Raw genomic sequence first — 144,179 nt, 5'->3', positions numbered from 1 at the left:
ACCAGACAGGTATCATCTTCAAGAGATTTCCCCATTTAAACTAGATATGGTTAACTTTAGTGAGCAGGTGCTGTCAGTTACTGAATTTTCAAGGTGAGAGCAATTTTCAAACTCATCTGAGTCAATATGATTTGAACATGAACCATTTTCCTCACCTGGCAATGTCCTCACAGTGAGGGCGTCATCCACACAGTGCCCACCATTCTTAACAGCATCCTGGGAATGTATCCCTAGGGACCAGCTCCTGTCTGCTGACATGCGATTGCATATGTGTCTGTAAAGGGACAGTGGCAAGGAGAAAGATGAGTTCTTTAGAAGCTGCTTTCATGACACTGATACATTTGGAGTGGGATTTGTCTCAGTTAACTTCATATGTCCCCACTTCATCTGAGATAGTCCTCCTGACTCCCTTTACAGCCACAGGAGAAAAGGAGGCACTATGATGGGGTGACTTATCTAGCCTTTTTTAGGCATTTGTGGCAGGGTGAAGTGAAATACCCACCAGAAGGACCTGGTTCTCCCCAGTAAAGGAAGCCCAGACTGATGATCGCAGGTGGAGATGTTCAGCACTGATCACATAAACCCCAGCCCTGTCTTCCAGAAGAGGCCCATGCAGTCACATACATAGGTCTAGCCTTCTCCTCAGCTGAGCTTCTGCTCCTTGCACCCTCACTTCTCTGCTCTCAGCCTGCTCGTTTTGAAATCATTTCATATTAAAAAAGCATTTCTGCTTCTGCTCCAACTAACAGCAGCAGAAAAATGAACCCCAGGACCCTTGCTGTGAGACTTCAGAGAGGCTTTAACCTGCTTCATTTTGGTATCTCCCCACAGAGTGATGGTCAAAGCCTTTATTTTTTCCCTGTGCACTGTTGGGATCTCAGTCCAACCACTTGTCCTACAATTCCAAGTTCCCTTTATGCTTTCTTTGGTTATTTGGCATTTCCACAAGAGCCTCCAGCAAGCGGAGGGACCCAGTAGTTGTAGGTGTACAGATACAGGAGTTCTTGCTGTGAAGGATTTCAGGCAGTTTTACTCCTACCAGTCACCTCCAGACTAGTGAGAGCCATGGGTCAGACCACCCATGGGTCCTCAGAGGTGAGGTGCAGGTGAGGGGGCTTCTCCGGCTCCGTCCCTCACAATGTGCAGATCCCAAGTGGGGTGACCAGAGCGTAGCAGCTGTCCTCTTGGTGACACGGAGCTAGTGCAGGAGCTCTCAGATTATACCTGCTGTGGCCTCAGTGGAGGTGGGGAGCTCTGATCTCTGTTGGATCCCTTCTCACATCCTTAGAGAGACACCTTGTTTGGCCTGACCAGTTGCAGAGGGGGTTAACTAATGCAGGGGCAGAAGTGTGCAAAAGCGCCTTTGCTGCACTTCTGTGGGCTTTCCCTTGGATTTGACTTGGTATTTTTATACTTTTCTCCTCTTCCCTGATCTCTCTCAGCCTCGCTCTCCACCCTCAAAGCAAGACAGACTTGCATGCAGTGTAAATGATCGCTGCTCCACCCAAAGAGGTCCCCCAGAAATCACACCAGCCAAGGACCCACTCCCATCTCTCCCTCTTTCCTTTGTCTCCCCTGATCTCTTTGCTTCTTTGTCTCCCCCATCCCCACCTTTTCTTTCTTTGTCTTTTTTTTTTTTCCCTTTCCCTCATGATCTCTCTCCGCCTGCATCTCTCGGTCCCTCTCCCGGGCTCGCTCTCTCTGGAGACAGGTCTAGTGGCCTGGTTGCCATCTGCTGCCTTTTTCTTTTTTTTTTTTTTTTTGTGAGTGCGTGCGCGTATGTGCGCGTGTGGGTGCACGTGGGTTTTTTTTTATGAGGTTGAGATCAGATGGCATCTAATCGATCGTCATGGTCTCCATGGTTACCCGGGTGACAGAGTAGTTGGGAGAGACACATACTCCAGCCTGGGGCTGTCAGACCATTCCTGAGAGAAAAATAATAAAAAAAGAAAAGAAAAAAAAAATCCAACCTCTTCCATCACATTTTACGCATTTACATCTTCCTTGGATCTAGGAAAACATAGCTTGTGCTTCTGTTTTACACTGTTGCCCCTTGACTTGGCTCCAGGAGGAACAAAGCAGACTGCTTTTCCCCTCTGCGCAGTGCAGGCACAAAGGTGAAGCACATCTTTGGGAAAGCAGGAGAAGATCCCCTTTCCCCTTTTGCTTCTCAGAAAGGTTTGATTTTTTACTTCTTTTTTTCTTTTTTCCCTGGTCACTTTTGTAACCATAATGATTATTTTTATTCTTCTAAATTGGATGGTTAGTCTCTTGAATTAGCTAAAGGCAATGATATCCTCCGGGAAAAGAATTGCAATCTATTAGTATGAGCAGCATCTTTTCGTCCCTGGCCTCAGCCCCTAATATTAGACTGTCTTTAGCCCTCGTTGTGACAGATCAATCAGTCTGTCTATGACTCCTGTTTGGAAGCAAGTGGAGTGTGATGCTAAGGATGAATTATGGAATTAGGTGAGTTTTTTGTCTTTAAAAGCAGATTGAGTTGGGCAAGGCAACATCTCTGACCAAGGCAATTAGTGTGTCAGGAGCATGGGAACTGAAACCATGCAGTGCAGAATATGACCCTGCACGAATCGAGGGAGGAGGTGGAGGAGGCTACATTTCAGGCATTGTGGCAGCCCCCCAACCTCCCACCCCAAATAATCCAGGAATTTCACAAGGTTTGGCTACAGTGCACCACCCAGGTACACAGAGCCCTGCCTAATTTCCTGCCAGCCATACCCTGCCTGGGCAGACATGAATCAGTCTTCGGTTTGACCTCAGCATGGCCCCCAAAAGGCAATCAGGCTACGTCTTCTGTCTTCTGGCTGCAGCCACAGTGTTTAATGCTCATCAAAGCTCGTCCGCTGTAGTGCTGTGGTTGGTGCTGTCCTGGCCGCGATCCTGCTCATGGTAGCACACAGGGATTTGGAATTGTTAAGTATAAACACAGGCAAAGGGGGCTAGTAGCACCAGTGCACATGGCTGCGATGGGCTGAGAGGCTGGTGAGCCAGCAGAGCTCTCCAGAGACATAGAAGTGCTGACTTACTGCAGCCAACTATGAAGTCCATCAGATCAGAGCATCTCTGGACAAGTAGAGATCTCATGGAGCTGCACGAGAGCTGGATACACATTCACATGTCTTTTCTCTGCCCCAATTCTGAATTAAATTGGTTTTCAGTCAGAGCCTGCAGTCTTGCTTTGCTCTTTTGCCTTCCTAGTAGAACCAGAAGGTGCCTAAGTTGGGTTGGGATTAAATTGTTTAAACAGTGTCATTGCAGGTGACATCCTGCCCACCCTACATGCACTGCCCCAAAAAGGCACAGGTCTTCTGCTACCCATATGTATGATCTGACTTCTTTGCATGCTACAGGAGTATAGAAGATGACTAGACCTTCATGTAGCTGAGCCCAAACCTGACTCTTGGAGCAAAACATCAGCCTGAATTGGTGCAAATATCCAAGAGGTGCAAGGATTCAGCCACTTCCACCCCCTGCAAGGAAGGGGGAGGCTGGATGTGAGATGACGAAGCAGGAAATGTGACAGGGCAGGAGGAAGCAGGATGGCATGTCAGGGACTCTCCTCACCCTTGGAGAGGGGAGCAGCTTGCAGGGGGCTGTTTCAGCTCACACCAGCTCAGAGCTCTACGCTAGCTGGCTGCTTAGGCTCTGAGAGAAGCAAGGGATTGTGAAGATTGGCTTTGTAGCTATATCAGGTACTTCTTCCGCCCATAGGGACAGCAAACTGAGCTTTTGGTGTGGAAGGATGGGGTGGTTTTGCCACAAAAGTCCTCTGCCCGGTCTTTGAAAAATATGTCACACAACCTCCCTCCACCCTAGTCAAAGCTGTCTTGATTTGAAATATTTCCTCATTTGTAGGCAGTCGGGGGTGATGTTTCAGTGTATCCTACTTTAAAAAAAAAAATTGTTATCTCGTCTATTTGAATTCTGATTCTGCTCCCTCCCAGCAATGTAACATGCCTGTTTCTAACCGGCAGGGTGGGAAATCCTCTGCTCTTCAATATTCCCTAACATTAAATACCGTGGGCCTCCTCGATTTTCATACTGTACAAACACAAACTAATTAAAGTCGTACAAATACATCCCAGGCAGAGAATGAGAATCTGTTCACTTGAGGGAAGACCGCTGGCTTCCACATCCCCGGGAAAGCTCCCTCACAGTTTACATTGTTCTTTTTGCGAGGGATAATTTACGGTAAAGCTGATTTCCACTGAAACAGCAGACATGCGGACAGAGAGGAAAAAAAAATGTAAACACAACAGCATCTTTGTGAATGCAGCAAGGTGCTGGTGCCTGCCTCTGCGTGCTCCATAATATATTAATACACGCTGGCTGGCCAATCCCACTGGAGCATTCAATCATGCCATATTATAATAGAATTTAATGGAGTTGACAGCTAAGACCTAGTTGCTGGAGACATGCGAAGGACCTTTGCAATGAGGATCTACAATTAATAAAGGAAAGGGCCATAGATTTTTGGAGAACCTCATAAAAAAGTAAAATATCGACATTGATCACGGCATGTGAGGATATTAGACACGTAAATCTATCTATTGCCTTTATTTATTTATTTGCACATCTTTAATGTTATAGGCACAGGTTTCCCCGAGGCCAAAACGCAATTTCTCTCTCCATTTCTCAGCAGGAGCTTTTCATCTCCCTATTCACCAGGCTTTGAATTGCACATTTAATAAGCGATAAAGAATTCCTGTCTCTTTTCCTTGGGCTTTTAGCCCACAGTTTTTCCCTCCCTTCTGTTTTGTGATGGAAACAACGATCCTCTTTAGCTGGCAGTGGGTTCCTCGGGGATGAGGGGGCGGTGCAAGAGGGGATCTGGAGCCCATAGGGAGTGTCTGGACTTCTGTGTCTGTTGATGTGCTTTGTGTGCCAGGATGTGCTGGGGAAGAGTGTGGGACCAGAATAAAAAGAGGGAGAAAGGCTCTACAACACTGCAAACCAGCTTCCACCAGTCTGCTTCCCCAGAAGTTTTTGTCAGGAGGAACAGCTTACGGCTTCACTGCCTTCATCCCGCTGCCTGGGGAGAGAAGTCTTCAGCCTTTGTGGAATATTTGTAGTGATTTTAAAGAATCAGTCCTGCAGATAGAGCGCATCTGCTTTCACCCTCTGCCCTGATGGAGGTGACAAAAAACCTCATCACCCTGCAGCTGGGAGCATTGCTGGGCTCCAGCAGGCTCAAAGCTCTCTGGATTCACGCTCCTGAATCAGGGCTGCTCTTCGGCTCCTCACCTCGGAGGCGTTCAGAACCAGATTTCCCAAAATCTTTAGGTGTGAATTGATACCTGGTGGGTTATACAGAAACATCTAGGCTCCTCACTGCCCATGGGTGCCGCAGCACTTAGGCGCTTGATGTTTACTGCCTCTGCATCTGTAAATGTCCACGAAGCACTGAGAAGCCGCTCTCACAGCCTAAAAGGCTGCATCTCCTTCTGACTTCAGTTTTACACCACTGCGAGCCCGCTCATTTCACTGGGCTTCCTCCTAACTTCTGTCAATGGACTATGAGGTCAGGATCAGACCCCAGTGAGCCCAAGCCTCTGGCCATGTAAAGGTCTGGCTTCCAGCCGTGTGGCCTCAGGAGCTGGAGCTTGTGGCATTCAGCTAATGTCAAAGCCGTTTGGAGCAGACGGGAAAAAATTTCAGAGGCCAAATCCATCCGCAGTTTAAGACTGTAGAGACTGATGGGGTTATAAGAGGGATGACTTTAGCTTCATGTTTAGAAAGGAAAAAGAACTGAATAGGTATTCTGCAAGCAGGTGACGTACAACAGTAAAAAATTGACTGGATAATTAGATATTTCAGTTTTAAGACCAGCTGCGGTAGGTTACTTTCTTGTCAGGTAAATCAACCTTGTTTTTCTTTCACTTACCTATGTACAGACATGTTTCCCCAAGATAGGCGATGTCTTGTTTGGAACGAAAGAGGCCATTTGTCCATATCACAGCAACAGCGACTGCATGGTGTCATCTCATGCACTCCTCCAGTAAATTGAGTTTGTCAGTGCTCAGCCACACAGCTGAGTGGAGTGCTGCGTGATGCCTCACCTCTCCTGGGAGAAAGAAGTTGGCATAAGCCATATCGTAATGGGATCCAGAAACAAAGAAGCGTGAATGAAGTGCTAATTGCATTCATAAAGACATTAACAAAGGAATTAAAACGGCAGAAGCTTCTTTTCCCCCTCAAGATTCATATAAACAACCAAAAAATATTCATAATCACTGAGGTTTACACTATTTTGTAGAGATTATACAGAGACATGACATCAGGGCTTGGAAAGACCATTTCTATGGTCTTTTTTCTTGAATTCTGTATCAGAGGTGAGACACTTTACTGCTTCTGTTTATTCCAACTTGTTTTTTTCTTTTTGTCTTTTCTCCTATCCCTGTGCTTCCTTCAAAGAACAAGAAGATTGGTCCTCATCTTCCCCTGAAACTTGACATGTCATAAAAATAATGAAGCCATATTAAAAAATGCATTTTTTTCCTTAAAAAAAAACCAAAGCAAAACAAAACAAAACGACCCCAGAAGTTTGGATAATGACACAATGGAAATTTCCTGTATAACATAGCCTGAAACATCTTGCTTGATTTTTTTAACCTCATTGAGTTCTGCTTACCTTGCCATGGAAAAAGGGAAAAAAGACATGCTTTCTGGTTTTTCCTCAGTCGGTTTCTACACAATTTCATCCTTCCATTACCAAACTCTAGCACCGTGCTGTTATTTGCATTGCTAATACTGAGAGAAAACATTTCCCTGTTAAAAATCTCTCCAATCAATGGGGTCTTTTTTCCCCCGTGGGAATATTACTATTAATCTTAAGCTTAGAAAAAGTTTGTTTCACAGAGCTTAAATTTTGAGGCTACTTTAACTTGCTCATTTCAGCAAAATAGTAGCTCTTTGCTTTTTAGACTACTTGGCTGTATTTATTGCACCTCCCCATGTCTTGTGCTCGCCTTCTTTCTGCCTGCTGATGTGGGTGTTGTGCTAGCGACAGCTACAGCGAAAGCCAGCTAAACATTTTTCTTCCATTTGCCAATTTTCAGTCACTCGTAACTTTCTAAAATGTTCGTTCTGGGGACTGCAACCTGCCCGTTCCTCGTGACCGCTCACAGGTGGAGTTATCTGGGAAAGACGAGCCCAAGACATTCAGCAATTGTGTAGAAGGAGATATTTCTGTCACCTCGGTGACTAGGGGGACAAGGCAGAGAGGTGGCAGGAAGGCATCCCTCAGGGAGAAGAGGACCCTTAACCAATGTGGGAAGGTTGCCAGCCTCCTGTCCCCCAGCTTGCTCCATCCCCAGGCTGTGGTTCAGGACTCAGTGGGTGCCAGGATCGGTGTTTCTAGCTCCGCAGGCAGAAAATGGGGAGATGTGATGTGCCACAAGTACCTGAAGGGATGAGGCTCCGATCTTCACGCGTGTGGGAGGTGTGCAGAAGCATGGGCATGGGGTCCAGGATGGGGGTTGTGACGGGAGGGTGGGGAAGTCATGGACCAACGGGGAAGGGTTGTGTAAGGCGGGACAGGGTAGGCTGAGAGGCAAGAGGGGCACAATCCCTCCAGCATGCTCCTGTCATCAGGAAGAGAGTCTTCTCCAAGTGGTGTTGGGGCAGGAGCAAACAAGGGAAGCCTTACCTGGAAATGTTTTGAAAGAAGAAAGCGAAGACAGCAAAACCCTTTGTTCTGCATGGAGTGTGGAGGGAGAGACTACATACCCACCTAATACCTCAGCCCCGCTGAAAGAGCTGAAACACCCAGGGAAGCACCCTTGGTTCAAAAGCACATCTCAGCTCCTTCCATGAAAGCCAGATTTTGGGTTTGTTAAGACAATGAGGAATGTTGGAGCTCATGTGCTCACAACAGTTGGGCAGTTGGTATTAAACCCCATTCCTGAGGCAGATTCAAAGCCTGTAGACCCTCCCACACTAATGTGACATCTCCCAATCCTCACTTCCCCACCTTTGCTTCCCTCCTTTACTCCCAGGCACATCAAGATCTTCCAGACATGCACTCACAGTGCGTCCTTTTGCCTTTGCCCCTGCTCTGTCCCCCACAACATCCTGTGAGCACCTAAGTGGGACTCCTGTGCCTGGTGCTCCCCTGGCACTGCTGCACCACCCCAAGAGCTCCTCAGGCTGGGAGCTAAAAGCATCATGCAAGGAGTGGTGAAAAGAGACAGTGCTGGGAGGAAGAATGAGCAATGCTCCTGCATTAAATGCAAAAACTAAATTTAAAGCAGTTTTCCATGTTACAGACATCTACGGGAAAACTGGTTACCAGTTAGCAGCAGTAGGATTTTTTAGGGGATGTTGGAAGCGAGCACGAGGCTCAACTATCCTTCTCATCTTAGTATCCCCAGCTCAGGAAGGAAACATGCCCTGGCTGTCACTTAAGTGCAGGTGAATGAAGAGCAGGGGCAGCCTCAGCCCAGGTCTTGTTTCTGAATAAATGAAATGTGTATCTTCCACATGGTCAGCTGGGAGGGAGAAGCCTATCTCAGGAGTGATGGCAGGTGCTGCTGAGCTATTTCCATTTTCCAGCTCTGCAACCTCAGGAACCTCTTTAATCCAAACCGCCCGCCAAGCTCCATTCACTGGCACTGAAGATCAGCCAGTGTTTTTGGATTCATTTTTAAGGCTGTCTTTAATTTTATGAAGTATCTTGCTGGCGGGTTTTTCGTCCCACCTGTGACTCAAGAAGAGATTTGCAAATCTCATTCTCACTTTTTCAGTCATTTAAAGGGACATATCACGTCAAGAATTTAGGTTCTGCTTTTAATAGAAGGAACATAGGGGTAAAGGGATATGAAAAGAAAACCAGGAGGTACAGAAATTCTTTGGTGGATTTGTTAGAAATGAAAACATTCTTTATTTGATTTCTGCCTTCCCTGGGGCAGTGAGGGGAACCCATATGCAATTGCATTGAAGTAATGTATGAGAATCAGAGAGTGAATTTGACAAGAAGCTTCTCCAAACTCACCTAGAAGCTCAGCGAAGTGCAAAATGTAAACCTAGCAGAGTAAAGAGTGGCGTAGCTCAGGGGCAGGATTTCAGTTACCGTGTTTTAAGGCATTAGCAACAGGAATAGAGCTAGGAAAATCACAGAAGATACATTCCAGCATGATTTTACTCGGGGCTTATGTTCCACGCTGTTGAGAGCTATTGATAAGTGTCAAAGGTAGATAGTTATTTTTTAAGTCAATCATGCTTTTAGTGAATTGTGCCATTTTTTAGCCAATATGTGCTTCACAAGCACCTATGCACACATGCACACGGAGACGCACGTGCACATGCACTGGTCCAAGTGCTTTCTGGTGTCTAGCTTACTGAAATGCTTTCAATTAGGGTTTGGAAAAGGTTGATTCAGTGAGCCTATGCAACACTTGCCAAAGACAAAATTAGTTTTAGTCGCTGCTGTTTTCCTTCCAAAAAACCAAAGCCCCACTCTTCCTTTCTCTCTTTCCCTTATATTAAGTGGAGAGTATTGCTCAGATAGGTGTCTAGATGATTTTTAATGTCATGGAAACATCATCTGCAAATTCGTTAGAAACTCTTTAGTAAAGCAGCCTAGTAAAACAGATGATTAATATTGGTAAGCTCCTCATTTGCATATTAATTAGTCTCTGTACTCAACTAATTAAAACGGGGCTGCCTGTTTGTAGACTTTCTGAATTCCAGATTGTTGCTATTGCTCCCACGTAAGTGCATTTAGCACAGCTAAGGCGGGCCATTGATACTACAAACCTGCCACCCCAAGCAGCGGTAGCAACATTTTAAGGCATTTGAGGCTGTAAGGGAGGCAGTTTCAGTGTTTTCTTTGAAAAAACAAGACTGCTGCTTGAAATGCAGGATGTAATGACTAAGTAGTGCTTCTGTTTCCCTGTGATGTTATTGGGGACCAGGACAACTGCAGAAACCAGTCAAATCCAAGGCCAGAGGGAGAACATTGCAGGGCACAAACAAGCCCAGCCTGAGCTGCCCTTAAGCCTTGAGGTACTTGCTTTTGTCCAGAGATGCAGCCTAAAATCAAAGCTCAGCCTGATGACTCAAGACATGAAAATTCAAGGTTAATTTTGACCTGCATTGCTCTGGCAGAGCTCTGTTCAGCCTTCCCAGGCTGGGGGTGAAACTGGGACTTGGAGTCCCCTGCACGTCAGCCAGAGTTGCGCCTGCAAGCCCACCTCATGTCCCCATGTGCTCTGCAGAGATGTCACAGAGGCCAGGCACTGGCTGAACTGTCATAGGTGAAGAGCTGCACTTCCCCTAGCCTGCATTTCCCTTCCAGCACTGGTTGGGTAGATGGATTACAAAGAAACTCCTCTGTTGATTCCTTGCCTTCAAGCTTTAGCACTCAAAATGCAGCCCTCCCATCACCCACAAAGACCTCCTCAATCACAGAATCAGCCAGCGTTAGCCTCTCTGTCAGCATCCTTGACTCCTTCTCCCTTTGCCTGGCTCAGGACGCACCATTGCCCCCTCTTCCACCCCTTCCACCAGGCAGCTCCCTCATGTGCTTCTCAGGCAACACGCCTGTTGGTGGCCATGACTCTCTTCTGTCCTCGTGCCATCCCTTCTGCCTCCTCCTGCTGTTCTTTCTTCTGGACCTTCTCCTTGGGTCTTTTTCCTTCTCCTTCCCCTCGCCATGCACCTCTCTTTTTTTCCTCCCAGCTGTTGGCATTCCCCACTTCACCATCCTCACAGTAGTGCAGGATTCCAGTAGAAATTCAGGAACTGAGGATAAAACACCCTAGGCTGAGAGGCACTTTGTGAATGTATATTTACTGCCGGAAAATATTTTGCATGGCAGTGACGAGTAGATTTTCCCAAACTGTCTGTGCACAGAGTTTTTTCCTCACTCTAGCTGCCAATAGCAGTTTGACAGGTTTTATTATACTCCATTATTCACAACAAGGCAGGTCGCTGTGCCATATGCTGTCCAGTCCTGCTAAAGCTAACCATGTGCCCATGTTGGCTGCAAACCAAGGCTGGTTAAAACCTGCTCCTTTTTTGCATGCTATTTGTTTTGAAAGAATTGGAGACAGGGGCTTTGGGTCAGGCGTTCCAGTGTGTTTTATCACGCGGCTTTGCCCACCCTCAGCAGCCCAAAAGCCAATTCTATTGGAAAATCAGGGGTCCTGGTAGGGTTTGGACTTGAGGTTCTTCTAGAAACCTGCCTTGTCCTGACACTGATGCAGTTTCAGGCAGGAGGAGAGCCTTAAATCTCTCTGGGGCCACTGGCAGTGAATTCAACCCAGGGTACAGCTTTTGAGATGATTTCATGCACTGCTTAGTAGGACACACAGCGAGGAACAGTGCAATGTTTCTAATACTAAACCTCTGCTTCACTGGCAACAGCTGTTTTAGAGGCATTGCAGCTACAGCAAGCGTTGTACCTGCACATGGCTGCACAGACTTCCTAGGGCATCCTCCAAACTCTAGCCTCCTCCAAGCCTGCACTCACTGCTCCATGGCCCATGCAGCTTGCTATTGCCTCCTTTTTAGCTGCTTTTGTTGGTCTTTTTTGTTTAAACATTCGCTGAATTGCCATACCCTGCAGTTACCAGTGCACATCTCCATCTAGAAAGAACATTTATTACTGCCTTTCAAGTTTGCCAGACTTTGAATCCGTCTCTTACCCATTGTTTGCACTGTTGCTGTTCTCAGGGGCACAATTTCCTTCCTCTTGCTGCTTCCATTTCGCTGATCCTTCTTGCTGCTCCCACAGCTTTTTCTTCCCAACTCTCCTCTGTCAAGCAAGCTGACAGCAGAGGCTACTTATAAGTGCTCCCGTTTCTGCACGTGGCTCTTGTTTCTTCAGGTGTGCTGCCTACTGCTTCTCTTCCATTGCCTTTGGTGGTGTGTACCCCTCTGTCCTGAGACTGCAGCTACCTCAGCAGTTACATCTTGCTGTAGCTCAAATTGTTGCTTGCCTCACGGCCCTTGCGTGACTACTTGATAGCTGAAGCAGACCTACCCCTGAGCACAGCCTCAGACTCTTCTGCTGTAGCGCTGGCCTGCCCATCTTGATAGCCCTTCCAACAGTTCGGCATCCCACACGTCATTGCTGCCATGGGTTGCAGGAGACTACTTCTCTGGTGAAGAAGTGTTGCTCTTCTAGGCCCTAAGTCTTTACATTGGGAAATTCTGTTATGTGGGGAGGTTGTCCTGTGGTGGTCTGGCTTGGCATGCATCCCTTTCTACTCCCTTTGCTTTCATCATCTGTTGCTTGGCTGCCTTCACCACTGAGTCTACCTTCCCAAAGATTGCTGTGTTCAAAAGGGACAGCATCTGGAGCAGAGGTTCCTAATTAGTGCTAATTAGTCGTGTCTTGCAGTGCCTTCTGATCCGTTGTGTGAATAAGGTGGGTCTGGTATGCCATCCCTTGCAAAACTTCCTCATCACAGTCCTTGCTTGAGTAACTTTTCACGATCCTGGCACCAAACAGTGAACAGCCCCTCTGGCCTTTTCTAGACACGGGTTGGGTTTTTTAAGTCTATGTAGAGCCTCTTTCTCTTATTAGTTGTTACACTCCGCTCCGTTCACACATCTCTCAAGCATGGCCATCCCAGATCAGATGAAATGTACTCTAAGCCCAGTATCCTGCCTCCAGCAGCGGCCAGCAGCAGCTGGCTAGGAAAGAGTGTAAAAACCAAGACAAACAGAGGGGGACTGTTTCCAGCATCACCATTTTAGGGATCTCTTAAATAAAAGTTCCAGAAATCATAGCATTTCAAGTTTGATTCCTTCCACGTGATTTCCTTTCAAAAGCCTTTTTGCAACTCCCTGGCTGTTCTCACACTGCTTCACTGGCTGCCTATGTACTTTTGGGAAATAAGCAAAAATTGTGCTGCATTCCCCTCACCATGCTCCACGCATGTACATCACCAGCCTGACTTCTCTGATTATGCTGCTATAAGGATGTTCCAACCCTGGGCCACCTAAGAATCCCAGGGGCCCTTGTGGTGTGTGGCACTGTGAGGACCAAACAGAGGTCCTATCTGCCCAACACTCTCCACGTGGTATCACTGTGACGGTACATATGAATCATGGTGGCAGCCTCAGGCTGGAAACAGTGTGTCTCCCATTGTCCACACCGGAGGCAGATGCCGCTTAGGTGTGTTCTGATGACATGAGGTAAGTTTGATTTTAAGTGTATATCCAGATTTGCACTTGAAATACAGTACCCACGGTTTGTGGCCCAATTCAAGGCTTGTACACGTCTCAGTGGTGTAGGCAGAATCTATTCGTCTCTTCTCATAAGTTCCTGGATTCCCATCACATACTTAATGTATCTCAGTTTCTAAGGGTCCAGTCATTTGCAGAAGTTACCATTTTAGTGCTGTGTATGATCACGAACTCTAGGGGTGCCTCTGTCAGACCGCACACTTCATTTTCACTGTACAACCAGGGTTTGTCTTGCCACTGGCTTTTCCTTCGTGTTGTCACAAAAAGTCTATAGGTGGCTATAGATGGGGATCTCTTCTTCGTTGTTTGCTGGCTTGATAGTCAGGGCCAGCAGAGCTCTATACTTCAGTAGTCTCGCAGATGTCACAAAGGGGTCAATATCTAACTTCATCTAGCCTCGCAGGGTTTTCACCTGCTTGAAATATTTTGCTGCAGTGCTGGATAAGATTTACAGTAACTCTTCATCCTTACACGTGGTGAGGATGTTCTGGCATTCCACCATGGTCCTGTATCATAAACTAAGAAATAGCATCTCTAGTTTCCTGAGGTTTTCAAACTGAAAGTTTTAAATACTCACTACTCGAAAAGGGTGTTTCTGGGTGCTATTAGGACCCTGAGGGCACCAATTGATTTTAATTGCCCTGCTGTCCTGCTTTGAGCGAGACAGGACTAATTTCTCTTCTAATACTTGGGAAGATTGCACTTTTAGAAGACTCTAGTGTCTGAGTTTGTGAAAATATTTACTTTATAGCCAGCTATGGTGTGTGCATTTCAAGGTCTCAGTGTTTTTGAGCTCGCCAGGTGCAGGGATGAGGCGGAGTGAGACCTGAGCACTTGACCCAAGCTGGCCAACAGGATTATTTCATACCATCACATTCAATATAAATTAGAAAGTTTGCTGTGAATTTGTCGCTACCTTGATGGCTCCCATCCTGACAACTTCTTGCCCCAGTTCCAGACCCCTGAGGCCTTCCCTTCCTCCCGAAGCCGTAGCACTCACAGTGCTGGGAGTGTACAGCTTCCTACTGATATAATTGGCAAGTATAATCCTTGTATATTTTATACAGGTATTGGGATCAATATTGGTTCTTTAGTACTATTAATGTTAATTATCTAACCTTATTCTATTAAATCTGTTTACATTTCAACCCTTGGGTTTCCTTGGTTTTTTCCCAATTGCCCTTCCTGGGTGGGGAGAGGTCATCAGGTGATAGAATGATTCTCTAAAAGACAATAAATCGCTATGGGTTTCTCAAACCGTAGCACCTGCCCAGCCTTTATTAGGCTCTCCACCAACACACCCTCTGCCCATAGGCCCAAGGACTCTATATAAACTTAGGGCACAGGTGCACAGATCTACCCTGAGCTGTGTTCTAGGTATACCTCTGCCTCATCTTGCCTTACTCACTGGTTGTCAAGGCTGGATGCCAGACCTATGTTGTAAACAGCTTTGTTCCAAGTCCTGGCTCTAACCCCATCTCCTACTACTCCTGACCAGGCTCCATGACCTGACATATCACTTCACCTTGTCTGGGACTGTCACTGCTCTGCCCTGCCCAGGTACTGTGAGACCGTGTTGGTAAAGGTGCTGCCCTGCCTGTGTTGAGGTCACTCTCAGCTCCCTGCCTGCCCTCCCTTGCAGAGTTGCCCTTATCATGCTGCTCCTGGACAGGTGGCATGTTGGTGCTGTAAGACTTGTCCTGCCTGGTCCAACTCCATGGCAATAAAAGGCAGTCAACTTTCTGGTTCTTGTTGGGAGAAATGTCTGAACGTTGCTGTGATAGATCCAGAGAAGGAAGGAAGTCATCATGCCTCTAACTTTCAGGGAGATGTTGGCACCCAGATAAGCTTGCTTTAGTACACTGCACACATCAATACTGGAATTCTTCCCACAGTTGTGGTTTTGCTCCTGACTTTTCTGAGGCATTGTTGTGGCTTCCTTTGAATCCTTCCTGAGAGCAGGATGTGTTTAACTGTTTCAAGCACATAATAGGTTGCCATTTCTCATACAGAATAATGCATTTCCTATTATGAATTGCATTTGCCCTGCACTGGCCAGTGCATATCATCAGCACACGGGTGTATTTCTCCCAGCTCATTTTCCTGCTTATCGTTTTTGTTAGTGTTACATGGCAGCTGGGTCTGCAGTCCAGCAGAAATCAAATTGGTCATTGATCTTGGAGCAGAGCTAGTACAATGGCAGCTGAATGGCTAGCAGTCTTCAGAGATGTGCCTAGCATGTGTGAATCGCCCTGGCTCTGCTATCGTGCTACAGATACCATCTTCGCTGGAAGTCTGTGTCATGTACCTTACCATCCATTACACAGCTATGCTTTCCTTCTGCAGAAGATACCCCACAGGGAGGTGAAATGGTGCTATTTCTCCAACATCTTCCACACCTGTTCATGACCTGTACGTTATCTTTCTTGTCTCTTGAATTGTTTCTGTGGGGTGTGCAGTCTGCAGTGATTTATTAGCCAGCTTTCCTGCTTCATGAAAACTGTTAGCTCTGGCAAATATACTTGTCCAACTGTAGTAGCCATTGTTTTGATGCTGCCTTTAGTTTGGTTCAGCAGCCCTTGCTACTCTTTCCCTACGCCTGGGTCTGTGTCTCTGGACAAACTGGAGTTCTCTCAGTTCAGAGGTGGGATCATTTGCAGGGATCTTTAGTGAGTCTCAAGGCCAGTGTTGTTGCTGTTGCCCTAAGTATATATTTCTTCCGTGTACGTTTCTTCTGCGTTATATGTTTGTATAAGCACCAACACTTTGTAACTTCCCCAAAAAGCAGCTCTCTGAACTCCCATTTCCCTGGGTCACTGTACTCACCAAATACACTGCAGGCTTCCCTATAGGATGTGGGTGTGGGGGTGTTTACCCACAACGAGTGTATATCACTCACTACTTAACCTTTTCCTCCAGTGAGGTGTGAAAGGGGTAGCTTCAACTTTTGTGTCCATGTGCCCCTTGACCAACAGTGTTAGCACCAAAGCAGGAACACTGCCTTGCACACTTGGCCACATGGATTTCAGACTGGAAATAGAGTATCTGTGCACTATTTCTGCAAATAACTTTCCTTCCATGTAGTCTCATTCTTGCTGTGGATCTTGCAGGACAGCAGCCAGTCATCCTCTTCCATATTGCCACATCCTCACTGGGCAAGAACCAAAGGGCTCCATCTATAAAAGAGAAGTCTCCTTAGGGATGAAGATGTCTTTTTACAGTGATATGGCAACCAGCATTAAAATACACATGTGTAGACTTACCAGTTCCCCTGATGTTCCCTTCCCACTCTGACACAGAACATTACATAAGAAAAAAATGCCTTTTGCTGGATCTTCAAAATCACTGCAAATGAGGTCCAAAGGAACTGTGAGCTCCAAACCCCAAACAAGAGATGGGTAGATCTCAAAGGCTGGCATCTCCACTTTGCTTACTAGTTACTTTGTTAGTGCCAAGTGGACGTGTGTGCAAATCCCTCCTGTTGGAGGCAATGCCTTTGGGCCCTGACAGCTAAACGATTCATCTATGGAAGAAGTCGACATCTCAGGTCTAAAAACAAATTATTGTTGCCCATTCCTTCCTCACTCCCCGGGTCCTCTCTAAGATGAACCAATGGCTTTGGTATATTACTTGACAGAGAGAAATAACATGCTGGCAGCTTCGTGAAGATGTCCTAGGCTACAGAAACTGAAATCTTCAATATCTGTCCCTCAAAGACAGCCCCCGAGGATGAATGCTGCAGCACACTTTTGTAACAGGATCTGAAAATGAACTTGCTGATTAACAGATCATAGAGATAGACCCTGAAACCTACTGATTCCTGACTTTTGCCTGACCATAAATGCTGTTCCTCTTGCCCAGCCCTGGGAAGCGGCTTGTGAGAAGCGGCACGATTGACTTCCCCTGCCAACCCATGTGATGTGATGCCCTTGCACGAGTAGCACCACTGAAAGCTAACAGAGAATTCTCTGCATGTGGCACCTCTTCTAGGCCAGAAAGAAAGAAATGTCTGTCGTGGCTGCTGTGAGTCCAGAGTGGCAATCCAGACTCAAGGACTGTACTTCTGTCCTGCTTTGACAAGCAACGTTACAGGGTGTACAATCCAAAGAGCTAGCTGAGTCTCACATATAGGTCAGTGCCTTTGTTTAGACATTCAACACACTTTTTCCAACTGCCTGGCAAAAGGAATGTGTCTGGAGGTGTAAATGATTTTGACAATTTAAGCACTGTGTGTTAATACACTAATCAAAATGCTGAGAATTTTCAGGTCAGAGCGCATCTGTTCATCTCAGTGATCTTGTTAAGAGGTAAACCCTTATAGCCTGGGAGACACTGAGGAAATGTTGTGGGATTTCCCTGTCTATCAGGATTCTTTCCCAGTTTTAACTAGTGCTGGATCTTCACCACAGAAAGGGTCCTGTCATGGTTTTGAACACGAAGCAGAGACCTCAGCAGGTCAGTGTTAAACCAAATGGGACCTAAAAGCCCTCCACACTGTTTCCCAGCATCAGCACTGACGAATGGCCAAAGCCGACAACCATTCATCAACACGACTAAATTAATGCAAGGAGTTTAGGCAACGCTAAAAGAAGGAGCAGAGTCATGGGGCCAATCTGCTGAGCTACTGTCGTTCATGTGAGGTTTGGGTCAGTTCCCTGCCTGTGCTACCGATTCATTAGATAAATCTGGGCAATTCTGGGGCTAATGGGAGGTTTCCTGTTGACTGCCAGGAGCTTGGCTTTAAACTGTCGTTACCTCCTCTTCCCTACTTAGGAAATAAGGATAGTTCTGCTCACAATGGGAAGCTCTCTCTGGGCTTGTACCACCTAAGATGGAACAAAAAGCTAGATCTCCTGTGGCCATTAAGCTTCCTAGGGTGTTAGCCCCACCGCCTGGGCGCAATGCTTCTTGCCTATCAAGAAACGTCCCTGGGAATAAGCACTTTCGGTGAGTTGCTACGCTTCATTCCTAACAAAGCAGAACAATTTGCATTACTAGTCAGTTGTTTTAGAAGACAATGGGTGAAATCTGGAGCTTGACACTTGGCTTTCCCCCAGTCTGTCTTCTGGGGGAATATTGCCAGCCAAAGAACTGACTGAAGACGGCATAAGACGCACTAGTATTAACACAGTGCATTTCTACGGTGCTATTTGTTCAAAGACTTCAGAGTATATTTATTAACCAAGGCGAAGCCCAGGGAAATCAGTTGAAATCTTTGCATTGACCTTAAGCAGCTTTTGGATCAGTGCCAAAATAAGGAAATATGCAGGTTCTGGAAAATCCTGGCATGTAGGCAAGAAGAATAATCTGTTTCCTTTTGGGAGGGAGAGGGAGAGAATGAAGGCACAGAGGTGAAACGGCTTGTCTGGTGCTGCTTCGATAATCTGAGATTGACGCTAGGTAAATACATATATTTTAGGAAGTATGGACCATGGGGTGAGGATGTTTGGTTGATGTGAAATGGGCTAAACTTCAAAGCACAAATTCAAATCACTTCAAGAAACTTTTCAATTTAAAGAAATCCCAAAGCCTCATATGGATTTGGTATAGCACGAATTAAGGACAAACTTCTTTTAATTGAATCCAAAAAGCTCCCTTGACTATTCTCTCTTCCATTTCTGGCTTCCCCCTCCTTTGGTGTCTGTGTAGCTGTTATGTTTTATTTACAGATAATTGGAAATGCAGTATAAAGTCATTCAATGAACCCAACTGGAATTCCAAAGAAATCAGCAATTAATGAGTGTATACTTAAACCAGTCTCGCTTAGAGGCAATAATGATGGATAGATGGGGTGGCAGCAGGTACATTCTGGCACATGGGGTGAAAATACCTTAAACTATCCAAAATGCCAGCTTTTCCTGGCTTAGGGAAAAGCCTGATCCCCCAACCTAAAACATAGGAACTGACTTCCTCAGGTGCTGTGGTTTCTGCATAGGACTGACCTGGCTGTAATCACAGCTCTCAATTGACAAGTATCCATGGACTTTCAATTAGCTGAAAAAATAGATTCCCATCTGAATTATGGAGTGTAGTTCCTCTTTTTGTATTAGGAATATGACTTGACTAGTGGTCAAGATGGGCCAGAACATGCCAGAGGGGAACACAGGACTGCTAAAATCACAGCAGGTTTTGAAGAAAGGGCTGTTCAGTTTTACCTCTAGCGTTGCATTCCCTTTCCCAGGAGCTGTATCATCCATGCTGGCTGATGGCTAATTCTTCTCTCCTCCCCATGGTCAAATCTGGGGGTCTTACCTCTTGTCTGTTTGCTTGTAAGTCTAGCAGTGCATCCCTGCCAAAAAAAGACTCTCCATTTCCATTTTTACTTTTTCCCTTTCAGTCTGCATAGACGTATGTGTATTTTTTTTCAATGAACTTCTTTCTTTATTAACAAATATTAAACTGTAGAGAAGTTTGGGTTGCAGTCCGTATGGCACATATTATAAAGTTGCTATAAGTGGCAGTGTGGACTAATCACTTCCCAACTATTCTCCACTCCTGAGGAGCAAAGACAGTTCTGCCTGTATTCTTAACAAATCTTTCCTTGCTTTTATTGGCAATGCTTCTGTTTTGGCAGCAACCTGTCAAGCTTAGCGCTGGCAACCACAGGTTTTTTTTGCATTCTCAGATGAAACGTAGGCAACATGTTTTCTATGAAAACACCCTTCCTACTCTTCATTAGTGCTTCCAACATTATTGTTCTTGGTACAGAAAGCAAACATTGGTAGCTTTCCCTCTCCCACCACTGCAACTGGAACTAAACAGGGCTAAACTGACATGAAGTTTTTGACTAGGAAAAAATGCCCAGTGAAGAAATAACAAGCAAAGTCCCTCTCAGAAAGCCCAGAATGGCTGAGCCTGTTATACAAGTGGATGTCAACCTTAAGAGTTGTAAGGTGGTTTCAAATTACTTGGTAGGTCCACACTGTGGCGTGCAGAGGTGCTTGATTCCAGGTACTGGAAATGCTATAGCATGTTAGCATCACGGCACCACGCTCCGTTCATGTCCCATGCCTCTCTTTCAGCTCCACAAACTGATCCTTAGAAACACATTACACAGGAAGCAAAGCAAGTCAAGTCCAAGAAGTTGGGTTTCTTTTCCTACTCAGTATAAAAGATGTGGAATGCATCAAAGGCATCAATCAGATCAGATTCTCTTCACTTGAGCAATGAGCTTGTCCATACAATCCCTGTTTAAAACCCTTCTGGGTTCCTGTGCATCTCACAAATCATTTAAAATCCAAATCCTGTAGAGGATTTTTTATCCTCCTAGATCTCTGTTGTCCTACTGCGTCTGCCCTTATTGGGAGTTGTCTACTGTTGGCCCCCCTCTTGCTGGAAGGTTGCCAGGCCAGAGCATGCTATGCCATTTCCCTCGGACTCTTACACTGGTTTCTGAATTCTTGCCCCACTCTACCCCTTGGGAGATATGGTAACCTAGGGTGGGATTCAGCTCCCAATACACACACGTGATGATCTTAAAAATAAACTGGGAAGCAGTGAGGAAGTTAATCTCTGCTGAGAAGCTGGGAGTCATTTCTCTTGCCCACCCTGGGGTTAGGATGGATATCCCAGCCCCAGTGAAGAGTAGCGCAGCTGTTCACACTTGTGCTTCCTTTATCCCTCCTAATGGAGCCTCTGTCCCCTCGACGCAACTCACTTCAGTGACTGCAATCATTAAAGGCGTTGGAAATAGGGTCTGAGACTTATGCAAACTCCTGCCTCAGGTGTCATGACCAACGAACCGATCAAAAATGCCAGCTCCTCTTAGAATGCCATCCCTGAATTCATACCCAACGGCAGATCTGTCACACAGTAGCCAAACATGTTAATACAGCTGAAGCCTTTAGGTGCACTTGTACCCTCAAAACTCAGTGGAGTTGCTGTCATTCTCCAACTGTTCAGTGGCCTAGATGAAATTAGTTAGAAATCTAAATGCAGCTGCTAATAAAGATACTGCCCTTCTGCCTCAGAAAAAGCACCAGCTCCCTTTGCTACCAGATGTCCTCTTTGGCAGTTCGAGTCAACGAGGAGCTAAGTGATGAAGGATGAACCGGGTCTCCAAGAGGATGCCTCAGGCCCCGAGTGGTGGTGGTGGAAGCAGCAGAAGGGAAGTTCTCTATTGCTGCTGCCTACTGGGGCTTGGAGTTGATGTCACTTCCTACTAATGCTGCTTGTCACCAGAATCCAAGAGTTGCTTGTGTGAACATCTCCTGCTCAGGAAACTTCCCTTGGCTCCACACAGGTCGCCTGGAGACAGGTCTGGGTGTGGATGGGCAGAGTGATCTCAGGAAGAATTGCAGGGTCTGAGGCCAGCTGACAAGTACAGCTTGTGGATGTCCAAATTTTGGGGGGGAGGAACGTGTATCCTACCTTCTCTGCCTGCTTGCTACTGTCTGGTAGAATTAGACTCAGAAACCAAACTCGGTTGGATGGACTATTCTCACAATCCAGACCACGCAGAAGGAGGAAATGGAGCAGTAGCACTGCCTGCAACCTTCACTGAAAAGTCTGGTAGATATGAAGGCTATGTGTATCTTGAATTCTGCACCACCACTTCTGGCACCAAAAGTGCTCTCCAGCTTTCATTTCATATATAGCAACAGTCAGATTGCTCCAAATGACCAGATCCAGACTGAGCAAAGTGGTTTGAGAGATGGTCACAGAAAATCACATACCTGAGAACCTTTTACTTGCTTTCTCCTTGTGTTTACAGCTTTCCTCAGGGAGTCCTCCTTCTGTCCACTGTCCTAGAAGAACAGCAGGACACCTTACAGCACTCATCAAAGTTTATAAAACTGCAAGTGGCACAGAGGATGTGAACTCTTCCATTTCACCAAAGAAGATGGCATGGGCAGGTGGTGGGTCCCAGGATAACAAAAGGACGTCCTCTTTCACAGAACATGCAGTTACACAGTGGAAATCCTTGCCACAGGACACAGCAAACAAAAAAAGTTAGACTGGGAAATGGGGCTGGGAAGTCCCGGAGTATGCCTTGCTCTTCCCTGTACTCTTTCCTTGATACTGGTCAGTAGGGGAGACAGTACTGATCTTTGGTCAGACCCAGTATGGCAACTTTTTACTTTTTTATGAAGTATGTACTAATGATACTGGCAAGGGTGAATGGGACTAGGTAGGTCTTAGAAGGACCTAATTTCAAAGTCAGAGAGCCCACCCTGGCTAACATGGCTAGACTATGCTTTCTCCTGTGACCAAAGACATTCACAAGAACAGAAGTGTGGGCATTCATGGCCTTTGACTCTGGATTGAGGGGGACATCCAAACCCACTCCCATGGAGCTGTGCAAGAAGTTTTAGTGAAATCTACGCAGAACAGCAAGACTAAGTTTTGGAGAGATCACATTTGCAACAGGCCTGCAGAGATCAGAATCTGGCCTGTAATGACTGCAGCAGAGATCAGAGGGAGTTGCCAAGTTTGGTTGAGGAATCAGCCACAGTTTTACAGGCTAAATATATTAGTGGAATTAAGATCTCCTTTTCCTTATCCTACAAATACAGAAAGACCAGAAATTTGGTCACCTCTTGCTGAATGTATTTTAAATTCCTCTAGAATGCACTGTACCAGAAGAGCATATATTTTTAATGTGGAAACATCCTTCTCCTTTTGGAGGACAAGGGTGACTCTCTCAGATTTCAGCATCATCCAGATTTTCTAAAAAGTCTTTGAATTTGCTCCACAAGACTTAGATTCCATCATTTCAGTTTTCTGAAAGATTTCTCCCATTCAGCCTAAGCTAACTTAAAGAAGACGAATTTGCTTCTGTGCCCAGAGGCTTAAATAGGTATAAAACCGCCGCATGCCTTTACCTCCAGGAATTCAACTACATGATTTGGACTTTGAATGGCCACATTCTCTCTGACCCTTTCCTAGGTTTTGCCATAGTTTGCAGCTATCCTGTACCTGTTATAGCAATTTAATACTCCCCAGCAAGTCTGGAAAATGTGACCATCATGGCCAAGTGACCAACAGGCTGGTAAGCTCGGTACTGGGCATTGCCATGGCGAGTAAGTCAATCCACTATAGAGCAGATGCTTCTCTTACCTCTGGTAGAAAAATGTTCTTTGGCTCCTGTTTTACATTATAACCCCATGTCTGTATAGCATGGTACAGTGATGGGCACAGTGACTGATAGTAATAGCAATTAAGAACTACATCTTTACAAGTCTGAATGGCAAATTTGCGTATCATTTGCCAAGAAACAGCTGATGAGACCGCCTTCATATTCTGACAAGATTAACCTAGGTTGCAGCATTCGAGCCCAGATTTCAGACATGCCGGCGCGGTCATATTTAAACAGTGCATTTAAGCAGCAAGATGCGAAAGTTGTTGTAACGCCCTGTGCGACTCCTGCGTCCCAAGGCACACCAAAAGGAGTCATGCTTGACTACCGCCGCGTGTAAGCGGTTTGCAGCCGGCCGCAGCACTAATTTCCAGCGATTAAACAAAACGCGCGGCGAATCGCAGCTCCTCCTTTATCCCCACCGCGTACCCCCTCCCGGAGTCGGGGGCTGGAGGCGAGCAGAGTTGGGGGCAGAGAACGTACCGGCTGAGGGACACCTGCCCCGGCGCCAGGGGCGGATTTACACCCGCAACCATCCTCCCGACCGACACAAGCCCGCCAAGCGGGCAGCCCCGGCGCTGATGCCGGCGGGGAGCGCCGCGCACCGGCCCCGCCGCCCCCGCTGGGGGGGAGACCTCTACCGGCCCCGCCATCGGCCCCGCGGGCGCGGACAGCGCTCGGCCGCCCCCTGCTGTCCCCGGCCGGCGGCGCAGGCACTCTTTGTTCCCGGGGCGGAGGCAGCCACGCGCGGCTCTTTTTCTTTCTTTACGCTCTTTTCCCGTCCTGAAAAGCCGTGTCGGCGTCTTCCTCGGTTCCTCAGCGCGGCGCTTTGTGCTGGCGGAAAGTCTCCGCCTCTGCCCCGGGCAGCGGCGGGGCGGCGAGGGAGGCTCACCTCCCGCCTCAGCCGGGCCGGCTTTGCTTTGCGCCCGCCCGGTTCTTCTTCCAGAGATGCGAATTGCTGAGGATGCTGAGCTGGAGCATGAGAAGCTGTGCCCTGTTCAAAAAAAAAAAAAAGGACGATAAAAGGACGATAATCCCACCCAGCTGAGTTGCAAAGCCTTGTTCTGGGACCTGTCTTAGGTATTACTTCAATAGTTATGCTCAACTTTGGTGTCTGGAGATTTAAGCTTGTGTTAAAGCTGGTTGTAACTGCACAGTAAAAAAGAGGTGAGAAGTTCAGAAGTTCCTGCCCAGGCTGACCAAACAGCTACTAGTGTTCAGAGTACGGGCAGGGGGCCAGCCGGCCTTGGTACAGTTCTGGCCTTCTCCAAAATTCAGACGTAGCCATGTTGTTTCCTTGCACAGCCAGCTGAACATTTTGACCCCGGCTGGGTGTCCATCCTCCTGCTGTGGTTTGCAGATTGTCCTGAACCAAATGTACCGGGAGGTCCCAGCTGAGACCTCTAGGCTTCCTGAGGTCCTTAGGCAGTCGAGCATCTTTCCTGATTTCAGGACACTGAAATATCAGCTATCATGCCGTCTGGACTTTCACGTCCAGGATACATAACATCCCCTGCCATCACATCTGCTAGAGGAACCCCATAGAGTCCAAGTCCACTCCATTTGAAAGCCTTCTTGAAGACCTCTTTCTACCTGCATGCCTGTGGAAATCTGCCAGCACACATTAGCTGTAATGGGCAGTTTCAGTGCCAGCATATTTATCTCATTTGTATTGTACCATTCACCTCAGTGGCAAAACCCACCATCTCCATGTTTTCTGCATCCAGCTAACCTGTGTGTCCATTGGGATTCACACTACTCCCTCCTTGTTTCACTGTCCCTCATTGCTCTCATTGACTCATGTCTTGCACCAGACTGTAAATTTCTGAGGCAACAACCAACTCAGGGAAAATAAAAACCAGTACTGTGGGTAGCTGAGAGATCCTCCTGACTGTAGGCATCCAGGAGCTGCAGGGCAAAGCCAGCTGTTTCTCTGGGGTGCTGCGCTGGGTCTGGTGTCTTTTTTCCTGTTTCCTTGGGTAACGGGAAGCACCTGAAATTCTCCTTTTCCACTGCCTCACTGCACAAGCTTCGAAAGTATTCTTTGCTGCAACCCCCTGATTGTGTGCGTTGTCCCTTCCTGGTATTATTTAGTGAGGGTCTTCCCTTGCAGACATCCTTTGTAGATGCTCCTACAGGATCCCAAGATCACTTTGAGAACTACAGCTCTTTGGAGAAACAAAGTCCACAAGACCTTTGTGTCTTGGGAACTCCCTCAAGGTACAAACCTGTTTGCTAGAGAAACGTCCTACTACTACCTATAGAAAACCTCTCTCTTGCATCCTAATTATTGACATAATGAGTATCCCCTACCTCCCACGTCTAGAGCTAAAAGTGTAGAATCCCATCACCCATGGATGCTTTTTCTTTTTGTGCAGAACTCTAAGGTACATCTACACAGTTCAGTAGGTCATACTTCGGATAGCCCTGAGCTAGTGCCAGCCAGGGCCTGGCAGTCCACATAGCACAGTCGGTGCCAACCCATCAGCTCAGAGAAGCAGGGCCTCATGAGACTTTCCATGTCGCTGCCACAGTGCTCTCAGGTCTCCAAAGTTCTGCTAATTTTGACTGTGAGCTTCTACCTGACACTCGGCAGCACCTGTCTGATGTCCGGCTGTCTTTACACCTTCGTTCCTGAGGGGTTTTCCTAAGTTATCTCACTTCTTTTGTAAGGGCAGGACACGACCAAAAGCCTTATTTTGCAGCTCGGAGTTGCTGTTGAAGGACAAGTTACTCCTGTGATAACCTGCAGCAGTAGTGATTAAGAAATTTAATGGGGGCCAAATATATTGAACAGAACACCAGTACCACACTACATGGCCCACTCCGGGTAGGAATAGCTGCTGAAATCCATGCAGTTGTCCTTGCTAAGGGCTTTTTGTGTTTTGAGGGCACTGTGAAGAAGCTACCACCTGCCAAGTGCCCTCTCTGCCGCCAAACCTAGGGTGCTGTTGCTTCTGCCAGACAAACCACCTGTGTACTTCTGTGGGATCCCTGGCAGGTCTCCAGAATGAAAGACATGGTCCAAACAAGTCTTCCATACACTGGTGATAAGGCAGAGAATGAAGAGTATAAATGCCAAGATTATGAGCACTACTCCAGCCAAATGATGACGGCTTGGAAAGAAAAAAGCCTATGAAGAACACGTGGGTTCTCTCAAAAGCAGTGCGGCACAACTGTTCAAGAGAACCATTTTGAGATAGAAGCACTCACCGTTATGCTCAACATTGTTATCTCCGTCTCAGTCACTGCTGGGAGACCCCAATGGCAAATCCTGCCTCTTAGGACTACATTGCTTTTCTCTTTTTTTTTTTTTTTTCTTTTAATGTCTTAAGTTTTTAGTATGTTTAAGCACAAAAGTGTGGTTCATAAACTCCTCTGCTCAGCCTGGAACCCCTGAAGGCATTTGTGGTGAAAGCAGAGCTCCCACCTTAGGGTGGACACTGCAGGTAATGTCTAAATGATGGGACACTAAGCAGGATCAGGGCAGTAGTTACAGATGTTGTTGGCTGGGAAGGGTGTTGGACACATATGTGCACCCTGGGACATGATTGGGGAGACATCTTGAGAGCAACTATTCACTGTCCAAGATACGTGTTGTGTGAGGAAACTCAGATCCCTCTGGAACCTGAACTGAAGCTGGTTTGCAACAGACAACTGTCTGTCTAGCAAGGGACAGGGAATCGGCTTGTAACATCACTCACAGCACAGCCAGAAATTCAGCGTCCCCAAGCCTCATCTAAAATTGAAAAGCACCTCCAAAGGAATTGTTTGTTGCTTTGTTTGCAAAAAGTGCAAACGGCACATCAGAGAAGCAAAAATGCCTTGGTGGATTGTTTGGCTGAACACTTAGTTGGGGTATATTGTAATGAGCCATATGCCAGCTTTGCATAGCATTATGGGGTAAGCCAGCTGCAACGTGCAGCTGTAGTCTGGTTGGAAAAATCTTCATTTTCCATAACAGGAGGCCAGCAAAGGCAAGCATTCTGGCAGGTACCGTCCAACCCTCTGACTGTTCCTGTCAGCCTGCTGTGGATCAGATGAAGCTAAAAGAGCAAAGAGAATGTCCGCTTTACTTTCATCCTAAAGGAGGGACCCTCCTTTAGCCCTAGGCTTGTTTAACAGTAACTGTCTTTATGAACCATAACCTTTTTATATTCTTATGGAGGAGGTTTCCGCCACCTCTTCCCACAGCTGCCATTCTCATTGCCTCAGCTAGAGCTCAGCCGTTCACCATTCAGTGTTCAGCTCGACTGACGCAGTGGAAACCTCCTGCGAGTTAAGGGGATGGAGGTCAAGAGGGGATGGAGGTCAAGAGGGGATGGGAACCTGATGAAGTGCAAGATCACAAAAATAGCTGTGCAGCAAGAGAGCAAATGTCCTTTTTGCCCCAAATTCCATCTCCTGCTGTAGCCAAAAGCCAATTTCTAGGCAGGGGTATAAGAAGAAGAGAGGGTAAGTATTTCCTCCAGAAATCAGCTTTGAACAATTTGTCTCTCGGGGACTTTCTGGAGCCAGAGGTGTTTCCTCTTTGCATTAGATAAACCTCAGTGGACTTTCCTTCTGTCTACTTTTTGAGCCTTCACTTGAACCCACGTGGTCTGCTGGCATCCACAGCAGCCTGGGCTAAGGAGTTTCACAGCTTGCTCACAACATCCACTGATGGATGAGCTGAAACTTCCGCCATCAGGAACAGATCTTCTTTGGATTTAAGTGCTGAATCAACAATTTGTGTGACCACCCTTTGAATGGGTGAGAAATCCCAACCTAGAAGGTGGGAACTTCAATAGTTGTTTTAAGGTCTTTTTTCAAACTATTATTGGTTGTGTTTTCAAGGCAAAATTAACAGCCATGTCAAAATCTACTATAAATGAATACAACAAATCCAGAAACACAATGCCAACGAACCAGAAGGAGTTCTAAGATATCTGATTTAAATCTGGGTTTTTTTTTAAGAGAGGAACTTAGCTTAGAGTTATCCCTTTGCATTTACATATATCTAGCACTTTGAATGCTCTGGGTCATCATTAGGTAGAGACAGAAAGGGGCTGAAGATATATGGAACTATTATTTCAGAAAGGCTGAAAAAGAGAAATCATGCAGCTATCTTAGTTTTGGGATGCCCACGTGACTTTGACATGTAAGCCTCCGAAGAGCAACAAACCCATGAAGCGGTAGTAACGGGCAGGGGGTCGGGAGCGATGTGGGAAAACCTAGGAGATACCACACTTATGTCTGAGTAAGAAGCCTGAATCACTCTCATTAAAAGAAAAATTCCCTGCAGACAGGACTGTTAAGACTATTCTTATTTGACATGGTTATTAATGAGAAGGAGGAGGGAGCAAATTGCACATTAATGAACTTCACAGACAATAATACTCTGGGAAGATCTGAGGGCTCCAGTGAGGAGAGATCATTGGCCAAGTGGAGTGCAGCACTATCATTATGTCAACAAAATGCTGAAGCCTCTGAACATTGCATCCAATCCTTTCCAAAACGACCGGCCTCACGGGGCAGACAGCTTTCATTGTCAGTGAAAATCAGGAAGATGAAAAAGCCTGTTTTCTTCTAAATTCACTGCATGGTCATTGCAGAATGTGACATGAGTCGACCTGCATGTTTGGGGTTTAGGGTGATTGTTAATGGGCATTTTACTTCACCCAGCCTGCTCTTCATCTCCTCCTATGCTCCACCTGGGTTCCTTGCTTCATACCTCTGGTCAGTGTCCCATAGGTACACTCCTGCTGAGTCCCATCCTTCAGGCTGACCCTGAAACAACACCCTTTCTGTCTACACTTGGGTTTCACTGCCAAAAATGAAAAGCCAAATCCCTACTACAATTAGGCATTTTTGGTGGTGTGACCAAAATCTGTAAGGTTTAGAATGAAGTGGGAATATGAGAGACTCAGTCATAGCTGGGACATGCAAACTACAGAACCATAAAACGGTTGAGGTTGGAAGTCTCCTCTGGAGATCATCTAGTCCACTCCCTCTGCTCAAGCAGGGTCAGCTGGAGCAGGTTGTCCAGGACCGTGTCCAGTTGGGTGTTGAATATCTCCACACATGAGCACTCCATAACCTGTCTAGGCAACCTGCTTCTGTGTTTGACCACTCTCACAGTAAAAAAAAAAAAAAAAAAACAAACAAACAAAAACCAAAACACACCAACAAACAAAACAAAAAACCAACAATAACAAAAAAAACCTTTCAGAGTTGAGGTGGGGCTGAGAGTTTGCAGCAAACGCAACAGCTCTCCCTGGTGCTGGGCAAGCTGGAATAAAGCTGTGGTTGCCACAGAATGTGGCTGAACTGACTGGGAGGGTGGGAAGGATGCAGGGGAGAGGAACGTAGAGCGTCCTGAGCACCAGGACACCTCCTCTGCATCCTAGCCAAGTAATGAAATGAGACAAGTGTGGTTGGATGAACACCAGAAAGGTCCTGACATTTCAGAAATCCTTTGCTGTTTTGCCTTTAATCAATCTGTACTAAGCCTCAAATATGAAAAGGAGTGCTTAGGGCAAAGGTGAATTTCATATTAAGAGTAAATTGCTTTGATGCTTGTCAATTTGCCAAGATTTTTACAGCAAGGAAACGGTATTATTTCCCAGGCTCTTGGCATGGTCCTAAAGGTCACAACTCACGACACAACTCTCTTCCTTTCTCTCCAGCTGTTGTCCATACAATAAAAGCCACAAGCATAAAGATGCTGCTGCCTTTTGCTACCACCAGGTAAAAAGTCTCAACAATCTAAATGGTTTCACGTTCTTGAAGCTTTATTATAAAGGTGAAATGAAAACGGACTGTGAAAAGCTCACTGTCACTTTGCATGACTATTATTATTTCTCACATTTATTTATCTCCCTTCCTTTCCTACTAAGTAGAGTTCACATTCTGTTACAAACCAGTCCCATTACTTCAAAGTGAGAATTTCTACCACACGTTCACAATGAAGGCTCTCCAAATAAATGGCAAACTTTTCACAAAACACATTACAACTACAGTTTTATGAAGACAGCTGTAAAAGACAGAGGCATGTCCTCACTAGGCATTAAATCAAGAACAGCAAGATTTGTGTAGGTCCAGAGCTGAACTATAGCAGCACCTACGTAACAGTGTTACTCCAGATTCATTCGTTTGTTTTGTTTTGTTTTGTTTTGTTTTTTTTTTTTTCAACTACCAGCAGGTATGCTATGAAGTATAATTACAGAATATTCCACAGTTGTGGTATGTCAGCATTTAGGGGCCTTGCATGAATTCAGAGAGCTTAAGCAGCGTGCAGTAGCTTCCCAGACACGGGGCTAACACAGTTTGATGAGGGTACAAACCCACTGAATGCGGACTGTAACTTAGCTGTGCTCTTATAATGAAACTGGATCAGAGCAAAGCTGCTGCATGTAGAATGCCATAAAACCCAGAACCGCCTTGCTAGCATGGACCCAGAGCAGCATTTTTGCCAAGCCCCTGGAGCCAGTGCACTGCCTTGGTCTAACCAAGGGCCCAGGGGTAATGCCTGTCTCTTTCCCCTTCTTCCAAACAATTATGACCAGAGCTGCTCCACCTCATGAGGAACACCCCCACCCCTCCACCTAGCACCCATCTCCCCAGGCCTGCACCCGCTTGCTGTAAGCAACCCAGCTGCCCAAGGCACCACTGTGCTGTCTCCCTGACACCTCTCACACACACCCTCCCACCTCACCTCACGCACCCCTCCCACACTCCCTGGCACACCTCCCCCACACACTCAGACCCCTCACAGGCCCCCTCAGATCCCTCACAGACCCTCTTGCAGACCTCCCACACCCCGTCAGACCCCTCACTGACCCACTCAGATTCCTCACAGACCCCCTCAGATCCCTCACAGACCCTCTCTCAGACCTCCCACACCCCCTCAGATCCCTCACAGACTCTCTCGCAGACCTCCGACACCCCCTCGCTGACCCCTCACAGTCCTCTCTCACAGACCCCTGGCAGCGCTATCACACCGCCCCTCACACATCTCTCACAATCCACCTCCCCCCCGCCCATAGGAAATCAGGAAGGTGCGCGTGCGCCAACGCTCGCAACGGCAAACGCGGCGGCCGTTGCGTTTCCGCTTCCCTGGCGGTCGCCGGGGAAGGAGGCGGGCCGCTTCCCAGCTGCTCTCCCGGGCGCCTGCGCATGAGCGCCGCCTGTCGTCTCCCGCCCTTTCCTCCTCCTCCTCCTCCTCCTCCTTCTCCTCCTTCGCGAGGGCCCGGCCGTTGCTGCCCGCCCCGCCCCGGGCCGGGGATGCGCTGGTCGGCGGCGGCTCGTAGGAGCTGCGTGGCGGGCGGGGAGCGGGATGGAGGTGGAGGAGGCGTTCCCGATGGTGGGGCAGATGGGGCCCTACCAGGTGTACCTGTGCGTCCTGCTGGCCGTCCTCCTCCAGGTGAGAGTCTGCCTCTCCTCCCCCCGATCCCCAGAATGGGGTGCACGCTTGTGGGAGCCCCCCGTGGGGGAAGGCAGCGCCGGGAGGGGGGTGCCCCACAGCCCGCACAGTGTGGGTGCTGTGGGCAGGTTGCCCTCTCTGGTAGTTGGGTGGATGTGGCTGTGGCAGGGTGAAAGTGGGTGTCAGAGGCCTTCTGGTGAAGGGCTGCTGGTGGCAGGAACGGGTCTTCTCCTCTGGATTTAGCCTGCAGTAGTTTGCTGCGGTCCTGGGGCAGAGGTGACCTCTGTCCAAAGGCAGGGTGAACTTCTGCAAGGGTGAATTTGGGGCAGATGGCTGATGCGATCTGTGCTGCGCTGCCGGAGGAGTTATGCCTTGTGTCCCTCTGTGGGCACATTGGGAGTATGCAGTTTGTCAGGTGAAGGGCTGGTTGAAGTGAAGTTAAACTGAGATTTCTATGAGCTAGACTGGAAGACAGTGACTTCTGTCAGAGACTCTGATGGGAATCCTACCCAACCTAGAGTAAGCGGTCTAGGCTAGTGATTTCTAGGTTACGTGTGGCTTGTTTGTGGTGGAAATGTCTGAAAAGCTACAGGTGGTCACTGATACCTCTGTGTGCAGAGGCTCTCATCTAATCAGCCGATGACTGATTTGCCTTGACTTAACTCTTAGCATGTAGGAGCAGTGTCTCTGCATTAGGTATTTGGATGAGGTTCTACGTTTTGGGTTTGTATTCCGTGAGGTACACAACTGGAAGTCTCTTGAAAGTTTCATGATAAAAATGGAGTCCAAAGTGACAGTGGAGTGCTGTAACATCATTCAGAGACTGCATGACCAAGTGATGTGCTCTGCAACCAGGTTTGTCATCTTTACTGCCAACTTTGCTTTGTCTTTGTGCCTTATCCTATGGGGTTGGGGAGGGGAGATGAGGATAGTATTTGTACCTTCACAGTCAGGCCTAGGCATAAAGTACAGTTTGAATCTGACAAGTTTGGCTTACTCCATGTTAACTCTTCAAAAACTTAATTTTAGTGAATTCAGGTAGGCTGTCAAATGCTGACAATGTGGAAACTTACCAGATGCAGGAAGGAAGAGGGGAACTTAAGTATCCCCCTGCCTCTGCTGACCAGTATTTTGTAGTAATTCAGAACTTCCAGTCATGAGCCATGAGACTTCTGCTGGTGTCTAGGGGGCTGACAGAAGGATTAAGAAGCTTTATAAAGATGACCAGAGAAAATTCAGGTGCCCAGTGCTGTCAGTTGGGAACTCTGTACTTGATTGCAGAGCTATGATGATGTACGGCAAAAGCTTTGTAGGTTTCTGTTTCCTTGTACTGTTTCTCTCTCTTTTTTTTTTTTTTTTTTTTAACTGATTTAGCTGATTAATCCTATAAAATTAGACATTATGTAGAGCTTGTTCTCCTGGCTGGAAAACTTATATACTCACTGAAGATTAGGGGTTAAGGAAGCAATAGTTATTTTTTCTTCCAGTGCTGGTCACGTTCTGGAACAAACTGCAACCATGACAAGTGCTCTGTATTCTCAAAGTTTTAAGTAGTATGGGTCAGCTGTTCTGTAATGTGTTTGTTTGTTTTGTTTTTAATGGATTAACTTGCATTTCTCATGGGAGAAATAAACGGAAATATCTTTACAAATCCTGGATCTAGTTCAGAATTACTGAAGGGAATAAAAAGGCAGTAGGTTTGCAGGTCTGGTTTTTCTTCTCCTGTGTTCTTTAATTCTTGAACTTTATCAGTGGGGATCATCCGCTGACTGATGTTTTCTTTGCTTCAGATCATACAGGTGCAAGAGTTTGTAAGGGATTTAGATGCAAAACTTGTTGTCTTTCAGTCCATGAATAGGTTTGGACTTATACAACTGGTTCCTGTTTGGGTGGTTGATTGCTTTCTGTGTTCTTTTATTGGTGCCAAGTTACATAATGTGTCACTGCGATGTGCAAGAGCAAGGTTGAAGGCAGGTGCCACAACTGCTGTTAGTCTTTTGTCTGGTTTATTGTGAGTCTTTGGAGGATGGACCCAAAGGTAAGTAATGTATCTGGTGTGTGTGATGTAGATTTAGGTAATCGTGGGCTCCTTTAGGGGATAAGATGCAGCATCTGGCTGCAGAATGAGAACTCCAGCTAGTCTATGTCACTGGCTCTGCCATGGACTGATTTTTCCGTTTTATTGCTTGTTTCCCTGTCCCTTCCCATGTGCTCCCTCAGTTGGCTTGTATTTTCACATTAGCCTATTGGTATAAAGTATTTTTACATTCTTAAAGATAAGAACACCACAGGCGTGAAAACTGTCTTTGTCTTTGCTGTGTCAAGTCCCTTCATCTCTTATGCTAATATACCGAGTTTAAACTCTCAGCTTTCCCTGCCCCATAAGATTCCCAGCAGATGTTCTTGCTTTCCTTTTAGAATTTTGTGCTTTTTCATCTCTGCATGTTTCTGATCTCTTGAATTTCATACTTTATAGCTATTTTCCCTCATCTTAGTGTTTTTCTTCTCATATAAATTTCTACCATTAACTTGCTTCTACCATGTAGCCTTACAGATATGCCAACCTATTTGGTCTCTGAATTCTAATTAGAAACATAGTTTAGCTCACGGAACTTCTTTGAGGCAAGTTGTACCAGACACTTATGTCTGTATGGGTGACACTTTCCATGATAGTCAATTTTCATGTGGGCTTAAGTGAACTGGTACTCAACCTGTGGGATGAGCTTACAGACAATCTGGCAAAACCCCTCCAGATTACTTGTAGTTGGAAAAAAGTTTTTATATGTCATCGCTGTATATCTAGATTAAGTGTTAAGTCTTGTGGCCTGCTTCTTTCATCTTCATCACTTCACTGATTTGTATTATTCGTCTGCCACCTGCTGCTGTTATTCATTAACTTCTTGAGCTGTTATTGTGTTAAGGTATGGCTGGCTTATTCGCTGCCAACTTAATAGGACTTTGGAAGACTTTTAGGAATGTCCTGTAGCAGTGGTTGCTGACTTTATAATTGGAGTGATGACAGCTAATGTAGAGAAACACTTTTTTCCAAAATCTGTGGAATTATCCAAAGACCGAACTTACCCAAAGAATGAGGGGATAAAATAATGATAGGAATTTGAGGGTGGATTAGTCTTGCATTTCCAGTGTATCTTTAAGAGAGCGAGGGAGGAATAAAGGGAACTGTTAACTTTTAAAATACTTAGGACTTGACTTTGAACTAAAAGTAATTGCTTGACACCTACTGATTACTAGAACGGTACTTACTACCTTTTGAAGAAATTATATTGAAGCATTATTAAAGAGTGGTGTCTTTGGGTGTTTGTTTAGTGTGTGTAGCAACATTGGACAAAATCTCGCATCTTGATCAGATGCTTGAGGGCGTACAAGCATATTAAAAAAAAAAAAAGTTTCTTGGTCTGTTGTGACTCAACATACGTAGTTGAAAGAAGTTTGCCTTTGTCAGTGAATCTGAGCTACAGGATTGCCCAAGTCCAAACTGAACCTGCAGAAATCTGAGAATGGAAGTGTGTTCCTACTATATCTCTATTAAAAGGCTTTTTAAAACATGTTAGAGTTTAAAAGAGAGGTCTTGTCTGCACAGCTGAAAAAGGCTTTACCTGAAGTTGGGTAATGTGCATTGCACGGCAGTATGGATAATTACCAAGAGTGGTGTTTCCCTCCATCTTAGAGACTTACTACTAACTGAAGAGAAAATAGAAAAACGGTTAAGATAGTAACATCACGTTCCTTGAATTTGGTTTGGTTTGGTTTATGACAAAGGCATTCTTGATGCAGTGTAGAGTGGTGCTGCTAACATCTCTTTGCTGTTGGCAGCAAGATCATATACAATTTCTATCATTGGACTATCCCAATGCAGAAAGTGCCTCTTTAATAAGCCCATCTGCACAAATATTTTGAGGGAAAGCAGATTCTGGGACATGTGGCTTAAGTAAGGCAGGCTCATACCAAATCTTTAGAAATAATTCAAAAGGAGTAGTGTCTGTCTTCTGATAGGATACAGATGTGATCCTGTACATGGTCTTGTTTAACTCAGTTTCTTGGCCTGTCATTCTGTCTCTTTAATGGCATGAGACATCACTCTAGTTGTAATTACAGTAATGAAATACTTTGTCAGTGAATCTTCTTTTAATACTTAGGTTTGCTTGAGTCTATTAAGCTGTTGTTTGAACTAGCCAGAACTGGTCATAAGTTGGACAGCTCGATGAGGTGTACTATTAGGACTTTACCTGAATAGAAAGTGCAAAACAAATCTGAAATGTAATGGACAATTTAAAATGAAGGAAACAGATGGGTATTACACAAACTGCACTGTAATTGCTAACATAGGGTACTGAAAATGTTCCAGGGGCTTCACGATAGATACACTGTTTATCCAAAGTTACTTGCACTGTAATTTAGACATAGTTCAACTACAGGTGTCTGTAAAGTACGTAAGCAAGGTGGCAGATATAAAAAGGACTTACAGAATTGCTGCATGACTTTTCTTCACTTTGATTACCTTGCTCTTTGGCTTTTTTCTTCATGTCTATGGGAGAAATAGGTTTTTAGTCCCTCTGATTCTCGAGAAAGTCGTTGCAGAATTGTGTCAAACATATGCAGCCACTTATGCGGAGGGGTGGTTTCAAATGTGGCATGAATACAAACATAAAAAGTAGGGGCCCAAATTTTTTCTTGAGGTAAGCTTCTTATTCCCACATCTTTTCATGTGTTGTATCTTACTCAGAACATGCTTATGCTAAAGGATGGTATTACTTTGCTTGAAGAAGAGATGAAGGCTTTTTAGAGTAGATACATCGCTGAGTATAATTCCCTGTTCTGATATACCTTATTCCTGCTCAGGAAGAAAAACAAACTACATGGGCATAGGTATGTAAACTAATCATAGTGAAAGATATGCTGCTACTTACTTACTTAAGAATATTTCTACCTGAACGTTTGGGGAACTTCTAAGTGAAGGCCAATCCTATCATTTGTTCCAGTTGGGTGGGGAGAATCTTTTAAGGAAAAAAAGGTATTTCTTTGGTCATGTGTTACATTTAATTTCATGTGTAATGATTTAGGTGCTAACCAAGACTCCTTGGCCCCTTAGTGGCCTTCCATAAATAAAACATAGCTGCCAGAAGAATAAGAAATATAGTCAAGACCCAGTGTGGTCTGTCTTTCTTTAATTGCTTCTTTCAGATCTTTAACTGTTCCTTAAAAGAAACAGTCACTTATCTTTTCTGATATTATAGTTACAACCCTAAAAACGTAAGTGTAGCTGATGCAGACATTACACTATATTCTGCAGAAAACCTGAAATAAAACCTGCTGCGTTGTGACATGCTTTGTTAGCAGTGGGATCCTTAACGTTTAGGTATAACACAGAAGTCTAAATTCTATTAAATACCTCCTTGCAGATTAATTTTAAATAGCTAACTTGCTATTGGTTTGGTTTTTTTTTTTTTCAAAAATAATCCTGAGTGGCGGGAAGTCATGATTACCTTATCAGCTGCCTACATTTCCATCTTCCCTCGAAGTTATGTTGTGTCTTAATCCAAACCAGCGCATCATCCATACAGCTCAGTTTTAAATTTAGGCTTGTATGCAGGGGAAAAGTATGGTCAGAGAAAGCTTGAGGTGTAGAAGAAACATGAGCCGTAGCTTTGAAACCATCTCTTCTTTAGCTGCATCTGAACTGCAAAGCACATGTAATTGAGCTCATATTTAGGTGGTTCTCCATGTAATTCACAATTGCTGGGTCTTCTTGCTCTTCTAACAATCACTACATTCATTCTGACACTGAAACCATGTGTTTTGTGTGTATGTATCCGTATAAACACATCTAGTCAGCTTTCACAATTTAATTTAAAAGGCTGATTTCAGTTTCTGTGCAGTTCAGTCCTGGAAGATGTCTATTCAATGTGCTGTTGTAAAGAATTATTGCTGATGGGCACAGCAAGAAGCATGAGTTTTGGGAGAAGCACAGAGAAGTAGCCATTCTGAAGGCCTAGCAACAGAGGGAAGGAAGCAGATTGTTCTGCCTATTTAAAAAAAAAGTAATCAAACTTTTCAAAAAAAGTGAAGACTAAACGCTGTGTAAAGAGTGAAGTTGTCAGAAGGAACTCGCCCTGGGGCTGTTTAACCATGGCTGAATGCCTTGCTTTTGCAATGTCTTGTAACAACTGGAAACGTAAGGTGCCTGGGAGCCAGTGTCAGTGCTGGTTGGCATGTTTATATGGAATGTGGGTAAAACATATGGGACGATGTTTGCAGATTATTAACAGTTTGATTATTGTTATGTAGAATATTTTGTGCAGTGGGATGGTATTTGGATTCAGTGAAAGCTGAAGCACTCCCATCTTTTGCTACCGATCAAGATGGCTTTCAGCCTGGCAAACTCTGTTGAAACAACCAATCTAGGCAGTCTGTCCTCTGAGCACCCTCAGAAGATAAGCCTTGGAGTTGACAGGTGTAATTCTACTGGATAGCAAAGACTACAGATTAAAAATATTTGTATTATGACACATTATCTCCCTTTCCTTCTTCCCTGCTCACGTGTGTACACAGTCTCTAACTTCCCATGTTTTGTAGGTAGTAAATTACCTGTGTTTTTCTGCTAGCAAGCCACATCATCAGGGCTCTTGTCGGTGCCCCTTCCTCCGTTTTAGAGACCTAATTTCCTTTTCTCTCGGGTGATAGAACTGGTAGATGTGTAATTGAACTCAGAATAATTGTTTCCAACATGATTGTTGATCTTTTATTTCTGACCCAAATAAAGTTTTGTGCTCTCACATGCTTTTTTTTAAACTGGAGTAGTTAATATAACTACTTCTATTTGTAGGTAATGTAGTGCTTCATGTGCATTGTTTGCATTAAGTAAAACCTCTGCTTGCTTTTTGTGAGTACCAGCCCAGTGGGACTGGAGTCCCTCTGGAACAACAGTGTCTGTTTTCTAGGTCTTGTCTGTTTACAGTATGATCTCTGACTAAGTTTGGAACTTAACCTGGTTAAATATTGTTCACCTGGTCATTTTCCTAGTCCTGGTGGGCTTGGGAGGAAAGGGCATTAAGAATTTGCCTTGGAAGGCATAATGAAGCTTTTGAGATCTTTGGGTAAGGAAAGCTGAAGAGAGTTGTATATATAGCTTATTCCAGCTTTCTGTTTGTGGTATGCTATTAAGTTATTTATGTCTTAAAAATATAGATAGAAAGACCAGAGCTCTTCAATCTCTTTCAATTTGCAGACCCGCTACAGATTTCCCACTGAAGATGTTAAATCCTTGTACAGTAAACTTAAGACTGCTTACAGCTTTGTGTTTCTTAATTATTTTTCCCAGAACCTTAAGAAGTAATTCAGAGACTTCCGAGGCCTTTTGGCTATAAAGTTGAAAGTCACTCATTTAGCAAGTTCCACCACAAAATTGGAAAAAACTATTCTTTCAGTTCTGGAGCATCATGTTGGTCTGAAGTAACAGTAAACCCAAGACCTTTAAAAAATTTAGAAAAAAAATGAACACAGATCCAATTGCTTATTCTCAGGCAAGTCCTTAAAATGAATAAATGAATGAAAGCAGCTTGTACAAGTGTCGGTCATGTCTTTTAGTCTGGATACTTCAATAGCAAAAACTTCTGATGTAATCAGTTTATGCTTTTATTGCATCTTTTTACCAAGTTAAGTGCTTTAGTCATTTGGTAGCAAGGGAGTCTAGGCACAGCTGAGAATGTGCTCTCCTCATAGTCTTAGCAGAACTCTCTCCGTGAGACCAAGATGCTCGCCCAATATTCTTTGGCAGTGTCCCAAACCAGCATGCTAACAATAGAACTTTGGTCTCTTATGATACTGGGTTGGACTCAGATATGTTGATAGCCAAAGCAGGCTGGAAGATATGGAGAGAAAGAGGCACAAAGATGAAATGCCAACAAAAGAATAATTGTGCTTGTGGAAGCAGAACTAAACTCTGCCTGATAATTGTCAGCCCTCAATTCCTGCTCTTTTTTCGCAGCAGTTGCTGATTTTTCCTTCATGTTATGCTACAGTGCCATTAAGGGGGTTCAATCCTGGGCTGGTTTGGAGTCTGTTCATATACTGGTATAGTATATGCTTTCCTCTTCTACAAGTACTTTTTTACATAAGAAGAGTGGAGTGTCACTCCTGACATGGTATTGATGAAACTGTATAGCTGCTGTTCAGCTGAGGAGTTTTGGCACTTGATTGCACATTAATGTAGTTTAACTTTACTGAATATTCCTGTTCAAGCAGAGGAAGTGTTTATAGTGATTTTCATAACTTGTTATTGTTTATTGGCTTGGTTCTCTAGCTTAGCAGTGTGTGAGCATTTTTGGCAGAGAGGGACTGGAAGTTTTCATGTAGATATTTTAATAAGGCACCTAAGCTTGCTTTCTGCCTTTTGTTTTTAAAGGCAGAAAAATAATACTTCCAACTTCCATATTCATGTTCAGAGGCCTGTTAACCTATGATGTGAGGGTGACTTTATTTCCCTTGCTTAAGGTGTTCCAGTCTTAGCAGTGGTAAGTCCTTTCCCAGCACTCTGAGATACAGTATTTAGGTCCATGCTAGATAAGTATGTTTGCCTTTCTTAAGGGCTGTTGCATGTAATCCAGCATACTACAAAAATGCAAATGTTTTGGGCTATACTGCCTGAAGTAGTTCTGGACTCATGTTTTCAGTCCACCAGCATGCAGTCAGCTGCTGTGCTAACTGTTTAAACGTACAGTAAAACTTCTGTTAATTTGTGTTGCTGAACTTGATGATTTGTAGGGCAAGGCTGTGAGGTGTTTTTTACGGGTGGTGTACTTTGTAACATGCCAGAAGCATTGTAGCACCTGCTTTTCCATTCTAGGTCTTTAGCTAATTCCAGGTTTCCTTATTATCATGTGCATTGCCTGTACCTCCTGTGTTATTTTGAATAAAAAAATGTATTTATGGTAATTTTTAATGTTTCTGTGGTAGGTAGCATGCTAGGTGTTAACATTCAAGAGACTGGTGTACCACAGTAGATGAATCCTATTGAGCTCTTTTCAATCCTCTTAAGTTGTTTTATCTGTCCCAGAGTAAACCGTATAGATAATTGTCTTGCAAGATTTTGCTTCAGTACAAGACTGACAGCTGACTTCTTACCAGCAAACTCATTGTCTGTATCCATAGAAGTGTGCAAAAATCCAGCTTGCAGGAAGTAATAGCAACCTGTCTTTTGATGGTAAGTTTTCTTATCTGTGTGTTCTGGTATTTGGGAGAATGAGGTGGCAAAAGAGGTAGAAGAATCTCATACTATTGGCACAATTTAGTGTGATCTTATTGTGTGAAGAATATTGTTTTGTTCTTGGAGAACCCTTTGTGGAACTTTGTTTTGACTTTCCTTGTTACTGTCTACATTCCACCCTCTGTTTTGCTCTCCAGTTATATACAGACTCTGACACACCCTCTGTCTTAGGTTCCTTGGCAGTAACTGAGAAATCTCAAATGGTATCAATTTACCTAGAAATACTGGATCGCTATAAGGGCGCTAGTGACAAAAGTGCAGAGCTGAAAGTACTTCACTAAATTTTGCTGGTCAAGATCACTTCTGTGTGTTGGCAGAAATAGGGTAGATTCATTTTCTGATGATTGACTACAAAATAATTATTAAAGCAACTTGAGCTGAGGAGGTGAGAGCCTAGGTATGTATCCTGGAGTCCTATCACCAATGCTAGAACCGGTTTTGTCGTTGTCAGGTAGGCAGGAGTACAGGTACAAGGTGTGTGCAGTGTTCCCATGGCCCTGTCAGACAAAGGTATGTATACAGGAGTTGCCTTCTATTTGGACTATCTTTGCAGAAAACTTGTACAATGAAGTTATTTGCTCTTGAGAATCAAATGCTTGCCTGTGCTGGTGGGAAGTAGTGCAGACCTTGTATGTGCATGCTGTTTGGTGGCAGCAATTACCTGACTAATTGGCACACTTGCTGCCTGGACGGTCTGAGCAGAAGGAGCACCAAACCCCTACTGCTGCCCTTGCCCACCAGAATGATACTGAGCATGAAACAGAGTTGATGTGTGTGTGTTTGGATGTTTAGAACAGAAGAAGGGGAAGCTAAGAGGACATTTTCCACAAACCTGTAGGAAACAAGGCTCAGAGTTGTGGTTTGCTGTACAGTGTGTTTGATTTCAATGTAGATGTTGAAGAATTCTAGAATAAAGCTATGTATGGGCTTGGATGGACTTTGGACTTTTTTTTTCTGTGGATTCTGAGGCCTACATTTTGAGGTTGAAAAACTCTAAATTGGGTAGGCCTTCTCAGTTTCTCTACAGAAACCCAAAGCTCTTTCAAAATATGCATCCGCTGCACTGTTGCACAGGTAATAATCAACAGTGGTTACATTCTTCATGGGGAATATTTCCCATCAGAGTGGGGATGGGGTTAAGTGTCTGAGAGATTACTTTGTGTTCTTCTGCACATGGTGATTCTTCACTTTGTAACTACAGCATAGTCTTTCCTTCTGTCTTCTGGTGTTCTCTCTCTTGCTGTCCTAACAAGAGGGGGTAGATACTTTGCTGGGAGAGCATGTTGTTAGCAGCAGATAATAATTTTGGAGCAGAAAGATGTTTTAGGACTTTTCTACAAAAAAGTGTTATTGGGGGGGGGGAAATCATGTGAATTTAAAGGCAAATGACCCTTTTGCAATAACTCGGAGCACATGAGATTATCAGACTTTCAAAAATAAGGTGGCCCTCCAGCTTTTCAGGTGCTTGTCATGGGTTCAGGAGAAATTACTCTAGTCCTAAAATGTTACTATCTCTTCATTGTAGGCTTCTACCAGAGCAAGGGCATTTGTTGTTCTTCCTTAATTTCTGTCTTTCCTCAAGGTACACTTTTAATGTTTCTGTATTTGAAAAGTCAAAAGTTAGTGGCTTGCTCATTATTTTGTTCAGCAGTGAATGCTTCAGCTGATACTTGTATAGATTGACCAGGCTGTTTGTGAATTGCTAATGAGCTGATTAAAAAGGTTGAAAATGCTTCTTAGTAGAATTTAAGTCTTGCTTTTGTTTTTCATTTGTGCTTCATAGTAGGTTAATTATGAGATCTAAAAGAGTTTCTTAAATTATTTTTATGTGTGTATGTGTATTTGTATTTTCATTATAAGCAAATGAAACAATTTTAAGTTCTTCCTCTCCCTCTCTTGCTAGTTTTATTAGAGATTCCATTTTTCTTGGAAGTAATATATTATGAAAACGGACACCAAGAAAGCTCCTCAAGACATTCCAGGCATTTATATGAATATTAATTTTTAATGTTAATTTTAAGTTAATTTGAAAGCATGTTAATGAAATAGCTATAAATGGCTAACTAAAATTCCTTCTATTTAACAGAGAACTTGAAAGTTTACAGGTTATTAAGATGTCACCTTTTAATAAATCTCCTTACACCACAGACTTCTAATCTAGACAACTTTAAAATCTTAACCTACAGAGAATATAAACAAACAGGAGAAATTTAAACCAAACTAACAAAATTCTCAGCATTTCATCATCAGTGACTATGACTTGCTGCCTCCTTCTGCTGTGCTTGGTATTCATCTTGATTAACACAAATCAGTGCAGGGAATGCGGTAGGGAACTGTTAACATCCATGTAGAATCAATTAAAATGTTTTATGAATAGCAGGTATACATTAAATGACAAATTTGGCTTGACTTGTACTATATGAGTTATAGAATAAATGAAAAATGAAAGGCTTTATTGTTTGCCACAGTGTGAATAATGTAGCCATTTTATACCTTAAAGTTGTTATATTTCTATTCTTATTTGATAGCATTTTATGTTGATCACCAGTCTACACAACTGTGTTATTGCTAAGTTCAAACATTTAGAATATTTAAGGGGGAAAATCTCCAGATTCATTAACAGAAACTCCTGACTTTTATTTGAATGTTTAACTGTATTCTGAATTTCTTTAAGTTTGAAGTTTACTTTGTCGTTTTTAAGACCACTTCTAGAAAACATTTCTGGTCTTCAGAACTATAAATGAATTTTGTTTTGGTTTGGTTTTTTTGTTGTTTTGTTTTGAAATGAAGAGGGTTTACCATACCTGTTACCCAAAGTACAAGACAGATGATCCCTAGGAAAAACAGTCTTGTGACAGCAGTGACTCTAGTGAAGTTGAATATAGAACAATACTATTTGATAACATCAAAACACGTGTCCATCTTCATACATTTTTCTGATTCAACAGATAATTGAAAGTGTTTCTATCTTTGTTATATCCTTGCTTGCTGTAGCCACGAGGATGCTTAAGGCTGATTTATTTTTTTTTTATTGAAAAAATATCTGTAGTGTTTCTTTGTGTGCCTGCAATCACTTATTTTTTGATTTAGCTTTCTGTAGCAGGAGTGGGTTTCACCTAGAGCAGGAATGAAAAGCTTTATGCTTGCTTTCTCTAAACCAAATGCCTTGAGGATTTCATTTCCTGAACTACTTCAAAAATATGTTTGTTATTTCACAAGACAAAAGCAAGGATGCTATCACTTAGGCCTGACACAGAATTGTCTGAGCAAGTCACAGATCATGACCTGTAATTCTCATTTCTCAGTAATTTCAAACTGTTCTTGAGAGTACTGTATCCATATATCCCTAGCAACATTGCCACTCAGCTTTTTAACACCTCTTTCCCCATGTTATTTTAGTCATTGCCTTCTTTCGCAGATGAGGTCTTTTACTTTTCATCACTGTCTATCTAAAAGTTGTTCTTTAGCTTAAATAATAACATAGTTAAGACACTGTGTTTTTTCTTCCAAATTCCTTTCAATATTCAATAATTGTATATTAAAAAATGGGAAGAGAATGATTTTTTTGAAGTATTTATTTACCTCCTGCCACTACAATAGCAGTTTATCATGTAGAATGCAAAAGGGAGCTGATGGAAAGAAAATGCTTTCAGGTAATAACTTGGGGGATAGTAATTCTTATTTAGATCTGGGTGTAACACCAACTGCTCAGCTGTTGTACAGAACAGAATAGGATTACCTGGTGTTGATTGCATCAGAATTCAGAGGTCCTCAGAATTCCATTTTTGTTCATATCTATGGTCTTCCCAGTTTTGAGAATTACTTGTGTAGCAGCCTTCTGAGAGAACACGCCTCCTTCAGGTACCTTCTTCCCAAGAACATATGGAGGAGATGCTGGGAGCAGAGCAAGGGCTGTGTTCAGGAGGTGTCTGAAGCAGAATTTGAGGAATGGAGTGGCATGGCTGAGGGGGGGGTTATGGAGGAAGTAGGCAGGAGAAGCAACAGGGTCTTTTTTTGTTTGGCTTTTGCTTGGTGATTTTTGTGCTTTTTTTTTATTATTATTTATTTATTGTCAGGAGCTACTGTGCTGAGTTACTGTTCCTCGGTGAGGGCTTGAGACAAGAGGCAGTTTTATTGGGAGAGTGGGGCTCTTTAGTGGTGTTACCAGCAACTGCTTTTGTCTCGGAGGACTTTAACTGTCTTCTGTTACAGAACTTGTGGCACTTCTGTGTTCCAACAGGTGTAAAAGCACTGGGTTTTAAGATGGAGTTGCAGTGTAGACTGTTCACAGTGACCTGTGAATGTTCTTCTGAGCAAGCAGTAGTGACCCAGCTCTAGATATGGCTTGAAATGTCTCCATTTCCACACTTTGTGTGTGTCTATAAATGTGTAGATATATGAAAATGCCTATGTACCTTCACATGTGTGCCTCTGTCTTTTTAAAAAGAATAAAACAGGTTCACAGAAGATTAAAAAATAGGAAAGAATTAATTTTGCTAAAACTGGGAAAGATTACCTATGAAACAGTGAGGAGGAGATCCATTCCAAATACCAAATTAGGGAAATGAACAACACACGTGGAGGGAGACGGTATAGTAGAGTGATATACTTGCATTAAAGGGTTTTATTTTGTCTCTGTAGTACTACTAAGAACTCTTCCTGCATCCAGGAGGTATACTTGCTATGTGTGGGAGTTGGGGGCCTCTGACTGAGAGAAGGGTGTCAGAAGGGGAAATTCTTTTCTCTCAAATAATTAACAGATTGAAAGTTCAAGGACCACCGTGTTGAAGTTGTTGTTCTTTAGTGTGTGATATTTGGTACACAGGAGCTATGCATAGCAACTTGTAGTGGTAGAAGGCAAATATAAAATAGGAACATTTTTTAATACTGATGTGATCCAACTGCAGAGGAAACATTGCTTGGATGTATGTTTAGCATCTTTGATATTTTTTTGTCTTTCATGCCAGCTCTATGTGGCCACTGAAGCCATCCTCATTGCATTGGTGGGCGCAACTCCTCCCTACCACTGGGATCTCCAAGAGCTCTCAGCTAATCAGAGCCATAGCAACCAGTCAGCGAGTGAGCAGAGAGCTTTTGGAGAATGGCTTCTGACCGCCAATGGCAGTGAGGTGCATAAGCATATACACTTCAGCAGCAGCTTCACATCAATAGTCTCTGAGGTAAGTCTGAAACATGTTTTGCTGCCTTTTGTGTGAGTAGTAAATCTTACTGGGTCAGTTCCGAGGGGCTGGTTATACTGCTTCTTTATCCCATACTAATGCATGTTTTGATTAGCAAATGAAACAGGTGCTACCCCCAAGTAGGGAACAGGTAATCTATTTATATCTCTACTGGCAGCAAAAACTAGCTTTATTTTGCTATGCAGATCTTGACCAAAGTACAGCTCTAAAACTTCCCACCTTTTCCATGTGGAAATTAGTATTGGATCCTGTAGCCTGGCTCCACTATTGTTATTCATTGTGCTAATGTGCTCAAAATCCTTTACGGTCCCTGAGCTCTTTCTGGCCACTTCTTGTGATTGCCCTGCTAAGGTCAAATGTGTGTAGTGCATCCATCATGCAGTTAGCCAAGCAGTGGAGGAACTGGAGAGGAAGTGGCTTCTGCAGCCTTTGCAACTCCAGATATGGGGGAAGGCATGGGCAGTGGGGAGTCAGGTGGACAAAGCAACTCCCCTCTTTCTATCCCCAAACAAGCCTTAGCTTTATTGGTGTGGCCTCTGTTTTGTAAGTGTCTTCTTTCATGGTCTAGACACAGTCCCTACAGAAATGATTCCAGATACCACACGGATACATGCAACACCTGCCCTTTCTGGGGCCTTCAGTATCTGTTCATGTCAAATTGTTCTGTGCAAGAGCCCTGTCCGAGTGCATCTGTTACAAGACCTGAATTTAGTGCCATACAGTTAAGTCAAGTGTGGTACCACTTGATAATTCATGGCTATTGTCCAGAGGCATTAATGCTATCTGAATTAGTCCTGTAAAGCACTTAACTTTTTTGGTTATGAGCATACTAATAAAAACTGCCAACTTTGGAGTAGTACCAAGCAGTTGTGTACAACAGGCATTGCTTCTTATTCTGGTAATAAAGAGGATGTGAGTACTCGTGCCACTATTTAAATTTAATTCCTAATGGATGGGGGGTTTCTTTAAACATTATTTAAAGCTTAGTAAGGTTTTCAAACTTTCAAACTAGTTACGTATGTAAGAAATGCAGGTAAAGAATTAAGTTTACTTGAAAAATACAGTTTATAAAAGAAAATCCTAAGTCAACTTGTGTAGATTCTGCTTTGAAATTCTTTAACATACTTCTCAGTAAAGGCCCATGTGTATAAAATCTTGTTGCCTCTCTTGTTTCCCACTGTAAAAATACAGTTTTTTTTTTCAAAATTTGTTAGATGAATGTGTGGTGTATATATATTTTGAAGTGGAATTATGTGCTAAATACAAAGATTTTAGTGATATCACACTTATCTGGGGAATATCTGTGACTATCTAATTCCATTCCTGATGTGTAAAGAAGCTTTTTCTACATTTCAGAGGATGGTTTTTATGCTTATCTTGTGGTATCACTTACTAATAACATGACTATTGCAAATTTACAGTGCAAAATATTCTGATGTAAAAAAAACTTGATTTATGAATATCAGGCATATATATGTAACATGTTTTACATAGAAGAGAAAAGCCTTGAGCCCTTTAAAGGGCTTCTTAGCTGTTGAGATTAATTTGCAGAACAAATTTTGCTTCACAACCAAATTATCCCTTAATCCCTGAATGATTCAGAAAGCATGTAATGTAACTGAGTTTCAGTGTTGGCAGCTTTTTAAATTTTTATGCCAAAAGTTAGGGCATGATTCTTGTAGCTCTTAAACTGATCATGTTATTTCAAGATAAAATGTCTCATATGCTATTATTATACAAATATATGTTTCTGGGAATTGTTTTTAAATTCTAGAGAAGCTTATTTGTGGTCACATGGAGCACAAAATTGAATTTTGTCAGTCTTGACGCTTTATGGGCACATTACCTACTGTATCAGTAAACACCTCACCATTAAAGTGACAATTCAAAACGAAGCATATACAGCGCGTAAGCAAGTTAATTTCTTGGAGCTTCTGAATGATTTGTTTTGTTAGCTCCCTGATCTTGGTGAGGTTTAATTGCATGGCTCTGTTCTCATGGTGAGGTAGTTTATAACCGAGCTTTGAAATAATACAAGCTTTGCTAGAAAGGATATCTAATGGGGTTTTGGTAGAGGAAGAGAAGATTAGGAGAAGATCAGAGTGTTATTGCAGGGATAATGACATAATCACCAGCTTACCAGCACAGGAAGAAAAGTTGGGTGTCACTAAGAGTAAACATTATCTCAAGATGCAAGAGGAGTAGAAAAAGAAAAGAACACAGTATGTGGAGTTTTTAGAATGCAAAAGGAAATAACTTTTGAACAGTGAAAGCATGGCATATTTTCATTCTACAGTTTTGTGAGAGAAAGAATTTCCTGTCAGGTTCAACCTGAGACATCAAGTCTGTAAGATATGAAGATCAGGGTTTTATTTGGAATTGGAAATTACACAAAGTAGACTGTAAAAAAGATGAGTGTTTGCAATACCAGAAAACCTGTCTAATGCTACCAAAGTGTTTCTCAGTGACAAGACAGACAAGACAGTTCATAAGGAGAAGCATATGCAGGATTATCTTTCAACATAAACCACAATTTTTATTTTTGCATAGTATGCCTACACACTGCAGTGATATATATCAAGAGGTAGGACTGAGTCTATTTAAGCTAATAGATTTATGTGAGAAAAGGCAATCAAAGGGAGAATGGGAGAAGACTGCAAAAATTACAATATTCTGAGGGATCTGTCCTTGATTTCAGAATCAAAGACTGCACATGATTTGGCAGAATTGTGCAATTGGTTAGTACCACCCAGTGAGTCTGGGAGACAGAAGTTATGTTTTGGTGGCTATCTGACTGACTGAATGTGATGCTCAAGAGCTTTATGCAAAGTTTGATCTTCCTTAAAATATGCGTCTTCCCCCTCCAACTACTAGCTGTTGGTGAACTGCCTGGTTTCTGGTTAATTCTCCTTTTTTTTCCCTCCCCTCCATCCAGTGGTTTTTAATTGGCAGCACATCATATAAAGTCAGCGCTGCCAGTTCTTTCTACTTCAGTGGTGTGTTTGTTGGAGCAATCTCCTTTGGCCAGCTCTCAGATCGCTTTGGGAGGAAGAAAGTCTATCTCACAGGTAACCACTGCCGCCTAACAAAATGAATGAAGTGGAGGTGTCGTGTCTCTGAAGATCAGTGACAAGAGCAGATTTTCTGCTGAGAACTTGATGTGCAGCAGTGAATAACATGCTGTGATTATTTTATTTTATTTTATTTTGTCTTTCCAGTATACTTCAGGAGTATAAGTAGGGACAAGAAATTAACTTTTCACTGTTCAATAAAGGTGTTTTGGATTTAGGAGTCATAGCATAAGGGCTTACACTTATGCATGTCACAGTATCACAGTATCACAGTATACTAGGGATTGGAAGGGACCTCAAAAGATCATCTAGTCCAATCCCCCTGTCGGAGCAGGAACACCTAGATGAGGTTGCACAGGAAGGCGTCCAGGCGAGTTTTGAATGTCTCCAGAGAAGGAGACTCCACAACCTCCCTGGGCAGCCTGTTCCAGTGCTCTGTCACCCTCACTGAGAAGAAGTTTCTTCTCAAATTTAAGTGGAACCTCTTGTGTTCCAGCTTGAATCCATTACCCCTTGTCCTATCATTGGTTGCTACTGAGAAGAGCCTGGCTCCATCCTCATGACATTCCCCCTTTATATATTTATAAACGCTAATAAGATCACCCCTCAGTCTCCTCTTCTCCAAACTAAAGAGACCCAGCTCCCTCAGTCTTTCCTCATAAGGGAGATGCTCCACTCCCTTAATCATCTTAGTTGCCCTACGCTGGACTCTCTCCAGCAGCTCTCTGTCCTTCTTGAACTGAGGGGCCCAGAACTGGACACAATATTCCAGATGCGGTCTCACCAGGGCAGAGTAGAGGGGAAGGAGGACCTCTCTCGATCTGCTAACCACCCCCCTTCTAATACAGCCCAGGATGCCATTGGCCTTCTTGGCCACAAGGGCACAGTGCTGGCTCATGGTCATCCTGCTGTCCACCAGGACCCCCAGGTCCCTTTCCTCTACACTGCTCTCTAACAGGTAGCTCCCCATCCTATACTGGAACCTGGGGTTGTTTCTGCCCAGATGTAGGACCCTACACTTTCCCTTGTTGTATTTCATTAAGTTATTCCCTGCCCAAATCTCCAGCCTGTCCAAGTCTCTCTGGATGGCAGCACAGCCCTCTGGCGTGTCAGCCACTCCTCCTAGCTTAGTGTCATCAGCAAACTTGCTGATAGTACACTCAATTCCCTCATCTAAATCATTGATGAATATATTGAATAATATGGGCCCCAGTACCGACCCTTGAGGCACTCCACTGGTTACCGGCCTCCAACTGGACTCTGCCCCATTGACTACGACTCTCTGGCTTCTCTCCTTCAGCCAGTTCGCAGTCCACCTAATTATCCGGTCATCCAGTCCACACTTCCTCAGTTTAGCCATGAGGATGCTGTGGGAGACCGTGTCAAATGCTTTACTGAAGTCAAGGTAGACCACATCTACCGCTCTGCCATTATCCACCCACCTCGTTATTTCCTCATAAAAGGCTATGAGGTTGGTCAAGCATGACTTCCCCTTGGAAAAGCCATGCTGACTGCCCCTAATAACCCTCTTATCCTTGATATGCCTTGAGAGGGCACCAAGGATAAGCTGTTCCATCAGTTTCCCAGGGATGGAGGTGAGGCTGACCGGTCTATAGTTACCCGGGTCCTCCTTCTTGCCCTTTTTGAAGACTGGAGTGACATTTGCTTTCCTCCAGTCCTCAGGCACCTCGCCCGTTTCCCAAGACTTGGTAAAGATGGTGTCATGCTCATGGGATCTCCACAGGTTGCAATTAATATTTGTAGTGAATCATGGAATTTTCAGAGTTGGAAGGGACCTCTAGAGATCATCTAGTCCAACTCCCCTGCTAAAGCAGGATTGCCTAGAGCACATTACTCAGGACTGCATCCAGGCGGGTCTTGAAAATCTCCAGAGAAGGGGACTCCACAACCTCCCTGGGCAGCCTGTTCCAGTGCTCTGTCACCCTCACCGTAAAGAAGTGTTTCCGTGTATTTGAACGGAACTTCCTGTGTTCTAACTTGTGCCCATTACCCCTCGTCCTGTTACTGGGAACCATTGAAAAGAGCCTGGCTCCATCCTCCTTCAACCCACCCTTTAGATACTTGTACGCCATAATAAGGTCTCCCCTCAGCCTTCTCTTCTCCAGGCTAAAGAGTCCCAGCTCTCTCAGCCTTTCATGTTAGCATGTTAGCAATGTTCTTGCATGTAAAACCTGCTAGGAATTTGTTGTACCTTTTATCTTATGTCTGCATGATTTAATTTTTATGTATTTGTGATCCTCATTGTGTCTTAAAGCTCATAAGCTTTTTTACTGTCCCCAGATCAAACAGTGTTTGGAACTTGGTGTTTTGTGTATGTATTTATAAAGTTGTGTGGCAATGGATGAGCATGTAAAATTAAAAAACAGATTATTTTTTTAAAGGAACAATCTCACTCAAAGCAGATGAAAGTGGGCCTGTTATGTAGTGCAGACTCCCAATATACTGTCCCCTGGTAATGCTTCTCTTTAGTCTGTATGGACTGCTTTCCAAGAATGAGGGAAGATATTTGGTCATATATTTAATCTGTGTCTTCTGTATGGGGATGAATATCAAGCCATTTTAACTGGAGCCAGACTGTAGTTCTGAACATGTGAAAAAATTGTCTTCTGTGAGATGAATTTGAAGAGTTAGTACTGCAAATTATGTATCAGAAACCACTCCTTTTGTGTCCCCTTTTTTGATACTGACATTAGATACTTAAATTTCTGCCCAAACCCGTGTGCTGTAGCAGTGTGTTGTAGTTATTGACTGTGATTACTTAGGACAAATGCCACTAACATTAATAAAGATACTCATAAATGCTTCTGTTTTTCTTTAGCTACTCTTCTGAAATGACACCTTTTGCCTTGTTTTCCAGGTTTTGCCCTAGACATCTTGTTTGCCATTGCAAATGGATTTTCACCTTCATATGAATTCTTTGCCATCTCTCGCTTCTTGGTAGGGATGATGAATGGTGGGATGTCACTGGTTGCCTTTGTTCTACTGAATGAGTGTGTGGGTACTGCCTACTGGGCATTAGCAGGTAAAGTTTAAGTGTCTTTTTTGTCAGAATTCATAGAATTCATTTTCGCACATGACTTGAGACACACCAAAGCTAACACCATAGCAGTTGCAAATTTAACTCTGCTTGAGCATCTGTGTGACCACAGTCTTTGAGCCCTGCTTTGTTTAAAATGAACTTTAGGCAAGCACAGTAGATGACTTGGGGCCATTCAGATTTCTGCATCACTCAGGTTGACAAAGGTCCAGTTGAAACATCCCCTGTTACATCAATGTTACACCACTAAATGCTCATCCAAGGGTTGTGATAGCTGAGCTCTAGCCATCAAAATTTTGGACTCTGCTGAAGAGTTTAGTGTTTGTGTGCTAAATGTCAATGATTTCATTCCTAGCAGTTCTCAAAAAGAAATCAAAAGTGTTTTTATATAATGGGAAGATGAGACAACTATATGTTAAAAAGAAAATTGTCCCATGTGGTAATCAACCTTAGAACTTAAGACAAAAGGTACAGACACCCCGAACTGTCTTGGTTGCTAGTGTTGAAGATGTTCTTCAGGTATGATGTGTATAAATTGTACCGTTACAGCTTTGGAGCCTGACTGGCCCAGTCTGTGACAAGTGCCAAAGAAATGCTATACTGAGACAGTTTTAAAACAGGATATCTTACAAATCATGAGAACTACAAATGACTACTATATATACCTAAAAATACCAGTTTTCCAGTGGTTTGTAATATTTATGTTTACACATAGAAAGCTGAAACATAGAATGGTTTAGGTTGGAAAGGACCTTGAAGATCATCCAGTTCCAACCCCCCTGCCGTAGGCAGGGACACCTCCCACTAGACCAGGTTGCCCAAGGCCACATCCAGCCTGGTCTTGAACACCTCCAGGGATGGGGCCTCAACAACCTCTCTGGGCAACCTGTTCCAGTGCCTTACCACCCTCAAAGTGAAAAATTTCTTCCTAATGTTTAATCTAAACCTGCTCTCTTCCAGTTTAAAGCCATTCCCCCTCATCCTATCGCTACATGCCCTTGTGAAAAGTCCTTCCCCAGCTCTCCTGTAGGCCCCCTTTAGGTACTGGAAGGCTGCAATAAGATCTCCCCAGAGCATTCTCTTCTCCAGGCTGAACAGCCCCAACTCTCTCAGCCTTTCCTCATAGGAGAGGTGCTCCAGCCCTCGGATCGTCCTTGTGGGTCTCCTCTGGACATGTTCCAGCAGGTCTATGTCTTCTTATTTTGGGGACTCCAGAGCTGGATGCAGTACTCCAGGTGGGGTCTCACAAGACTGGAGTAGAGGGGCACAGTCTGGACCTGCTGGCCACAATTCTCCTGATGCAGTCCAGGATGTGGTTGGCCTTCTGGGCTGTGATCGCACATTGCTGGCGCATGTTGAGCTTCTCATCAATCAACACACCCAGGTCCTTCTCCTCAGGACTGCTCTCCAGCCATTTCCCGCTGAGCCTGTATTTGTGCTTGGGATTGCCTCGACCCAAATGTAGGACCTTGCACTTGGCCTTGTTGAACTGCATGAGGTTAGCTTGGGCCCACCTCTCCAGCCTGTCCAGGTCCCTCTGGATGGCATCCCTCCCCTCCAGCGTGTCTACCTCGCCAAACAGCTTGGTGTCATCGGCAAACTTGCTGAGGGTGCACTCAACCCCACTGTCCATGTCGCTGACAAAGCTGTTGAACAGTACAGGTCCCAGTACCAACCCCTGAGGAACGCCACTTGTCACTGCTCTCCACTTGGAATTACACATATCTCCACATATTTGGAATTACAAGACTTAATTGTTTATGGGTCTTTGTTGCGTGAGGAGGATGTAGAATGGTGCTTTTGGGACTTGTATTGATCTTTGCAATTAGATGTAATACTTCTGTGGTGCATGGGTGAAGGACAGTGTTCTTTGGTCAAATAGCTGTGTTTTTGCCTGTATTGCTGACTGAATTTTTCTTTATGAAGTGTTAATTTCTGTCTGATGCCATGTGTTGAGGGTTAATAATGTTCCTTAAAAGAGTGATAATGTTTTGTTTTGGTTTGGTTTTAATTGTATATTAGGATCTATTGGTGGCTTGTTCTTTGCTGTGGGAATTGCCCAGTATGCTTTACTAGGATACTTCATTCGTTCCTGGAGGACCCTGGCTGTTGTCGTTAACCTGGAAGGAACAGTCGTCTTTCTTCTTTCTCTGTAAGTTATTTTTCAAACTGATTTTCATCAAGAAAGAGGTCAATAAGAAAAGAAAAAAAAAACACCAAAACAAAAAAAAAACCCACCCAACCAACAAACAAAACAATTAAGTCAAGGTGCTTTTCTAGGATGATATGAAATGGTGTAACTAAAGTATTTCTCTCAACCTCTACCACCCTACGTTCTGTGCTTTCTTTAAATAGCAATTCTGCAGTATTTGAAAATGTAAGTTTACATTGTATTGTATATGCATTGTTACTGTAGATGGGAACAGTATCTAGAGTGGTGTAGAAACACATCCCATCCCTTGAAGTGTTCAAGGCCAGGTTGGATGGGGCTTTGAGCAACCTAGTCCAGCGCCAGGTGTCTCTGCCCATGGCACGGGTGTTGGAACTAGATGATCTTCAAGGTCCCTTCCCACTCTAACCATTCTATGATTCTGTTCCTTAACTGGTATATGTAGATGATCTAAACTGTTGTCTGGTATGCTACAAGACACTATATATACATTTTAAGATACAGAAATGTTTTTGCAGTTATGTGATAACAGGATATTTCTTTTACAATTGTGGTTACACAGAAGGAGCAGCATCAAAATTGCTTGCACATACAGTCTTAAAAGTGACATGCAAAAGAGAAAATAGGCAGCTTCCTTTTATTTTTCAAATGTGACTGGGGAAGAATAGAAAAAAGGCTTCTTTATTAAGGTAGGAATTTTGTGTTTGTGGACTTCAGCATTGAAAGCTATATGATGCAGTGTGTTCTTTTCTTATATAGTTTCTGACAGCAAAATCTCAGTAACTGAAAGAAGAAAGTGACTTTAGCCACTGTTTAAACATAAGGCTTTTTTCCTTCCAAGATCTGTTTAAATTCAGTAACTAACTTTTGGAATAAAGCTCTTTGCTAAAGAGTCACCACACCCTTTCAAGGCAAGGTCTTAAAGGCAGTTCATGAGGTGAAAAGCAGAGATGACACTTAAGATATCTCAAAACTTAAAGTGATTTTGGGGCCTTTGGCAAAAAAAACCAAAACTTTTTCAGATTGATGTGTACAATTTATTTTGAAGTGCTTTATACTTGGGACTTCAGAGCTGTGCTCAGAGGCCTATCTTACTGTAATAAAGGATTTTTTAATTCCAAATTTCACACTACCTTTCTCCCACATAGCGTTTTCTGCACAGAGTAAATTTTAAGCAATCAGATTTTTTTTTTATCACAGGGAAGAAAACATGTTCCTTTCTAAGCTCTTTTCTTTTATAAAACCACTGAATCACTTCCCTTTAAATTTAAAGGAAAAATGACACTTCTGGTCAGAGGTGAAAATCTTAAAAAAGCTTCTGGCAAAAGGCTAAAGTTTAAATTAGTTTTGTGAATCTGAATGTAATAGAAAATGACTTGTTTTTTAGGCTGTATTGGAGTTATAGACCTATCAAGTGGACAGTGCACATGGGGAGCAAGAGCATGACCTTTGCACAGCTTTCTGCCTTCCCATCTAAAGGAGAGAATTTGGGAGAAAGTTGGAAAATGAGGAACAAAAAGCAACTAGTTAGTGTTAGAAAAACATGCTGTGGTTACTTGTAGTAATATGATGCCTCCCTAATTCTGAATTCTCCTAAAAGAGAGTCTTAATGATCCTGTAATTTGTAGTACTGTGTGTATATATATGTGTATATACTCAACGTAATTTCTTGGTATCTAAATTACATATGACTTGCATTCTCTTTCCTTTTAACATGCTTTGTCTCCATTTCAGTAAGTGAATTCTATACCTGAAGGGTTGTTTGAAAAATTCTTTGTTATACTGAAATGTATTTCAGCCTTATTTCCATAGACAAGTCCAACCTTATAGAAGAGAAAAGCCCTAAAGCTGTCTACGTGTGTTTCAGTTTCATTCCAGAGTCCCCTCGCTGGCTCTATTCACAAGGCCGGCTGAATGAAGCGGAAGATGCCCTCTACCTCATTGCAAGGAGGAACCGCAAGCAGAAGTGCACTTTTTCATTGAAACTCCCAGCAGAGAGGAGCTGCAGAGAGGCTGGCAGCTTCTTGGATCTGTTCCGATATAAGATTCTCTTGGGACGCACCTTGATCATGATGTTTACCTGGTACCTGAAATACATTGTAGGCCCAGCTGTGCTACTGTTGCCTCTTTAAGTCTTTGAGGGAACATGTTGCTGAGAATTGGCTTATCCTGCAGATTGTACTTAATCTCAGCCTGTATTATTAGCGACACTGTACCTTGAAAGGATCCTTGTATAAAAAGATCCTTGTATTATGGTATTTCCTTAGTGCATTTCTCACGTGAAGCCTTTTTACAGTCTAGTGCTGAGGTGTTTTATCTTTGCATTTCTGTCATGCTTTTTGAGTCTCAAAATAGTTGAGAACTGTCTCCTTTCTGACTCTCAAAGGCTGCTGAGGTTAGTCATGCTGCCCTCCGCTTTGGCCCAGTGCTATGTGTCAGTACTTTCATTCACATGGGTGTAAGGAGCCCATTAGCAAGTGGGTGGCCTACCTTGTCTAACAAGTTTATTTTAAGAGAAAGTGCTGCCAATGCTAGCAGTTGCTGTGGTAAGGAGTAGGAACCCATGATGGGAACAGGGAGCAGGAACTACCTCTAGCCACTAGCAGAAATTTAACTCTTCAAAAGTGCCTATTTTGTTTCAGGTAGCTCTGCTCGCCCTGAGGTTTTTTACTGCCACTTTGAAATAAACCTTATGTTTGACATGCTATGTGAGTCCTCTGGCATTAATGTTCATACAGTTGCTTTTATAATGCATATGTTTGAGGAATATGTATTGATTAAGAAAAAAAACAAATGGCATTATTTTTTCAGCAGATAACACAGAGCTGTTCTCCTGTTGCTTTTCCAAATGCTTAATGTAGAATAGTTGATTTTTCTGTTCCTTAAATGAGAATGGCTGATTTCCTGCAAAGTGAATTAGTGACCTATTCCTTACATCTCTATAAAGAAGATAGCCAGTCAGGGTTACAAACAAAAAGCAAAAAATCAGAACAGGAGAACAAATAAAACTGGACTAGGGTGTAGAAATTAAAAGAAGGCAGAAGTGTTATCTGAACTGTTTGAGAAAGGGTTTACACACAATTGGAAAAGCATAGACTAAAGTGAAACCTGATAAAAAGGATAAAGATGACATTTCTCAAGTCAAATAATATAATCATGATCATATTTTAACTTGATTCTGGTTTATGCACATTATTCTTAAGTGTAGTCTTAAGTTTAACTGGGTAATAAGTCAGGAATTGGGTCTGTTCAGAGACAAAATGGTTTCTTTACCTAGGAAGCATCGTACACTTGCAGAGAAACATTTTAGGCCTATTTTCTGAAACACTAAATATAGTTTATAGTGTATTGTGCTAGACTAATGCTTTGATTTGGTAGGCAAAGCAGCAGCTCTTGATTTCACTCTTTTTCTGTCTTTTGCAGGTTTGTGTGCAGCTTGGTTTACTATGGTCTTACCCTTAATGTGGGTGACTTAGGTGGAAGTATTTATGCCAATTTAGCCCTTTCAGGGTTGATAGAAATCCCAGCATACCCAATCTGTATTTACTTGATTAACCAAAAATGGTAAGTATGAAATTAATTGACCCATTCAGGGTTTTGTTTTGTTACAATTGTTCTCAAAAGATAGGTTTCTTGTATATTGCGTCTCCTAGCTTGTATCTGCTGTGTGGGGCTTCCTGCTTCAATGTTACTACTTTGTTATATTATCCTGGGAAATGCATTTTTATTTGAAAGTGCCATTAATATATCTTTATTTCAAATAATAACAGTTTAACTTATTCTCAGTAGCTCACTTATTAATGATCTGTCTAAATTTGGCTCAGATAAGGCTGATCGCCCCTATCAATCGAACCTAGCTGTGCTGACTCCATGCTAACACAAGATGGCATTCTTCCCACCTCTGTCTGTAGTTCCTATTCTCACCGTTACGTCAAAGCTATTGCAACTAAACTCAACCGAAGCTGTGTGGTTTCGTGTAATAGCTGTTGTGTGCACTAGTATGTGAGCACAGCTGTTCATTCAGATATTTACCCTTTTCCTGACCCATGATACTCTGGACAATGTCTTTCACTTTTTGTAGAATTCACCTCCCAGTCTCTTCTCTTCATGTCTCCTGAGGAGTTTTACAAATGTGCACACACAGTGGGAAGCAAGTCAAAATCCTAGAAATTGTCAGCCACTACATAAAGACTCCTTGATGCTCATTTTGTTAAGAGTGCAGTAGAAGCTTGTTTAAAAACAGTGTGAGAGGAAGCATTTGTGAGAGATGGCATTCAGAATTTCCAACTGCAAATAAAGAGGCAACGTGAATTTAGAGGACTCATTCCTCTGCAAACTACAGATCTAATGCAGAATAAAGCTTTATTATCCTTGCACATCAGGTTTGGTCGGAAGCGAACATTGAGTGCATTTCTGTTCCTGGGAGGATTGGCTTGTCTTATTGTCATGTTTCTTCCTAAAAAGAAAGGTAAATATTTACTTTTGTTTCTGGAGTATGTGTTAAGAAGTTGTAAACACAGCATCCTACAGCCTAAGAATTTGTTCGCTGTCAGTAGATATAGCTTATACCACACGCGAGTCTCAATTTTTGAAGCCAGAGGAGGTAACTTGCAGAAAGGATAAGTGGCAACCTTCCTAAGACCCTAAGGAAAGCTTGCTAGAAAGGCTTGGAATTGAACTTCTGTCTTTGGATTCTGCCCTTTACTTCTGAACACATCATTCACTCCTTTCCAGTGTTTCTGACTGAATCCCAAAGAATGATGTTTCTTGGGGTATCTCCATTAGCCAAGTGATAGGGCAGTGTAAGTAGTACCCATGCAACTTGTGTGTATCTCCCCAAGTGAAAGACCAATGTCAAAAGATCCTAAGAAGTTATTCTTGGGGCAAGTTTCCATTTTTTTCCTCACTGCTCTGTCATGTTCAAGACTGGTGTGATTGTGGTATTCATACTGTGGCCTCATACTGTGGCCACATAACTTATAGTTCAGAGAGTATTCTGAAAATCTTCTGAAGCAAGGGTGAAGACACACAGTGAAATGTGTGTTTTGTAAAGACATGCTAATGTTCATTTCTTCATTTTCGGCTGTTTTTCAAAATGATAGAAACGAAATTGTACAATGAGCAATTTTTTCCTTTGAAAACTAGGTACATAAAGCCATCTCGGCTTGCAAGATTTGTGCATGCATAACACCTGCCATAAGGAGAGAAAATGCTTCAAACATTTGAAACATGATTCAAAAAGATTAAACATTTATGATGAGAGTATGCTCTAGATGGCAATGAATCTAATAGGTAAAACTTTTTTAAAGGGGTGCAACTGAAGTTTCCAGAAGTATTCCAGATGCTAGAGCCCAGACACTCGGAGATATTCTGGTTAGGCTGGTAACAGTCATCAAGTAGTGTTTGCATATCAGTCCAAGTATAACAAGAAAGAGATTTCAAAGGATACAACTGCGAGACCCCAGGAAAATCAGCTCTGTGCTGAACTGCCAGGAGCAAAGTAACTTAGGAAGTGAAATGGCTAACTGATCAGAAGTAAGCACTTGTCTCTACTAGGTGTGATTTCTTCAAAGCAGTAATGGCTTCTGCTGTAGCCTTTCTTGGTAGGTGTTTAATGTGTGTTCTCATGTGCCTGGTATAAGCAAATAAGCATTGGCCATTCTGACAAAACTGAGCTGGATGGGATGTTTGTTATAGTTCTGCATCTTCCTGCCTTGTTTTTCTTCTAAAGTAATGATGTTAGAAGCACATTGTCATACTATGGAATTGACACCAAATAGGGCCCTTGTTACTAAAAGTACTTGCTTACTTTTGAAAAATGTATCCATTATTCTTTCCTTCAACTTACCAATGGAATTAGTTTAGTATTTTATTAGTGGTAGACTCAGAAAATGTTGAGTTTTAATTTCAGCTTTTACTATGTTTACAGGATTTTTATCTTACCCTTCTAAAATTCGATGCTCTGGTAGAGGCTTAATGCAGATTTTAGTGCTTTAAAGATGTCACTTACTGTAACACTGAGGACAAAGAAAGGAAGACTCAGTTTCTTTTTTTTTTTTTTCCTGATATTGAGCAATAGTTCCACTCTGTAGTCTCTGGGACTGTTCAGTCACTTAACCCAGTCTTTTTCTATTGGATTAAATTGAATACAGTGGAAACAATTTTGGGCTAGTAGCAAGTTTGCCATAAATTTAAAATCCATTTTTTCAATTATTTTTTCAGTGGTTTACGTGGAGAGGTTTCCTCTTTGTACAAATTTGATTGCACAGATAAAGGTAGTAAATCTGTAGACACAGAATATAAATTATGTTAGATGATTTCTGCAAATGCTGTCTAAAAGAAGGCTCCTTGGATTCTCCTGAGTTTTGAGAGTTCTGAAGGTACAGATCACCTCTGATAAATACTGTCCTTTAATAGAAATATGCTTGGCTGTCATAGCAGATTCCTAAGTGGATTCCTTTTCAGGCCATGCTCTTGTGCGATTAAAATGATTGCGGGGATGTATTTGAGTGCTTGAAAGTCTTACGAGGATCATGTTTTCTCTATCAGATACTGGAGTGTTTGCAGTAGTGAATAGTCGCTCTCTGTCTTTGCTGGGGAAACTGACAATCAGTGCTGCATTTAACATTGTCTACATCTACACATCAGAACTTTATCCCACAGTGATCAGGTAACACAATTTTAAGGTCTTCATTTTTCTGCTTCTCTTACCTGATCGCCTATTACTTTTTTCTATTAACTATACCTTTTCATTTGAGATTTTCAGTTACGTATAATGATTATCTGTAGTTTTATATGCTAAATTTCTTCTCTTATCCTCTTCTCACTTCCTCTTCCCTCAAATTTGCAGCGTTCTCTTCAGACTGACCATATTCTTTAAACTGTAAAATATTCCTTTGGCTGCTTGGTATGCTCACAGCCCTTTCTCCACTAATGAGGATAACAATAGTATTGCTGATATTTCTTTAATGAGTGATATCTGTAGCTTTTTCAGTCCTTTATAAACCAGACAACTCTATTAAACATTCATACTTGCTTCACCAGCAACACCGAAGATGACTGGTCAGTAAGCTTTGAAAAAGTAACTTGACGCTTCATAGGCCATATGTAAGCAACAGTAAGGTTTCACTCGCTAGAGGCAAAAGTACTCTGTGCTTGTGCTGACAGAGCAGACGAAAGCATCTATCCTATGGGTGCAATTTTTAGTAGATATTTTAACCAAGTATTATTGTTGATGGTCAGCCACCAGTGAAACTATACTGTTATGTTTTTCATGGGTGGCAAATCTGCTGATAAATAGGATTTGGATAAAGGAATTTAGCCAAAGTTTCAGGCAGAGACAAGACATATTAACTGAAATCCCACTTTTTTTGCCTCTCTATATGTGTATGTATGTTAGAATTCTTAACGTGAGGGGGATTTTTGCTTCTCTTTAAGCACAAAGCATATATTTTAATTCCTGTCTTGGGATGCTTTCAGTTCCATTTGACTTTTCTTTGCCAGTTAATGTGATCAGGGTCATGACTAAGATTTGTTTCTCCTTGCTCAGTGGCACTTTTCAAAAGTCATAATTTCTGCTGTGCAAATGTCACTGATTAATGATTTTTGTTTTCTTAGGAATGTTGGAATGGGTGCCTGCTCCATGTTTTCCCGTGTTGGTGGAATCATTGCCCCTTTCGTCCCTTCATTGGTTTGTCTGAACTTTTCACTGTTATGTATATTTTGTTTTGTGGCTCTGATCTATCAGAGGCTTACAGAGGTGGGAATATTTTGGATAAATTATGTATATAAACTAAGATATGTAAATTGCATGTCTTAATAGTATCATGGTAGGTCAAAGGCTTTGCAATATAATCTGTGTGGTTAGACAAAAACTCAACATTTTTTTAGTTCAGAAGGTGTTTTAGCCCTGTAAGAATTTTAGGACTTGGCTAGTGGACTTTAGCAATACAGTAATTTCAAAATACCAAGATGGTGATACCCAATTTTAAACCCTAAGCGAGCAAGAGCAAAAAAACCCACATAGTTAAAAGATCTACTGCATCAAGATAAAGCTTATAGGCTCTATAGCTCATATTTCTGAGAATGTATTAGTTTTACTGACAATGTACTTCATTGAATATCCATGGATTATAATTATCAGCAAAGTGACGTATCTTTCAATTAATGAAGATGATTATGTGGACACCTGATATGCTTGCAAGGCTTTTGAGCACAAATTTCACAGCAGTCTGTCAATACAAATAAAAAAATCTTAAGAATGAAACATGGGGATGATACCATTATTTTCCTTTGTGTTCATAGTCTTATGTGTATGCAGGTAAAAGAGTGTGCCAGTTTTTCCCACAAACTACTTGCTGAGGTCAAGTGACAGTTCCTTTAATGTGACAGATTTCATGTGGAATAACTTTCCTCTCTGCCATTTGCCATCTTGTTATGTCAGGCAGAGGGCTAGCAAAAGGGCAGATGAGCACAGTGAACCTTTTAATCTGCAGAATGAAACATTGGGTAGTTGAGAGTGCAAGCACCTCTAGGGTACAACAGGCAAAGCCAAGACTGGTGCAGGTCTCCCAGGTAGATTTAATAGGCAGCTTTTGTGATGTAGCAGTTGTAGCATCCATTATGTTGTATCTAGCAGAGATTTGGCACTGCAGGAGATGCAAATCTTGGATCATCCTATTTGAAGTGGTCCCATGGAAGTGAAAATAGCTCTGTTTAAATAACAACTGAACACTGATTTGAAGAAAGAATTAAGTATTTCTGTGGTTTGGAATTTCTTCAGCTACTTAAATAATTTTATAAGATCCCTATCTGGGGATATTATAAAAAAGGTGGGAATGGGAAAAGTTAATTGCTGAGATAAGAAATGAAATGTTATTCTTGTATTTGATCACAGCCAGTTGTTTTCTCAATTTAGAATTGCTCTTTACTATACAAAGTGAGTTTTTGAAACAAAGAGCTAATCTTTTGCCTTTTTTTTTTTTTTTTTTTTTTTATGAGCCTGCTTTACTGGTCATCTGACAGTGAATGGACACGTTTTGGACATATATTGTAGATGACTCATGGTTTTGCACGCACCTTTCCCCAGTGCAGTTTTGCTTGTAACAAGCCATGTAAAAACAGGGACAAGCATCAAAGGCAGAGTATAAACATTGCTTAGGTTGTCAGGGGTGATGACAGGAAGGCCGAAGCTCAGTTAAAGCTAAAACTAGCAAGGAGCATAAATAGGGAATCCATCAGCTAAAGGAAATTTAGAGAAAATGTTTAGCCCATTGTTGAATGGGATGGATGTCCTATTGGTGGATTAGATGGATTAAGCTGAAATACTTAACACTTTTGCTTTAGTCTTCATAGGCAAAGACTTACCCCAAGACTCTGCATATCAGCACAGTTGCGGAAGCAGAGGGCCAGCAAACAGTGGAGGAGCAGTAGGTTCAAGAACACTTAAAGCAGAAAGTTTTCCATTCTATGGGATAGGATTCCCTAAGAGGTGGTGAAAGAGCTGGTTGTGATAGTGAGGCAAGTGACCATCACCTGTGATAAACCATTGAAAGGTCACTGATAACTGTGGGAAAAAAAGCTAATGCTGTGTGCATCTTTACAATCAGAAAGTGGATCCAGACTGAGCATCTCAAATTCAGTCTCTGGGAAGATCATGGGACATGACCTCTCAGAATCTGTTTCTGAGCATGTGAAGGCCAAGAAGGCAATTGGGATCAGTGAACTTGGAGTTACTAAGGACAATTCATTCTCAGCCAGTTTGATTTGATAGCCAGGCATTTCATCACAGAAGGTAATACGGATAAGGAAAGGGAGGAGATCAGGAAAGGCTTTTGTAAAGCTTTTGACATTGTTCCACGGCATTCTTGTTTGGAATCTAAGGAATTGTATCCTGGATGAAAGGAATACTAGATTTGAATGTTTTATGGACCACCATGCTCAAAGGGATAGTGACAGGCTCAGTATTTGATGGCTAGTGACAAGTGGAAGATAAGACCAAATACATCCTCCTCATATTTTTAGAGGATGCAAAATAAGGAGGAATGATGGACACACCAAAGGGTAGATCAACCAGCATGTCTGTGATTTTGTGATATCTCTTCCCTACTACAAAGTGATGTTGTGTTTGTTAAAAGTACATGTCATGGACAAGAATTGAGTATAAATTCTGCAGGCATTTCTTTTAAAGTCCATCCCCAAATCTGTGTGGATCTAATAGTATTGATAAGATACAAATGAGAATATTGGTTAAAAAAAAAAACGGAATTTGTACTTTTATGCTAAATATGAACACAAACAGTTGCCAGGTGGAATGGTTAAGTGCTTTGATATGAAGTATGAACTAGAGTGAACCAATCTCAACCTCACTCTCTCTGTTCTTTTTTCCAGAAATCTGTACAGTGGTCTCTGCCTTACATTGTGTTTGGAGCGACTGGTCTCTTATCTGGGCTCTTAAGTTTATTGTTGCCAGAGACTTTAAACAGCCCTTTGCTAGAAACTATTTCAGACCTGCAGGTATGCTCATATTGGAGGCTGGGTGATGAAGCCATGTCATTGCAAGCCCTAGATGGCTCACAGGTATATTCATATTTTTTTTCCTAGTACTTTTCTGTTGTGTTTATTTCAGCTGTCAGTTTGAATATGCCACTCTAAATAGATTAGGATAGTGATTCTTGGCCTGTGGAGGATAGGCCCCAAGCAGATACAGAAGATAGTTTAGTAACCTTACCATCACGTCTGAAATGTTGTCTGGAAATGCAGGCTGAAACATAGCTGAAACATTAATTCATCCCTTCAAGGCCAAAAGCATATGATATTTTCTGTTGGAATAAAGGACTCAGTAGTGTCTGTGCCTCTCTGATCTCTAAGATGGATTGCTGCAGCATGCTTCACGCAAAGCTGGCCATTGAAGTTTGAGAAGCCTTAAAGAACACAGGAGCCTGTTTGTGAATTACTGCTCTGAAAGGCAGTGTGCTGTACCTCTGCCCTGACCTGCACTGACTGTTCTGCAATGTCAATTGTTAGGTCTATCCTAGAGAGTCTTTAAATAGGTTAGAGCTAGACTAACCTCTCTGATCTGTCCACTATTGATTCTGGGAAATGAGCTTCGTTGGAAACGTTGGAACTACAAAACTCCCAGGAATAAGCATAAACAAATGTGGAAGCAGGATGTTTTTCAGTGAGATTTCCTTGAATGTTGTTTTTTCATATCACTTTATACTTCATTTTGTCAAAGTCCTGAACACCTCTTGAGGTGCGTACATCTTCCAGTCGTATGGAGGTTTTCTTACATGGCTGCTCCTCTGTGAATGGAAGAGGATTAGAGAGAAGTAGCTAGAGAGCTGGAAGCGGGTGCATGAATTTGGGTAAAGTTTTAATGTTTAAATCCTGGTCCCAAAATTTTAAGTATCAATAGACTAATAAAAATTGAATAAGTGGTCAGAAGACTTGAAGGGCAACTCAAACCAAAAAATGTTAGTTGTCCCGTTAGGCTGACATGAAACAGGATCTTTATAACACCTTTTACTTTCATTTGATTAATTTTTGGTCAAGCAGTCGGAGATTAACAGGTAGTCACAAACTTATTTGCACAGAAATCAGGAGGCAGAGTAACATCTATTTCTAGATATAGGAACAGTTGCTTCCTTTCAAAGGCTTCAACATTTTGCCTTGTTTACCAATTTTAGCTGTAATAATTCCTGACAGGACAGCACAGTTTAGTGACAAAAGCACCCTTGAAAAAAGCTGAAAGAGGCAGCCCTGTAACAATTAATTTTATACTTTAGCTACTGTACATGCACATTTTATAAACGTTTTTAACCATACTGGATAATGTGTTATGGCACCACATTCTTGCTGGCTGCACAAATCCATCTCATACACTTACATCAAGTTTACAGCAGCTGTTATTTTGGTAATTATATCATTATTACATCTTAACTGTGCAGATGGCTTACTAACAAAAAACAATTCTAGCAAACAGGGCAGGTGTTACAACTTACAGGGGGGAAAGTTGCATTTTTATTTTCCTTTCTAAACAAGTAAGGTCAGTATTGGCCTTTGGGGTGACAAGTATTGTCTATCTATCAGTATTTGCACAACTCTGTTCACTTTGTCAAGCTGTCTTCTTGGGTTTAAATCTTCCCTGCTTGCACTTCTGCAGGTTACTTAAATCCCAACCTGAGCAGGATCCACAAAAGAAATTTTAAAAATTGAGAACATTCTTCAGGAACACTTTTCCCCAGACAGATCAAAATTATTGAATCCAAATGAAAAAAAAAGTCCTTGGTTCAGGCCTGAAGTAATCCTGTAACTTCAGTGAAGTTGTATCTGGAACATCTGTGACACATTAGAGCTTTATTTTAAAGCTTACAAAGAAAGCGCTGATAAAATGGAAAGCTGTTAAACATTAACCCTATTTGACAAGGCCATGGAGAGGTCTTACAAAACTGCTGTAAGAAAGATGTAGAATTTATTTGGCGTACCCTGAATTCCCCCTGTGGAGTCCATTGTCCTTTTGTATCACTTTCAAGATAACATGCATTATGGTTGCCCAGAATGGAGGTTTTGTCCCTGTTAACATACATGAATGTGATATTCAAGTTGGACAGCATCCAATGATAGCCTGACTTTCCTCAAATAATTTTAGAAATGCAGAAAAAAGCATAACATGATTTGCTTTATATCTTCTGACAGGTCTTAGTGCTTAAACTGTTTGAAATTCCTTTGCAGTTAACACACATTGCTGTAGCAAAACTCCTCTGAAGACAGATCTAAAGCTGCAGATTTTGCTTGCATGGTACTGTCAGTCAGGAACATGATTTCCACTTCTCTATTTTTCACCCTCTCTCTCACCCTGCTTTGCATATGACTAGGCAGTCTTAGGGTGGATGCAAGCGTACTGGAAAAAAAAATCCTAAATACTCAAACTAGATTGAGTTTATACTAGCAAGAGAATCTTTCTAACTGGACTAATCTGTATCAGTTCCATGGAAAAGTGCTACACTGGCCAAATAAAAATCAGTTAGCTGTAATAGCTGACTTTAGTTTGGGTGTGTGATGTTTTGTTGTTAAAAGGGCCCTGGCTGGAGTAAGTAAGCCTATGATAGGGAGTTTACTTTCTGAACATAGGAAGTGGTAAAGTTTTCCCCCTTTTCCATAACACCTTTAGTTAGCATGGCAGGGGGATCTTTTTAACTAAACTTGTGCAGGAAAATGCCCGTGCTCCACATGGAGAAGTAATAATTCAGGATGGAGAAACTTTTTACCTTATCAAGTAATCTGTGTGTTCTGGGCCTCTGTTTCTGGTAGCTCAGCACAAAGGAGGGACCTTAGACTTAAATTAAGTAAGCTGAGTAGATTATCCCTTCAGAACCATTCTAGCAGGTCTCTCCTACATGTATTCTCTAGTGTACTGATGGAGCAGAGAAAGCCCATTTCTTTAAAAGAAATTTTGAAGAACCAAGGACACAAAGAAATACTAATTCACATAATGTCTTTTACAAAGTTTTAATACAGTGATTTGACTTGTCTTTTCTTACTTTTTCTCTACCAGCATTCCAACAGAGGTGTAATGGTTTTTTGAGATTGATTTAGTGGCTTCTGCACTAACCTATGACTTCATTTTTGTTTCTAGTCTGGAGACAAAGACAGTTCTGCAGGGAGTGGAAGTGAAGATGAGGAGTTTTATGATGCCAATGAAGAAACTCATATGATCAAGTAGTGAAAAGAAGAAACACTGGCCTATTTTATGCCTTTTCTTACTTGTCCAGTCAGTCCAGCTGTAAGACGAGTACTGGGGACCTCGCCTGTCAGGGAATGTAATTGGGCAAGTGCCTGTGCTTTTCCTGACAAGGAGAGGGGTTTGAGTACTGTTCAGACTAATTACACTGCTGATGGTCTCCATGTGAGACAGCTGTTCAGATTCTTGTGGTTCAGAATGACAGTGCATGGATCACATTTGAAGCCAGGTGAGATAGCAAGGGTGGGATCATGTATTTCTGAAACCTAGGAAATTACCTAGGCTTAAACAGATTTGGACAGATCACCAATGCACAGGTTTGTATTTTATTTTCAAGGTGGTTGATTTTGATTCAGTATAAATTGATAAACTTGAAAACATCCACTGATTTTTATTTTTTTTTTCTGTAAAGTGAAAGTGGTCACAGAATGTGCTGTCTGCTACTCCGAAGGGAACAAATTCCTGAAATTGTATGTTAAAATGTCTTCTGCATATTAAGTAGGGGAGAGGCAACTGTGAACATAAGGTTTCTCTCTCTGCACACACGCACCTGTGTAGAGTTACAGCGTGCAGCTGGTTAGTCATGAGCTGTGCATTAACTTAGTGATAATGGAAGGCCAGGAGGAAGGACTACAGGAAAAGAGCAACTGTAAAGCCTGCACACATAAAGGACATTACTGATTGATTTTTATTTTTTTTTTTCCTTTTCATCCACCAAGAATTTTCTTGGGCTGTCTTATGCATACATTTACCACGTTCCCCACATCTCAGCACTGCTGTTTATAGCTTTGCCTACTTTTCCCTTATCGTCACTTTGCCATAAATATTAAAGCTCAGCAACTTCTCTGTGCAGTGAAATAATTCTGTGAAGGATATAATTTCATGGGTGGGACATAGGTGAGGTATTTATCACATAGTGTGTGTGTGAGGTGTGTGTTATAATATATAGCTTACTTGTGTGGAACTATCTGTCTTTATTTCTGGAAGAAACTTAACTCTGAAGTGGTAAGAGGAACCATGGGTTGCTGTTACACTTTGGGGATTATTGCCAGGAAGCTGCTACTATTTATTTAAAATCCTTGTGTGTAGATAAAGTTCTCATTAAAAAAAAAAAAAAGGGAGGGGAGGGGCAAACGTCTTTGAGACAACATTTGGTTACTTGATGTTGTTTCTAAACCAGGTGGTTGCTCAAGCACTTGGTTACTTGACCTTGTTGAGGAAGACAACTTCATTCTCCTGTTTACACTGAACTTCTGTAGGTGCTTTGTTAGAAGGATATGGAATCTTGAAATACGAAACAACTACAAAGATGAGGCCTCACAAGGATTGTTTTCTTGATTACATTGTCATCTTCATCCTCTAACTTGTGACTTTCTAATTATTAAGATTGATTTCCATAAAATGTTTGCTAATCTTTATACTTGGAGTTCCTAGAAAATGCCACACAATGGCAGCAAGTATATTGTCAGGCTCGCCAGCTGTTTTTGTGGATCTTGGATTAAAAAAACCTGGATTTTAAAAAAACAAAAAGCTGACTGCTGAATAGTTTCTGATTAAACTGGGAAGCTCCTTAACTCTGAAAGGAAGTGAAAGTAAACAGCATCAGAAGTTTGCAGCTAGCTGCTTGAACTTTGCTCACTGGGAACTATAACGCTGAGCAATGCGCAACTACCCTGGTTGGTGCAGGGGGCAGCCCAGAGTCTGTGGACTCAATCAGGCGGTACTCCCGCTTGCCTGAACTTGATCCTGGCATTGACTGTGAGCAAAGTTGGGAACTTCAGTCCCTATGGACAACGTGTCAGTATTGTGATTTTTGCCCGTGTTACGAGCTTCACTAGAAGAATTCCAGCCTGCAGCCTTCACTTTGTTTTTTCCAGACTATCGAATAGTTGTTGTAGATGTGGCAGGGCACTTTTAAACCCAGCTGGATAGTCTTTCTGCCTTATGTGGCCCTTTTGTATGCAAGAAAATTGTTCCAAATAAGGTACTCATAAATACTTGGAAAGGTGGAATCTATTTGGTCAAAGATTTTTTTTTTTTAGTTTTGCATTCACATTTTGAATTATGGACAGCTGGAAAAAATGACTTTTTGTTTTGTTGCTGATGGCATCTAAATAAATAAAACCTGCTTACTTAGAAGCGTACAGTGGTAGGTCTGGCAGTATTAACAGGCTGCCAAGACCCAACAGTTTTTTTTAGGTGTTTACTGCCTCTGTCCCTCTTTGGACATTAGGTGGAGTAAGTCCCCTGAGAGGCAGACAGGAACTGTTAGCCTTCCGCCCTCCATAGTCTTACTGTCATTATCTGCTACTGGCAACCCTGGTTATGCCACGGGACACCTCAACATAATTTTCATTAGAACAGTAGGATGCTATGTTCAGGTGGAGGAGATCACTCTTTGCAGGACCTGGTCTGGATTTTGTGATAGAAGCCTGTAGGATCATTTTTTTTCTTGCCCATATAGCGTAGTGCTTTATAATATTGAGATACTTGTGCTATATCTAGCATTCACAGGGGAGAGATGCTGCACAGTGTTTTGTAGCCTTTGTGGTCAGCGTTTTCTTTATCTAGATGGAGCATTATTGCTAAGCAGTTCTTCAGCTGAACAGTGCCTGCTGTTATGGGTCTCACAACCATGTTACTTGAAAGCCCAAGTCAGAAGGTCAGAGAACTTGTAAGTTTGACATTATATGTAATCAGTCTGTGTAGGCTCAAATTATAAATCTCAGTGTTCGGGCAGTAAGTTTGCCCTGAGGGGCTACTGGAGAACAGAGGCTGATACAGCACTAGACATATCACAGTTTAAGACATATTGTAATGCTAAGAGTCTGAGACCCAGTATCATTGCTATAGTTCAGTAAAGTATGACAACCTTATCCCACATTTTTTGCTAAGAGTAGCTTTGCATACTCAGCAGCCTGTACTGTTAACTGATTTTTGTGTTGTGCAGGCTCTAGGATACCTACCCCAAAGATGGGAATTCCTTCCCTGGATTCCTTTGGGTTTTGTAGCTGTCATTTTTTTCAGCCAGCTCACTTAATGGGATTACGCTAGAGATGAAACAGGCTTTCCCATGGTGCTGACTAGTCAGATCTTAATACTGTCTCAGGTGAGATATGTTTGGGATTCTTCTATCTGGGGACTTGACAAGTGATACTTGAATACAGCTAGGAATGAAGGAGAATGACGCGTCATGTGAGACAGCATGGAGGAGAATTAGCTAGAGGGAGTCAAAAGAATAGGGTATTCAACAGAAACACTTTAGGGCAAGGGTAAGTGAAAACACGAGATAGTAGCCATTGGGTGGAAACACCCTTCTTAACACTTATGTTGACTTGAAACTTCTACTTTCAGAGCTAGCATTGATTCGAGGACATCTTATTGGGGACACCAGTTTCATCATTTCCTTTTTAATGTCAACTTTGTTCAGCTACTTTAGTGGTGAAACATTTCTTTTGATCAATATATAATGTGGCATACTTCAGTTTTCTTTTGGACTCAGCTTTTCTATGAGATGGCATGTCACTAAAATTGTTAAAATTTGTAAAACCCTCTATTGGAGAATGCTGTATAACTGGACATAGTTTAATTTGCCAGCTTCCCTTTAGAAAGGTAGGAAGATTAGAATTATTTGGTACATTTTTGTCACACAACTGATAGTTCAACCTTCTATAAGGATTTTACTACCTGGCTATTTTTAATAGGCTGATGAGAATAGAACAGGGAAGTGATTTGACAAGTTTACAAGATGAATTAAGTGGAAGAAAGATACCTACATAAGAAAACCTCTGTGACAAATCTGAATGTAGAATTGGAGGGTGGACAAATTTATACAGAATTTTTCCATGCTATGTATTTTTAATGCCTTGTCCAGTCTCTTGTAACCTTCAGATTTTCCAGGTGTTACTGTTATTTAAGTCTAGTAGAGACTGGGTAAAACATTCACCATGACAGTCTGAATTTACTGAAATCTCTCATCTTATTTTTGGTACTACTTGCATTTTCTGTCATTCTGAAAAAAGTTCCTGTATTGCCTAATGGGGAACAGATTTTTTTCTGTTCTAATTTGAAGTGCCTGTTTTATAAAAGTCGTCTTTAATTTCCTCAGTCAACTTGATATGGGACTGTGTGTAAAGTAACATCATAGAATTGGATTATATAAATGCCAAAGACAGTTTTTGCTGGAAAGCAATGGTCCAAAACTAGTTCTAACTGCATTCATTTGGAATTCTTCCATGCAACCTGCTAAAACTGGTATTTGCAAGCAGCTCTGGAGCTTTAGGGGACAGAAAGAGAGTTGCCTTTGTTTGCTTGTATTTCATTGCTTGGTTCACTTAAGTAGCTTTTGTTTCTGAGAAATCAAAGAAATTAAATGAAGGATTTAAGATAAAGTGTAGGTTTTGTAGAATATGCAGAATTTATACCGTATAGCCATTATAGAAAAATCTGCAGAGCCTGTTTCCTTCTGAGTTGCAAATGTCAAAGCTTACTCTAAGACTGATAAAACTTGGTTAAAAACTGAATATTGGAGTTTGTTAGTTCATTCATCAGCCTTACAAATTAGCATTTCTAATAACAACTTGCCTGGAGCTTTATAGGATCTAGCAGATTTTTTATAAAATGCACAGTCTGTTTGAGGCATTGCTAAATAATAATGTTTGGAGTTTAAATCTCTAGCACAACTAAAATTCACTGCGGTTCAGTCCTATCGTGGTTGCTTGTTTGACAGTAAATAGGCAGGAGGTGAAAAGTTTGTACAGCAAGAGCTGGCTGCCCCCAGAAAAATGGTTTAAAATCTTCAGTGTGTATGCAGGATGAAACGGGACCATGGGGTGACAGGGTCCTGTCATACATAGCACACTTATAGAACAGAGTATATTTAAATATTTGCCTGCCCTCATTTACAAAAGGTTTGTAGAGGAAACAGATCTTTAGCATGCATGTTACTGCTTCCCACCAGTAAATCTGAGGTGCTCATATTATACCTCCTCTATCAGGAGGCAGCGAAAAGTATGGCAGTAAGAAAATCTTTGCCAATATTAAAAGTTATATTTAATTAAAGATGTCCCATGATAGGTATCTGGCACATCTATGTTCAAACAAAATGTTTTTAAATGGTGGAAACTTGATTGGGTGACAGGCATTTCTGATGTTAGTTTGTAGGGAAAAAAAAAAAAATCAGTGTTGCAGACACGGTTGAAAACTTTTACAGAGCAGACAACTGCTGGGTGATTTGTGACAAAAGAACTTACGGTGGTTGCTGTGCTTTCAAGTATGCCTCTAAGACTGGTTTTGAGTATTTGATCCTTGTCACTCCCCAAAATCTAACCCAAATTTTATTTTGTTCTTGATAAAATTTGAGTAAGTCATGTAGACATTGGAAATATATTTTTCATATGGATACTTTTATTGCACTACCTTTCCTTCCTGAATCTAATAATACTTTGATTTTTTTTTTTAAGCTACCTCTTTATGTTGAGCTTTATATTCAATTGATTTTTAGGAAACTACAAAATACTTCTTTATTTATGTGGGAATCCATGACTTGAAGACCACAAGTCCTCCTTCTGTTTTTCTTAAAGGTCTTTTAAATTTAGTTAAAAGACTTCAGCTTTTGAAGGAGCAGAACAATTACAGACTTAGAACATGGATTCTCCTGTGTGTGCTGTTTGCTTTTAGAAGGGCCAGAAAGCCCTTGATCTTATACTAACCTCAGTTGAGGACATGACTTTTGGGGGGCAATACAAATATTTGAGTTGGGGAGTTCTAATCAATTTAATTTATTGCCAGTTAAAGAGCGTTTTAGTTACTGGTTTTGGTATTGAAAGAAAAAAGTAATAAAACACTTAGGGAAAACACTGCTGCTTTCTTCCAGACACCACTCTTTCCTCTCCCCCCATGCTATCCCGCGCACTGCAGTGTTCTCCTGTTCCTTGGCTGCGTGTCCCTTCAGCAGTGCAACAGGCAGCACAGGAGATTGAGATCAGTCTGTTATGCTTGCTGTTCTTTCACTGCTCCTTGTTTCTTATTCAGCTGCTCTTTTGTGGGTTTCTTCATCAGCCACAGTCCCTTTAGAGGTGGAGCTCCGTCTGAGTCTACTCTCAGCCTCTGCTCAGGCTATAATTTTCCTTTGGCATTTCTCCTGCTCAGCCATCTCTCCTTTTTGCTCCTCTTGTGCTGTCATGGTCTTATCCTTTTTTCCTTCTGCTGCTGTAGCACTGTAATCTTTCTTGGCAATTACTGCCCTTTCTTAAACATGCTTTTGCAGAAGTGCCAGAAACTCCTCTGACAGTGTTGGAGTGCAGTGGGTGAGAGACCACTGTGCCCAAGAGGCAGTGGACGTTAACTGAAACACAGGAGGATCCATCTGAACATAGGGAAGAATTTTTTTTACTGTGAGAGTTACCAAGCACTGGAACAGTTTGCCTGGAGAGGTTGTGGAGTCTCCATGTGTGGAGATATTCAAAAGATATGGACATAGTCCTAGGCAGCCTGCTTTAGTAGTTTGCCCTGCTTGAGCAGGGGGTTGAACCAGATGACATCCAGAGGTTCTCTTCCAACCTCAGCCATTCTGTGATTTCTGTGCTGCCTGTTGCTGAGCTGCCTGGGACCAGAACAGGGCAGTCCCTGGCCTCTTCCCACAGAAGACACCCTGCAGCCCCCTCATGCTCAGTACATGACTGTACAGAGTTTTCTTCCAGATCAAGGCCTTACAGTTTGGGCTGACAGTTTTTGTGAGTGGTAGTTGGTACTGTATTCCCTTTCTGTGTTACTGTTGTCTTAGGTCAAGTAAATGAAACTCCTAAGGATATAATCAGACATTTATAGCCAAGTTCTGTGTCTGATTGCATTTGCATCCCTGCTGATTTCAGAAGACAGAACTTAGATCTCCACTTGACCAGAGGAGCAGCCAAAGGGGTAAACTACTTTCTGCTCAACCCTTCATCATCATGAAAACAAATCTTTGTATAGTCTCTACACCCTGTAGATCCCTGTGCCAGTTTAATTTGAACGAACAATCAAAAGTCCTTGCCAGTTGAGAGTTGAGTAACAGGAAAGTGGGACTAGGGGGGAATAGATTCACTGCTTCAAACAAAAATCAAGTTGTATATAGTTGATGTGTGTATTTTTAAATATTTAATTTTGATTACTTGAATAATGAGTGTTATGAGCCTTCCTATGTTAAAATGAGGACTAATATATTTCAGAAATACTTTCTCTGTAACTGTATTAGTGTGCTGTTGTTAACTTAGTTGTACTGCCGAAAAGTCTGGTTTTAGAATACTTGATCTGAGAAGTCACAACTAAAGACAGCATAAGCTTTTCCCCAATAGACCTTTTATGATGGTATATTCATATGTTCTGTGAACAGCTGTTGGATCCATCTTTTTAAGATGTTCTTTGCCATAGGTGACGGGCCATAACAAATGTTGAGATATTCACAATAATTGCACTTACCTATTCTGTTTTCGTAATGTATTTCCTATGCATACTGCCTTACCTGTATGTACTGTACTTCATGAGAGGTACAAAAGGTAAATATCAGGTTCTCAATTTATAAAATGTAAATAAGTGTTAAAAATAATTCTGTAATACTATATATTTTCCAGTGATGTCTATCTTCTGAGAGGGTTATGGTGGTAAGCCCAGGTGAGTTTAGTCAAAATTAATATTGATGGTCTTTACATTCTCACTTAATTTCTGGATGATTTTGGTCATTTGAAATATATTTTTTTCTTTCAAGGTTTTTGTAGAGGCTAACCTATGTTAGTGAGCCAACTTTTAGGTGATTTGTAACAGCTCTGATACTGCCTCTGACTCATACAGTTCACATAATGTCTTTGTAACTTATTTTGTGCCTTTTCTTCCCCTGACACAAGATCTCTCAATAAAAACAAGCTCTTTTGCAACACTGCAAACCTATTTTATTGCACTAATTTTTTTACTTGCCTGACCCTTTTGTTTTGTTTTCTGGAGGGGGCTGAAGCTCTCATAATAGAATAGATATTTATAACAGACTGCAGAAGAGAATTGACAAGGTGGAAAGCAGGTCATTTTGGAATGGCAGTGCTACAAAGCGCCTGGGAAACTGGGACTGTCAGTACTAATCAATATATTCCACCATATCTATCACAAATCATTTCTAACAAAAACCGGCACCCGTGGAATGTGAGAATCAATTTACTACTGGTTTCAGTTGTGCTGATTGATGTTGAAAGACTGCAAACACTTTGGGGGGTTTAGCATGGCAAAATGTCTGTCCTGGTGTAACTAACACTTGTACTGGGGGAGTGCCCACAAACACTAGTTGGCACTTAACACCCCTTCTTTGAACTGCTATGCAAAACCACAAAAACACAGGCCCTGTCCTCAGGGCTTCTGCCTAAACATCCTGGCAGGGAATGGCAGAATTTGAACATTTGTCTTCATTACCTGGAAATGAGGTGATAAATAGCTTGATTGCGTTTCCTGTCCCCTGTCCAGTGACAAAGAAAATATTGTCTGAATCTGAAAAAAGTGACTGGGGGAAATAGGGATCAGTGCTGTATTTTAAATTGCTGGGTACCAGAGCTTTCGTACCTCTATATGCTTAAAAAAAAAAAAAAAAGTAGTTCAAAGATTCTTCTTGAATAGCTAGTCCCTTGAGCCGATGCCAAAGCACTTCATCTATCAGTATTTTAAAGTGTATATACTAAAGAAGACAGGTGGTCAATGTGGTAGATAATATTACCACACCTTGTGTTATGTTACATTTTACTTTTTGTCAACATGGAGCTTGGAACAATAATCCACCCACATGCCCTATTCGCACTTCCTGGGCACAGACCACTGCTAAAGTCATCCTTTGCTCTTGTATTGCTTACTGCAAAAGAAAAATGCAACCATCTTAAGTATCTTTTCTGATTAATCTGTCATATGCTTTCTAGAATCTCCTGAAGCTTTAAACAAGGTATTTTGAAGTCTTTTGAACTCCAAATGTTTTAATTAGCAGCCTTTCTAGAATGAGTAATTAGAATCTATGAAGCATACACCAGCATCCTAAATCACTTGTATTGTTCGTCCCTTGATCTAAAGTTACCAGACAAAGGCCGCCTTTTGTTCTCGTTATTTCCAATTCTTGTGAGCCTTACTCTTATTTCTGGTACTTGAGATACCTAGGATTTTACTTTAGTTTTCACCTTTGCTGCTGTTTCACCATAGAGGTGATGATTAAAGGCTCTGTTTTTCAGATGTGTCTCATTACATGCTCAGTGTAGTTCCACCCATAGCCATTCAAATTTGTTGTTCCCTCCTCTCTGGTATGTCTCAACTACATACTGCAGGGAACCAGTGGCCTGAAGCACTTGGTTGGTTGTCATCTGCATGAGGATAAGGAGTGGTTTTGTAAGCAGCCACTGGATATGGCAATATGATCTCCCATACCCCAAGGGCTGATTGAAGTTGATGGACCTTTCTGCACACCTTTCTTTTGAAACTCTTAATTTGGGCTGCTGTTAAATGCAGCTTTGCCTGCCTGTGCTTTGTTTGGGGCCTGGCTGTATCTTGCTGTAACTGGAGCCTGTTTGACTACCAAGCCATTGTGTTGTCCTCTTTGTTGGGCCAAGATAAGGAAAAACAGGGTGAGAGACCAAGAACGGGGGAAGGGGCCAACAAATTGCATACAGGAAGGACCATGGTTCACATGGCTGTAAGAATTTTATTTTATTTTTAGTCAGTGTAGCTCTAACCTTTGTTGTGATGCTTCTGCTGTCAGTGATTTCTCGTACTGACAAGAGGAAGACACTTCTGGAAGTCATCAAATAGGAGGTGTGGAACTAAAGTGCCATCCCTTGAAAGCGTCGGCCTTTTGAGAAACGTTCTTGTCCGTTGCCAATAACAGCCAGTACTGGTGTTGAGATGGCAGTCATGAGTGTTGCCTACCATTCGCCAAGCAGCTATCGGGCAAAACTGCTTCGTTCTTCCAAACTGCACTGCACCAGGCTCAAATTTAACTAAAGTTACCTTACTTCTGCTAGACTCAGCAGTGCACCTCTGAGAGAGACTCAACTCTGCCTTTTCCAGCATTGTCATCTTGCATCTTGTTGGCTACACAGAGACAAGACAAATACTTGTGGTCAAATTCTCTCTGTCTTGGTGAGTAAAGGTCTCTAATCCTGATCTGTTACTTATTTAAGAGCACCTTCAATGAATAATTCTTGCTGCAGGGAGGAGGGGGGAAACCTTCATATTGATCAAACTTGCTAACAGCAGTTAATATAACGTCATACTTGGAAAAGTGGTTCGTGCCACTTGCCATTTCTTTTTCTAGTGAAGATGGCAATGATGAAACTGATCAGATTTACCTCCGTCTTGGAGAGGGAGGAGGTAGTATGCACCAGAAAAAGCGTAGCGTTCCTTTTAATCTCATTTTGCCTTCCACAGTTCTGCTACTGAAAGGTAGCTAAGATATGACAATCCCGCAATCTGTTTTGCAGATAAAAGTGGGCAATTTTGTTTGTTTCTCTGCACTTTGTATAATCCGTGCAGTTATCTTGGCAAAACTACAATGAGGAACGTCATGAAGACTCATTGAAGGGAAGGCTGACTGATCCATGCAGATGGGATTACTTGGAAGTTTGCAAGTTCAGAAACAATTCTAAAAATCTAGTTCAGCTTTGTTTTGATTCAGCTACGGTTTGAGCCGTGGACCAGATCCCAAAGCTGGAGTGCTCTAATGTGGGAGGTTTTTTATTTTATTTTTTTTTTTAGAATGGTTGTTAGCTCTTAGATGCTACATCTTGCAGTATGAGGCTCCTGATCCCTAACTTGTCTTCCAGCTGCTCTGCTTACCAGCCATGCCAGAACAAGGTGACACCTTTGCTGACGCCATGATGGAGCTGTCCTATGGGTGTGCCTAACATAAGCAGAGAAACAAGCATAAGCAGCATGCAGACACTTTGTGCAAGTAAAAACTACTGATGAAGGAAGTTGTTCAGTGTAGGGTAATTCCTCTCTTGACCAACTGCTGCTTCTTCCAAGAGCTCCTGTGAAGCTTTGTCACCTCCCAAAGCCTATCAGTAGCACTTGGATTTGGTAAGAATCCTCTAATTTGTTTTGGATGGCGGGTGCACCAAATAGTAGAGACTAGCTCTGCACAAGGCCTAGCAACTGAGTGACAGTTTCTCCCTCTTACCCAAATATGAGATGCTATCTTCCCAGCTCTGGGCTTAAGTAAAAGCAGAAGCTGTTAGAGGAAGTACTCTGTCTATAGTTACATGAAGGAGCCAAATGCAGATCAGTACAGAGCTCCCTTGTCTGACAGGAGTTAGCAGGGCTCCATCCTTCAGTGTGCCTGTACTGCCCTTTGTAAAAATCTGCCCTGCCAGCTTGAGCCTGCAACGCTCCGTTCATGTTTTTTTACAGTGTTGGTTTCCTGCTCTGTAGTCACCCTTGGTTTTCTGTAATAGTGAAAGCAGCTACATGTACTTCACGTATTTGGGTTTTTTCCTCCAGTTTTAAACCTGCATCAAGGCATCTCACCAGTTGTGCTGCATATACTGACCCATGGATACAATCGCAGTGGGTATCAAATACCCAGCCTGTTGTATATTGGTTATTAACTAGCAGTGGGAGTCTTGCGCTTGTCCAGACTGTATTCTGTGTGGTCAAGGTCTCCCTCTGGTTTGCTCGATGCTCACTTTGAAATGTTCGATTAACACCTTGTTAAAGGAAGTGGAGAAAAGTCCTCTCAATCCTCTGCAAGCCCTGCCAAAGCACACGTTACCAGTGTGGGGATTAGGGTAGAACCTTTGAGTACTACAGCTGAAATTGGCACCAGCTCTGGGTAAGTCACTTTATTTCACCTAAGCTTGTTGCTTTCTAGAACCCTCCACCCCCACTCCTATCTATAAAATGGAGCTGGTGTGATTCTGCCAGATCACAGGTTATGTTCAATCAATGCTTCTAATGATGATGCTGGACAGAGTGTATCTCTGTTGCAGTTGGCATGAAGATGTCAGAGAAACTGGGAATTCCTAGGAAATTAATTTTTACTGCTTTGATCCTTGCATAGTACATAGGGAGAGTGAGCTTTTAGGATGGTGCGGATTTCAGAAACAGTATACACAAGGGTAAGAGGTGGCAGTGCTTGGACACTGGCCTTTTCTCAGGGATGTTGGGTTGTTTGAATTGAGGGCCCATTATTTTCTGTAAAATTTTTAATTACAGCTGTGGCCATTTGGTCTTTTTCTCTGCTAGCCATCGGTTTGTTAGAGAGAGTTAGTGGAGTAGAAGTTCACTCAGATGAGATCTTTGTTGTCCCTGATAGCAGGAACTGCACTGAATGACCCTGCGCTCCTATTAATGCTGTTCTGCTTCTTCTTCCCTTCTGACCCAAACTAAGCGTGGTGGTGCACTAGCCTGGCCAAGCAACTTGTGCATATTCCCAGTGCTTTTATTCCAGGATTGTTTCTCCTCCCCCACTCCCACTTTCAGTGCCCTGAATCTGCATTCAACTGGTTCTAGCCCTAAATATCTACCCTGTGTCCTGTCACTGCCTGGAGCAGATGCAGTGCAAATGATTGACCCTCTCCCTTCGGCAATTTGGCTTTGACTGCACAAAACAGCCAATAAAGTGGAAAGGGCCGGGCAGCTGATTATGGGGATTAGCTTGAAGCTGTATACTTTTATGGTCTGAGATAAAGGAGGAAGTGTTTCCTCAAAGAATGCAATTGCATTCCTCCTTTCTCCTGCTGCCTGCTCTTGATGATGACAATTTTTCAGATGTTGCCAACTAAAAGAATAGCGTACATATTTGCCAGACACAGCTTGGGCTGGAGGCTGTTAGCTCATTTTCCAGTGACTGAAGCTTGAGTGTGTAGCAATGCAGGTCATGATCTAGTCTGTCTAGAAATTCTCTGAAAAGACTTGACTGACGCTTCCGTTGAGATTATCTCTCATACAAGGCTGCTTCTCACTATAGTTTGTCTGCTGAATCTCTTGATCTGCTTTTTGTGGTACATATATCATACTTCTAATAAAGCATCTCTTTTCTTGCTTCTGCTGCTGCTGTCATTCTTGTCTGTATTGTAATTGCTCCCTCATGGCAACTGTTTCCCTCAGGGCCCTCATACTATAGAGTCTCTTAATGATTCTCTCCTCCCCTCCCTTCTTCCCACCAAAAACGTGCAGTTGCCTGGCTCTTTCCCTGGGCTGTTCTCAAACCACTCCTAACATTGTATTGACAAATTCTTCCTTTATCTCGTTTGCTTCTTCAGCTTCCCCTTTCCATCCTCTCCTCAATGCCATGTTAGCCTCGGAACACAGCACAGTGTCCAAGTTGGCGTATCCTGGGATCACCTATTAGTTGTAAGTTTGATATCTATTATCCGCATGTGTGACATGGCAAAAGCTGAGAGATTTGATCAGACAGCTTTTGCGGTATATTGTCCATACTGCTAATCAAGACCGTATGTTAACCACAGCTGCTTTAATATTGTTCAAGCTCTTGCTGAACTCTCCACTCTGTTTGTTTGGGTTTTTTTAGTCTCATTCCCATCCCTTAAAAATGTATCTCCCAGCAGTCAGAAGTAGCTCCCAAGGACCAGGCTCTTCGGGTCTGGAGACCCTTCTCAACTGCTTTCTGAAGCTGAACTGTTCTGCAATAATTATATTTTCATCAAGAGAAAGCAATGGATCTTAGGGGTACATAGCTGTCATTGACCTGTGAGATATGAGGCGTGGTTTCTAGTTCTGGCTGCAATGAACATTTGTACATTTTCTACTAATCAGTCACTGGATGAAGCACTTAAACAGGGGTGCCAGTGTGAGTCTTCTCTCTCTCAAGTGAGTTTGTGTTGGAGTGTTCTCACGTAGTACTAGTGATTTATTCAATTTGATTCCAACTGCCATAGACTCAAGCAATAAGTTGTGAATCGGGTCAATTTGGACACAACAGCAAAGGGTAAAAATAATACAAGTTAACATTGTTTGTGCTCTGGAGGGCAGCCACGGAAAAAATACCAGCTCCTGGAAATGCTGTGTTCCAGTCTGATTCAGCTCCTCATATAGGCAAAGCGTCGTTGCAAGTTTGCTCCTTGTTTTGGCTCTTGTAAATCTTGGCTGCGGTCTGTCCATCCCAGAGTTATCGTACCTCTAGTTTTAAAGTCCTTTTCTTGACAGCTGAAAATAATCAGTCTACCAAGAGCTGAGGAAACCTATGCTGGGATCAAAAATGTGGCAGCTTCTTCTCACCTGCCAAGACTTCCAGTGCTAAATGTTTTTTGCAGCTGCACTGTGCTCTGCCAAACATCATGTTTTCTCCAGATGCTGTTCTTCTAACCATGTGTTTAAATCAGTGAGAGCTGCTTGGGATTGAGTATTTCCTTTTTGGCATTCAGGCCGTTCACCTACACATATAAATAGAAGTGTTGGAGGGCTCCTGTTTTTCTGAATGTTGGCCACAGGTAGTTTTTCAAAATGGTGGGACATCCTGATTGAAACAATAGATCAGTGGTTGTAGTTTAGTGATGGATAAAACATAGTGACAGAGGAAAAATATCCTTTGCAGATAGCTTGGAAATGGCCTAAAGAAATATTTTATGTTTAAATCATGATGCACTGAACTTGTACTATTTCAGTGAACTTCCAGAGGACAATACATGGATTTAGAACTCAAAATGCCAGTTTTCCTGCCCAACATCTCAGTCGGCTCTCCCAGGAGCCTCAGAGCTGATGCAACCAGGGCTCCCAGGTTCCTGCCTCCCTGCCACCCATTATGACCTTGGAAATTTCCAGACTCTCTGAACAGCTCACCACACTGGGTGCCAGTGATCTTGGCAATACTAGAAGCCCCACTGTATGATTTCTGTTTGCTACCCAGTGGCTTGCTTCTTAACAACAACTGCAAAGCTGAATTCTTGTGAATTTGCTAGTTGAAGCTGGTCAGCGGTGGGTAGCAGCATCATAATCTCAGCATTTTTCAGAATTTCCTGCATCCTCAGCTAGTGACAATGAAGTGATCATTTTCTTTGGAAATGCTACGCTGCAGCCTGAAAACATTTGGATTGTAAATAGTTTTGGATTTAATTTTGGGTTTCAAAACTCTTCCCAGGTTGAGAGAACTCATTTCTAGCAAAAGCGATCTGCCTTTTTCTGACATGTCCAGTCTGGCCATAAATGGAAAAAAGGTATCAAGCTTGATAAACCACTGGACATGATCCAACCCTATGCTTAGTTTGGAAAGGATGTAAACCTTTAACTTGATATGAAATGCAGGCCCAAGGCTAATGTGAGAATGTGTGGCAGTGAGAACAAGCAGCACAGGCATTTGGAGCATTTTTGAGCCTGCCAAGTATTGATCGGTGAGGGGTGGGAATGAGTGGAGAAGCGTTTCAATTTGGCATCCATATGTGATTCTGATGCTGTCACAGTGAATTAGCAGCGCTTCTTTTTCCCTCTAGTCCATCCCAGGCTTTTGTCATTGAAGCATCCCCTTTACCCATATCTACTTGTTAAAAGACAAAGGGAAAAAAACCCAAATAAATTCCTAGAACCTGTGCCCCCCAAAAAGCCTGATTATGTTATGCTACTGTCCTCTGAATGGAGACTCTGAGTGGTACTGAACCATCACTACTAAAGACTGTTACAGCATAAATGTTATAGGGGATTCAAGCTACAATTACTCATTTTGTACAGTCACTTAATCCACTAATGGGGAGAAATGGGGCAACAGTTTAAGAAGGCAAGAGAACTGTCAGAGATTATTAAATCTACTGGGATGATTTGGTTTGGTAGTCTCTCTTGACCCAAGTACATGCTTCAGCTAATGCAGCAGACTTTAATGCCTCTGGTAATTAGAGCAAGAAGTGATGGGTCATCATTAGCAACTGCAAATTAAGGGTTGTATTTCATCTGGAAGGCAGCATCTTCAACTGGACTTATTTGCCGCCACTGCAGATCATCTGTGAGTCACAAGTGGTACATTGGACTGACTCATTTGTGTGATTTAGTAGAGGCTTTTTAATACATGCTTACTGTTCCGTATGAGTAGTTTTTCTAAATAGTTGCCAAACAGCAAAAGTCACAATATTGGATTTCCCCATACAGTTAATACTACTGCTCTTACTTACATGATGTTGGTGATTTTTTTATTGTTGTACGGTTCACAGTTCACATAATTTTCAGTTGTACGTTTGAAATATGTTTGTCACATCTACAAAACTGAAGAGTGACAAAAGGAAAGCCAGGCAAGCAAGGAAAGTATCAGTAATTGGCAGCTTCACAAGATACAAGAGTCAATCTAATACCATTCAAGGTATATATTCACAGAATACTTTTATGTGGGTTTCCCAGATCTGCAATCATATTCAGTTCTAGATATTGTGAAAGGCATGAATGAAGATGATATATCATCAATTCAGTATTTTTGCAGATAGTAGGAAATCCCTAAATCCTCTTAGAAGAATACCAATAAGCAAATGAAGACACAGGTACAAAGAAAATTAGCCACAACCTGCACTCCATTACAAGGTGCTATAAGGTGGGCACTGAAATAAAACAAATGGGGGAATATAACGCAGCTGAATCACTTCAGATGAACTTCTGCAGATCAGCAGGCAGGGAAGTATGACATGAGAAGGCCAAGATATTGAAGCATGGTTTGGAAATGCTTGAAAACAGCTGGATAAATCAATGGATGCTAATCAAACAGAATTCAGGGACTGCGTGTGGTCAGCTAGCTGTGTGAGTGATGCTGATAACCTCCTGAGGGACACAAAAGAGGGAAGGAAGGCTGCAGTGCCCTCAGCAAGAACTGTCTGAGGGTAAGCCTCCCTCTCAGATATATGCCCAGACCCCAATGGGGGCTTAAGCCTCTTTCAAAAATGAAGAGAAAAGAAGGAATTCAGAGGTGTCAGAAAGGTAGCCATTCTCAGTGCGGATGGGAATCTCCTTAGAAATAAGTATACTTGGAGAATCTAATTTTTTAAATTAACAAAGCTCAAAAGCCTGATCCATTATATCTGATGGATTGTGAGCTAACTGGAACTGAAGAGGCCTTTTCTGTTTGTGTCTTCATGTCGTCGCCTGGCGTCAGTGGGGTGCTTTGTATCTCCGTGGAGCAGTCGTGAGCTTTTCGCATCAATTCAGTCTATGGCTGGCTTGGCCATCAGGCTGACACTTGGGAGAGCCGGATGGGAACGTGTGGCCCTGGCTGATATTCTGTGAAGACATTTCTGTGGCAGGCCACGGCCTCCCCTGCTCAGGGAGCGTCCGCTGTGCGTAAGCTGCTCAAAAAGCAACAGTTAGCAAGCATTCTCCTTCAAGGAACAAAATATTCATCTTATAGGTGCAAGAAAGTGAGACCCTTAATCTCCCCTTGCTTCCTAATACCCGTCTGAGGTTTTGGGTATTAAAGTAATGTATGGTAATGTTAAGTAAGTTGTCTTCTGTACGCACAGCCTGAGGGGGCACAAGGCAGTTAATGTTTTAAGGATTCTCTTTTAATGGAATCTGACCATTTAAAAGGCTCCTTCTCCTCCTTTGCACACGCTACTTGGACTTAATCCCATCCAGCCTGCCCCTCCAAGTCCTTCCTAACCTTTTGTTCCACTCACCTTCTTTCAGATCCTGCCTTTTTTTCTGGCTTCCCCAGCAGAACTCGCATACACTGAAAGATAGCCAGTAAGCCTTGAACTGAGCAAGGATGAGGTACGGTTCCCTAAAAATTGGGGGGACTCATCTTTTTCAGTGCCCAGCTCCCACGGAAACTGGTTTGGGAAGTAAACGCTTACATGTCTTTGTGAAGGAGTCCCCAAGACCCTCAGCAAAAAGACGAAGGCAGATGCCTGGGAGGCACAGAGAAAGGTTTGATTTGTAGACTCTGGGGAATCAGATATCCTGCAGGTATTGGTACTCCATTAAGGTACTTAGTGTTCGGTTGTTAATAAGGAACATCATAAAGGATAGCACAACAACAGTACCTGCCCTGAGGTAGCACCCAGTGCCTACCCCTGTGCTGCCTTTTGTCAGCTGCTCTAGAGGTAATAAATCAGTCAGGGGATGTCAAAGTTCAGTTTCCAGGGGGAAATAATGATTTTACTCGAAAGTGGAGTGTGCCTTCCTTAATAAGGGACACTTAAGCAGCATGGGATGTCATCTCCATACTCTGTCACTCCCTTCTATGTGCTGATGTACCCTATTTCTAAAAGCCACCAACCCTCACTGGATCAATGAGGCCCGATCAATTGTTTTTCCCTGTGAATTATCCGTATGGGATTGTTAGCTGAGCTGCTGGCAGAAAACAAGAGACAGCTTTCTGTCTGTTTACTGTAAAGAAAGCAAAGCAAACTACAGGAGGGGACAGGCTGCAGGATATTTACTGTCAATACAGCCGGAGAGAGAGAGGAGATATAAGGAGAGGGGAGGAGAGGGGAGCAGAGGCTGCAGACTGCAACTCGAATGAATGATCTGAGTGTAAAAATATCCATGCAGTTTCAGACGGAAAGTGGGTGGATTGAAGTCAACAAGGGATAGCTGAGAGCATTTAACAAATGGTTTAGTGAAGGGCTAGTGAAACGGGGAAGTACTTGTGGCACACCGAATAATAATGCTGTGCACGAGCATGCTGAATCTGCAGTGCAATCTGAAAGGCACTTCCAGGTCTGCCCTGAGACAGAGCAGTAGCTGGGATATTTTTGTATGTGCCTGCATGCAAGACCCACCATTTAGAAGTAATAAGATGAATATTAATGATTGAACTTAGAAAATAATAATTGGAGCTAGTTTTAGGAAGCAGAAGGATGTCACCATTGTAACTGAGACCAGGAAAAAAAATTAAGAAATAGGTATCATTCCTTGCTTCTCTCTCTTCTTCATCCACAGAGGAATTAGGTGACCTGAGCTTCACAGGACAAGAAGGCTCTGAACAGCTTGCTCTGAGTGTCCCTCTACTTCCAGAGGCAGGTGAATGAGTGAAGAGTGAATTCACACTTTAGAGAGCAGTGAAGACCATCTTGCCATGAAACCATTCACAGATGAAGATGTAGAAATCTACATCCAGAGCAAGGTAAGGCTTTATCTGTCCAGATTTTCTGTCTCCCACACTAGGTGTTGATTCTGAAGGGTGCCAAACTTGACAGTTAGTAGTTGCTTGCCTGCTGTCTTCATTTCTGAGACAAGACTGGGTGAAGTTTCATGAGAACTGTATTTCTAATGAGATTTCTAGGTTTCTGTTGCAGAATGCTATCAGGGATCTTGGCTGGTAGCCTAATTTTTCAAGGTGCTTGTCCTCTTCTTCTTTGGATGTCCTGAACTTTTGCTCCTAATGTGGAATTTCAGATGTGAGACTAGCTGTAATTGCCAGCATTTAATCTAAGGAAAGGTCCTTGCCTCTCTCCCTCTCCAGTGGTCTTGGCTTGACAGAAACAAGGCCGAAACCACACCAGGGGTTGCTTCTAAGAAAGATGGATATAGGAACTAGAGAGAGAGACAGACAGATACTGTTAGAATTCACCCATCGGTCTGTCACCTCAGCTAAGGATACATCTCTATATACCATGATTAAAATAGCATGCCTCATTAGCACATGCAGGCTGGAACCACGTTTTCTGTTTTACAAGATATTCCAGCACTCAATTTTTTCCCCCATTATGAAATGAAGTAAACCAGAGCAAAATCATCAGTGAAACAATACTGTTTAATAAAAGTAAATCTAAGTGAGCCATAACATTTTTTAAAGCTGACATGTTTCATCATAGTAGTACTTAGCTAGTTCCTATTTTATAGTCTGCTTTCCCCATCAAAATGCAAGACGCCAAAGTGTAAAATAATTTCAGAATGGAAAACTGGAAGTCTTTCTTTTCTGTAAAGGATGAAATATTCTAGTACCATGAAGGGGCTGCTAAGAAAGGTTTGTTTTCTCTGTGGAAATGTTTTGGTGACAAGTAGGTGTATTTCTGTGAGAAATTTCATGTTCCGCCATGCAGTGTTGTGCACTGGAAAATCTTTCCATGAGAATCTGTTCAGTGAGCTATAATAGTGAACACTTCTCTGAAGATTTATAAAGCAGAGCTACAAAGGAGGGAACAGAGGGAAGCCACGCACAGGAAGATGCTCATATGACTGCCATAAGTACAAGGAACAGAAGCAGAGTGTAGTTAAGTGAGGCTCGTAGTTGCCAATATTTTAGGTTCTACTGAAAGTCTGTTTTCTAGCAGCCTTCCATGGCTGGGTTCCTAGTTTCTGCCTGCTCCTGTGTCTTCTGTCCAAGTGAGGCTGCCTAACCTTCAGGCAGCCCCAGTTCTGCTTGTGAAATGCTGCCTGTTTTTGAAAATAGGCCAACCCCCTGGTGCAATGAATGTCTATGGTACCAAAGATTTCTTCCTTAAACCACTCAGCAAAGGAAAAAATCAAGTGCATTTGGAGCAGATGTGACTGGATAAATAAGAACAAACCCAAATGTTCTTAATAATCCCCAGTAAATCTCAGTTCTGTTTCCTTCCTCCATAATAAAACTTTATTCGACGTTGTCGTTCTGATTTTGTGCATTTGTTTTGGCATGATTTCCAAAGTTAAGACCTGGTAAGGGGAATGCCAATAGGTGGTAGAAGTGGCTGTCCAACGAAAAGCTTATTCTGTCTCTTCTCACAACATGTCTGTGTTGGTGCTAAAGACATCTTGGATAAATGCCTTGGCGCTTCAGAAGCTGCATTCACTCACTCATGTTCTGTCTTCTGATTTTTATGCGTTCCCTTCAGTAGGAAGGTTATATCTTCCAATAGTATGATTAGGGAGCTAATTGAGCTTAGCAACAGTTAGCACCATCTGTCATGTGCCCTTTGTTCTTTCATCCCTGCCCCAGTGATGAGGAGTACGTGCAGAAAGAGGTGTTTAGTGGTACCTTCCTTAATAGGTTTTTTTGAGGGTCTATACTCTCTTAAAGACTTCATGATAACTGCTGTAGCCTAGCCAGCAGGTGATGAAGGCACAATTAAATGAAGGTTGGATGGATTCTCCCAGGATACTGGAGGTGGCAGAAAGTGTTACTAGCAGGTGCCCCTTAGAGAGAACGTAGCATGAGCAATGCGTACGGAGGGACTCTTAGATCTCCGTTTGAGCTGACCCGCAATGATCATATACTTTCAACAGAAAAAGTCAGGGGTTTGTTTCTAAAAGCTCTTACAGGTGTACAACTTTCTCTACCACTCATACCGTTTGCTTGTTGGAGAAACCGTTAAGAGTCTTGTTGAGCAAGTCAAGCTTATTGGACTGCTCTAAGGAGTTCTTCTGGATGAGCGAATCAAGGCGGAGAAAATTGCTATAGCTACAGATGGAGAAGTGCCATAAGTGAAAGCTGAGATGAGGAGGTGAAAATGAACTTGGGCTAAAATTTTTCAGTATAAATTTTCTTTAAAAAAAAAAAAAGTACAGGTAAGCTAAATAAAATTAGTCTCAGGGAATAAGGATGAATTGGAATGAGGAGGAGGGTGAATTACTAGGGAAATTAAGCAGTATTATATAAACATAAGGGACTATGTGTTGTTAACATAGCAAAGAATCAGGATGCCAAGGGTAGATGAGGGACCAGCAAAGAGAATATGATACTGCTGTCTGATGTATTTTCCACTTGCAAAAACTTTTCAGACTTAGTAAAATACCTTTAACTTTAATGGTGGGGAGGGGGGAGGTATTCAAACTCTGCTCATCTTCAAGTTCAGCTATAGTCAATTGCTATTCATCGGTTAATTGCTCTTAGGCAAGCACTAGTCCTTTTTAGTCCATTGTACGGTCCTGTTGTTGTGAAGAAGTGAATCTATTTGTCACCTCCCAGGGCCTGGGGACACATTTCAACACACTTGAGTCTTTTGTCTGACAGTTCAACCTTTGACATAAAGGTGTCCGCATGGAGTTTTAGTGAAGTGCTTGTCAGTGGTATTACCTGAAAGGGAGTAGAGTATTGTTTAGATGCTGAAGAAGATGCTAAGCAAAGAGGACTCAAGAGTCGTAGAACAGGGTCACAGAATGGGTTGGATTGGAGGGGACATTTAACGATCACCCAGTCCAACCTCCCTGCTCTGGGTAGAGACATCTTTCCTTAGATCAGGTTGCTGAAACCCCATCCAGCCTGACTTTGAACACTTCCAGGGATGGGGCATCCTCAACTTCTCTGGGCAACCTGTTCCAGTGTCTCACCACCCTTATTGTAAAAAAATTCTTCCTTATGCTTTTGCTTCCTTTTGCTTTGGTCTTTGATAATAACAAAAGACTGTAGCAATTATGTTTGACTGTGGTAATTATGCTTGATTGTTCACTTCAGCCAAGCTGTTAATAATTTAAAGCTCTTGTTTCATACCTGCAAATAGCCCAACTGGGTTTTAGTTCTAGCTTCAAGTGGGTTTTCATTTCTCATCTAGGTCTTTCAAAGCTCCCATTTGTTTCTGATTTTTTTTTTCTTGCCTGCAAACAATGAGATTTAGTAGAATATGGTGAGGAAAAAGAAAAACCAAGAAAGAAATTGAAGCAAAAATTGCAACCAAATGAGATAAAGCATTAGGATGCAAAAAAGGAAAGTAAACAGTCTCACTCTGCATTGGTAATTCTGGATGAAAACGTAATGAGGAATATGTTCATGAACTTAGCAATAGCTGAAATGCCTTCTCACTTTGGTAAATGCGTAAGGATCTTTGGGAAATATTTAAATGTCCTTTACTAAAATGGTTCCTTCGTGTTCCTCCTGTTGAATCTCCTTGTTCGGGTTTTGACCATCCCCTTATGCTCCGCTCATTTTTAGTCATATGTGAAGGTTCAGGTTCATCTTTTATTTTTCTGAGTTATCTATCCTTCACCTCAGTCCTTCCAAGACTCAGACCTTCCATTGAAATAATTTTCAAAAATAATGCTTCTCCTGCTTGAATTGAAGAACTATCCATCAAGTCTGGACTCATGCAAAGTGTTTGTCACTGTCCTTCTCATCTTTGTCTCTAAATTGGAGACAATTTGATGGATGGACAACTAAATCTGTCCAACTAAAAAAAAAAAAAAATTTTAGACAGATTTGATGGATGGACAACTCAGTGGATAAGGAATTGGCTGGGTGGTCGCACTCAAAGAATTGCAGTCACAACTTGATGTCCAAATGGAAACCAGTGATGAGTGGCGTTCCTCAGGGGTTGGTACTGGGACCAGTGCTGTTTAACATCTTCGTCAGTGACATGGACAGTGGGATTGAATGCACCATCAGCAAGTTTGCCAATGACACCAAGCTGTGTGGCATGGTCAACACGCTGGAGGGGATGGATGCAGGCCAGAGGGACCTTGACAGGCTTGAGAGGTGGGCCCATGCCAGCCTAATGAAGCTCAACAAGGCCAAGTGCAATGTCCTGCACCTGGGTTGCGGCAATCCCAGGCACAAATACAGGCTGGGCGGAGAATGGATTGAGAGTAGCCCTGAGAAGAAGGACTTGGGGGTGTTGGTTGATGAGAAGCTCAACATGAGCCGACAACGTGAGCTTGCAGCCCAGAAAGCCAACAGTATCCTGGGCTGCATCAAAAGAAGCGTGGCCAGCAGGTGGAGGGAGGTGATTCTGCCCCTCTACTCTGCTCTCATGAGACCCCACCACAAGTACTGTGTTCAGCTTTGGAGTCCCCAACATAAGAAGGACATGGACCTGTTGGAGCAAGTCCAGAGGAGACCCACAAAGATGATCAGAGGGCTGGAGCACCTCTCCTGTGAAGACAGGCTGTGAGAGTTGGGGTTGTTAAGCCTGGAGAAGAGAAGGCTCCAGGGAGGCCTTATTGCAGCCTTCCAGTATCCAAAGGGTGCCTACAAGAAAGTTGAAGAGGGACTTTTTACAAGACCATGTAGTGATATGATGAAGGGTAATGGCTTCAAACTGGAAGAGGGTAGATTTAGATTAGATATTAGGAAGAAATTCCTTGCTGTAAGGGTGGTGAGGCACTGGAACAAGTTGCCCAGAGAAGCTGTTGAGGCCCTATCTCTGGAGGTGTTCAAGGCCAGGCTGGACGGAGCTTTGAGCAACCTGTTCTAGTGGGAGGTGTTTCTGCCCATGGTAGGGGGGTTGGAACTAGATGATCTTTAAGGTCCCTTCCAACCCAAACCATTCTATGATTCTATGATAAGTCATACAAATACCTAGTCCCCAATGGGACCAGCTTTGGAAAGATATTTTCTCGCCATCTAGGCTTAGACTCTCATCTATACTTCAGACATGAAGACGATATGGGTACTTTCAACATATAATGCAGGCATCTAAATGCTGCCACATACACCTGGAACCTAACTAACGCACAGAGTATCTGTAATTCTTGAAATCTCATCAGCTCTTGGAAGGAAACATATCCTGGCTCTGAGAATGGCTAGTATATGCAGGGGAATAACCGGGTCTTTTGCATCAAAGAGATGAAGAATGAGACTGTTGATAACAAATTTATCCATGTGATGAACTCTTTGCCTTCCATCCAATGGTATTGGCATGGAATTATCCATTAATGCTCAGCAGTCTTGAGTATTGGCCCTTTGGGGTTTACCAGCTGATGTTTACCAGCTCTGTCTCATGGTAAGTTCGTTGTTACACACAGGGAACAATAAGTTTTATTCCCAGCACAGTACAGGCACAAATGTTTCAGGGTGATTTAAGCTGATTGTTTCCTGCTGGAGATAAAGACTGCAGTTACCTGTAATATGAAGTGTCTTTCTTGGAACTGACAGGTGGAACGGCGACATTATCTGGTTTCCAGAGCAGTGGAGGAGGTGCAGAAGATCATCCAGCAACTGACCACAGAAATCAGCTGTAAGGCCACACGATTCCAGGCTATCTCCAACTCTGGCATTCACAATGAGAATATTAAGGTACGAACAAGAGCTCTAATATACTCTCTGGTGGCCTCTAGGCAACCAGTAGGTGATTCCTGCATTGTGTAAATGTTTGTATGGACAGGTACCTCACCCAAAACACCACAGACAATGCATTGACACTTCACTGTGGAAGTTCTAGTGACTGACAGGATCATAGCGACTTACTCATGGACATCTTGCAGATAGAGGAGCACCAGAGAGGGACAGATAAATCAGGCAGAGCCTCTTTTCACAACTGCTGCTTTTACAAAAAGTGTCTGTTGCCAGAGCTGTCAATATGCAAGCAGAAGTCAAAGCTCTTTGGAAGACAGAAAAACACTTGTGCAGCAGTAGCATAAGAAGAAAAAAATGCTCATGCCTTCATGAGCTATGACTCATTTTTCACAGGTGGAAAACCTGTCAACTCACTAAAAAAAATAAAAAAAATCCTTCTTCCTCTATGAACATTAGAAAGATCCTTCAGAAAAATGTTTTTTCTTGGTCATGAATTAGAACTTCTGTTTTACTGGGAAGAAATATACTTATTAGTGGGAGACGTTAAATGTCTCCCGATTTTAGACCAACAAATACCAAAATACTAATGTCCTGTCCCAGCTGTGACAGGAGAAGACTAGTTATTTCCTGTGACTACTTAACACAAGAATAACTAGTGTAAGGATATAAGAAACAGTCATAGCAATGGTAACTTCAGATGAAAGTGATCTTTTTCATCGGAACTAGTTGACATACTATAGCTCTGTCAACCCTTATACTAAAATGCAGCCAGTTACAGATGAAAACACAGCAAACGTGTAAAAGCAGGAGGCAGCTTTTGCAGCTGTCTAGTATTGAAAGGGAAGAACTCTGTGTATCAAGCTGCGGGAAGGGTATGAAGGCAGAATATAACCATCCAGTCTGAAATGCTCTGGGGACAAACATTCAGGTTTATATCTTTTCTGGATATATCTTTTCTGGATATAATTTCTGGAATTATGTGTATCTCACGGCATGTGGCCTTACCAGCAGGAATGACCACAGTGACGTAAAACAGTGCCACATCCTGGTCCATGTGTTCTTTAGTGCCATAGTCTGCCACCCACCTCTCATGCTGGAACAAACCTGCTTGGCTAATGAAATCTGACAACACCCGTGTCAGGGCAAAACTGCTTTTCTGAAGAACAAAGCAGAAGAAAACCAAGGCAACCTATTCTGAACAAGAACTACGGTAGCCTGATCTGTACAACCTCTCCTTAAAATGAATCCCCAAAATCTACTTTCTTAAAAAGTAGCAGATTTGTTATTCATACTTAGCTGAACCCAGTGCTATAAATCTGTGATAGTCACACTAAGACGGCCTGGGTAACTGTCCTGTAGGTATGGGGCAGCAAAGAATGGGTTAATAAGAAATTTTCTTTGGCTTGGGCTGTTCTGCTTCCAAAAAATGCAATCTTTAAAATCACTGCTGACATATATCAACATAGACGAGACTTGTGTCAAGGGAAAGCCAATGTATTTACTATTCTGTGTTTAATTTTGCAACGTCTTTTTTCCTGTCAATTAAATTTGCAGGAACTTTTCAGAACTTTCAGCTTCTGATTTAATTTAACTTAATTTATCTTGGTGAGGGATCTAGATTTGTTGAGAAGCTACAAGCCTCCTTCTAAATATGCAGGTCTGGGTGTGGAATATAGAAGAAAAGTCTTTAGACGTCCAATGTTCAATGTTTTTCTCTAACGCAGGGGATAAAAAGTCAAAATCTTTAATAAAAAACTTGAAGTAAAAATCAGATGGACCAGACTGGAATATTTCATTTTTAAAACTTTTAAACGTCTGTTTTAGTTTTGGCCCACCATTTTTGCAGCTGTCAACAGTGCAGGGCTCATGCAAAGGCTGTGGAGGCTTCAGTAAGGCATGATGAGCAGGTTAGCATCCAGAGTAGTTAGTAGTACAGCACTGCCCAACGGCATTGCCAAGTGTTTAACTCTATAACCATGGGGCGGGAGAGGGATTTTCCTTTAACAAATAGGCTCGAAGGAAGCTTGCAGCTTTGCTCTGTGAATGAATGACCTGGCACATGCTTTCTCTCTGTTCTGGGTGCTTCTTGTTTTCATTTCGGCTTCTCTCAGGATCAGCCAGCTTTACTGGCCAAGTGGTCAGCTATGCTTCGAGGGAAGCGCCCGTTCCACCCATCCATCCAGGTACAAAGCCTTCCTGCCACCTGGTGCCTGCCGGTCCGTGTGCCTGCTTCCTTCTCACCCGCCCTCTTCTCCAGACAACCTCACCCACCTAACCAATCCTCCCATGACTATTTCATCCTCTCCGCAAGAGACTTGCTTTTTTTGCTCATAAAGATATTATTTCTATCCTAATGCTTCTGCCTCCCTTGGATATCTTGGCCAGGATTGCAAGAATGAGTCTGTGCTTAATTTGCTCAGCATACTGCAGGCAGGTTTTTAATATAGCAGAGTTGGCCGTAAGTTACACATCCCAGAATTTGAGGGCCTTGTTCAATAGCCTGGGACTCGCTTGGTCTCGTGGTCTGCATAGAGCACATAAGACCATCGTGTGACAGAGCATAGGTGTGGGCCTGGGATTGGTTTAGGCCAAGAGGACACCAGCTGCCCAGCTTTACAGTGCCATCTCCAGGCTTGTGATTGCTGGTGTTTCCTGGTAAGCCCCAGGTGGAGGAACCTTGTGACTGGTGTTTGAAGGCACATGCCTAACACCTGCAGCTCTTCCCTTTAACTTCTGTTGGGTGCCAGTGCTAACAAATCAGCATCTTGGTATGGTTGTTTGTCTGCAAATGTGGCCAAGGCAGTGAGATGAGCAGTAACCGTGACAGCCATTGTATTTTTCCTTATGGAGCCTAGCACTTCGTTCCTGAGCTGCTCACAGGGTTTCTCAGCCCCAGCAAACCTGAGCTATCCCTGTCAGCTTGGTCTGCAATGTTATCCTCCCAGTATCCTCCTGCCTTTAGGTGGTTTATATTTGACACAAGAAGGACCATTTCTGTGCTTCTTGCTGGCCATCTTTTGTATTTCAAATCTCTTACCAGGGAGCAGAGAAGACCAGTTACTCCCTGTGGGAGAGGGAGCCAGGAGATGAGCATGACAACATGGCAGCACCTGCCCCGTGTCCCCAAGCAAGGCAGACCTAGGGAGGGCAGCTGGGGTCAGCCGAGAGTCTGAGTCACCAGGCAAGTCTGTGCTGATAAGGCAGGTCTGAGGTCAAGGCAGGAGCACTCATCTGGGGTCAGGATCAGGTCTGACGATGGTAACCAGGGTCAGATGCAGTCTGTCGATTGTCAGGCAGGTCCGTAGTGGCCAGGTAGGTCTGAGGTCAGGCTGGGAAGGCAGTCCTTAGGTAGGACAACGAGGTCTACAGCCAGGCGCAGGCATAGCTGTCACACAGTTGGAGACCAGCACTCCTACAACATAGCCCAGCGCTGAGCTGAAATGGAGGTGCCAGCCCACAGGTAGAAGTCCTATTAAAGCCTGTTAGTGCCCTCAGGGCTCTGGCACCTCTGCAGCAACGCTTTAAATCAGCTGAGCTACCAGGAAGGCTACCAGACTGTTTTGGATTAGTAGAGGAGAGTGACAAGCGTGTTTCTTTCACCTGGGGTGTACCCACCTTGCAGCAGCAGCTGGCACTTCACACCCTGCTCGTGCCGCAGCTTCACCTGATTAACTCCAGTGTAAGTTAGGCTTGGTAGCAAGGGGAGTTGAAAAGCTTCTGAGTCAACACAGTGAAAGTCTGAAGGAGTTTGAACGCTCTCTCTGGAGCCACGATCGCCGAATGCTTCCAAACTAGTGTTTGGAGATGTCTGGCTATGCCCTAGGCCAGTATGAGGTTTCGTGGTATTTGTGTCACCTTTTTCACTCTTTGCAAATACTGGTTCAGCACTGGTGTTATTGGAAAACGGTCATTCCCAAAGTGAGGCCAATTAATTGGCTTGCAAATAAGGCTGTTTGAGGGTTTGTTGTCCATTGGTTACTGTCTCCGTCCTTACACTGTTTCTGGCTTCTGCTCAGCAGGAGATGCAGGTCCATACAGCACAGCTGGCCAAGACCTGGGTTTATTTCTGAGAGTGCCACTGCCTGTGTAGGCTCAGGCATGTCACTTGCCTCACATCTCTGTCTCTTAAAGGACAATCATGCAGAGTGAAACAGTTGTAAAATGAACAGGCCATAGCCTTATTTTACTAATGTCTGTAGGGAACTTTGAAAGAGATCAGAAAAGTACACTTTTTGCCATAGTTATTACTACTATTGAACTCTAGGCTTATCTCTAGTAACAATTCTGAGGCAATAACTTGCGCTATTTTGTTTCTTGTTGCTGGATCTCAAAAAGTGCTCTCCGATATTTTCCTGCTCCTTGGAAGCTGTTAGTTATTGCATCTCAGGCAATTCCAGACTAAAAATAACAAGGAATGGGGGAAACCGTGGCAGGTGTGGTGGCAAATCAGTCAGTACGCTCTTGCTTTCTATGGGCCATGGCTGTCACATCAGACTCCTTCTAAGACAATTTCCTTTTAGCCTGTGTACCTCCAAAGTAACCCTCAGACAGGCATGGAACAGGTCCTGGCTGTGTTCAATTGCTCCCATCATACCGTGGCTTTTCCTTCTCTCCAAAGCCCACAGTTTTACCTATTACTTCCTTAACCCTCTTTTCCTTACTTCAGGCTCATGGATCTGCCCTTGTCTCCTCTCTCGATCTCTCTGCACTCTCCTAGGTCTTAGCACCCAGCCAATTCCTCATCACAGTCCCTCTTCGTGGCCTGACCGGGTACAGGGAATGCCAGGTACGGCACTGGCGTTATTACACCGTGCATGGAGCCAAGCTCCTCTCCTCCGTGCGGGACCCTGAGGAATTGCATCAATGGCTAGAGGTGGAGCAGTTCTCAAAAAGCCTTCAGCAGTGGCATGAAACAGATGTGAACATCGAAGGTGATCTGGTTCCAGCCAAAGTCCTTATCGTCTTCCGGGAGCTGGTGGAGAAGTCGATTATCTCCTGTAACCTCTCCAGTGAGTTTAGTGGGGACAGGTACAAGGGGAGCTGGCTGTCTTCTGCAGCTGATAGAGGGAAACCATCACACACACAAATTGTTTGTTTGGCTCACGTGATCAGAAGTTAAAAAACAATAAAACCCTCCAAATCAGGGAGCCTTTAGCCCATTGCAGTGATGCATATAGACCTGCATTGAAGATAGAATTAAGTAGTTCTTAGGCTCTTCATACCCAAGATGTTGCTCCTTTCTTAGGAATTTGGGTAGGGTCCTCAGAGACATCACCTTCACAGTTCAACCAAGATGCAACCCAAATTTTCAGAACATTTAGGGATTTGTTTGAGAAAAATCTTTTTCTACTACAGCACCTGCATTATAGCTAGACTATCAAGGAAGATAGTATAGGAAAATTCATAGAATGATTTAGGTTGGAAAGGACCTTGAAGATCATCGAGTTCCAACCCCCCTGCCTTAGGCAGGGAGGCCTCCCAATTGGATACAGGGAAGGTGCATAAGTCGGAGGAGAAAGTGCTTGAAGATGTGCATAAGGCAGATAATGCTCTGAGGAAACCTTAGCTGTCCATAGCTTTCCAGCATGGGGTGGTGGGAGCTAAGTGGGAAGACTTCTACTTACGCAAAGTCTGTTGGACAAGTGCTCTTTTCGCCAGTGTCCAGGCTATTCCAGTCCTGTTCAGGAGAGCTAGATTCAGGAAGTTTGCCTTCAGTAGTGGTGCTGATTCCTCTGTGAGCAATCCAGAGTGCCTGTTTATTTCCTGTGGCTATTTACACTGGGAGTGCTGATCACTGACATAACACGATCAGTGGTGCCTACAATGTGCCTTCATAGCTGCAACATCTGTAGCAAGATGCTGCCTTGAACAGTGATCCTTATGCTTAATTCTTAGCATCCTAGAGGTGTGTTATAGGCTTCAGTTAATGAACGCTTGGCTTGGTCCAAGCTAAATAGTCTACGTCCATCTTTTCACATTAAGATACTGTGAAATGATAAAATCCAGACTGTGGTGCCTCTTCTCATAGCATGTTTACAGGATTACTTTACTCATCAGCAGCCTGATATGGGTCTTCTGTATTCCAGAGAAATAGGAGCCATTTCCACTCATCTGATTGCACTCTGAATTTTAGTCACAGGAGAAAATATGTTAAAGTTAAGCCCAGCTAGATCATTGCTTTCTTCCAGGAAATACTTGTTATCATAGAAACAGAAAGGTTGATGGGAATGAAATTTCACCATTGAGGCTCACAGAAAAGACCAGATGGAATCGGCTTGCATCTGAGGGTTTACTTATGTGAAAGTCATTGTGTTGAAGTGAAAACCTGCCGTTGTGTCTAGCAGCAGTATATCGAGTTGTTGAGCCAGGAGAGGTACTTCCAAGGGACCCAGGGAGTAATGTCTGGGCTGATGATTCTGATGCCTTTTTTGTAAGGCCAGCTTGGAGAAGATTGACAGAGAGGAGATGAGCTAAGATGAAGTCAGGAGGAGTAATTACCATTTTTGTTCATTTCTGCAAAGAATGAATTTCCTCATCCCACTGTACAACTAAAGTTACAGAAAAATTTCCCTGATGTCATTGCTTCCCTATTTTTTAATTCTTTGAGGACCAGCAAAACTAGAGTTTTTGAGGTGTCTCACTTTTCATTGGTGGACAAATAAGTAGCACGATTGCAATGCTTTTGGAAATAATGTGTATGTATTTACATGCTGACACAAGGGTTGCTCTAATGCTTTTCAGCTGCTAGGTATCCCTGCTGAGGGCTTGGGAGCAGTACAGTTCCTGTTTTGGTGCCAGGCTTGGCTCAGCAGGGAAATAACATGGCAGATTTTACTGGGAGTTATAAAGTTCTGGTTGGGATGGACTCCACTATTTGCAAGGTAACTCATCCCTGTGCTTCCTGGAGGGGATGCTTAATTACCATTGGGAGTAAGAAGATATTTCCTCTATGGGGGTAGAAGGTGTTCATCCCTGCCATCGCTGCCTCTGCAAGTCTGTTGTGTGGGCTCCTTGTGGAATTGCTCCATAGCCCAGGCATGTCAAAATGAGGTGGGTTAACACACTACTATTTAACCTGCTTATGGTAATCTGCTCTGTCTTTTACTTCAGTGGGTTAGAGCATGATCACACAATTGGCTTAGCTAGCAAAGCTGAAGGGACAGTGATCCTGCCAGTGACAAGGGAAGCTGGGGACAGAAACTTCTTCCATGAACACAGCTGGACCAACAGGAAACTTCTCACTAAGTCCATTAGTTGCAGCTTTCATTCCTTTCTGCCCTCTTAGAGTGTGTTTTTCCTGGAGGTGAGCCGCTCTTCTTTCACTGAGGAAACTTCTTTCCTCCAAATCACCATGGAACTAATTCTTTTTGACACTCAGCAGTCCCAATGAGGCAAGCAGTTAGCCCTTTTTGTATGACTGCTCTGCACAACAGGCCATAAATTCTGGCAGTGTCTCCTGTGCAAGTGCATCTCCAGGAACAAAACTTACGGATATCCCACAAAACATTCTGAACGACCAGCAAGGGTAAGTCATTTGGTCTGATTGGGGGTTCTCTGAAGGAATAGATATTAAGTGTTCATCTGGTCCCCTCTAGTCTGCAGTGATCTCCTTGTTGTAATGTACCATTAGAAATGTTAGGTTGCACCAGTTGTATATCTGTATTTTTAAGAAGCTGGTCCTAGGATTTGAGAGGACCCACAGAGGAAAACAAAAGCCCGGCAATTTAGTGTAAAATTGAGAACTTAGTTGCTCATTCATCTTCTTCCTGTTCTCATTCCCCAGGGTAGATTAAGACAATATTCTTGTATTCTGCTTATGGCACTGAAGAGAAAGTGTTAGGACACAACAACAGAACTGCAGGGCCCTAGAGAGCCCTTTGCTTGGCTTGTGGAAAAGGACCTTTTCCTCTTTATTATCTTCTCTTGCTGTTCTTTCACAGGTAAAGTGACAGTGCTGGAGAGCTTCAGCTCAGTGGTCCGGGTGGCTGTGGAGACGTCAGAATCCCAGGTCGAGGTGGAGCTGGTCCCTGCCGTGGAGATTCCAACCTGCTGGCCCAAGAAAGCCCGGTGGCCTCGTTGCCTTAAGCGTTGGCCTTCCCAGGAAAAAGCTCAGTGCATCAAGGTGAACAGTATAAAAAGCACTACTAACTCTGCACTGGAATTTACCTTGCAGGTGTCTGACAGTGGTTTCCCAGTTGAAGGACTGCATGGTGGTGGCAGGCAACAGCGTGGTTGGAAGAGTGTATTGTCTAGAGAAGCAATATTTCAAAGTATTCTGTCAGATTTTATTGGGATTTTTTTCCCCCTTACGGTAATGAATTCTATGGAAGAAAAACTGAGTTAACTGTTTATTGTACCAGTTTCTTGCACACAGCTCTGCCTGTGTAGCTCAGTCCTGACCCACATCATTCTTGCTGTTCTGTTCTGCCTCATGTAAGCCTTCTGCATGTGGGCCGCTGTCTTGCGGTTTTCCCTGTAGGCTAACCTCATCTTCCCCTACAAAGCTCATGGCTGGATTCTGGCACTCCAGATCAGTCCCAGCTGCCATGTTCCTGCAGGTCCAGTTATGCCTTCCAGTCCTGCTCCCCTCTCATGCACGGCCTGCTGCTCCATGGCAAAGTGCCTGCAGAGTTGTGCCTCTGCTTTAGTAGCACTCCTAGTACTGCACCTGGTGGATCTAGAGCTGGATCTCCTGGGAGTAATTGATGTCAGCTCATGAGGAAGCAAAACAAATTGCATGACCGTTTGACTAGGAATTAGGCTGGGAGCATGACCCACGTTTGCTGCCTCGGCTAACCCTGTTTAGAATACAGTCCCCCTCTTTGAGAGATGTCACATATCCTTTTTGTAACATCCCTCTGCATTGCTCAGAGAAGTTTGCATCTGACCTGGTGTCACACTTCCCTTTTTGACCACAGTCACTTGGTTTCGACCTTTTGGCCCGCTCCAATTATCACTGGCAGCTGTGCTTCTCCCGTGCTGAGCATATACTCATGGAAGGTCTCGATGAAGATGGTGGTTGTCGCATGAAGTGCTTCAGGGTCATGAGGCAGATGAAGGAGGATGTCTGGTGTGCTGGAAATAAGCCTGTCATCACAGCTTATCACCTTCAGGTAGGCATCACCATGATACCAAGATACAGTCTCAGTATCTGTTGCAGGGTCTTCCATCCAGTAATGACAAAATATCATGGCATAAATCACTGTACCATCTCCTGTGTAACTTCTAAGGTAACTGTCAAAATTGCAGTACCATTTCATTGCTTTACAGTGGCAACAAGTTCAGCAAATATATGTTTCAAACTTCAACAGGAAACTAAAGTCTGTAGGAACATTATGACTGCAGCAACATAAGTGATGTTAGAGTCAAGGCCCCTGCTCTGTTGTGACTTCACACAGACATTGTAATATTGTCTTTAATTGCACAGTTACTTCCTGCTTCTTGACTGTCTCAGCCATCCATATGCATTTATCTGTCTGATGGAAACTTGTGCATTTGTCTTTCTGGATGTGCACGAAACAAAATTCTCTTAGGTGAGCATTATGTCATGAATGAGGTGCAAACTGACCATTCTGATGATGTTTTACCTGGGGTCGGAAGGGAAGAAAGAGGTAAAGGGGTGGTAGCATCCTCCCTGCATGTACTTCAGGGTTCAAGATGGCTTCACTTTACAAACAACATTTGTGAAGAAGAGGCAGAAGCTTCTTCTATGACTGCGTCCCCACGCCTGACAGCTGCAGACATTGATGGACTGCAGGCAGCACCATTTATCAGACAGTAGAGCAATCCTGTTTCCTGGGCCTCCATCCTCCTGGAGCTGCTAAGTAAAGGCTATTCTCTCACCTTGAAGCCTCAAGCCACCAGGCTTCCATGGTAGTTACTGATCTTTTCGTGTCCAAAACCAGATATGATGCCAAGATTTCTCCTAAAGAAAAGGTTGTGACCATCAAATGCTGTTATAATCATGGGACTAATCTAATTCAAGATGGAGTCAAAAAAGAGTTGACGAGGCTGGTTATAGCTTAGCAGAATGCAAAATTTCTCAGTGCCTCTAAGAACAACCTGGTAGAAAAACTGTCATAGATAGGAGAAAGTGGAAAACCATTTAACCATTAGTAACGATCTCTTTCTCTGGCTTAAAGAGAAGAGGTGCAGGAAGCGCTGTTGCATGGACTCTTGATCAAAATAAAAAGCTCTTTAGAAGCTTTTCAGTTCTTTACTGCAACTGCACTTCAGCCTTTTACTGCAAGAGGATTGATTCACTAGACAGAAGGAATGCTTCAACATTACTTACATTAAAAAAAAAAAAAAGAGAGAGAGAGAAACAGTCAGTGGAGATACCAGCAGCTGAGCAGAGACTTAGTGTTAGGTTTCTTCACATTATTAGGTTTCTGCTGTCTGAGGTACCCAACAATTATTATTAAACAAGACTCCACACAAAAAAGGCCCTCTGTGGCAGAGGAAATCCTCCCCCCAGAACTTGTGAAAGCCTTGAAGGACTGGGTAAATGTAGTCATTATGCTTACCTCCATAGGAATGAAGTTCAAGATCAGAAAGTTTGGCAACCAACTGGAAGAGCAGCGCTATTTTCCTTGCCTCCACAAACTTCATTGCAACTGCTGCTCATGGATCTTGCTGAAGTAGTTTTAGTGTGACAAAAGATAACTGCTCTGCAAGTCTCCAAGGAGTAGCTCTTGCAGAGTTACAGCTTGAATTCCTCATTATGCCTTTTTTTCACTGGCAACATGAAAAAAAAGTCTTTGTTGTTACTGCAGCTGTGAACAAAAAATTGTTCGCATTTGAAAAGCTGTCCGAGAAGAAATTCCTCAGCACTGCAACTATTGCAATGCCTACTGGAGGAAAAAAAAAAACCACCCCACAAACTACACAAACCAGACAATCCAGAATAGTGTGGCTTATTTTGATGAAATTGTACCTCTGAAGAAACAGAGGAGTTGAAGGCTGTAGATCGGCCGCATCTCACAGCATCTCTGGGTCCCTTTTTGGGTTGCTAAATCTGCAAAATAAAATTGGGATTCAGAGGACAATAAGGAACTTAGCAGAATTACTGAAACCAGGATGGGTGGCTTTTTACTTTTAAAACTGATTTTGGGTTGACCGAGGCAGTCAGTATGGCTTTTTTGGTACAGTAAGTGTAAATACCTCCAGAAAATTCTTCTCAGTCATAGGAAAGTCTGTAAAAATGCAACATGGGCAGCATAAAATTAATACTATAAGAGCAATAATCATATGCATTTTGTTATTATAAGTATGGATTTCTCAAATGTAAAATCACATAAAATAAACTTGGGGGAATGGAACACAGCATGTGCTGTCAGTATCATGTGTCAGAAAAACATAGGCTGCACTTGATGAGAAATCATGCCCTGCACCTGCAATACTTGCTTGGAAAATCTCTTTGGGATGCAGGTCTGTGTGCATCTTCAGTACAAATACAGCTGAAGCTAACAAATAATTACGTTAATCTGATTATTCTTCTCTCCCTCCTTGCACCTACTGGCTTCTACACTTGTTTAATAGGCTATTTTCTACAGCCTAACATGCCTGGCATTTCTACAGAGGCTCCTGCTGGAGGATGGCAAACAGGCTAAGATTATTTTAGCAAAGACCATTTTCCTTGGGCTCCTGGCCCGGTCAATGGAGAGGGGCTCCTCTGGGGAGAGTTCCTACCCAGGCACATCAGAGTTGCTCTGCCTGATCCCCAGAGGAGGCTTTAGCTGTGATCCCTCCGTCATGGAAATGTTAACACAGGGAGATAGCAGTGCAAGTCTCTCTGATTTCCAAGGCTGTCAGCCATTTACCAGCACTAAAACTGCCTTGGTAAGCTGTGTGAGCCCTCGACAGAACCTCTAACACCTCTTCTCTCCCATCTGCTTCTTGCAGACAGTGCTATTCTGGACGTGTGAAAAATACCCACGCACCAAGGATTGGCGCTGCTTCCCCGAAGCCTTTCTGAGGCTGGTGCAGAAGCTGCACAAGTGTGTAAGCCAGCACTTCCTCAAGCATTACTTTGTTAAGAACACCAATCTGCTCAAATATGCCAACACCAGTGACCTGGACTTGGTGGCTGGCAAGCTCGCAGTCTTCTTGGAAAACCCTGTCTTCTGCCTGGACTAAGGCAGGAAAAGGCCTCCTCACCCCGACCCTAAGCAGATCCCTCGCCTCCTCTCCCCACCTGCGCTTGTTCTTCATGTCCTTCCAGTACATGTTGCAGCTGGCTTTGTAAGGCAGTTGGCACATGCAGCGTGAAAGAGAAGTGTCAAGCTGGCAGCAGTGGGCGGTGAAAACTGATGGGAGGTATCGCTTGATGCCCGGCTGATCTAATTTGCTTTCAACAGTGACAGCCTGCTTGGAAGCTACAGCCAGTGAAACCAAAATTTCTGTGTCAGTCAGCGCAGGGAACTGCCTTGTTCTCTGTCTCTAGTCTTGTGGCACCTAAGCAGAACGACGGTGCAGAGGAGTCTCGCCCTGCTGCCTGCCCGCTGTGTAACCTAGCACATGTATTGTTGCTGCCTCCCCCTTTCTCACAAGGACAGCGGGTTTAATTCCCTTCTTGCCTCACAGGCCAGCTCTGCAGAAGAGCAGAGGAACATTTCTGAAGTGTACTGAAGCTGGAAGCTTTCTCAGAGGCGCTTTGATGCCTCCGTCTCCAATTAAATGGGATCCTGCTCCAGTACGAAGATAGCCAGGCTGCTAGTGTTGAATAGCTCAAGGGAAGCAAGAGGAGGAATGGTGGGTTTTGCCTCCTCCTCATTTTTCTCTCCACTTCCATTTTTCTTCCCGTTGCTTTAAATATGTTTTCTTCATGTTTGCCTTTGCCAGTTGTGTTAGTGCCATACAACCAGGGGGCTTTGCCAGAGCAGATGTCACTCCCACCCCTGGCTCCATCCAGCAGGCTGGAGGAGGAGCAGGTCTTTCCCTAGTTGTTCACATCCATGTAATTTTGGGTGGTGTACATAAGGAGAATATTTTTCAAAGGCTGCTAGCTCCAACCCCCCCAGTGCTTTTAATATTATGGATGTTTAAAAAGAAAATCAGTTTTAGTGTTTCAAAAGAACAGAGTTCTGGAATGAGTATAAAGAATGTTGGCTTTAATGTTATTAAATCACTGAAACTAAAGCGAAGTGGGCTTTTTTTTTTTTTTTTCTTTCTTACACCTGCGCAGGAAAGTAAATAAGTATCTCCCTTGCCAAGGGAGGTGGCAGAGATAGGATTTGCAGCCTCCAGGGAGCTGCTGCAGTGGGTGGCCTGCAAGATGACCATCCGTGGCAGAGCATCTCCCCCTTGTGTCAAATTGTGGTCTAACCGTGCATCTTTACACAGCCTCTGCTTTCTGGCTTGATTTTGTACGCGGGAGTATGTTCACAAGTCCATGGGGCCTGATGGGTTTCACCTCAGAGTACTGAAGGAGCTCGCGGATTTTATGGTAAGACCCCACTCCATCATCTGGGGAGGTCCCTGCTGACTGGAAGCTAACCAACATTATTCCAATCTACAAAAGTGGCACGAGGGAAGACCTGGGGAACTACAGCCCTGTTAGTCTAACCTCAGTACCTGGAAAAATTGTGGAGAAGATTATACTGGGTACTATTGAAAGGCATTTAAAGAACAATGCACTCATCAGGCACAGTCAACATGGGTTCATAAAGGGAAAGTCCAGTTTAACTACTTTGATATCCTTCTATGATAAGGTCACCCACCTAGTGGATGAAGGGAAGGCAGTGGATGTAGTTTTTCTGGATTTTAGTAAGGTTTTTGATACTGTCCCTCACAGCATCCTTCTGGGTTCGTGGTGTGCTGGGTGAAGAACTGGCTGAATGGCAGGGCTCAAAGGGTTGCAGTGAATGGGGCTACATCTGGCTGGTGACTGGTCACCATCAGTGTTCCTCAGGACCAGTTCTGTTTAATGTATTTATCAACAACCTGGATGCAGGAGTTGCACCATTAACAAGTTTGCTGATGATACCAAACTGGGAGGTGCTGTTGACTGTCTTGAGGGACAAGAGGCCTTGCAGAGGGATCTAGATAGATTGAAGCATTGGGCGATGATTAATGAGATGAAATTGAACAAGTTGAAATGATGGATTCTGCACCTAGGATGAAGTAATGCCAGGCACAGGTATAAACTGGGAGAGTGGCTGGTGAGCAGCCCTGCAGAAAGGGACCTGAGGGTGCTGGTGGGCAGCAGGCTCAACAGGAGTTAGCAGTGTGCCCTGGCAGCCAAGAGGGCAAACCGCATCCTGGGGTGCATCAAACACAGCATCACTAGCCGGTCAAAAGAGGTGATTACCCCACTGTATTCAGCGTTGGTGCAGCCTCACCTTAAGCGCTGTGTGCAGTTCTGGGCCCACCATTTAAGAAGGAGTCGAAGGTTCTTGAATGCATCTAGAGGAAGGCAACAAAGCTGGTGAAACAGCTGGAAGCAATGTCCTATGAGGAATGGCTAAGGACTTTGGGCTTGTCTAGTTTGAAGAAAAGGAGGCTGAGGGGCGACCTCATTACTCTGCAGATTCCTGAGGAGGGGAAGTGGAGAGGGAGGTGCTGGTCTCCTCCCTGGGATCCAGTGATAGGACACATGGGAGTGGTTCAAAGCTGAGCCAGAGGAGGCTTAGACGGGACACTTGGAAGCATTTCTTTACCAAGAGGGTGGTTAAACACTGGAACAGGCTTCCTAGAGAGGTGGTTGATGCCCTAAGCCTGACAGTGTTCAAGAGGCATTTGGACAATGCCCTTAATGACATGCTTTAACTTTTGGTCAGCCCTGAAGTGGTCAGGCAATTGGAATGTGATGATCATTGTAGGTCCCTTCTAACTGAAACAGTCCTCTCTTCTCTCTTCTCTTCTCTCTTTGCTTTGCTTTGCTTCGCTTCACTATCCTTCACCAAGTGTAGGAGGAGGCTTTCTTCTACAGGTAATTCTCTAGCAGAGAAGATATCAGTCAGGTGGGGGATCCCAACTGCATGGTCATTCTTTCACTGGTCTCCTGCATCAGATCCCACTGTGTGTAGACCTGACCCAACTATGAAACAAGCACCCTCTTTGCTCAGGACCCAGGACAACTCTCCAAGTCATCTTTCCACATGGGTTACTGTGTTGTGTGGAACTGTTTTGACAGGTCACTTCTCTTGCTAAACCTTTGTTCTCCAGGCTCGTTTTTAAATGGGGCCCAAGTGGCAGTTTCGTGATGAACACCCCCCGTTAAAGCATGGCTTTCCTGTTTCCGGTGAGCAGAGCTGTTTCGGTAAAGAGCGAAGAGATGCCAATCTGCCAAGCAGTCAGTCAGCTGTAACTACGAAGTAATGTCTCCTGTTTCGTCTTGTTTTTGTCTTGTGGTTGGAGAGCTAGCTTCTGAAGTTGGAGGAGGGGCAAAAGCAATTTGAAAGGACAGTGAAAAATGTTCAAGGCTCTTAATCCCAAGTTTGATATTTTAGGACCCCAACGCATGATCCATTTGGGATTAGCTGTGACTGTTGAACAATCTATCATCTCCCTTTGTAGCCAGGGGGAAAACTGTTTCAGTATTGATATCATAACTTACCTGCAGCTGCGTATCAGAGTCCTCAGTTGCTCTGGTTCACAGCCTGCTATGAAGTGAGATTGTGGGTATGCACCATGTGCTGCAGAGTCAGGAGGTGGAAGGCACGGCTGCTCTGCCAGGGTGGCAGCCTCTCACAGCCGGGAATGAATCAGCAAAGCCAGTAAGTAAGCACAGAATGATGGACCCCTGCTTTGAGCCAAGTCAGATCAATCTTTTTTCTCTTTTCTTGTTTATACACAGGCAAATGCATCAGCTAGCACATGCTGCTGCAGGAAATATCATCATGACCATATAAAACTGAAGATCAGTCCTGGAAGGTGTGTTGCTACTGGCCACAAAGGCACAGAACGATGCTCAGCTTTTTCTCCAGAACAGCAAGACATGACTCAGCTGGTCATTAGCAAAGGGTGAGGGAAAAGGCTTTGAAGGGAGAACTAATACGTTCACTGAAGTAGTTGAACACAAGAAATAATTCTATCTCAGAGATAGGTTGGGATCATACTACATACTATCTTATATCACTTAGCACAGGTCTGATTGGGTGTATGGGTATTTCGTGAGGCAGTTTTTTGTGGTGGTGGGAGAGTTGTGAAGGAGGTCTCTGATAAAAAACCTTGCCAAAGGTACTTGTTGCATTTCTTACCACAGTAAACATTCTGCAAATAGCTTTTCACTTACACATCCAGCCTGATTGCAAAATCATGCCCTTCTCCCAAAGTTTTCCTCCAAAAAAGGATATCATATTGTGTTTTGGCTACGGAATAAGTTTTATCTTTCATATTTTTATTTTTCTTTTAAAAAAAAGGTAGCATTTTCACAAATACAGACTTTCTTGAAATACATTAAATTTACTCAAAAGCTCTATCTTTGTTCAGAGCATCTGGAAGGAATGTGATGACCATTCATTCTCCCTCTCTTTTTAATTGCTTTCATGAGTATTTGCTGAGTCCCAAAGGCACTATCAAGGAAAGGAGAAGAATTCTTGACTTTCATAATTTCTTTATGGTTAGCTGTGACTTTTTGCTTACCTCTCAAGTTTTGCTTTCTCTCCTTAACTGAATTATTGTCTTTAAAACAAGAAGGAGCAAACAGTGGCCAAAAGGGAGCTGTCTTGCGTGCATGTGAAGCACCGCACTCGGGAGCAACAGACGTTCCCAGGCATTCCCATAAGCAAAACAGGGAGAAATTAAAATGCATATTTCTGATGAGACATGTGGGGCAACGAGCGTTTACAGAAATCCTCTGTTCAGGAGACATGAAACGACAACTATGAGCAAATTTCGGCTGACTCACAGCTGAGCTCTTGGCCATCGTTTCCTTTGCACCAGGCGATGGCGCTCAGGCTGAGTGCTAACTGAGGGTGTTTTTCAAGCTATTTGACAGCTAGCTTGTTCAAGGTAGCTTGTTGCTAGCTTCTGGCTGGGCAGGAGAGGTGTGTGTGATTCTCACTGTCGTGCCGTGTGCTGGAGCCTTAACTGGGATGAGGGATGCTGAGATGGCTCATGGTGGGTGCTAATGGCCTCCTTACAGCTGCGTGGCATTCTCAGCCCTCACCACAGACACCGTTGGTCCATCTATCAGAAAATTCAATTTGAAATGTGTTGCTCTGTTACCATATAAAACCTTACAAAACTCGTGATGTTTCAGTCCTTTTACATGGTCTGCCTTTAAGTCACTAGAGGGCAATGTCTCAAACATGCACAGCGATCAAGGATCTCACTTGCTCTTAAAATGAGCGTCTTGTTAGTTATCATTGAACTGAGACAAATGAACTCGATTAATTTAATGCTAAATTCTATTGCCAAAAAGGAGAGAAGGAAAGAGACCATGGGAGAGCTTTCTAATAAATAGCAAGACTTGGGTAAAAAGTCTCTAAACTCCAGCAAACATTCCAAGAGCCAGATTATGGATTTATTGGTTTCTGCAGCAAAAGATGGGCTCGCAGTAATTCCCAACAGGCTTGGTTTGGGGAGAGAACTGACAAGCAAAGTGTAGGCAGGGTGCTGGGGAGGAGGGAATTTGGGGGAATAGCCACCACCCTGCTCCATCGGAGCACGTGTCCTGCTTTCTCTCCACAGAGCTGGGCCATGGGCCCACTGAGAAGACAATGTGACCGTGACACCCACATGTGCCTACCTCCCTCTGTCTCCCTCTTTTTCTCTTTCTGCTTCCCCGCCCAAAGAGAGATTTTCTCTGGGCAGGTTTTCTGATGCCACCCCTTTGGCTCTGGTAGGAATGGTCATTTCTGAGTGCACATCATCTCTCTCTTATGTCATGGGACCCAGGTGTATGCAGAGACCATTACAGACTTTCTACACCACACCACCCCCCATACTCCATCTTTAGTTTGAAGTGATGCCCAGCAATGAAGTTAGAGTACCTTGCAAATTATGTTCCCAGTGGGAGCAGCCTGTCCTCTCTGAGCAAAACTGGGGCATGGACAGTGATAGATAGATAACAGGCCAATTCTGGCTTCACACTAAATATTTTTCTCCTTAGCAATGCTAGGATTGCTGGTTTTGAGGATCAACATATTATTTATTACTATTCCTCTCCACCCATTTCCCCTCCCCCCCCCCCAGGACTCTCGTCTGAGGCTCTTGCAATGTCACATGAGACAGTGACACAGCACCGATGCTCAAAACACGGTAAGAGATCCCACTCGCTGTATCAGGCCAACCTTTGCCATTGCCATAGGAGGTGTGTGGGTGCCCTTGACCTCTTTGAGGTCTGACTTCTGTGGCTGGAGGAATACACATAGTGTCGAAGGAAATTAAACAGCTCCAGGTAGCAAATGTATTTTAGCCTGTTCTGACCCAAGCCATTGCAGCACAAAGAAATGGAGAACGCTTTTGTTGTGATACAGGTATTTGTCAGTTCTGCTCCGAGCAACGCCTTTGGTCTGAAAGAAAGGACAGGATCAGAGTTTGGCTTTGAAAGTATCTCCTGGGTGGGTGATAAGGAACACACAGATGCTACCAGAGACCAGGCCTGTGGAGAGTGCAGAATGTATTTTCCACAGGAAAGATTCTCTAATTTACCCTTAGCGTCCTCACAAGTAGAAATTACAAGGAAATGCATCAAGGAAAGAATTAATCAGATTGAAAAGCTTTGTAGTAATTAGGAAAAAGAATGGCATCTTCTCAGGCTCCCCTGGGTGGTGGTAATTACCAGCTGCACAACTGTGGCTTGTGCAACTTAAAGTTTTCTGGATTAAAAAGCTAAATATCTTCTTGTTTCCTTTCTTAGAGAAGCCACTCTTGGAATCAGGCTAACAGCTCAGAGAAATGTGCATCGAGCCTCCTTCAGCCTGGCAGGGCACAGCTTTACATCTGGGGGTGGTCCAGAGCCTGATCCCAAGCCATGGCTCAGTTGCATCTGGCCCATCGCATTTTTTGCTGTTGCCTTGGAGGAGATGGGTACTACTCGTGGTTCAGCAACCCAAACAGCCAAACCTCTTCTGCTGCACCTGTGAGCAGCCTTAGACCCATCTACTTCTGCCATCCAGACCCATCTACTACCGCATGCCAGCAGCAAAGACCAGGTCATAGCCCCTTCTGGTGCCGATACTGCCGCTGACATGGCTGGGGGACCTGAGGGACAAGGCTGCCTGGGCTGTAACTGGAGGGGGCTAGGTAACGCTTTCCAGGGAAGGAGTTTTATTAATTTAAGAGAGTGCATGGAAGTCCGGTTCCAAGCTAGCAATGAGCCAAAGAGAAAAGGGAAACAGAAATAAAATCTCTCGCAAAAAGAATTGTTAAGGAAATGAAAGTCAAGTGGTGAATTCCTGTGATCCCCTTTAAAAAGGGTAAGGACACAGGGCTGGGAGGGATCTCATCAGCCACCAAATCCATTCACTGCTCTTTCTGGTTCTTTCCCCAAAATGAACAGACAGCTGTTTCAAAGGTAGGTAGATATTTTGCCCCTGGCTCCTCGGGCAGGCAGATTTTTTCGGACCCACACAGATCATTAGTAGCTTTCTTTGAACTTACAGCCTAAATGTGTTCACAGCCAGCGTTGTCTGGTTTTGTACCAGTACAGATTCAACCTGCTGTTCTCCCTCTGTAGGGTTTGCTGTCCATGCAGCCATCACAAGGGTAATCATAAGCTCCCTTGGCTTTAGCTGAGCATGACTAGATATTCCAAACTCTTGGGTCTCTTTTTCTCTGATAAAACCTCTGTTCCAGTCCTGCTCTGCTTCTTTTCCAAGTGTAATTCACCTCAGCATGAATAACCAAAGTAGTCTGCAATGTTCCAGATGGGGTCTCATCAGTGCTTCCTGTAACAGCACGTCACATAGATAGTACTAATCCATGTAGCATATCCTCTGTGCTGAAGAGGAAAGCACACCCGAGGGTCAAGTTCCCTTAAAAAATAACTGCAACTTCAAAGGAGGAGCGACTATCGTCAATGATTTCCTTTGGCAAACCAGGTTAGGCCGGTTGGAAGGCTTGCCATGGTCCGATTGTCTTGGAAGGGAACCAAATTCCCAAGGCTGCGAGCCAACAGATTCATCACCTCAGTGAGACCTAAGCTCGGGCCAGAATCAATGAGTCTGTTTCAAAGTGTTCCTCTCTGCCCTCCCCAGTCGACAGCCGGCTCTGGGCTGGGTCTCTCCCCTACTTCTTCCCCTCAAGTCAGCGGTAGACACCATCCCTCCTTGTAACACAAACCTGGCTTTTTACCACTAAGCTGAAGAGTTTGGCTGTTTTCTGGATGTGTCACTAAAATACCATAGACTGGAGAGGCAACAGATCAGTGACCAGAGCTAATAGCAGCAAAAGGGATTAAATGAACAATAGGTCTTGAGTGTAATTTATGAATGCCATTAGCTACTGAGAGAGAATTACGTTATGGCTGGAGTTCTGAGGGGGAAGGGTGGGTCTTATCTAGGCAGGAAGAAAAAAAAAGTGTCTGATTGCATTTGGATTAACAAACAATATCGATTCGCCATGTGATACGTCTTGGGCTGTTATGTTTAGATCAGATCTAATAAGATCTAAACAAAAACAAACTGCATTTTCTGTATTTTATGTTCAGACCTCTATGGCCAGCAAACGTTGTGTTTGTATCTCAGGGGTTCTGGTCACGCAGCATCCACCACCCTGCCTGGTAAAGCATAGTTGCTCACCAAAACTCTTGCACAAAGCCAGGTTTTCTTCTCTAAGAGGCGTGACATTAGTTGCACGAGCATTTCCTTGCAGCAAGTGCACCGCATCCCAGGGATGGGAGTGAGCGAGCAATGCCTTTGTTTGCAGTATCTCCTCTGCCTTGCATTTGATAGCTAACATGGTATCTCATTAAACTGCTTAGGTCGGCAGCTGGGGCCGTTTGTTATAGTGTGATATGAAGGATCGTAATCAGATTAAACCTCAGGATCATATTGTGGAGGGAGAGATTAGACTGGAGAATAAAGTGAAAGTTCAATTTTGTGTGACAGTGCAGAGTTGCCTCTACTTGGGATGGTGAGGGGGGTAGAAAGCGATTGCGGAGGCTCGAGCTGGGGAGGATTTGTTTCCCTGGCTCCCTGCTCAGTTTTGAGCAGAAGGGTTTTAGCACCCACTTTGAAATATGGGGTAGCTCTGCACACATCAGCTCCCCCCCTACAGTGCTGGTTCACTCTGCTTTGCTTCCCAGGGGCGGACTTGAATTGAGGGTTTGCATGGGGAAGGAAAACCCAGGGGGTGGAAATGATGCCAGAAGCCAAAGCTGCGTGTGTGTTGAAGCGTGGTACTTCTGGGAAGGGGATGCCCTTGGCACTAGCCATTTAATTCTCATTATCTCTGTGCTGAAGGCCCAGGTCCTTGAGATGAACTGCTGTTCTGCAGCTCCTTCCCGCTCCAGTGCAGTTAGCACAGCCTCTTATGAGTCCTCTAGCAGTCTGGGGGCAGGAGGCACCCTCCAAAAGTCAGCAGGAGCCCCCGCAGTGTGGATATACAGCTAGGAGGTCTTCTGTGAGCTCCTCTGAGCAGATTTGGCTAGTATTAAAAGTAGCAGAAAAAGAAAAATTGGCAAGGTGGGAAAGCAACTTGCAGATGAATTTCTGGCATCTCTGCCAGCAGAGAGAAATGTGATCATGGGTCAGAGCAGCTCCGGTCTCTGTCCTGAGCTCGTTTAATGGGCAGGTCTCGTGGAGAGACCCCAGCTACCACCAACTTCAGAAACAAATTCAGACCTCTGCAGCTCTCTCCACGGGCATTACAATGCGCAGCAGGTATTTTTTAAAATGTTGGCTCTCGTAGTGCAGTTCAGGCATGTCCGTCCTGTATTTTTTACTCTTAGGCAGCAGACAGTTAAAGCCAATGAGGGGGCAAAATCTGTAGAGAGAACTGCTTTGGCTCTGGGGAGCTCCAGGTTCGGAGGAGGTGCATGCACTCACCTAATCATAAGCACATCCTGTTGTCACCAGTGAATCCACTGGGAACATATAAATATACCCACTTTCAAAAATGGTGGCTATGCTGAGTCCTATCCCAAATGAAGTAAATAGCTGTCAAAAAAGCGGAGATAAACATGGGTATATAAAAATTTTAAAACTGTACCTAAGACAATTGTAAGCTCTGTCCCCACGCTCCTGCTGTTACTTGTCCTGGAGATACACTTAATGAATAATATATTCTCTCATCAGCTTGATCTTTTGCTCAGATATTGTACCCTCTTCCTTCTCCTTTGTCTGCTCTCCTTTCCCTGGAGACTAAGTACTTTAGGGCAGGAGCCTGGCATAGAAAAATCTTCAGTTTCATTGTGCTTCCTGAAACTTAACACAATGCAAAGCCCTAACAAAACCTCAGAGGAATGAAGGAGATCCTGATCTAAACAGCTGGAAAGCTGCCAGAGCCTTTCCAGCTGCCCAAGATGACTTCTGAGGTGATGAGGGGGCACTTGGGGGGAGCAGATGGACGAGAAACTCCCCCCCCACACACCCTGCTCCATGTGAGTGCCACAGCCATGCAGATCGCTAATGACGTCCCCTGGTTTGGGATGATGAAGTGCCAGCGTGCAGGGGATGGCGGTGCCAGATGCTCAGTATATGGCTTCGGGGAACTCGCATCCAACATTAACAACCAAAAAAAGACGGCAACAGACTGTCTTCCCCTCCTGGTGCCTGACAGAAACTGAGAAAGGGCATTCGCACAACGGGAAAGCATAAATCTAGCTGTGACACTCTTTAACCTTGCAGCAGGATGGGAGGCCGCTCGCTGCTCCCCCCGGGCCATCTGGAGTCCCGGGCTGCCCCCAGGACCTCCATGCAGCTATGTTGACTTTGGGCAAGCTCCTGGCCCCATGAGGGAGTTGGGGGAGGCTGCTCTGGAGGCAGAGCCCTTCGGCAGCAGCGCCTGAAGGCTTTTCTGCTCAGCCCACAGCAATGGTGGGAGCAGAGCTGGGGCAGAAATCCTGCTCCGGCTGGCCGAGCCTGCCTGGGGTGCAGCAGCGATCTGAGCCAGTGCTGCGCGGGGGGGTGAAAGCAGCTGCGTGCCCTCAGGAGTTCCTCTCTCTGTGGCACCACACGCTCCCAAAAGCATCCCTGATGATGAAAGAGGTGGCTCTCAGCAAAGGCATCTCAGGTCTTGCTGAAGGTTTTAATAAATGATGATGATCATATGATGATGATCATATGCAATATTGATGAGATATACATTATATAGTGTATGTACCAATCCAGCCAGACCTCGGCTGTGTTTTCCTCCAGCACTCTCTATAGGCAAGCAGAGAGGAGGGGGCTGACCCCATCAAATGTCGTCTTCTCGTTGCCCTGGTGACATTGTCAGATAAGGTAGCCTGTGCCCAGGCGCTGTCTGTTCTTGTATTAAAGGCTCTTAAAGGCAGCGATCCTCATAAATTCCCCCCCACAGAGGGGTCTTCGCTACGCCCCTTGGAGCTGCTGCAACACAAGAACTTAGGTTCCACCAGGCACTGTCCCCTGAGAAAGGGGAATCTGAGGCACAGCAGTGAGACATCAGAGGTGGTAAGTCAAACCCCATGATACACGCAGACTTGGGGCCTATGTAAAGGGGACAGCAACACCTAAAAATATGGGTGCCAACCTTCCGGCAAATAAAGTACTTCAAGAGTTGTTAAGAAGACTCCAAAACAAGAGCAAAGACCTGAGATGATCCCTGCTCAGCCTGCTGCATGTGCAACAGCCATGTGGCGAGTTGGACTGACGGAGGGTGGGATGTGAAGGCGGTTGGGGGGTGAGGGCAGTTGGGATCAGAAGGGGGTCGGGATGTGAAGAAGGTTGGGATGTGGAGGTGGCAGCAACCTCCTCAGGCAGCCTGGGCAAAGCTGGTAATGTGATCGCAGCATGGAGAAGCTGTAGCAACTAGTTGCTTTCATTTGCTAGGATTTAACGAGAGCAGAGTTTTTCCACGCAAAGTGGAGGACCACATCCCTGTTTGTGTTACAGTATTTAACTTTCCCCTTTTACTTGGGAAACCACAGCAAAGGCCGCTCTTGGTGTTCTCAAATTGGATCTCTTTGAACCTTGAGCCTACAATCAAAACAAGAAAACAGAAAACAATGCTTCAACAAATAGTCACTGTTTACATCCAAACTATATGTAATTCATGAAAAACATGCTAGCATCCAAACCCAGTGTCCGCTCACTGAGCTCTGCATAATGCATGGTTAGTGAACAGGAGGGCACTGGGGTCCGGCTGCGTTTTTCTGAACAGGAAATATCTCAAAAACCAAACAGAAATTTTGTCAATACTTAGTAGTTAAAATACAGCCTAAAGCTGACTGGGAAAGCCCAGTGTATTAACACATTTCTGTTTTACCCTGTGTCACAGGCACTACTGGCATAGCTCTTTGAAGGGCTGGTCGGGTACCCACAAACTTGCCGTGCTAAGCCTATACTGAAATCTTGCACAAAGCTCAGAGGCGCATCCGTTTCTTGGTTCACACAGAGCCTGATCTAGTCTGTGACCAATAATAAAGGAAAACCATAATATGTGCCAAATTCTGTGGCTTAATAGACAGAAACACTAATGTCTGCCCAGCAAGAGTCTTGTAATGCTGACAGCAGAGCTAGGAGGGAACAATATAATGGTTCTTACACTGGACAACTGTTCAATCTAAATATCACTCTATTAGAGGATGCAATTCAAACTTAGCTTTTATTGATTTTTTTTTCCAGTGGTCTGCTCTTACCAGCTGGAAAGGCCCTATAACAAAACCCCGGTAAATGAAATGCAGGTGCTGGAGTCTCATTTGAAACACTTGTGTTGTAAGGCACATGGTAGTGCTTTGAAAGAAGATGACCATTAAAATCACCTGGTCCCCCTCTTTTTTCTTTCTTCCAGTTCCCTTCAATTTGTTACCACAACATCCCCAAAAGCATCGTCCTCAGACTTTCTCTTGTCCCTGGCCTGGGCAAGAATTGAATGCACTGTAAGCATCAGCCCACCACTGAGAGCCTGTAAAGACTGGGTAAGACCCGAACTGGATTTGGCAGGACTTCTAAGGCGGGGGAACTCTAGTTTCTCCTTCCAAGCAAGGCCATTTGGCACAGGTAGTACTTTGCATCATTTTGGGAGGGGGCGGGGAGGTGTGACTGCAGCATTGCATATTCTAGGCTTCTCCTTACTTGTGTCGGTGCATGGGGTGAAAGGATGGCTGGTGGCTTGTCCAAGGTGATGCAGCAGAGGGTGGGAGGCAGACCTGAACCCAGGTCTCCCAGCCCTCTGGCTTGACTCCTCAGTGCGTGCTGAGCTGAGAAAGTCATCTGTGAGCGTAGCACTGCTCCTGAATGCAGAAAAGCTGCTGCTGTTAGCAATGCTGTCCTGTTTTTCTCTCTGTTGTTATTTGATATTCTTAATGGTATGGTTTCTATTCTGTTTGCTTGTTTAAATCCTCCTCAGTGATTATAGAGCCATCTCTTGTCAAATTGCAGTGCTCTGTCTGCAACATTTCTTGTGCCTTGGATGTAAATAGCTTTCATTAGTTTCTGGCTGTAAATGTGAGACTGTCATGAGGAGAGCATTATATATACTGCTACCCTGGCCTGGGTATAAATGCCTTCATGCCCTCCAGAGTGTCGCAGCGCAATTCCCCCCACTCCTTGCCCTGGAAAAGCCGTGAGCGCTGGGGAGAAGGGGCGGGGGGGGGGAAGGGGCTGAGGACTCCGGGTTGTGCTCTCCCTTGTGCCCCATGTCTCTTTGGCGTTGGGGAAGAAGGTGCTGCCAAGGGTCCTGCTCCGTTTACTTACTTTGCGCACACGTGCCCTTATGGGCTGCAAGCAGCCCCCCGGCTCCCCAAACCCTGCGCCCCCTGTCCTTGTGCGAGATCTTCCTTTTTGGCTGCGGAGCTGCCAACCGCGTTGCGGGAGGGGGGCTGGGACAGAGGGGCAGCAGGGTAACGGGAGAAGCTTGCTGACACCAGGGTGGCTTTAATGCTGAAAAGGTTTTTCTGACGGAGGGGCAGTAGGGGTGGGGGGGCTGCTGGCTGCGGGCCGCTCTGGGGGCTGTTGCAGCGAAGAGGATGATCCAAGGGAGGCAGAGGGAGCCGTCTTCGTGTCCCCCCCCGGCCAGTTCTGCACCGGGCACCCGGGGCCTCGGCTTGCGGGAGAGCGGCGGCCGCTGGGGTGCAGTGCAGCCCCGCCGGATCCTCCCCGCCGGGCGGGGGGGCGGCTCCGGGCTGCGGCTGCGGCTGCGGGCGGACGGGGTCCCGTCGCATCTTCCCTCCCCGGCCCCCGCATCTGGGAGCCATCAGGATGGCCGAGGGCTGCTTGAAAATACCAGCCCACGCACACATAAAGCTCCTTCTTTCCCCCTACAACCTCCTTCTTTTCCCCCATAACCCGGTGTGGGGAACGTGTCAGGAATAAGCTCCACTTGTGGCGAGCGGGAGAAGACCCCGGGGGCAGGTAGGGCTGATCCCCCCCCCACCCCGCTATCTGTACTTTAAGCTTCTGGATTCAGGGTAATCCAGCAGCAGGGCCAGCCCTGCCAAGGCAGTAGGCTAACAAAGTAAAATCTGCCCTCCCCAGGCAGAAGCCACAGCAGAGCGTGTCTGCACCCCTGGCCAGAATTTGCCCTTGCAGTCGGGCAGTGCAAAGACCGTTGCTTCAGACGTGGGCAGCTCCACAAAAAAAAAACCACAATACAACCCTCCTGAAAAGCTTCTTATGCATTTTAATTTCATCCAAAGGCGCATGGTTTTTTTCCGCACCTGCGCTGATCCAAGCCTTCATTTTCCTCTGTGTTCGCTGTGCCAGCGTGAGTGAGCAGGATCTTCCTGGGCAGCAAACGCGCCCGTTTTCCTGTGCCTCTTCTGTTGCCCTGTGCCCCTCCTCGGCTCCAGTTTGGGCCAAGAACATCATGTACCTGCTGGTGGGTGGTGTACGTCAGTGCCTCCACTGCACTGTTATGTTCCTCAAGCCAACACCAAAAGTTGTCCTTTTTTTTTAAATTCTTTTTTTTTTTCCCCCAAATGAGTGTGCTAGATTTATTGGGCAATGGAAACTTTCCACTCCAAATGATCCAAGTTACGCTGGAAACGGAAATATTTAAATATTTCTCAGCAGCCTTTTACACAACCCTCTCCTATTCCTTCTCTCCGGAAGAGCTTTTTAAACCCGCAGACGAGCCGGAGGCGTTACTCATTGCCCCCCCCCCCCCCCCCCCCCCCCCCCCCTTTCCCCAGGCTGAGGTGCAGGTTGCTGAGTGCTCCAGCCCCCCTCGCTTGGGAGCGATGTCCCAAGCCAGTGTGGGGTCCAGATGCAGCCAGGCACTTTGGAAGCAATCGCTAGTCCTAACGCCAGACTTTCGGCTTGGTAGCGCTGCGATGGTAGCGCGTGCCTCCTTAACAGCAGCGCTGTGCGCTGGTAATCAGATCCACTGGGTCCAAATTCCTTCCCACCCACCCAGATACCAGCTCATGGAGGCAGCTGGTGCTGTGCCAGCCCACAGGAAAGTCCACACGTGAGGGTAGCTTGTGTGTGTGTGTGGGGACACACGCGCTGTGCTACTTAGCACAGTGCTTCTGTCCCCCCGCTCTCATTTAGGGTGCCCCTGGGCTCCCCCCCTGATCCCACATAGCTGTCTGACAAAGTCAGGGTGATGCTGTGTGGAAACTGTGGGCAGTACCTTGGTATATGCTTTGAGCCTCATCCATCTCAAAGAGCTTGTCTATAAATGGAGTTATTTCAGAGTAGGGAAAAAGCACTCGCTCTCTACTCCACACATGGTGTTACTTAGGCAGAGTAATTAATGTGCAAATGCTACTTGCATCCAAATTAATTGCTGAGCAAGGGCATGCCCTGTGTCAGCAAGTCAGCCCAACCCTGGGTGACATGACTTTTGAAGGCAGCGCTCCCTGGGATGGGCAGCCGGGGCACAAAGAGCAGTGGGCTGTTGGTGTGACTCCCTGCTGGCACTCAGCGCGGCTTGGCTCAGCCCTGAGGACGGCGCCTGGGGTGCTGTCCTCCTGTCCATCTGTGTGTCCTGTGTTGTCCCCCCCCCTTCCCCCCCCCCCAGTGTACCCTGTGACCAATCTCCCTCCCTGCCACCAGCCTTAAAACCTGCAGCAGCCCCCGGGGTGCAGCTGGGAAGGGGTGACCCTGGTGACCTGTCCCACGAAGAAGACGTGTCCCCATGTCACAGCCTGGTGCTTCCAGCCGCAGGCACAGGGACCGCAGAGGATGAGCGTGGCCCCGTTGCAGCCAGCGGGGTGAGGACGGTCTGTGCAGCTGAGCCAGCTGCAGGGAGCCCAGAGCTTTTGGCCTTGTGCTGGTGTGACCAAGTGACTCATGGCACCCCGGTTTTCCACAGAATAACAGGCGTCGGCAAGCCAGGGTGAGGCTGAGTCATTCTGGCCAGAGCTGGTGTATGCAAAGTGCAAGGGGCCATCTCGGCTCCGTCCGCAGCGGGAGCACTGCCACAGTCAAATCTGTACGGCCGGGTGGGACCCGGAGCAGGGGCTGGATCTGCGCCGCAGCAGTAAGAGCATCAGATCAGCGTGCTGCCTGTTGCAGCACGGCTGGAGACTTGGCTCTGAAGGAGAGGTTAAAATAATCCCTCCCTGTCCTTCGGGGGGGGTTGGATTTCCACTATAACATCAGCTTGGATGAGAGGTTTCTGGTTGAAGCACTGCTTTGCCACAGTTCTGCGGGGTGATGGAGAGAGCAAGTCGTGCACTGGGGTTTTTTTCCCCTCCCTTCCCAGCTCTAGCACTCCTCATACTGTTTGCTGTCTTCCCCTCAGTCTGCACCCAGACCTTCTTCTGCAACCCACTGGGGTGGGAAACTTTTAAATCCGTGTAGTTTCCCTCTTGATAGTGATGATTTTAAAAAAAAAAAAAACAAACCAAAAAAAAACCCCAACCAAACAAAACACCTTTTCAGTTTGTAGTGTTTTGTACATCAAACCTGTATCAACAATCGCAATTATTTGTAAATCACTTCTGTGGTTTTCATATTAAATATTACTTCTTAAAGCCCTAAAGAGAAGATGAGAGACCTTGCTCTTCATCTTCAGGATTTCTGGGCAGGTGGCTGCACTGGGCGGCACCAACAAGCACTCACAGTAGTTACTGCAGTAAAGCTCCAGAGCTTGGAGCCATGTAATTATGAAAAACAACACATTTTCATTTAAAAATAATGAAGTGTCTTTTCAGGCCTGGGGTGTGTGGGGGAAAGTGTGAAAAATGAACCTACAAGCCTCACATTTCTCAAACTAAGCAGCAAACAAAAGCCCTACAGATTCCTTTAAAAAAAAAAAAAATCATGGCTTTTTTTAGCCATCTTCATGACACTTGAAAGCCTCGCATAGAATTTTTTTTTTTTTAATTACTTCTTTCTCCCACCCCACCCAAAAGCTGAGGGGCTGGCAATAAAAAGGCAGCCATTAATCCACCCATCAAGTGGTTCTGAAAATACAACCTGTGGCAATGTAGCTGAGATGGATGGTGGTGCCGGGCTGGCTGTGTACGTAGCCAGGGAGGAGCCTTCTATATTTAAAAGGCTAATATGGTGGTTAGAGCAGAAAATAAGACAAGCCAGCCCATTAATTAGGAATAGAAAGCCTCAGTCCCTGCAGCTCTGGTACACATCACGCTTTCCTCCAGCCCTTGGCTTTGTCTCCACCATGGTTACTGCATCTTTCTCGTTCATCTTATATTTGTTTATGAGGTCTTGGAACAAAGGCTTTCTTGTCCCAGTGCAGCAGGGCAGTCAGCTGTAACACCCTTTGCTACTCTTCAGGTCCCTAAAAGCATTGCTCGGTGATCCCCATAATAAGTGGCAATAGCTCCCACAACCACTCGATGTTAGGTGAGATGCCTTTGACCTCGGGGTGCCATTTAATAGCAAAGGATCATCTGGTGCCGGTGTTAGCAACCAGAAGATGAGGTTTCTTTGCAGCATCGACTTTGAAAATTTTCCAGTCCCCAGTGTCATAGCGATGTTCTGCTTGAGCAGCCTCAAAAAAGCCAAAATATTTGACCTTCAAGATTTCAAAATCAATGAGTTCTGTAACTTGTGGTTCCATGTGGGACTAAAGGAGTCATACCAAAATTTGGGACAGTAAGCACTGCTGTGTTGTTTTTGGCCTGGTATTCGAAGCAGGAAGTGCCCGAGGTCTCAGGAAGCCAGTTTCCACAAATCCAGCCTAATTTTGGCAAATTCAGGAGGCTTGGAAACGACAGCCGGCTCTTACATGACCTTAATCACATGGAAGCTGGAGGGTGGGAAGAAGTCTGGTTCCAGAGTATTTGAGGGTTTCCTCATTGCTGACAAACAGCCCAAGTTTTACAGAATAAATGCTGCGCACATCTGTCCCAGCCAGTCAGAGACGCTAAGCCTCAGGGTCTGTGTGCGGTACCTGCTTGGACCTCTGCTGCCTGCGAGTGTCACGAGTGGCGTGCAAGGTGATGGTGTTTCCCCACGCCTCCGTGTTGGGTGTCACTGGTTGGCCTCACCTAGCGTGCTTTTTCTTTGTAGGTTAGCACGGCCTGTTTCCCTGCTCTGGTGAGACAGGGCAAGGGTGTCTCAGGCTCAACCAGGAAAAGCAAAGGCTGGTTTTTGGATATTGAGCTTGCAATGTGCCCTGGTGGCCAAGAAGGCCAATGGCATCCTGGGGTGCATCAAGAAGAGTGTGGCCAGCAGGTTGAGGGAGGTCATCCTCCCCCTCTACCCTGCCCTGGTGAGGCCGCATCTGGAGAATTGTGTCCAGTTCTGGGCTCCCCGGTTCAAGAAGGACAGGGATCTGCTGGAGAGGGTCCAGCAAAGGGCTACAAAGATGATTAAGGGACTGGAACATCTTATGAGGAAAGGCTGAGGGACTGGGGTCTTTTCAGTCTAGAGGAAAGACGACTGAGGGAGGATCTTATCAATACTTATACTTAGAGGGAGGGATGGGAACAGTCCTTTTTCAGTGGTGCCCAGTGATAGAACAACAGGTAACGGGCGCAAACTTAAGCATAGGAGGGACTTCTTTACTTTGAGGGTGGCAGAGCACTGGAACAGGCTGCCCAGAGAGGTGGTGGAGTCTCCCACTCTGGAGACATTCAAAACCTGCCTGGATGCCGTCCTGAGCAACCTGCTGTAGGTGACCCTGCTCTGGCAGGGGGGTTGGACTAGGTGATCTCCAGAGGTCCCTTCCAACCCTGCCCATTCTGTGATATTCTCAGAGAACGAGGTGGGAGTGGGCATCTCCCCATCAGATGATCGTTGTAATGCTCCCAAAGGCTGCACTTGACTACCAAAACCAGTAATTCCCTAGGGTGATGATGAGCTGTACCACGCTCACTCTGGCTTCTTTGTGTTGCTCCACACCTGAAAAACCATCATCCTGCAGCAATTGAGAGGTGGTTTTCCATCAAAGCCCCATTACACTTAATACCAGCCATCTGTAAAGCTCTCTGCTCCACCTGCAGCCTTAAGATACTTCTTCTCCTTAATAATTCAGTGCCTTTAGATATGCACAGTAAAGATTTGGCTCCTTTCAGTGGGGACTTTGCCTCCCAGGTGGCAGGCAGTGGTAATGCTGCCCTTTCCCTCCAGCATGGGCTTGCCTCAGCAGATACCAGAGGCAGAAATGCAGCTTTTCCCTGGGTGCTGGAGAGCTGCCATCTCCACCCGAACCTCCCTGAAAAAGCCAGTTTTAGCAAGGCTGTAGCTCTCAAGATTCGCTCTCCTGCTGCGATTGATGGTGGAATCCGACGTGGGGCATCCTGCGGCTTCCCAGCAGTAGCCGATGTGGGGCCGCCTCACCAGCGTGGGGCTGGCGGGGTGACCCCAAGCCCCTGGCAGCTTCCTATGGCTGGCGGTGCTGAGCTGATTTATCATCCGTGGTTCCCTCTGTCCCACGACTGCTCCCGGTTGTGCCAGCGCCCAACGTGAAAGAGAGTGTTGTTTCCCGTGAAGGGTATACTCTTGCCAGGTATATCATGTCCTCATTAAGGGGGTTGTCTCCTAACCCACGGTGGAGGTTATAACGTGCCCTTGGTGATGTCTCCATCCACCTCTACAAAGCAGCTGGGGCCGGAGTCTGGATGCAGGGAGCATGGGGGTGCACACACACTTGTGGTCCTTTGCGCACGCACACCCCCACCCCCCACAGGCTTCTGCCTTGAAACACAGTCATCTGAGGAAATTTAATTAGATAGCAAGAAACAAGCGGAAGGCATGGGGAGTTAAATGGGTGGTTAAGGGAGAGAAAAATAGTGAGACTGTTTTTAGCCTTCTCCTGTGGACTGTGAAGATACCCCCCTTGCTGCTGTACCTGAGAGCGCTCGCAGCTGCAGGCATCCCTCTCCTGACCTTTAGCCTTGACCACGCTGATTTTTTTCCATGTCTCTTAAATTAACTGCCAGCCATACGTGAAGAAAGTCCAGAAATAAGCTGAAAAACCAAGCTGCCCATCAGCTGATGTGATCAGTGTGAGCAGGAGCCCAGGACAGGGCTCCTCGAGCCGGTGGGAGGGGAGCCAGGCACCGCTGCAAAGCTCTCTGTGGGGCTTCGCTGCTTTTGCTGAATACCCATGAGCATCAGGAGTGCTGCGGGGGGATGGGGACACGGGACCAACCGCACTTAATTTAGTCACCCAGATGAAGGAAAAAGGCCAAAAGGACGTAGATGTGCATCTCGAGGTACCTGAGCAGAGGAGCTGGCCGGCCCTTGGGCGAGCTGGCCCCAGCTGCGGGGGGGCAAGGGACACCTCAAAAACCACACAGGGAGGGAGGTGGCCGGCGTGCACTGGGTGTGGGTCTGGCACCACCAGGTCTGAGCAGCGCCTGGCAGCACAGCCCCTCTACCAGGCACCACAGCCGGTCTCACCAGCCTGCCCGGTCTGCGGCCGCATTTGTGGCTTCTGCTGCAGTAGTTTTCCACTGGGAAACGTGTGTGAGGCTGGGTATTTTCCAGAAAGTGAGACAGAAACGTTGACATCTTCCAGGACCCCCCCTAGTCATCAGCTGGTACAGCTGACTCATTTCTGTCTTGATTTGAGGGCTGTGCCTGCCTCTGTGCCTCTTCCTCTCTCCCCACCCCTGCGTCTCACCCCGGCACAGCCGCTGCTTTGCCACCTGGCACACAGGAACACCGATGGCATTGCCAGCGCCCCAGGGTGGCTCTGACCACTTGTGTGGCATGTGCCATGCAGGAGGCGAGAACCAGCCTGCTCCGTCCCTCCCCCCAGCTACATCTCCAGAGACTTTGCCGGTCTCTCCTCCTCTCCCAGGTTTCTCATTTCTCACCTGGCTTCTCTGCATCCTCTGGTTTGGCTCATCAGGGTCCTCTGTGCTCTCCAAGCTGCCTGCAGACCCTCTCCTCTGCCCTTTGCTAGCACTTTTGGGTGCTTAGACCCTCTGTGCCTTTACCGCAGCATCCTCCCTCCTCATCCTCCCCCCCCTTGCCCCATCACGCCTGCAGGCAAGGCCAGGAAGCCCTCCCCCTGCCCCCGATGTGGGGTGGCAAGTCAGCTGGCACATGGTGTGTCAGTCAGCATCATCGCGTGGGGGACAAAGTTTTAACCAAGGCTCTGGAGAGGTACTTATAAGTCAGGTCGTGCAGACCCAGCCGCCCTTTCTCTGCTAGGGAGAGAAGTAACATTACTCCTATTTTAAACGTCCTCAGTTGCCCACCCCATGGTTTTCTGAAATTGGAGTGTTTTTGCCCTGGACCTGCCTTTTTCATCCTCCTGTGGCTCTCCCCTTTTGGCTGAGCTCTGGTGCACATCTGTGCCGCTCAGCCTGGACCCCCATTAGCCCCAAAGAGGGCAGCAGGGACGGCCGCTGCCATGCTGCCTTGGGGACACCCTCGCCCTTTCTTGTCTCAGGGGGTGAATAAGGAGAACTGCTGCGCTTCTCCAGCTCAGTAGCTTGCAGCTCCACTGGGCACCCAGTAGTTACCTTAACGAGCAGGCTTATCTCAGGATCTTTTCCATGAGAGCAGCGCACAGGCAGCAGGAAGGCAGGCTGTCCCCAAGGCCTTTTCCAATAGCCCTTTATCTCCCCTTCACTTCCCCCTCCTTCTCCCTATCCTTCCATCTCCGCGCTCTGCCAGTGCGCGATTCCAGCCCGACGCACGCGGCTCGGATGCACGTGTCAGTCCTCTTTACCACGACAGAAAAAAAGCCGGTGGAGGGAGATGCACAAACACAAGCAGAGATGCAGGCAGCCGCGGGGAGAGGCACACGAGCGTAACTGAGCAGAAAAACACAGATGCACGTAGACGTGCGTGTGGCCGCTCAGCAGCCTGAGCAATTAGGAGTAAGACACGCGCTGGGGCTAAAGGAGACACGCAAACGCAGGTGCACGTGCAGGCAGGCAGGTGGGGACAGGACATCTGCAGGTGCCCAGGGAGAGACAGACAGACAGACAGAGCCAGGCAGAGAAATAGCAGGCAGGTAGAGCGGGACAAGGAGGGGAAGAGTCGCAGAGGCACATGGGGAGGCAGAGCGGGCAGGAGCTGCTGTGCGGGCTGTGCCCACGCGCCTGTGCCACGGCCCCTCATCTCAAGGGAAGGAAGGGGCAAGCGGCTGGACAGGTCCGGCCTCCTCCCTCCTGGCTGGCCCGATCCGGAGCGTAGAGGGCAGCTGCTTTCAGCGCCGGGGCCCACCCGGAGCAGCCGCGCTCATTTATAGACAGTTTCCTGCCCTTGGCTGCCTTACAAAACCTTGCAGCGAAGATGACGGTGAAAGAAGTTTGTTGAATATTGTGTTGAACGCTGACCTGCACAAGCCCAAACCCGACAGCCCAGAAATGCGGGCTCGTTAATGCCTCCTTGCATTATGAGGAGAGAGAGTAAAATCCTGACTTGGCTGGGAAATTTTGAGGCCATCCCCAAGCTGGAGTACTTGCTTGGCAGCTCCAGCCTCTTGCTGTAGACTTGACCCGACTAATCCTTTTCCTCTTGGCTGCTTGATCTCCCCAACCCATCTGCCCTCCCTCCCCCGAGAAGGAGAAGGATCAAGTCCCAGTCTCCAACAAGAAGGTTTATGGAGCCCCCTTGTAACGGGAACTCCAGAACGCATGAGAGTTGTGAACAAGGCTGCCCAGAGGTGGCCTGCCCAGACCTCACCTCGCACACCTCCTCCTCTTGCTGCTCTGGCTCTGCGGATGGGAAGCCAAATCCCCGTTGCTCGCTCTGAGCCACCAGGGTCTGCTCGTGGTCACTTCCTGGAGACACTGGCTTTATTCCTTGGACTAGTGGATGGGTTTTGACACGGGAGCCAAATCAGTGAATGGAAACATCCTCCCTGCAAGCTGCAGTGACATCCTGCTATTGTTGGCACCCCTTGGCAGGTTTGTTCAGCTGCTTTGTACCAGTTGACATCTCTGGGCTTTCATCAGTGCGTCGGTATCACCATAAGGCACATGGGCTTCCTGACCTAGTGCCCAAGGAAAGTCCTCTTCTCCTGTTTACGGTCAGGATGCGAAAGGAAAGGAAGTTGAAACGCTACTCAGGAATCCACTCCAGGCTTTAATCATGACTGTCACTGCTAGAAGACGTGGGGAATGTTGAAAAATAATCACCATGCTATGTAATAGGATGCAGATGTTCAGGTTGTGATCTATCCAGACACCGTGACCTCCTGGCTACTGGAAGACAAGCCCTAATCAAAACTCTGGAGCTGAAAAAAAATTGCTTCCACAAGCCTCCAAGAAATCGGGAAGAGCTTTGCATGTGATTAGTAGATGCACAGTGGCTCTGGCCAGGACTTTGGCTGGGGTAGGACAGATCTCCCCGTTGACAGCAGAGAGCTGCAGTGGCCTCTCCTTGTTGTGGCATCACTGCCTGGGGGGACAGGAGTGAATCACTGCCTAGTGATGGAGTTCACCCCCGATTTCAGCCATAAACATGCACTGACACTATTTAGGGGACATGGAGGAATCCGTTCGCATGCTGCTGGGTCGTCGCCAGTCGCAAACGAAGGGGTGGAGGTGACGTTCCCAAAGTGGCAGCTCCTTTCTCCTCCACCCAGCCCTCTTCCAGGCACAGCATAGGGCCGCCTGGGTTAACCACGGCTGGAGCTGTTTTGGAAAGGCCCCTGGCAAGTCAAGAAAACCAAAATCATGACTGTCTTGTAAGCTGTAGGGTGTTAAGGTACATACACGTGCACGCGTACATACACATAGGGGTACACCCACATCTCCCTGTGGAGGGGAGTGGGTTCCTTTCTGGGTGTGGCGGCTGCATTTGTCCTGTCCTGCTCTTTCCCATGCTGGAGCCGGCTGTCTGGGAGTCACTGGGGCAGCTTAGGGAAGATCAGAGGAGGAAACTGCCTTCTCCCCCGGAAGGCTGCAGTCCTGCTGTGCCTCTGGGAGGCAAAATTGTGCAAACCTCCTTCAGCTGCCGCAGTGATCCTTCCTGCGGCCACGAGAGAGCTGGGGTGGGGAGAGGAGGCTGGAACGGCACCTCCACAGCCAGTCATGCCATCTTACCCGGCCTCCTTCTCCCCTCTCCTCGGCTTTCCCAGTGGCGTCTGCACTGGCTGTCTTGGCCGGGGACTGCTGAGCCGTGGTGAGCAGGTGGGCAGGGCGGCACTGCTGTCCGAGGAGGAAGAGGAGGCAGAGACAGGGGATCAGGACTCCTGTCTGCATTTTCCCGCGGTACCCGAGCCTCACTGAAGCTCCCGGCAACAATTGATGCACCGGCCAAAAATATCCGCTAAGCAGCACAGGCGCTCTCCCCTCCGTACGCACATCCTCGGTGCACACAACTATGGCAAATCCAAAAATAGCAAAGTTAGATAAATACAGCGAAAAGCGTTTACAAATTTCTGAGAGGGTGACAAACAGCAGTGCTCGCTAAGGAGGGGAGCTTTTTTTAACCAGAAGGCTTTTTCTTTCTGCAGATACTTTCCCAGCACAGAATAAAGGATAATTTACTTTTAAAGCAAAATGACCTGAAACATGAAGACTGTTTGACTGACAGAAAATGATGCTGGGGGCTGCACTGCAGCAGAGAGAAAATTGGTGGCAAATACATGCCTGCAAGACAGAGAACAGCCCCAGCCTCAAGTTTTCTTTTTCACAGCTCCATCACTTTCTGCCTGCTGAAAGCCTGAGTGAGCAGCTATTTAGGAAGCATACAGGAAAAGAAACATGGAATCTCACTGGAACAGGGAACTGAGATGCCTGCTTTTTCTCCCAGCTCTGCTGAAAGCTTCCTGCATGAGCTGAGTAAGTCGCCTTTCTTCCGCAGATCGTGGTACCAGCTTCACTTGAGTCAGTGAGGCGCGTTCACCTGCCCTTAAAAGTCAGCAGCACCTGGAAAACCTGTATGCACTGCAAACAGCCTATTTTTAAATCAGTATTTTGGGGGATAGCTGATCCTCATGCCGTACTTGATGAGGATGAGGGAAACGCAGGGCCATACGTTGCCCTGCTGGGGATGCACCATCCTCTGCCAGTGGTCCCAGAAAGTGCAGGGGTGCAGCTGAGGTTGGGGAGAGGGGCTGGACCTCATCCTCATTTTACTGACAAATTGGCACTGGTTGCTTGCAAACACCCCAGTGGAGATGCTGAAACTCCTTCCCGGGCTCCAGTGCTTTCGGTGCCAGGCTCGCTGGGGCAGCCAAATGCTGCACCGTGTAGCGAGCATCCCTGGGGATGTGCACCCGGCTGAGCCACGGCTCGGCTTTCAAACCAGACCGGGCGCACTGGGTGTACCGGAGACCCTGCCGGTGCCCCTTTCTGAAAGAAGCATTGTTATTCCACGGAAATGACCTTTGGAGTCCAAATGTCTTTATTTAAAATGAAACAAAACCAACCCTAACCGCTCTTTAAGCAAAAACAAATTAGCTGTTATTGCTGCACAGCTCTAAATAAGCCGCAGTAATCTTCCACGCTTCTCTTTCTGACAGGTCGGTCAATACATGGTGCTGCCTTAACTCATCGCTGCTGCCGCTCCCACACAGGTGAGAACAGCAGGGAAACCAGCAGGTCTCCTCGTGCTCCTTGTATTTATTTCCCCCTCAGAAAAAAGTTCTTAAAATGACCAGAAGAGGAGGAAAACAGTTGTGCTAGTTTCACACTGTTGAGCAGGAAGCAAAAACCACTGCGAGTCTGAAGTATATTATTTTATATTTAAAAAAAACCCAACCACTGTTGTCTCACTAAGTCTCTCCTCTTTCTTCTTTTACTGCCATGAGTTTCTGGCTCTTTTCAAGCGTCTCTCTTTGCTGTCACTCCTGCGGAAGGTTGTGAGAGCTCTGCTTCATGCACCTCTTGGCTGGGCGGTGAAAATGAATTGCAAAATTTGGAAATCGGTTGGCCTGGCTGCGCTGCTTGTTTGCTTGCTTTTTAGAGCATCTAACTCTTCGCTTGGACCTTTATGTCCAGAGAGAGTGAAGAAGGAAGAGTTTCCAGCCAACCTTTGCCGTAGCAAGAAAGGTGTGTGCTCCTGTTCCTTCTCTGCCTCCCTCCTGTTGTACAGCCCCAGCCAAACACAGTTCATGTTAAAAGTTTGTGACCCTTGCACAGTATTTTTTAAGCCTTTCCAAGCCAAACCCAGAGACTTTGTTTCCAAGAAAAACTTGAATTTTCCATTGGGGGCTGGATAATCACAGTGCAGAGGAGGACACTAAAACCAGAGCTTGTGCCTCGGAGTCTCATATGTCTGTAGCATCCCTCATCTGGGAAAATCCCAAAAGCCTGCCGAAGGGCGCATTGCCGGCTGTGAGAGGCGGGCGGTCAAGCAACCCCCTTGCCTTGAGGATATTGGTATTTGAGCAGGTTCTTTGGGAGGCAGGAGGGGGCTGCCCAGGGGAGCCAGGAGAGAAGGGATGACCTGTGGAGGGGGCTTTGGCGTGGCCATGCGGCCACAACAGTGGGCCCGAACCACCACCGGGCACCTCATCGCGACACTGGAGAGCAAAACCCCCTGCACCTTGGAGGAAATCTCTGCAGGTACCGCCAGCACCTTCCCTGCGCTCTTTTTGGCCTCCTCAGGGTGGGAGTCGAAGAGGGGCTGTGTGCAGGGGCAGGGAGCGGGCAGCGTGTTCCTGCACCAGCCCCTGCCTGAGCCTGCGTCTGCGGCAGAAGGAGACTTCCCGGCCCGGGCAGACATGCTGTCTCCTCTCTCTAATTGCAGCCTTGTGCAGGGCTCGCCTGTCCCGGAGCAGGAGCCGGCTCCTACCCCTCCATCGCATTGTCTCTTCCCACAGCCCGGCTCCCGCGGGGCTCACAGCTTTTCCTCTCTGGCACCCAGCCCGGCTCTGCCTCACCAGCTCTGTCTTGTCCCTCGCATCTCAGTGTCATCTCCTCTCCTTTCCCCCTCCTCTTCATTCAGATTTTCCATTTTTTTTTTCAGCCCCCACCCTAGTGTCCTCCCTTACGCCATCTTTTGCACGGAAGTCCAAAAAGCGGCGGGGCTGCACCGGGGAGACGCAAAGGTGGGCTGCCCACTCCGGAGGTTTGCCTCCGCCCCCTTCACCTTGTCATCTGTGCTGCTGGGCCACGGAGGTCCCAACCGTGCCTGCCTGGCGGGGATGAGAGGCGCCTTGTGCAGCCCCGTGGCCCGGCCGGACAATAGCGGCACTGTGCTGGAGAAAGCGGCTCTGTCCGGCCGCCACCGCGCTGCGCATCCACCGAGCATGTGGGAGGGGCAGGGCGTCCCTCTGGTCCTCCTCGCTGGGCAAAATCAGGGAGAAGATGGAGGGATCAAAGCCAGAGACCGGTGTCACCCTACTCCCCCGTGCGCTGCAAAGGCTGGTGCTGCTTTACAGGGATTAGGATGGCTCTGCGTTCCCCAGGTGCTGGCTGGGTCAGAGCTTGGACCTTTGCTTTGCTACACGCTCCCCGGGGAACCTCTGGAGGGTCTCTTATGCCATGCTGATGCTTCATGATCCCTGCAAGGCATTGAGGCTGCCTGGGCCAGCTGCACAGCTGGGACCCTGCAGCTCCACACCTGAGGTACAGGCAAGGGAGCCCAGTCACAGAACCACGCTGGCGTGCCCCAGCTCCGCACTGTCACCGCACACAGGGCCATGAGGTACGCCAGCCTGGGGGTCTCTGAGGCAGCCCCATGCTGTGCAGGGCTGGGGGACCCACAGACTCTCCCTGTGTCCTTTGCCTGGGTGGCAGTGGAGGGGACAGCGGCATGTCTCCACTTCATGGGGGCCACCAGACAGACCTTCTCCAGATCCTGGCTGCACTTCCGACATCACCACTGGGCTGGTATAAAAGGTGGCTCTCTCAGCCCTCTCCTCATCCATTAGCACTTCACAAAGCAAGGAATGACCATAAAGGAGTGATTGCAGCATCACAATAATATTGCAGCCGCTTGCAAAGCTGCAGTTGCACCCAATGCCCCTGAAGAAGGCAGGAGGAGGGAGGCTCCTGCTGCAAGCCCAGGAGGAGAGCTGCCAGTCACAGCATGATGGCAGAGCTGGGTGGGCAGTAGGAGCTGACTGCTTTGCTCCATGGCCTTGCAGCAGCCCTGGGAGGGACATGAATCGGGAGCGATGTGGGGGTTTGCCCCCACATGTCGGCATTCCCAGCTGTGTTCCTCTCCTGGAGAAAGAAGAGGCAGCTCTTTCCAGGCTCTCTGGTGCTTTGCCTGCCATCATCACACAGCAGAAATCACAACTTGCTTCCTTCTGAGCTCTCCCTGAAATGTAGTTTGTGCTGAAGCAGAGGCAACCTTGAAAAGAGACTTTCCCATCAGAGCTATAAACTCCCTTTGAACCTTGACTCGGAAGACACTCAGATTTCTTTTCCTTCCCCTAAGGTTCCCACTGTAAAAAACGTTTGCAAGCGCTCACTGCCTCACAGCTCGGGGCTGTAACACGGGATGGGCATTTTAGATTCACGGGGGTTGGTGCCACACTGTGTTAAGCTGGAGCCCTTCCTTAGCGCTGGCCTTCTTCCTCTGGCTTGGCCAGGGAAGCAGTGGGTTGGTCTAATGGTGTCTGGGAGAAGATATGCTGCTTGGTCATTGTAGGGCAGCTCAAGATCCTGCAGACGGCTGACCCGTAGGTGCAGGTTTATTATTGCAGGCTTGCTCTCATGCATCGCTCTGTGCCCACTTGTTTAGTGCATGACTGTGATAGTCTGATGATGGCTGAATCACTGATGCTGGTCTCCCACATCTTCCTCTTTCCTTCCCACCTCCTGAAGTGTCTTTTGGAGAAAGAGGAAACACAAAGGGCTCCACAAGCTCACAGCAAGGAACAAAGGGTCTGTTTGGGTTTCCCTGCATGCCCCAACTCCTTCCATGCACATGTGTGCACATGTGTGCCAGGGGCACCATCCCTATTAAAAAGTCTCCTCTGCAAGCTTTTAGCTCTTACAGAACATCTCATTTGCTTCAGTTCATGCATTGAATTGAAACTGGGTCTTCCTGCTTTTCCTCTGAGGGAACTAGAAGACCAGGCTAGGAGTTAGGGACCAGGAGGAAGGAAGGGGGTCCTGGGTGTCCCGTCTCATCCCGAGCCCACCCCCTTGCAGCCGCAGGCATGCAGGGAAGCTCACTCACACGGGGCCAGCACGATTCATACTGGGACATCCCGGAGCCAGTCCTTCCTACATCCTCATCAACTGGGTCCAAATCCAGTTGGCTTCCCGGCAGCGGAGCTAGGAAGGGTCTGAGCAACTGTCAGGCTGTGAGCCAGTCACTTTGTGACTGTGCGGTGCCTGCAAAGCTGGGTTCCTCGGCTCCAGCAAGCCCTCCGTCTGGGACAAAAGCCCCAAAACAATGGCCCTGGCTTCCCAGCGGCCGGTGACCCAAAGGATGCCGCGTGCTGAGGCAGTCAAGCACGCAAGGATTAATGACAGCTAGAGGAAGCCGCTCTCCGGCCGCACCGCCGTGGGATTCGGCAATACAATAGCCAGAAGGAGCACACGGGCTCCTCGGCTTTTTCTCAGGGCCTAGGTAAATAATCCCCTTCCACGGGAGCCATATGGATTCCCATAAAGCTGAATAGCAAAAGCCGTTCCCAGGCTTGTGGGCAATTATCATTGTTTCCCAGGCCACATGATTATTATTTTGACTGTCAGGAACCTGGGAGAGAAAGAGAGAGAGTGCAGACACAATATTTTCCCAATCAGCTCATGGAGCGCAATTTAATTCCGCTTAAAAGGAGGCAGCTGTAAAACAATAAGCACACCTCGACCCTCCGGAGAGAAGCAGGGCTGGTGCCCCGTGCCCGGTGCAGCCCCCACCAGACCTGCTGCCCCCCACATTTGAGGCTGACGACACAGGCGAGGGAAACCACATCTCCGCATCTCATGAATTTGTCTCTAGGTCTCAGATGCCACAAAAATGCTTTGGAAGTTGCTGCAGGGCAGAGCACAGCGAGGAGGGAGGAAGGAATGTGCTCAACCCGGCAGCTTCTGCGCAAGGGCTAGGAAGAAGCCGGGTGCAGGGCCTTCTGCAGCCAAGGCCCAAATATTTCACGTGGCACACGCAGGAGAAAGCAGCCGATGGATGTTCATTTGCAGGCAAGCTGGCAGCGTGGGAAGCCGGGTCCCTCCTGGCAGCTTCGTGGAGCTGGCAGCTCTTGGGGCTTTGAGCGGGAAAGGAAGGAAAGGAGGACAGGAATCCCAGCAGCTCCAACACGTGTGCACGGTGCAGAGCGCTGGTTAGATCACGCTTCTTGGTTACCGGGAAATTAATTTGCATGGCTGGAGAAAACCCATGCTGCAGGCAAAATCTTGCCTCCACAGGTCGGAGCAGCTCCCCTGGCAGCAGGCTTGGGACCAGCCTCAAGAAGACACTGGAGCCCGTACTGTCCCACCGCGCAGCCGTGCACATGCTGGCGAGCCCGTGCAAAGAAACAGGATACGTGCCCTGCCGCTTGCACGTGCCAGAGCCGGCCTGCCCCAGCCAAACCCTGCCCTTGGGAGCAGCAGGGCTCCGGCTGGTGGAGGAGCCGGCTCTGCGGTGTGGTACGGCATGGCATGGCACGGCATGGCACACTTGCCGGGGCGGTCAGCGTGGTGAGGTTTGCGGGCTGCCCGTCACCCAGCACCTTCCCCGCTCTGTCCTGGGGGACCTCCTGCATCTGGGGTGGCATCAGGAGAGGGAAGACGTGATACAATTCGGTGAACACATGGCTGACTTGACAACTTTGGACACCAAAAGGCGATGCTTGAAACAAGTGCAGGGTGAACAGCATTTGGTGCGGGTGTCCTGTCAAGTGGCTTTTCAGGCTCAGACAGGGGTGGCTTGCCCCATTCACCAGCAGTGCCGTCACCTGGTTGTCCAGATCTGCCCATGCATCACGGCAGGGATGGTTTGGGAGAGCAACAGCCAGGAGGGAGACAGTCGCTGGAGCGGATTCATCCCCCTCCTCTCTCCCAGGCTCCTCAGGGGATGTGTGGGTGTTCGCCCCAGGGCATGGGAGCCTCCCACCTGAATCTCCTTTCTGAAAGGTTTTCACCTCCTGGATATTGTGTAACCGCTTTCCAGTGCCAGCACCAATTTTGGCTGCTCAGGTTACGGGAGGATTGCAAGAGCCATTTGAAATAAAGGAGCAGCATTTAAAGGGGCCCGGCCACGGCCCCAGAGGGTTTGCTTGCAGCAGCCCAGCTGCAAAATCTGCCGGCTAAATTCAAAGCCTGCTCTGTGCTGGGCTTGCAGAGGAATCCACCGTCTTGGAGAGATAATGCAGGATCAGGAAAGGCTGCTTTTAGCAGGTTTGAGGTGCAGGCAACAGAGTCGGTGGCTTGCCCGAGGTTACAGGCGTCAGCGGGGTGCAAACACAGCCTCCTCCCCGGCATTAGCATCGGTGCGCTTTTGGCTGCCATCCGCTTTCAAGGCAGTTCGTGGTTACCGCTATGGAGGGAAGAAACATTGGCTTTTCTGCTTCCAGGTCTGGGTAAAGGGCTCTCCAGCTTCAAGACTTTTCTTGCAAGCAGGCATGCGGTTGCTCTGAGGCTTTGTGGGTGCTGCGATTCCCTCAGCCCTTCCAGCTCTGCCAGTGAAGGGGGAGCCAAGGTCAGGGGTCTGCCCGGTGCCCATTGCCCAGACGGTAACATTGCCAGTCAAAAGCAGAAAAATAAATGCCTTTTCCCTGGATCCAGTTCTAGGGCAGACCAGTCATCATGGGTCCCGTGGGTGAGATTCTGGTTCAAAAGGGAATCTTCTCCAAATAGACCTGCTCCGTGCACTTTCATGGCATCACGTCCTCAGCAAACTTTTCTCTGTGGACTGTGATACTTTCATGGAAATGGGCAGTTGAAGTTGCTGGAAGGTTGGAGTGGAGTACGGATAACCCATGCGCTGTATCTCTCCTGCTGCACGCGGATGGAGGGAGGCAGGTGGGCAGGGAAGAGAGAAGCAGGTTGCCCAATGGACACATCGCATCCCTGAGCCCCACGCTGCATGCGTAACCCTTGGGAAGGTCGGGCACGGCCCAGGTGGTGACAAAGCAACCTTTCCCCATGAGTGCTCCTTTGCAGGACAGAACCTGTCTGGACCACTCACTCCTCGGCCATTCAGCTGGGCCGGCCAGAAGAAAGACCACGTTGGACCAGTTGGCAAGGGATGTGTTTCTTTAGGGGAGGCAGATGCAAATGACATTTGGCTTCTGCCAAAGATGGTCTGGAGGTGGTGCCGCAGGAGATAAGCACCTTCTATATAGTTTGAGCTTTGAGCAATGGGTTCGTCGATGCTTCGCAAAGACGCCCGGCCCCTCAGAGCAGCCAGAAGCTGCTCCCAGCAAGACAGATGACAATAAAATTCCTGTTGCCTTCAATTGCTCTCATATTTGAGCCATTCCATCTGTTGACAATACTCTGTGGGGAGAGCTGATGCACTTCCAAAAATGTCTCTTCAGAGCTAGCCTGTGAGTGATCAAATTTTTTGATACCCTGTTGAGGCACCAGTGCAAACATCAGCTCAGCACCCTGAGTGGCATTGGGAATGCTGGAGAGAAAGTGAGTCTGGGAGGGATGAAAGACAGAAGAGGGGGTGAGTGGAAGGATGGAGACTATAACCCAGACCTTCTTGCTTTCCCCTCTGTGCCAGTAATCCCCTCCTGTAGTACTTATAGTGAGAGAACCTGTTTATATTTTGTTTCTGTTCTGTTTCTCTCTTTGGTCTCTCTTTGGGCTTGATAGAAAAAAAAAGAAAAAAAAAAAGCACTCGATGCAATGGAAAAATGAAGTGAGAACAGCAATGCTCCCAGGTCACCCTCTTTTTCCTTTCCACTGCGCTTGCCAAGCACAACCCATTTCAGTCTCCGCTAACAATGCTCCGTGCTGCACTACTGCGTGCTCCAGCCCCACAGGGCATGAGCCGAAACAGAAACTCCTGGCAGCCCCCAGGGACATGCAGCAGTGGGGAACTGGCCAGGTGGCTTCTACCCTGAGTCCAAAGCTGTGGGGTGTCACCACCATGAGATACGTGTGTCAGGGTACTTTGTGAGGGTTGTAAATGGCCTAGGAAGACATCACGTCCAGCATCTGAGCGAACGGCCAGTTACATCTCTGAGTGCGTAAGAAATGGCATGGCAGTTACGATGAGGCTGTTGATGAGCCCTGGGGGGTTTATAGACCAGTCTGCTGTTGTTAATCAAAAAGATATTTTTTTTCCCTCTGCCTGTCCACAGTCCTCTCAACTCTGAACTGCTTATTTTTTTGGTCTGTCCCAAAGAAGAGCTTCAAAATACAAATTGCTTCCATAATCCAAGGTATAGCCTAGGCAGTATCACATTAGATGCTTGATCCCTTGCACTTGCTTTTAAAGACCTTAAATCTGAACTCTCTTCAACAAAGCGACCATTGGTCTGTGGTCTGCAGACCCCTTATTTCCAGAAGGTCCATGAAAGGTAATTAAGGAGAGCAAGCCTTTTGCTGGGTCTGCGTCTTCAAAGGGACAAAGTCTTGTGAAGATCTATAACCGGAAAGGTTCAAAGCCACCGGTCCAAGGAACTGGAGGCACTTGACGGAGAGATGGCTGTGCTGCTGTGGTGTATCTTTTTGTTCCTGAAGGAGAAGTTTTGCCCGCTTTTAGAAAGCACTGCAGGACTTGGTTCCTCTCACAGTCCTCCCTTAAGCACTGGCTATGGAGTAAATGGAGGATGTTTTCATTCCCTGAATATCTATTTCCTTCCTAAATAAACCATGGGTGAGTCTGTTGGTGTTTTGGTTTGTTTTTTGTTTTTTGTTTTGTTTTGTTTTTTTTTTATGGAAGGAACACAAACCAGTAGGGATCTTACAAGGCTTTTAATAGCTGCATTTGGTCCCTGGGTACTATGTGGACTGGTGAAATCGCTGAACAGAACAGGAAAGGGCCTTGGGATCGGCTAACCCATCCCCCTTTCCAAGGCAGAATTAACAAAGCCTAGCCCATGCCTGACAGATGTTTTTTTGCCATGCCTTTAACAGCCCTCCAATCCTCCAGCCTACTCAGGAAGTGATTCACTCACCTTATTATTTAGAGATGGTTCGTGGTATTGACCTGGATCTTCTCACTGTGTTTTAGGCACGTGAGTTTGACTTTTCCCCAGTGGGAAAAGAGAACGGGTTATTCCCTTCCCTTCTGCAGTGACCTTTCACATGTTTGAAGCCTATTACTGCGGCTCCTCTCAGTCTCCTGCAGATGTGATGAGCAGACAAGCCATCCTTTCTAGACCTCCCGTCGCGGTCGGGGCGGGCTGTGATGGGAGAGCAGCTGGGCAATCCTTTGTGCAATTCTTCCACTGTCCATGATGGTGATGATACAGGGGGAGTGGATAAAACTAGGATAGGTCGAATGCCACAGAGCTCAGCTGAGAGCAATTCACGTGCATCAGCACCAAGTCACCTTTTTGCAAACCATCCAAAGGCCTGAAGCTGTGATTCTGCAAAACTCCCCTTGTCCTCATGAGTCACAGGATAAAGGAGCTGCTGGATTCGGACTCCATTACCTGGTCTTTACCCTCTACTGATATGAACCCTGTGATCTCTTCTGCTCTGACTCTTACTTCTTACACCAGTAAGCTTCCAGGAAGGCTCAGACTGAGACTCAAACACCCGCTCTTCGTGGGCAAGTTCAGACACAGATTTTTGCAAGCATGTCTTTGCTTCATCCGTGGACAATTTTCATTGGGATGGTTTGCCTCCAGCCCCATCTGTTGTTGTGGCCTTACACACACAGCTTATGGCTTGTTCTTGCCTCCTACTCCTTGGCCTACCGAAGTCCCATCTTTGTTGCAAATACCATAGCCCTGAAGCAGCCAGGTACAGTGCTCCCTATCATGTTACGGGAAAATTGATCTTTTTCATCCACAGAGAACTAAAACTGTATTTAACTATTTTCTGATTCAGCGCCACTCTCGAAGCTAATGAAATGTTAAAATTTGGACCATGGTTTCTGCAAGGCTGTGATATGGTAAACCTAGGCAGATCCCTTCCACGTAGGTGAGACCAAACTTTGTTTATGACAGGACATTGCTCCACATCTAACCTATTGCACGACATATTTTCTATCTCTAGTATTATTGTCTAACCCTCCCACACTTAAGACCCAGTGCCACCCCATTGATATTGCAGTGGGGTGCAATATTGTCTCGCTGTATTCAGTAAGACACAATCATGTTTGCAGGTAACCTTTCAACAGCTCTCCTTAGCCAGGCTGAAGCATGGGGCATGTTTAAGGTGTTTGGCTGACTTCTTTTTGGCGTGCTGACGGGATCCTACACTGTGGCCCCGTCCTCCAAAGGCTTCCCCTTAGCTGCAGTGCAGCATCACAACATCCTTTCTGTGACCACACAGACATACCTAATGGCATGCCTTGCACGTCTCCTGTGGCCAGGACTGTCACCTGTACCACCTACACATGCTTGTACTATTATCATCCTCTTCGTGCACTCAGAAAGAGAAGCCTCTGACCCACCAACAGGGAGGTAATGAAATGATGGGTTTGGTTATACAGGTGGCCTGGGAAATGCCCAGCTACAGGGTTCTGTCTGCCAGGTGTTCTTTGCCTCTATCAGAAAAGATTTTGCGAGTGCAGCTAAATATGGCATCCATGCTAGCATGGACGTGTTGCTGCCAGGGAGGTTCTGTCTGTAGAAGGTCCCGCAAAGCCAGTATGAGCTCCTTGTGCTGGGGCATTTGCTGGGATACAGTGGTCATTGCACAGTGGACCTCTTTAATTCTCCCCCTGGTATGTACTCGTACAAGCTTTCAAGAGCAGGTAAGTGCTTTTCACAACCGGAACAATTGCACGCCGCAAATCAGGGTGTACTCCATGTTGGTGGTTGGGTGCCCCCTCCCAATGGCAGTTTTTGGTTGGTCACTGACACACATGGGGACCACACCATGTCCTCAGCAACTGGCAGAGCAGTGCCTCTGGCAGCTCTGCTTCTCTGTGCTCGGTGCTGAACGGCTTTGCCTCCATCCCCAGAGCAGCTGTTTCACTGGCCTCGGAGCTTTGGTCCACCTCACAGGTTGCATGGAAAAGAAGCATCCTTGAAACCATAAATGATCACATAATACTTCTGTTGAGGGCACAACTGGGAGTCCCTGCCCTGAGATGAGAGTTTTCCAGTGGAGATCTGTGCAGACAGACATGCTCTGTACAAATTCCTGTACCAGTCTGCTTTCCACCTGGGGTCTGAACAAGTCACATCTCTACTGCGGAAAGGCAGCTGCAAATACAAACTATCTAGACGCTATCTGTCTTTTTGGGTTCCCAGCTCCAAAAGATGACTTTTGAAGTTCCTGGCAAAATTTATTCTGAATTCATATTCTAAAAGGGCAGAAACGGTTCATGCATTTACATGGTCCAGAAAAGGCAGAAAAGCTTTGATGATGACCTACCCTTTAACATGCTGCTTTTCTTCAGAGGGTGTCTTGCACCAAAAGCCAGGTCTGATGCTTGCTTAGCTGCTCTGAGCAGTGTGAAAAAGTATGATGTGGTTGTGAGAAAACCATGATGAGGCTTGTCCACTTGGGAAATTTTACTGACATAACTTCTTTGACTGTATGAATTATGCTGGCATAGCTAAACAGATGATAGATATGACCACATATTACATGTCATTCCTTAGCTAACAATACCGTGCAAAGAACATGTTGTGGGCAATACCCTGTTTTGATGTCTCTGGCCTGCGTAGACAGCGGCTTCCTCAGACTGCAATCAATTCCCAAGATTGCACAAAGGTGATGGACTGCCTCCAAGCTTCCAGTCGGGGACCGCTGTTGTATATAGGGGTATAATAATAGCTAAACTATACAATTACTTCTGATCACATTCACATCAGGGACTTTAGGACCAGGCCTTCGCTACATCTGCTATCAGTTAAGGATGCATGATCTTTTGCTTGCTGAGCTGTGTCAGCAAGTTCCTGCTGTCTTGTGCGTGGAGGAGTCACAATAAACTACAACTGGTACGTAGCGTAAAGCCCCACACGTGTTGCTGTGCAATATAGCAGCGAGCTACCTTGAGAAGGAGATCTTTAATACAGACCTTGCACGAGAGCACCCAGCCAAGAGAGTTGTGCAGCTCGCAGCGTGCGATCAGCCTCGCCAAGCAGCTGCATGAAGAAAGAAAAAGGGTTTTGTGGTCTGAAGGGCAGCAGAAGCAGGTCCCAAAGCAACCGAGTCCTGCGAAGTCCAAGCAGGGCTCAGATCCACTCAGTGAGCTGTGTGGCAGCAAACCTAACAACTCATCACATCCTGCCTGGTCCTCCCTGCCCATGGACACCTTGCCAGCTTCACCAGCTGATGGAGAAAGCGGGCTCCCAGTAAAAAGAAGCGAGATAGCCCTCTTCCACACTGCTCAGTCCCAGGTCGCTTAGCCTGACCAGCCCCATCTGGACACCGTCAGCTCCAGAAATAGGCAAGACACAAAACTAAAGTAGAAATGATAGACATCGTTTTTGGCTGCAAGGAACAAGCAGACTCCAGGGTTTTACATTCCCATATGTGAGAGGGCTGATTAGGAAAGGGCAAACCCAGGAGGCTGAGCCCCCGTGTGTAACCGAGATCCACGTTATGCTAACGAGAAGCTTTGCTACACACGGTGCCATTTGTTATGCCGCTGTTTGGCCAGGCTCCTGCTGCTCAGCCGGTCACGCAACAACCTCTCGCTCTCATTAATGCCAGATTGGGTTCCTGCCACCGCTCTCCTGCTGCTTTTAATCATGTGGCCACCAGCCAAGGACTGCTGGGGAAAACCCTACCCCTTAGGGTGGGTGTCAGCTGATCCTAACTAAACCACAGAGCTCTTGGGATGGGGGGGGGGCATAAAGGAAAACAGCTGAAATGGGGACAATTCATGGGAGAAAAAGGATGAAGGTCAGAAGGTTAAAAGTGCAAGAAGAGGGAGCCAGGAGGGGGCACAGAGCAGAGCTCCACCATTTTGGCCCATCTCTCCCTGCGAGCGTCCAAAGTGTGGGGAGAGGAACAGTCACGGCGGTCCTGCCTCTTCATCCAGCTCCTCCTGGAGCTACGTGTGGTCAGCCTGACCAAGGCCAAGAGGAGGCTGCCAAGATCTTGTGACATTGTGGAGAGGGTGTCAGTAGAAAGGTGGGGAGAAAAAACACTTAGCCCTTGGGGGAGCTGGGAGAGGGGCTGGGGCATGCCAGGTGCATGTGTGCCAGGGTCTCTCTCATGCTGCAGAAGGCATTTGTATCCGGGGACCCCATAAACCATGCTATGAACATGCCTGTGCCTGCTGCTTTGGTGGGGGGTGGAGTTGGCTCACGGAGCAAGCAGTCCTGCTGGTGTCCTTCCACATCTTCTGAGGGTGAGGGGTGACTCCACTTAGGGGCTGGGAAAAGGAAATGAGTAGAGTCCAACCACTGGTAGTCCAGAAAGGCTCTGATTTTGGTGACACCTGCTGGGACTGTCCTCTGGAGCACTAGGGTCTCTCTGCCATCTGCACACAAGAGGTGGAGGATACACAGTGGGGACTCACCAAGGACATCCCTCTCTGCCCCTTGGTGGTTGCAGGAGACCTGGTTGCTCTGAGATGTTTGCTCTGGGCTGGAGGGGTATCAGTGGCAGAGGCAGAGCATGGAGCTGGTGTCCCTGGGATGGCACAGAGCATAGGCAAAGGGACCCATGTGGCTGGTGCTTTTGGCCTCACTAGTGTGTGCAGGAGAGGCTGCCGTGCAGGTGACCAGAGAGTCTCCATGTGCACCAGGTCTTCCAGGCGAGGAGGAACG

General features: G+C 45.1%; 2 protein-coding genes across 2 annotated transcripts; both read left to right on the top strand.

Moving 5' to 3' along the window:
- Positions 1 to 31,613: 31,613 nt before the first annotated feature.
- SLC22A15 (solute carrier family 22 member 15) lies at positions 31,614 to 68,220 on the top strand (the record flags this gene model as incomplete). Its single annotated transcript, XM_082498798.1, has 12 exons — positions 31,614 to 31,700; positions 45,951 to 46,163; positions 49,120 to 49,252; positions 52,134 to 52,298; positions 54,336 to 54,465; positions 56,351 to 56,566; positions 57,907 to 58,047; positions 58,866 to 58,951; positions 61,033 to 61,153; positions 62,101 to 62,173; positions 64,873 to 65,061; positions 68,120 to 68,220. The coding sequence occupies 12 exons, from the start codon at positions 31,614 to 31,616 to the stop codon at positions 68,204 to 68,206; spliced, it is 1,641 nt and encodes a 546-aa protein (XP_082354924.1). The 3' UTR covers positions 68,207 to 68,220.
- Positions 68,221 to 87,221: 19,001 nt separating this feature from the next.
- Positions 87,222 to 105,209, top strand: MAB21L3 (mab-21 like 3; the record flags this gene model as incomplete). The annotated part of the gene is made up of 7 exons (XM_082498803.1): positions 87,222 to 87,269; positions 92,931 to 93,071; positions 95,183 to 95,254; positions 97,789 to 98,080; positions 101,012 to 101,193; positions 101,990 to 102,184; positions 104,976 to 105,209. The coding sequence occupies 7 exons, from the start codon at positions 87,222 to 87,224 to the stop codon at positions 105,207 to 105,209; spliced, it is 1,164 nt and encodes a 387-aa protein (XP_082354929.1).
- Between the last annotated feature and the right edge of the window lie 38,970 nt (positions 105,210 to 144,179).

Source organism: Vanellus vanellus (genome assembly GCF_965231255.1).
Source record: "Vanellus vanellus genome assembly, chromosome: 1".
Lineage (NCBI taxonomy): Eukaryota > Metazoa > Chordata > Aves > Charadriiformes > Charadriidae > Vanellus > Vanellus vanellus.
Note: the sequence above shows the minus strand (reverse complement) of the source record. Positions and strands in the feature narration are given on the sequence as shown.